Source organism: Mytilus galloprovincialis, chromosome 3 (genome assembly GCF_965363235.1).
Source record: "Mytilus galloprovincialis chromosome 3, xbMytGall1.hap1.1, whole genome shotgun sequence".
Lineage (NCBI taxonomy): Eukaryota > Metazoa > Mollusca > Bivalvia > Mytilida > Mytilidae > Mytilus > Mytilus galloprovincialis.
The window spans coordinates 9502542-9646720 of NC_134840.1; the positions used below are offsets into that span (position 1 = coordinate 9502542).

General features: G+C 33.2%; 3 protein-coding genes across 11 annotated transcripts; 1 reads left to right on the forward strand and 2 right to left on the reverse strand.

The window, feature by feature from the left end:
• Positions 1-8994: 8994 nt before the first annotated feature.
• On the reverse strand, positions 8995-39493 carry LOC143067151 (patatin-like phospholipase domain-containing protein 4). Of its 5 annotated transcripts, none has more exons than XM_076240204.1 (4): positions 39319-39493; positions 12149-12335; positions 11121-11351; positions 8995-10608 (listed from the first exon to the last, which is right to left on the reverse strand). In XM_076240204.1, the coding sequence occupies exons 1-4, from the start codon at positions 39423-39425 to the stop codon at positions 10261-10263; spliced, it is 873 nt and encodes a 290-aa protein (XP_076096319.1). In that variant the 5' UTR covers positions 39426-39493; the 3' UTR covers positions 8995-10260. The 5 variants fall into 5 exon arrangements, with proteins under 5 accessions (XP_076096319.1, XP_076096323.1, XP_076096320.1 ...); XM_076240208.1 differs by lacking the exon at positions 39319-39493 and adding an exon at positions 17575-17597; XM_076240205.1 differs by lacking the exon at positions 39319-39493 and adding an exon at positions 14432-14603.
• LOC143067150 (uncharacterized) lies at positions 20168-47156 on the forward strand. Of its 3 annotated transcripts, none has more exons than XM_076240201.1 (9): positions 20168-20418; positions 24810-25015; positions 26317-26513; positions 36929-37005; positions 37325-37373; positions 37749-37820; positions 38934-39073; positions 43137-43391; positions 45571-47156. In XM_076240201.1, exons 1-9 carry the CDS (start codon positions 20292-20294, stop codon positions 46245-46247), a joined length of 1800 nt encoding a protein of 599 aa, XP_076096316.1. In that variant the 5' UTR covers positions 20168-20291; the 3' UTR covers positions 46248-47156. The 3 variants fall into 3 exon arrangements, with proteins under 3 accessions (XP_076096316.1, XP_076096317.1, XP_076096318.1); XM_076240202.1 differs by having other exon boundaries at positions 43137-43310; XM_076240203.1 differs by having other exon boundaries at positions 20170-20418; positions 43137-43218; positions 45571-45747.
• Positions 47157-66421: 19265 nt separating this feature from the next.
• On the reverse strand, positions 66422-112506 carry LOC143067152 (uncharacterized). Of its 3 annotated transcripts, XM_076240212.1 has the most exons (13): positions 112182-112306; positions 94316-94343; positions 86246-89140; positions 85637-85708; positions 85028-85082; positions 84590-84700; positions 83717-84195; positions 82668-82832; positions 74997-75163; positions 70634-70779; positions 70129-70206; positions 69346-69472; positions 66422-66949 (listed from the first exon to the last, which is right to left on the reverse strand). In XM_076240212.1, the coding sequence occupies exons 3-13, from the start codon at positions 89138-89140 to the stop codon at positions 66520-66522; spliced, it is 4725 nt and encodes a 1574-aa protein (XP_076096327.1). In that variant the 5' UTR covers positions 94316-94343; positions 112182-112306; the 3' UTR covers positions 66422-66519. The 3 variants fall into 3 exon arrangements, with proteins under 3 accessions (XP_076096327.1, XP_076096325.1, XP_076096326.1); XM_076240210.1 differs by lacking the exon at positions 94316-94343 and having other exon boundaries at positions 112182-112506; XM_076240211.1 differs by lacking the exons at positions 94316-94343; positions 112182-112306 and adding an exon at positions 99923-100033.
• Between the last annotated feature and the right edge of the window lie 31673 nt (positions 112507-144179).

Sequence of the window (144179 nt, forward strand, 5' to 3'; positions counted from 1 at the left end):
GGCGAAGAATTGTTACACTTGTTAGATAGATAATAGTAGTGATTTGTAACACTTGTTATATTGATAATGGTGGTGAATACACAGTCACTTCACAAAGACACTTTTAAGATAGTGCTGATAAACTCTTATTCCCTTTAGATTGATGATGCTGATAAATATAAAAAATAAAGAAATATGATATGATTGCCAAAATGAGACGGTCTTCCACCAAAGTTCAAATAAAGTGGATATAACCTTTTAAAGGCAACCGTACGGCCTTCAACAATGAGAAAAAATATATATACCATATAGACGTTTATAAAAGGCTTCGACATGGAACAAATGAAACAATTATCAATTGAGAAAACTAAAGGCCTAATTTATAAATTATCAATTTAGGAAACCACAAATATGACAGACATGAATTAACGACAACCACTGTAATACATGCTCCTAACTTGGGGACAGACACATAAAGAAGTTTCGGATTTAATATATTTGTGAGCGCTCAACCATGCCAGATTGGTTATGGATTTCGAACAGCGGTATACTACTATTGCCTTTATTTTAGCTGATACCATATGCTACTCTCGTCAGATTGATAATGATGATAAACTGCAATGCAGGTTGTATGTAGGGAGTGAGAACAATACATTATACACTCTTCATTACATTTACTTTCGTTTTCTTTATCTGAAACCTTTTTCTTCAACAAAAGACGGGTAATTTTCTATCTATCAATTCTATGAATTAAATGACATTTGTCATTCAAAACTTTTATTTGTAATGCGTCATTTTCTGACATTTTGCTGGAAATTTTAAAATTAAGAAACCCGAAGTAATTGATCATAAACTGTTATCAATGAAGGTGGACCGGATGTTGACCTGCCAGTAAAACGAATTGTCAATTTTTAGGGTATGATTTACACCTATCAGAATATCAGAATGTCACAAATAAGGATGGTTATAATAGTCATAAAGTGATAATAGGAATAGACGAGAGGCGATAATGAATAAATCTTTGTGGGTGATAAATTAAAAACATAAAAACTATATGTGGGTGATATATTTAAATTATACAAGATACATGTGGGTGATAAATATTTAAGGGGTACTAGCTACGAGATATATAAAAAATCTAAAGTTTGAATTTTTTCTGTTCAATCAATAATGAAAGTGAAATAGTGAAATAAAAATTCGCTTTTTGCAGCCAAAAAGGTTCAATTTTGTCAAATTACGCTAAGAAACATTGATAATTAGTTATTCACTTGCAAGAGAATGAGTCGACCTCTTTAAATCCGTATTCATGTGAATTTCAATTTAACCCCTAGCTACAGATTGACAACGCATGCATTGTACGTGTACTGGTTATTTAAAGAAAAAGAATGTCAACAATGAAAGTGAAACTACGGTTAAATCATTTGATTACTAATGCGATGCACATAAAATCATTTTTATACGGTGAAAAACAATGAGAAACGTCTATTTTTAATCTATAAAATAAAATCAAACAGACCTATAAAAATCCAATTGCACGTGTTGGTTTAATCTATTCATATCTTTATTTATGTTTAAATCGCTTATATGGTCATCTGAGGTCAAATCGATAGTTAATTAGATGACGTCTGGACTAAAATACACACGAAACGAACCTATATATTATCTACCCCATGCTCTGTAAACTGTTTATTCTAGACTTTTGATAGTTTGGATAAATGTTTTTCATTGTTATAAATTAAATATGAGATTTTGAGTCAAATCAGTGACCATGAATTTGACAGCTAGTGCCCCTTTAAAAACCACACAAACTGGGTAATTTTTAAAACCCTATACGTCGGCGTGATGTGTTTTTTAAAAACAATATAAAATTTGTTTACACATCGTTTATATTAATTGATTGATTGATGTTTAACGTCACTTTTTGCACTTTTTCATGCTGGTTAGTTTTTATTACTGGAGGAAGCTGTGGTACTCACGATAAACTTAAAATCCCAGTAAATTAAGATTATAGTCTATCGCACTTGTCACGTGCGGGATTAAGAACTCACAACCTCGATGTTGACAAGTTAGTTTATACAGCAGTTCAACTACTTTTACCACCCAGCCACCGAGTCCCGTTTTCGTTTACATAAAATAAAGTTAAGCTACAGTAAGGGTACAGAAACTTTAACTATCTTTGTTTTCTGTATTTCTTCATACTTATTTATAAGCTAGGCCATCGTTTCACAAAGAATTGTACTACAATCTTACCTTGTTTTGGTCAGAAAATTTAAGGTTTTTTACTAACCTTTGGGTTTGGATTTTTGTTATTACTTTTTAATTCGGGCTTAAATTAATAACATTAGTATAGAAATGAACTGTACCTTTTTAAATTATTTTAAAAAATAGTATATGTGGACTGTTTTGTTAAGAAACACAGCAATGATCTACTATACAGTCATGTTAAACGCATTTTACGAATATTGTTTAAAAAAAATGAAAGAACAGTCTCAATAAGAATGCTTTAGTATATTTACAGAGTCACCTAAAACCAAATGAATTGGTAGATTTTATAAAAATGTACAATTTGAAAAATAATTGAAGTTTGTCTAGTAATTGTTGTATACGTTGTGCGAACATAGATACTGTAGTCAGCTTTTGGAAGTGATAGGGTTTACTGAGAGAAGACAGTCCGCCATCTTTGTGACTCAATCGACATTGGTGATTTTTATGCAGAGAACCTTTTTTTAATTTAACGACTGTGTTGTTGTTAAAATCCGAAACTTCATTATCCTACTATGGTCATAGCTACTTCTGAAATTTGATTTAATATCAATATCATACCTTTTAACGTTGGCATATGAGCGGAAGGTTTGAATAGCTATGAAGCAAGGTTCAACCCCCCCATTTTTTCTAAAAATGTCCTGTACCAAATCAAGAATATGGCAGTCGTTATCAGATAGTTCGGAACTTCCTTTCTATATATGTTGGACTTCAGTCTTCCTGTTGTTCCTCTGTTTGCCTTTTACAGTTGATGTGTTTGCCTCGGTTTTAGTTGTAGCCCGGACTTGTTTTCACTCAATCGATTTATGACTTTTGAATAGTGCATGGTGTACTTGTACTGTTGGTTTATTTATAAACCGAGTTGCTTACCATTTTTTACCCCAATCTGTAATATCCCATCTTTTCTGAGTTTAACTCATTCAAAATGACCGCATCGTGTTTGATATAAACTAAATATAGATGTTGTTTGAGAAGAAATTAGGCTGAACAAAATGAAGACATGGGATAAGTGGTCATTAAACGAAATACGAAGGAGTGTTTAATGCTCTTCAACTTTGTACTTGTTTGGCTTTATAAATATTTTGATATGAGCGTCACTGGTGAGTCTTATGTAGACGAAACGCGCGTCTGGCGTACTAAATTATAATCCTGGTACCTTTGATAACTATTTACACCACTGGGTCGATGCCACTGCTGATGGACGTTTCGTCCCCGAGGGTATCACCAGCCCAGTAGTCAACACTTCGGTGTTGACATGAATATCAATAATGTGGTCATTTTTATAAATTTCCTGTTTACAAAACTTTGAATTTTTCGAAAAACTTAGGATTTTCTTATCCCAGGCATAGATTACCTTAGCCGTATTTGGCACAACTTTTTGGAATTTTGGATCCTCTATGCTCTTCAATTTTGTACGTGTTTGGCTTTATAAATATTTTGATGTGAGCGTCACTGATGAGTCTTATGTAGACGAAACGCGCGTCTGGGTGACTGATGAGTCTTATGTAGACGAAACGCGCGTCTGCCATACTAAATTATAATCCTGGTACCTTTGATAACTATTTACACCACTGGATCGATGTCACTGCTTGTGGATGTTTCGTCCCTAAAGGTATCACCAGCCCAGTAGTCAACACTTCGGTGTTGACATGAATATCAATAATGTGGTCATTTTTATAAATTTCCTGTTTAAAAAACTTTGAATTTTTCGAAAAACTAAGGATTTTTTTATCCCAGGCATAGATTACCTTAGCCGTATTTGGCACAACTTTTTGGAATTTTAGATCCTCTATGCTCTTCAACTTTGAACTTGTTTGGCTTTATAAATATTTTGATATGAGCGTCACTGATGAGTCTTATGTAGACAAAACGCGCGTCTGGCGTACTGAATTATAATTCTGGTACCTTTGATAACTATAATCAATATCAAATTTACAGAATTAACTGTTTTTGAATTCTTTCAGGATTAAAATTGAATTTTGTATTTTGATTCCAACGAGGCTGAATTTGGTTTGGTATTAAAGAAAGCTAGCTATACAATCTTATTGAAGAAACTAGCTATTAAATTAACAATTTGTATGGCGAAATATTCCAACTGCACCTGTATATGGGGTTATATCTCCATAAAATACAATGTTCCAGGGGTTGGGTTATTCATTTTTTTTTTAAAAAGAAGTTTGCTTTTAACAATAAATTGACTGATACAAGTGTTCACTTAAAAAAACATTTACGAATCTCATTATGATTTCATTGACCGTTATAGAATATCAATATCACATATGCTCAGGGAAATTTGACACTCATACTTGGAAGTGAAATAACAAGCATATCAAACTATGAGGAAAATTCTAAAGAGAAAGCCCCTAACCAAATGGCAAAATGAAAAGATCATACACATCAGACGTATTACAACTGTCATGTTCCTGACTTGGTACAGACATCTTCTTATGAAGCTAATAGTGTATTAAGCTACTATTAGGAATATGTAGCACTTGTTTTATCAACAATATCTCCATTCTTTAATCGTGTGTGACGTTATTGAAAGCATCATCACTAGGTGCCAATTGTGGAGCACGATCTGCTTATCTTTCTGGAAAACATGAGATAACTAACCGTTTATTGGTTTTGTGTTACTCAATCTTTTACTAGCTTTTTGGTGTTGTGCTATTATGAGTGGCTTTTATATGACTTATGAAGTATAAAATTAATGTCATTATCTTACCGCCTATACATTTCTAGGAATATGATTGGTTAAACGCGTCCACGTGGAGACGGTGTATATTTGATATTAGGTTAGTAGGGAGGCGGGGCTTATTTCATACACGGTTAGTAATGGAGTTACGTCCCTTTATATTCCATATTAGGTAAGAAGGGAGGCGGGGCTTATTTCATACACGGTTAGTAGTGGTGTTGCGTCCCTTTATAAAAACAAAACGGTACTGAGAAAAAAACTTAAAGGTTTCAACAGACGAAGAAATTGATGATTAAGATTGAAATGAATTCATAAACACATTTAAACCTATTAAGTTGTTATTGATGGCATCTGTTTTTATAGGATCAATGAAAGTAGTTTCTAAAAGCTAACAGTATTGAAGACTAGGATGGCTCATTTTGATAGGTCACTAGTCTAAATTTCACACTTAATATAGTCGGTAAGATAAATTCGTTTCATAGTGTGCTAGTGACCTAATACGGTATATATGGGGTCAGTAAATTCCATATTGGGAATCGAGCTTCGTTCTCACCCCATATGGAATTTACTGACCCCATATATACCGTATTAGGTCACTAGCACACTATGTTACTAATAATATTCGTTGACTCACGTATACATCACACTTAATTTACTTTTATTACAACAATAGCTGCTAAAATATATTTTAAATTAATTTCTCATCTATCTTCACATAGAAATTGTAAAAATGTAATTAATTTCATCCAGGAGGAAAAATCGACAACAACAAAAATGCAAATGGTTATTCGTGTTGAACTAGATTTTACAACTTTGGTAAAATAATGTTATTTTATCTTGTTATGTTTTTGAAAACAACAGTGCCGTAGGATTAGTAATTCAGTCATATTATTTTGTGAGTTCAAAGCGACACAAAGAGCAATACCAAATAAAAACAATCGATACAAAGTAATGCAAAGACGATGAAGGCATTGCCTATCCAATGCTTGCCGGCAAAACCAAAGAGTACATAATACATGTTTGTAAACTTTTGAACTCCCACTAACATTTCAACGAATGTAATTTTTATAGTTCTAGGTAGATTTTCGATCAACTTAATTTTACATTGGCAGAATCGTTAAAAAGATTATGCAGTTTTTGGTTATTATCTTGAAAATTATAATAGATAGTAAATGATTCAGACAATTTTGATCGTATTGACCTTTTTGCAGAAATGACTTTTCTTAACAATTTTGCTGTTTTCAGTTTATCTCGATCTATTATAATAGTCAAGATAATGACAAAATACTGCAAAATAATCGTAAAATTACCAATTCAGGGGTAGCAACCCAACAACAGGTTGTCTGATGCGTGTGAATATTTCAGGGGAAAAGTTCTTGACCTGATAAACATGTTGACTCTATGTAAGATTTGCTCTTATTGCTTTAGTTTCAGTGATATACGCCAAAAACTCCATTTTACCCCATGTTCTATCTTAGCCATGGCGGCCATCTTGGTTGATGGGCGGGATAATTGAATACATTTTTTAAACTAGATATTCTAAGGATGATTTAACATTTTGGTTTTATATGGCCACTTAATTTTTTGTAAAAATAAACGGACTACAACGACGGACGTCAAGTGATGAGAAAAACTCACTTGGCCCTTATGCAAAAATATATTTACTGCTATTTCATTACGTGAGTAAAACTCATTTTATTTCATTCATCACGTTACATTGATAACTAAATTATTATCTGTCAATATATAAATTTTAGAAACGGTAATGCCTACGTAATTACTGCTCAACGTTAATCGTATTAAATACTCGGACCATACGAGTACATACGCATATGGTCATGACCATATGCGTATATACTCATATGGTCCGGAGCAGCAACATTACTTATTGATAAACTTATAATTTTTCTGTTGTTAAACAATCATTGTCGATGGTTTGTTTGGTGATGAATATCAGTTAAAAAATTCATACACGATTGAAGATATTGATCAGTACAAAGGTTAAGACATCTGTATAGGAAGAGGTAATATTGTCAACCATTGCTTGTACAATTTACACATTGAAAAAAATTTGCCACAATTAAATTGTTTGGAATTGATATTTTTCAGTCATTAAAAATTTAGTTTCATTTCTCTTCACCTGATAAAAATTTTCATCATCTAAGGTTGAAATTATAAAATATTACACTAGATTTTCTAGTTTGCGTTGGTTAAGATTAAAAAAAATGGAATCCTTTTGGCGTGGCTCGGTGTTATTGTTGCACTGTTTTCATACTTTTCTTTCATTTTTGCTGATGTGCAATTTTGTTGACACAATGTTGACTATTTTTTGTTTTGTTCACATTGTTGTCAACATTATCGAATTTTATGAGACTGTCAAGTGAGAGGTGAAGATAGATATAAAGCCAGGTTTAAATTCACCAGTTTTACATAAGGAAATGTATGTACCAAATCAGGAATATGACATTTGTTTTCCCTTCATTTAAAGTGTTAAGACTTGATTTTGCCATTTGATAATGGACTTTCTCTAATTCTTACTCGATTTATCCTTTTCCTGACCTGTTGATTATTTTTATTTAAAAAACGTGTGGTTCGTTTGATCTCAGTTGTTCATTGGTTAAAACTCGATTATGACGTCAAATTTTCTTGCTTTCCTCTGAAATTTCTATTGTGACGTCATGAAAAAGACAACCATGTCTGATGACGTCCCATAGAAAGAACACATCTTTTGCGGACTGTTCGAAAAGAAGGATGAAGATTGTCTGCATACCTTCTAAAATCATTAGAGAAACAGATTCCACCACCAAATCTCGTGCAATACAATATTTATCCACTCTCGACAGTTAAATTTTAAATATTTAAAACGCTCGGCGAGCCTCGCGTTTTAATTATGAAAATTTAACTGTCTCGAGTGGATAAATATCGTATTGCACTCGATGCAGTGGTAGAATCTATATTTCTCATTTAAACTTTCCGTGGAGTTCGGTATTTTTGTTATTTTACTTTATGCTATAGTTTGGCCAACCATGACAAATTCCATAACCAGCTTATAAAATGGTGATGTAGAATAAGAGAATGGATATCTTATGTGTGTTATTAACTCCAACTCCTACAATTTACAACACAGATTCCAAAAACTTCACAAAAATATTGTAGACATATTGAGATTGTGGGTCAGCTATAATGGAACAGTTTAAAGACTCCCCCTCCCCATTCGTCAATTCTTAATGAAATTCAATTGAGTAATTTATTTGCAAATTGTGCCATACAGTACTGGTACTCATTTTGTTAATCAACATTTATTGCAAATATGTACGCAAATCCTTGAAATTTCACAAAATGATTGCACATATATTACAGCTGTGCATATGCAATTATTGAATTGTATTTAACCTACATCTTTGAAACTTCACAAGAAGTTTGCAAATGATAGTGAATTGCACTTTTCATTGTGGAGTTGTTAATTTTTGTTAATTTTTTTCTCTCCAGTTTCCCCATTTTACATTTCCATATAATAAAATGATCAGTAGAGACCATTCTTTGTCTTTTAAGGAATATTTTGACATATTGGTAATTCTGGATATTTTACACTTTAGTTCACTTTCTTTTAAGATTTGCATATGTTCATAATAACTGCCTTCATCTGTAAAGACTGTATTTTAGAAACAGTTCATCACATGTTCAAAAAGAGGGACGAAAGATACCAGAGGGAGAGTCAAACTCATAGAGAGAAAATAACTTGACAACGCCATGGCTAAAAATAAAAAGACAACCAGACAAATAATAGTACAGAAGACACAACATAGAAAACTAAAGACTAAGCAACTTCTGCCTACTACATCAATCTATTCAACTATTTCTTTTAATGAGTATAATATTTTTTGTGGTAGGTCAAATATGATTTCCATGTTTACAAGATAATGGTACATGAAATAATGCAAGAAAAAGTTTGAATTTGAGGATACATTTTATGTCATCACTTATATTAAAGACAGGCTTTAGATACCAAAGGGATATTAATAAGTCATTCTAACCATGGCAAAAATCTATATAACTCACACTTTATACATGTATCCCTTTATTATGGGTATTAAAACTTAACCTTATAACATGATAACAATTAATCTGAAAGACATGGACACTTTTTTTTAATCAATTTTCTAACATCATGTCTTACAAGCTTGGACATAAAATAGTTACAATAAAATAAATACAGAGAAATCAACATTTATGGCAATAAAACAAATTATCATAAGTTTATGAAAGTCTGTTAATATTCAAATTCAGCAATCTAAAAAAGTATCTATACATTATGACTATCGTACATTCCATGTGATCCACACTTTCACTTTAAAAGCTTGACAGGTATGACAGTAGAGACATTGAAATTAGTCTCCAAGTCTTTATAATCATCACCATATAAAGTTAGAAGTAAAAAAACATCTCCTGATCACATCATCAAAATTTCAATTACTTTGTTTCATATCAGGATTCTTAAACAGAATCGCAAATATAGATAGGAAATTCAGAAAAGTAAAACATTTATGGTGTAATTCTTGAATTTTGCATCAAAGTTAGTGAATGTAGATTCTAATCACATCATTTGTATTCAGTATAAAAATATGGAGATGTGATCTTGGTATGCCTTAAATCACGTATTGTAATCTCTTTCAATTTGTCTCTATATCAACAATTGTGATAAAAAAGCAAAGCATGTCTCTCAATTAGAAGTTTCTACAACTTCATGAGCAGGCTATATATATATGGAACTATAAATCAAGTCATAAAAATGTAAAACATACATGTATAGTATAAACTTGAAGCATGTCTTTGGCAAATTGTTTTTAAATTGTATCCTAGAATATAAAAATTTTGAATAGTTTTTTTGCACCTGAAAAAACATCTAGGTGAATAAAACCTTATAATAATGCCATAGAAAGTATTTGTGATGGGATAAGGTTACAAAATAAATGCATCATGCAAACTGTATTCTTCAAATTACTACTGGAAAACACTGGCGTATAACTATTATTCTCTGATTGTCTAATAATAATACATAAAATATAATGTTTTGGCACTGGATGTCTATTTAACTAATTGAATAATTACTACATTTATCAAAATTTATCTTTTCTGGAGTCCTTTGTACAAACATGTATTGTGGATTCATTCCACAAAAATTGGTATTCCACAAAAATTGGTATTCCACAAAAATAAAGGAATCCACAGTATACATGTTAACGTGCAAACTTAAATGAATTTCATAACCAATTAAAGTATTTGCAAAAATTCTTAAAGAATAAAATTTAAATTTAAACTTTCATTAATTAAAGAATCTTTTCTTTAATTAAAAATGTTTTAGCATCTTTAAATCCTTGATTATAATATTGCACTAATACTTTATTTGATGGTGGAATCATAGCATGACTGAAGCGTATGAGATTGTTCTTGTTCACTTGGAATCCCTGATTGTTAACACTGACGTACCATTCTTTACCAAGTTTATCATTTGGTGATATGTCTTGACGACCACAAAAAGGGGACACTTGAATTGTTCTTTCATTTTTAAACACGACCATATTGTCTGTTATTCCTCCATCCATATATTTCTGTCCGTCTATTTTGACTGGAAGTCTACTGGCATAGAGAGGTATATGACTACTGGCAAGTAAGCACTAAAACAAATAAACTAACAATTATAATCATGCCTTAAAAACTATGTTTCACTGTTCAAGCTAATGGTCAGTCTGTTTGCAGCTGCACTTTATAGTTTAACTGAGTTCATTTTAAGCACAACTTTTTCTTGTGACTGCATAGAACTGGATGAAACTTAAATCTGTTTCAGATTTTCTATTAACAGAATCATAATGTGGTCAAAAGTACCAGTAGGTCAATTTGAACAAATGCACATGTCATAATAATGTCACTACTTAAAAAAACAAAATACACAACTTAAACCAATAAATAAAAGGTAGTTAAATGATGAAAAAGGTAAACAAAACTTTTATTTTACCTGTCTAACATTTACATTTTATTATGTTGATCAAAATTAAAGGCCATTCAAAAACAGAAATTTAAAAATAAAAAATAGCTGTTACAAAGTACGGCATGGTGACTTATTTCATTTGACGTGTGCTTAGACTGAATATTACCCCACATCTCTTTTTATATTTTATGTATAACTTACCTTTATTAGATGTTCTCTTGATGGATACTGATGAACAAGAACATTTTCCCTGGTTCTTGTATTAGTTAATGATATGTATAACTTTCCTGAAGCTTTTTGATGTGCATCTTCAGGTAACATTGTATTTAAAAATGTTTTTATAGAGTCCAATAAATTATAACCTGGTGTCAGAGCTCCTAAGGGTTTAGACTTCACTTCTTTGGCTAATCCATAGGTAAAGTTTTTACATTCCTGCAATTAGTCAAATAAGCATTTTTAAAAGTTTCTCAGAAAAAATGAATGAAATATAAAAATGAAATCCATATTTGATTGGTTAAAAACAATTCACTTGGAATGAGTATAGAAGTAAGTTTATAGTATATGGATTAAAGCAAATGTATATATACACCCATAAAACAGAAACACAATGACACTAACAACAATAGTCTGGGATCCCTGAAAAAGGAGCATCTGTCTACTCAATGTTTTTGTGACTTCTAGTTTTCCATCCTTCTATAATGGAATCACATGTACACATGCCAAGAGACTGTATTTATCTAATTCATCCTTTAAACTTCTCCGCCAGAAAAGTTAATCAATAATTGAGATTTGAAAACAGTTTTTTTTTCATCAAAGTGTACCGATTGTAATCTTGATGTTACTTCTTTTAGTTGTTTTAACTTGAATTATAACTAGTACCAGAATATCATACCAAAGAGTAGATAAGCTGTCGAATTATATACGCTGGAATCAAAAGTTGATAATGTGAAAATAGTCTATTCAAAGAAATCTAAAACTATTTTAACCAATCTAATTTTTGCATTTATTAGCTCCTCAACATTCAAGTGCCTCTCTTTTTGAGCAAGTACAAGATTTGACCCTTAATTGCATTCATAAAATAATTTTCCATACAAATGGCACCAGTAAAATAATTCTCGGTAATAGTAATACATTTAAATACAACTTAAATTAAAAATATAATGATTTACTACCTCTTATAGTCTGTAGAAACTTTGTCTTAAAAAAAACTAACATCAAATTAAACATACCTCTATTTTACTATCATCGATTACCAGGACAGAAGCAACCAATGCTCCAGCACTAGCTCCTGCTACTTTCTGTATGCTGGATAGAAATGATGCACCATGCTGTTTGAGACATGCAGCTACTCCCAAGTGATAAATACCCAGGAATCCACATCCACATAAAGATAAATTCATCTCTTTTTCATAGTTACTGTAAAACATAGAAAATTTATACATGTATAATGGTGATATTACCAATGTTATTTCAACTGATTGGGCAGAGCATCCTTTTTAATTTGCATAAGGACAGTCTATTTGAAGATGTGTTAGATAAGGATGATTACCGTTATAATTACTAGTGATTTCTAATCACCTATCAGCATGATCAGTGTCATAAAAAAAAAAATTACACGACACTTCATTGATGAGTTTATCTATAGATCTATGGACTCGTTTATGATGAGAGAATGAGTTAAACCTGCCCAGTCAAGTGAATAAAATCAAAGAATCCAAATAGATTCATTTGTCTTCATAGTTACTGTTAAACAAAGAAAATTCATAAATGTATAATAGAGATACACATGAGTGATAAATATCAAGGAATTTATATCCACATAAGGATTAGAGTTAGGAATCCCCTTGAAAATTATAATTAATTTGTCAGAATAATCAAGCAGAATGCTAACATTCATTTTTTTATCATAAATCTGCTCTTGAGTTATATGCAAATTAAGAAAGAATTTGGAAGCACACAGTGACACTTCAACTTATGTAGAGACATGTTGTAAAATTTGGTATATATCATGCAAAGAATCATGTGTAGATTAATAAATGCAAAAATATTTAAATCTATTTTGTGTTTACATTGTGTCCTAGATAAAATTTATTTGTTCATGTATCTTGTACATGTAATTGTCAATACATGTATGTCCTTTAATTGAGTTGTCATTTCAATTGATATTTTATAGTGTATCTTTCTATGTTTTGGCGTGACATTATTTTTTGCAGGTTGTTTGTGTGGTTCACAGGTGTTTCTTGTTTCTCGTTTTTTATCTAGATTAGTAATAAACTGTCTTTATCTGTTCCCTTGACCAGAGAATCTGCCTTGCTTGAAATATTGACGTCACACAACAATCACTTTTCCATTGCGGCGTCAGATATTTTGTATTATGATGTCAAAAATTTACAGTAGTTTAGTTTAAACATATTTTATTTGCTGAATTAAAGCAAAATGGATTAGACACAAGTAAATCATACTTATGAAGTCTTCTCCATTATGAGAATAAAAATTTACAGTAACCTTTGTGATGTCCAGTAATGTCAGACAAATAGGGATAAGGTGTATTGTTGAACCTTTGTACATACTACTTGATTTGAAGTCATGATTTGCGACTTATTGACTCACTTTCATATACGGCTGGGACAACTATAGTAATAGTAATTGTAAAATAGTTCCAGCATGTGGTAACATGAATTTTGTCATCAATACACCTTATCGCTATTTGTACACCATTACTGGACATCAAACAGGTTCCAGTAAAACTTTGACGTCACGGTACAAAATATTTGACGCGACAATGGAAAAGTGGTTGATGTTTGACACTAATAGTTCAAGAGGTACAGATTCTTGGGTCAGCCGTGAATAGCAGTAAGGTGTTCCATTCCATATTTTTACTGTTTTTGCTTAAAATACTGTTAAAAATATATATTAAACAAATCTTACATGGGTGCCGAATTGACTATATCAAGTGCCGATTAAACCAAGTGCCAATTTAACTAGATGCCGATTTGACTATACCGGGTGCCGAATTGACCAGGTGCCGATTTAACCAAGTGCCGATTTGACTAGAATTCGTATATTTGCATACTATGGTACACATGCGTTACTGATTCTCCTCTTAGTCCTTTAAATTATCTTATGAAACTTAGCAACCAGGTCATTTCTAATAAAAATGCCATGCATATCTAATTATTAAGTGGAGAGGAGGGGAGTAGGTTGTATCACTCGGCTAGCGAAAAATTATGCCAGGGTAATAATAGTCGGCATAAACTCTAATGAGCTTTTCATCGACATTGGTAAGGTACAATGTAGATATGAACACACATAACTTACCTTTTTTTGTTCAGTTAGGTACAGTGTGTGTGTTTTATGTCTATGTGTGTGGTTTATGTCTAGAACTACAGATGTTTACCTTTTAAAAAAATATTTGTTGTGTTTCGGGAACTTAGATTTATCTCCCCTTGATGTCGGATGCGGAGTAGTTATGTGATTTGTTCCGGATTTTTTTAATGATGCGTGTGTGTTACCTTTCAAAAATGTTATCCTCTGTTTCTTCCATTTTATGATTTTACATCTAAATTCATTATCCCATTTACAAATTTTCCTAACTATGTCTTTTGTCTCGATCTGCTATTATCTTTTGAGATGTTTTTAAAATAATGTAGTTGACTGTAATTGTTAATGTTAGTGTTGGTATTTTTTTAAGTGCTTGGTGATAAAATCACGTGACTGGCTAATCCCGGAGACTTGTGAGACTTAGATTGTTAGTATACTGAACATTACACCTGAGTTTAGCTGTTTCAGATGAAACAAACAATTGGATTTTCCTTGTTGTGCGATGTTAAAGCCTAAATTGTAACGAATATAACTTATTATATAAATCAAAGCGCTGAAAGCGTTGAAGGCAGTTAACCAAAAACCAGGCAAACGTAATTATGTGCAGTGGCGGATCCAGAAATTTTCATAAGTGGGGGCCCACTGCCTGCCTAACAGGGGACCTGCTCCAGTCATGCTTCAGTGATTCCCTATATAATCAACCAAATTTTTTCTCAAAAATGGAAAAGGGGGTGGGGGTGGGGGCACTGAAAAACCCTCTAAATCCGCCTCTGATGTGGCATTAAACATTCATATATTGTACATTTATGTTTATCTAATGAATTAATTATTAAGGCAAATAATTTATATGTTATCAAGGTTTCAATAGCAATGAATATATAAATGTATATTTTTTATGGTGAGTCTGCAGTGGTACAAGTTCGCAATGATTGTAGTTGTTCTAGCAGGTAGTTAACGTTGGTTTTAGTTGACTGTTAGTAGTACGTGTTGACTTAGTACAACCATGTTATAGTATGAATGGACTGGTTTCCCTGTAAAGAAAACTGAGTATGTGTTCTATAGTACAATAGTTATGCAACACAAATCAGACAAATGTTCACTACTACAAGGATCAAAGGTGAGGTCTGACTGACCTGCCCATAGTAAATGTAAATGATTTGTTATATTGTCCCATACATGAATATATATGGTTTAGGGGTGGGGATCTCGAGGGGTTTTCAAGTTCTCAAACAGGAAGGGCTAGGGTGACCCCAGGGACTTCCCCTATATTTCATTTGACTTGTTATATTGTTCCATACATGAATATATATGGTTTAGGGGTGGGGATATCGAGGGTTTTCAAGTTCTCAAACAGGAAGGGATAGGATGACCCCAGGGACTTCCCTTATATTTCATTTGATTTGTTATATTGTCCCATACATGAATATATATGGTTTAGGGGTGGGGATCTCGACCGTTTTCCAAGTTCTCAAACAGGAGGGGGTAGGGGGACTCCCCCTATATTTCATTTAATTAGTTATATTGACCCATACATGAATATATATTGTTAAGGGTGGGGATCTCGACCGTTTCGTAAGTTCCCAAACAGGAGGGGTTGGGTCACCCCATGGACTCCCCTTATATTTCATTTGATTAGTTATATATATATAGTCCCATACATGAATGTATATGGTTGAGAGGTGGGGATCTCATCCGTTTCAAAGTTATCAAACAGGAAGGGGTAGAGTGGCCCAAAGGACGCCACCTATATATCATATGATTTGCCTACATTCAGGTAGTTATTTGTGAAAATAAAGTAAGAATCTTCCAGCTTCTTTAACTGACCCTTCAAAATTGAGAAAAAAAATACCCCTTCAAAATTGCAGTAATATGTTTACAGTTTAAAAGCATCTTACATGCATTATCAACATTTATCAATGATAAAAAAAATTTATACTGTGACCAGGAACATATATATTGTTTGATAATATACTGTTCCCAGCTGTCACATTGTATTGGATTTTGACATTAAAATTTGTCAAAAGTAATTTTGAGTTTCTGTTTAAAATATTTTTTGCTTTTTCTTTCTTTTACATATATCTTTTGGTTTTCAATTCTAGTGTTTATATTCATATACCATGAATAGATGTATTTTGTCACCTGCCTGGATTCGCCAAAATCCCGGAATTACCCTTATCCGCTTCCGGAATCGGATCCGAAATTGTAATTGTCTTTTCACGGCAGCCATTGTCATTGTGTTCCAATGTTGTTTTTGTCAGTCAGATACGATTTTACTCGTATTAACACATTTTTTGTCGGCGATTTTCTGTATATAGCTAGCGATTGAACAAAATTGACATCGCTGTCATGAATAATAATGATTAAAATAAGTTTTGAGATCGTTTATTTGGAGACTTTGGCGACTGAAAAGGTTTGCAAAGCTATTTTTAATTTCCTTTCAAGTGGAACTGAGACTACTATAACTGTGATATAGTTGTCTCAGAGTGGAAGGTCGCGGACCTCGGACCACCGCTAATTTAAACCCCTGCCTCCAAATTGAAAAGATACGAATTTCGTCTTTTAATTTGAAATTGCCGCCAACAGCATGAACATTTGAACTTATTATATAATAGACTACTGGCTGACGTAGTTGTACTACGTATTGATGACAAACAATATTCCTACGACTTTTGCCATTTGGGAAATCTAAACTACTTGTCTTAAAAGATTTTCGGCGATTAAATATTTCGTACAATTGTTTTTTGACATCTTAGCCAAAAGCACAGGCGATAATAAACTACTTAAGAATTCCTAATGAGCACTACTTCCTATATGCAACTTCAAAAGTTTTGGGTGATTCGACGATCATTTAAGGTTTTTCTAGTCATATTTTTTGTAATCCAGAATTAAAAGTATTAAAAAAGTGTTCAATTAGTTATATATAACATAGTAGCCAGCTAGATAATAACAATGGCAAGTATTTCAGCATTTATTGGGTAGACCACAAATCTAGGGTGCTCGCATAATGCAGATTAATTGCATAATAAAAACTAAGGATTTATCATATAATGTATATAGTCCAGGGACTAATATAGAAAGTCCCTGTATTATAAGTCTCACCAGAGACATATACATGTAATACAATTTTATGTCTCTGGTCTCACTATACAGAGCTATACAAATCCTTGACTTACAGTCAATATTTTACTTTGCAAGACACTGAATTAAAGCAATATAATATATATAACATCAAGGGTACTAAAAGAACTTTCATCAGCTTTTGCTCCAATCATGGAAGTAATATTGAATATTTAAATATTACTTCCATGCTCCAATATTAACTAACAGACCGTACCATGCAACTGACAGCTTACTTATTATCAGATATGAAAAAGTCCGACACGGTAAGTCCGATATTCAAAGATGGAAAACGTGTTGATGCAGTAAACTACTTGCCATCTTCGCTAGCCAAGGGTTACGCTCCATTCCCGCTCTCTTCATCCTTGGCAGATTGAGCTAACATTTGTGATATCAATGTTGCGCCATCTATCGGAAGATTAAAATCACGCCCATTCCGAATGCATTATTCTTGACCAATGGTAGCACTTGAACTCTTCAATTTGGAGGTAGCGTCTAGATTCTACACACTTGGTAAAGCCGGAAATGAAAATATATGTCAACATTCATGCATTTGTGCATGGAACATACACAGGAAACTTCTATTAGATAATTAAAAACATACGAGTTGTCACTCAATATAGTCTTATGTTTAGTGATGTAAAGACTTGTTGCACAATAAACACGTGTCAATTGTTTACAAACACTTTCTAAATTTACACGTGATCATGTTATAGACGCTTTTTGATCGGATGCAGCGAGTTTCTACTGCAACCAATAAAAATCCTTACCTTGTGTCTCCGAAATTTTATCTCAATCCGCCAAGGGTGAAGAGAACGGGAGTGGATCGTAACCCTTGGCTAGCGAAGATGACTACTTGCCTGTTCTTATAAAACCATGAAGTACATTCAGACTAGGTCTAGCCTGCTAATCACAACTGATCGACTTCCATAAACCACAGGGACTCGGTTAACAGATATTTTTTTTTGTTAATCAATGTTTTTTTTTTTAATTTTTGTTTAGTATTCCTGTTGTATTATTTTATTCACGTATTTGACGTTTACAACACTATTTCTTTGTTTTCTATCAATGTGCAGGTTACTATCCATATCCGTATACTGAATAATCCAGAAAGGCGCTTCGAGTGCATTAAATTAATAAATTGTTGTTTTAATTTCCTGGAAGTATATAATCTATGATATGACATGCCGCGTACAAATCGTAAAACATCGAACGTGAAATGACCTCCTTGTCACTCTGTCGGGACAATTACTATTCCTTACATTTGACGGACAAGACTTCAAGGGAAACTATGTGGAAATGGTATTCCACCTAGATAAAAGTAATGTAATTTCAGTCACAAGAAAAAAAAAACCAATCACATGTATCTAAAAATTACGCAATCACTCATTAGAACACGTTACAACAGCAAAATATCTGTGGGTAACCATCAGCACCAACCTTAAATGGGATGCACACATTAACAGCGTATGAAAGAAAGCTAATATAGCACATTAGGCTTTCTAAGGAGGAACATGGATATAAACTCAACATCCATTAAAGAGCAAGCATATGCGTTTCCAGTAAAACCATCACTAGAGTATGCTTACACTTATTTGGATCCATAATCACAATAAGACCTACATAGCATTGAAAACGTTCAAAGGAGGGCTGTGCGTTTTATTACCAACAAATACAGAAACACATTAAGCGTTGGTAGCATGTTACAACACCTTGAATGGCACAGCCTCTCTGACAGAAGAAAAGATTCAAGATTGGTAATGCAATACGAAAAAGAACACGAAAAGGTTGCAATACCTAAAAAAATAAATAACTTCCACAAAAAAAAAAAAAAAAAAAAAACCCAAAAAACCCAACAAGATATTCAAATTCGAACAGCTGCCAAATTTCATCTTGCAAATCACTGTACAGAAAAGAATCCATTTTTTCCAAGAACTATATATAACTGACTGGATTAAACTACCTGACAAGTGAACATCATAAATACTGACTGGATTAAACTACCTGACAAGTGAACATCATAAATTGTATATAACTGACTGGATTAAACTACCTGACAAGTGAACATCATAAATACTGACTGGATTAAACTACCTGACAAGTGAACATCATAAATTGCACATCAGTAGACTCTTTTAAATCTTTAATTTCAAAGCATCAATATTAACTCAACTATTACATTAATCTTATTATACATAACATTTTTCATTTTTCCTCTATTTTTTTATTTTTATAAATACATTTGTCTATATTAAAAAAGAAGATGTTGTATGATTGCCAATGATACAACTCCCAACAAGAGACCAAAATGACATAGACATTAACAACTATAGGTCACCGTACGTTCCTCAACAATGAGCAAAGCACATACCGCATAGTCAGCTATAAAAGGCCATCAACAAACGACAATTACTGAACATCAGATTGAGAACATCAGATGTATGCCATTTGAAAGTCTTTTTAGGCAAGCAATGGATGACAGAAGTCTTGTTGTAAGTTTTCTCCTGTGACATAATCTTCGATTTGTTGAAGGAGGTCATTATATGGTAGTAGTAGAAGTGCAGCACACAAACTTTGTCCCATAAGATTTTATAATTCGAACGAGTCTCCTGTGGATATACTATTTTTGTATGATATCGGTTATTGGATAACCTAGTCACATTCTACCGTGTGACAGATTAACTTTAGTAATTCAATCAATTGAACATCAATATAATTCTTTATTATGTAAATTTTAATGTATCAATATTTATTCTATGTAATTTAAATGTCTAACTTAAAGTTTACCTTATGACCTTAAAATCTATTTCCCCTGACAACCAGGTGTAACAAGATGGCGGATATCATTGATTTAATTTAACTGTTTGATATGTGCAGTTGGAATATTTAAATTCAATTTCTGAAAATCATATTTGGAAGGATGTATGAAAAGTTATGACAAACAAGAGCCCTCGATCGCAAAATGGAAAAAGACCTCGTTTAAAATTGTTAGACCTGAATTTTTCAGACAATGTGAATGAGGTTCTTTCAAATGGCAGACGACCTCATGGAGGTCTAAGAGGTAAGGATATTTTTCAGTGCTAGAATATATATACTTTTGTGTCAGTATTGATTGAGTAAAGCAGAATATCATTTAAGAGTATCGTTGAAATAATTGTAAAAGATCCAATTATACAAATACAAGTCAGTAAACATTTTTATGCAACTGCAGAGTTGTATAAATAACTGATCATAATAGGGGTGTTGTAATGTTATTATAGATTTTGTTTTCAGTATCTCCATGATAGTATATTAAGACATAACACGCTTTGCCGGGACAAAATTTATTATTTATAAATCATTTTGTGGTATTTTGAACTATATTTTACATATCTTGCTTGACCGTCTTAACAAACTATAGACCCATAGTTGCTTGCATACATTTCATTTGAACTCGGGTGGATATAGTTGTTTCATTGGCAATCATCATACCACATCTCCGTATATATATACTACTACTTATATCATCACCATAAAAAAGGAATACCACTATTACTATTTCATTTTATTACTGAACAATAACAGAAACACGAGTTTGAAAAAAAATTAGCTGTCATCCGTAACACAGGTATTCCACAACACCAAATTATGATGGTGCCCGAAAAAAGCGAATAGATGACTTCAACTTTACCACTATGAACTCTGTTCAATAGCTTCCTTGTAATACTTTACCACTATGAACTTTGTTCAATAGCTTCCTTGTAATACTGAACCCTATATCAATAAAAAGGTAATTCAGTTAAAACCAGGAAATATATAGTGGGCATGTGTATAAATGTAATACAGTTTCACTTGTAATTATTAATAATAATTGTTTGCTGGTAATTAAATATTCGTTTTTAACTAGTACAATGGTATAAAGATCTACAAATTTGTATGAGGGAAGCTGGCGGAAAATGAATAGTATTATCTTTCACTGCAATACATTTTAATGTGGATAGAGAGCGTCATTTTCAACAAGAAAACTAACTTCTTTTAAATATATATAACGCTTATTCCTGTACTTCACAGTCAAACGGAAATTTCTGTCAGCTGGATAGCCACTTATTATACACCAGCTACCAATATACAATACAATTTGCTTTATACTCCAGCTACCAATATACAATACAATATGCTTTATTTTAAAAACACTCCGTCACATTGACATGTGAAACAAGAGGTAAATTACAAAATAAAATCACATACAATTAAAGAAATAGATAAAACAACTTAGAAATGAAATATATAGAAAATTACTTTACTTTATATTATAATATTTTAATATTATAATATTTTAGTTAACTTTGAAGTGAATAAAGACACATTTTTAAGTACGTTAATATTAGTCAATGACAGTAGTCCTTTCATTTTTGCTTCACTTGGATATTTCTGGAAAATGCTGATTTCTGATATTTTTTACTAATAAAAAATTGCATTCAAATAAATAATGGTATTAATTGCCAAATAATTACATTATATGTATGTTTCATCAAAATACGTTATTCTGATTGGCTAACTGCACATTACGTGTAATTCCTTAAGCAATTACATCACTCAATAAAACTTATCATTCATGATCACACGAGGTCCCACAATAAAGTGCACAGGTGAATTAAATAAAAAATTATAAAATTCGTGTTTTCATAATCCTAGCTAAAAAATGTAATTATAAGTATCGAATGCTTCTTTTTATAACTTCATAGGGTTGTAAAAGCGGTGACCGTGCGTACATTTTTCGAATGAAGCGCTTCCGCGCTTCATACAAAATGTACTTCGGTCAACGCTTTTACACCCCAATGAAGTTACAAAAAGAAGCATTCAATTCTTAATGTCAGTTAAACACAAATTACATGTCCTCTGTTCTTTTGGAATGTTATAGGATGATTTGAGAACCTTCAGTTTAGGAACTACTACAATCAATTCTAAATATATCCGCTTTTTGTTTGTGTGCCAGAAATCTAGAGATAAATCGTGTTGAGACGTTATTCAGTGCCTTTTGAAATTAATAATAATATTAACGATTGTCCTTCAATATTCCAGTTTAATTTGCACCGTCAGATTTCCAGATACGTAAGAATTTAATATTGTAATTTACATACACTGCTATTTCACAGCTTACTGATCCTTATTAAGATGATGTCAGTCCCCTGGATTAATGAGAGATTAACGTTTAATGACAGATTAGAAGCCAGACAAAATCAAGATTATAGATCTAATATAATAACTTCATTTACACGGGTTAACAATGCAAGACTTGTTCGGGTATTTGACTAGAACCGATAACAAATTTCTGTAATTTAAATTAATATTTTCAAACCACCTCTGATAACATATTGATTGTTGTGTTTGAGTGTTATAACACTATGGTTATAACAGCGTTGACCGTGTGCACTTTTTATCATAAATGTGCTAAAGCTTCAAACATTATAGGCTTCGGTCAAAGCTTTTACTCCCCCCCCCCCCCCCCCAAAAAAAAAAAAAAAAAAATATATAATAAAATTGAATAATCAAAACGATGCATTCAATTCTTAAGGAAAACGAAATTAACCCTTTCTAGTAATAAAGCAGATTTTGTTCCGTGTTTGTTAATCATTTTGAAGGTCATATTGTAGATTAACCTCCTTGTATATTTTAAGTATTGTATACTTATCGCCATTTTGTGCATTTTTCTTTTGATCTTTTTTTGTGATAATTTTCATATCATGCTTCTCGCTTGAGATGGAAAAATTATCGCTAAAAACTAAGGAGGCCAAGTGGCGTTGCTAACGAAATTGACATGAAATTGACAACGTCGTCATAGGTAAAATAGCGATAAACAGATTATCATTGGTCATCTCAACTCGATTGCTTTTCTCACTTTCGCTGTACCAGGGTTGAGTTCAATATCGTAGTAGCAAAATAGCGGCTACGTAGCTGCTATCAATATCTATGTAACAACTAGTCCAAAGCTACACGTTCGATAGTCAAAATCTACACAGCACTACGTAGCTGTCAACCCAGCTCAAGCGAGAAAATCAATCTCGTTAAGATGATCAACGATAATCTATAATTATTAGACTATTATTGTCTTTACACTGCAATCTAAAAAAACAACATTTCAATTGCTGTTTAATGCGTATAGGTTATTTATTTGATTTAAATATTGGGGAAAATCCCCTTTAAAAAGGCCTCGTATCATGCTCGGGGAGAAATATACAACACAATGAAATGTACATTTTTACCTGTTGAAATCCACACTCGATGGTGAACGAAATCGTTTGAGTATGGACTAAAATATCAACCATGAGCATAAAACATAATGATTAATAGGTTGCAAACAAAAAATATTAACAAATGATATATGTTTTCCAATAATTGCAAAAGAAACAAGGTTGAGTCGTTGTATGCATTGGAAACAAGAATAGGTTGAAGAGGTCGTATGAATAATTAAATATTATTTCGACAACTTCTATTTAAATATTCATGAGGAAAAGTGATATCGGGCCAGTGACTGTATATGACATAGAAATATTTTGACTGCTCAACTGAATAGAACGAGTTCAGTATAAAAAAAATACATGGTTTGCATTTTTATTTGACTTGTTTTAAAGTATCGCCCTCTATTTGTGATATAAACTAGATCTAATATATTATTGTTAGTGTAATAGTTTTAAGATATAAAATGTATGTTACAGTATTTAAATTTTAAAAATAAATACTGAAAAACTTTATTTCACTATGAACACATTTTTAAGTGATATGTCCTCATCTATACAGTTTTTTGTTTGCTATCGTAAGGAATTGTTGTGTTAGATACTCAACATCGTTTTGTATAAAGTTGTTACCCAGTTGTCAAGTCCAAACATAAAAGAATTACACGAGAACAAAGAACAGACTTGAAAAACTACACGACTGTAAAGCTTATTATACACTTCATCCTATTCATTCGGTCAAAATAAATCTGCGTATACTATTATGTAATAATAGATAATTTGCATTTGAAATAGAATACGTGATCGAAAATAATGACAGTGCTTGTCAAAATTCGATTTATAATGACAGTGCTTGTCAAAATTCGATTGAAATCACTTACTTATGTTGATTTATGGTAATCTTTTAGTCGTTTCTAAAAAGCAAATCGAAAATCTATTCCACAAGAATACATTTCTTCGTGACATCGAAGTATAATTAAAATTCCTATGTATCTACATTAACCGATTGTTGTATACCTTCGAAATGAAAGCGTACTCTTTTCTAATGATCTTCAAACATTAAAACTGCATTAATAATTAGTAGATATCAATGTATTTTCCGTTGGCTGTGCTCTTAATTTAGATACCAATAGTACATTAACAAAATCTGGTATTGACACTGCTTTGTCTTTAGCAGAAATAATACGGTGGAATGACTATTTTTAATTTTATCTAAGAACATATTAAATATTTTTTCAAGGCAGCAAAAAACACCCACTAAGTCCGTACTCATTTAATAAAGACGAACAACATCACCAGCAGATCAAAGATTCTGTCGACCGACAGACAGACGAGGATTTCATTGAGAGATATGGTTCTCCAGGATGGGTAGCTGAGGCAAACAGAGAAGTAAGCCACGGTGGTGAAAATCCTTTGTATATAAACAGACTACTTAGTCCTTGTAAGGTAAGTACAATGTAATGGTTCAACTTTTGGTTGAATTCTATGTATGAATATGTTAAAAGCAATTCTCTGTAAGGACCAACAATTTTATGTATGGGGGCACGGCACGCATGATCACCGATTTTCCTGAAACTTACCCAAACCATGTACTAATGGTAATTTTTATGACCACAAGGCCTGTGCAGAGCAAGAAAAGGATAAATACCGCTGAATCAACGTCGTGCGTCTAAAGCGAATTTTCGGATTTCCATTAATCAGGAACCCTCAAACCAAGACAGTTGAAAGTCAGGGGTGTATAAATACATAGCAGCATCAGAAGCTACATGATTTGATAGTATGTTGCTGTTTCTGCCGCAGCATCAGAAGCTACATGATTTGATAGTATGTAGCTGTTTCTGCCGCTTGATAAATGACAACTGCTATATTACACAGTTGTTTGACAATTCTTGTTCGTTTACATTCTCGTAAAACGTTTAGATCACAGCTGGTACGAATACTTTACCCACTATATACATACTTGGAACATATTGTGACTTTGATTTGAAAATATGATTGACATTGTTTTAAACATCTCTTATTACCTATAGATACTAATATTGAACTGACTATCGTCAATTCAACTACAAAAGATTTAAACTAAGGCAAATAACTTCATAACATACTCGACACTTGCTTTTGATAAATCATTCAACATACATCAATATAAAACAAATAAAACAGTCAATATATCAGACTTCATATATTTACAATTTAACTTTATGACCCACAACAGCCTTTCAAGGGCCCTTTGTCCAAGCATTCCGACATTGAACGCTGTCCGTTATATAGGTAAACGTAGGCGAAAGTCTCAGAGAAGCAGGTGTAAAGTTGATAAGTTTGTTCGAACTTGTGAATCGATTTTTATTTTGACAATCATGGATTATTTTAAATAAATGTCTGTTCTTATTACGAGTCAAACTTTGATAAATAAATTATTACCTAAAGTTTATGTTTCTGAATACTGATACTGTTTTCAAATGAAATTAGTTCATTTTTAATTATTTCATTGTATGCAGCTTTAGCCTTTATAGCATGCGTCTTTTGAAAGAAAATCACATTTGATTGCGTTTCCAACTGAACATGGTGTGCTACCTTCATAAAATTGGTATGGTCTCTCTCGTATTCGAAATAGATTTAGACATTTCAGGATTCAAAGAGGGTTACTAAAAGGGCAACACAACTCAACTTGCTTTATCTTATTACTCAGCAGTAAAGTTTTCAATTAAAAAACAATGACCCTTTTTATCATCTTATTTCACTTGTAGCATGACAATGATTCTAGCTATACGGGATCAAGAGCAGTTACTCCAACGCCGTCTGGTAGAATTCCCAATACACCAAAACGAGGCGGATCACTCTACTATAGACAAACTACACCACATCAGTATTTATCAGCAACAGATCTTCCGATTCTTTCCTCTACCGAACCCATGCCGATACTCGGGAGACCAACGAGAACAACGTGAGTTCGATATACATTTAAAATGATTCCTTTGCTTTATGTTTGCGATAAAAAAACAAAATGCGTTCAAGATAATGGTTCAGCATCTAGTGATATTGTATTGCTGTTGATAATCCTCCATCCTTTTGGTTCACAGTTACGTGTGTATGGTCCAATTAATATAATTAAAACTATAGCCAGTAATGTATTTAGTTAGGTTTTGTAAAAGTAGGTACATATTTACAGTCAAAAAATTACTTTGGGTAAGGATTAAGACGCAGATAAAGTCATCTTTAATGGTTATCACGTCGAAATTTTAACGGTGGTTTGTCTTGACTTAGATTGGCAATGGTTATCACGTCGAAAGTGTAACGGTGGTTTGTCTTGACTTAGATTGGCAATGTTTATCAAGTCGACAGTTTAACGGTGGTTTGTTCTGACTTAGATTGGCAATGGTTATCACATCGAAAGTTTAACGATGGTTTGTCCTGACTAAGATTGGCAATGGTTATCACGTCGACAGTTTAACGATGGTTTGTCCTGCCTTAGATTGGCAATTGTTATCACGTCCAAAGTATAACGGTGGTTTGTCCTGACTTAGATTGGCAATGGTTATCACATCGAAAGTTTAACGATGGTTTGTCCTGACTAAGATTGGCAATGGTTATCAAGTCGACAGTTTAACGGTGATTTGTCCTGACTTAGATTGGCAATGGTTATCACATCGAAAGTTTAACGATGGTTTGTCCTGACTAAGATTAGCAATGGTTATCACGTCGAAAGTTTAACGGTAGTGTGTCCTGACTTAGATTGGCAATGGTTATCACGTCGAAAGTTTAACGGTGGTTTGTCCTGACTAAGATTGGCAATGGTTATCACGTGGAAAGTTTAACGATGATTTGTCCTGACTTAGATTGGCAATGGTTTTCACATCGAAAGTTTAACGATGGTTTGTCCTGACTTAGTTTGGCAATGGTTATCACGTCGAAAGTTTAACGATGGTTTGTCCTGACTTAGATTGGCAATGGTTATCACGTCGAAAGTTGAACGATGGTTTGTCCTGACTAAGATTGGCAATGGTTATCACATCGAAAGTTTAATGGTGGTTTGTCCTGACTAAGATTGGCAATGGTTATCACGTCGAAAGTTTAACCATGGTTTGTCCTGGCTAAGATTGGCAATGGTTATCACGTCGAAAGTATAACGTTGGTTTGTCCTGACTAAGATTGGCAATGGTTATCACGTTGAAAGTTTAACGGTAGTTTGTCCTGACTTAGATTGGCAATGGTTATCACATCGAAAGTTTAACGATGGTTTGTCCTGACTAAGATTGGCAATGGTTATCACGTGGAAAGTTTAACGGTGGTTTGTCCTGACTTAGATTGGCAATGGTTATCACGTCGAAAGTTTAACTGTGGTTTGTCCTGACTTAGATTGGCAATGGTTATCACATCGAAAGTTTAACGAACTTTTTTTGTTTGTTGCAGAAAGCTCGACATAGGGATAGTGATCCGGCGGCGGCAGTGTTAGCTAAATTCTTAAAAGCTTTATATTTTAGAAGGTGGAAGACCTGGATGCTTCATACTTTGTATATAGATGCCTCATGTTACGAAGTTTCCGTTAGTCACATGTCCAATGTCCTTGACCTCATTTTCATGGTTCAGTGACCACTTGAAAAAAAAGTTCAGATTTTTTGTAATGTTGAATTCTCTCTTATTATAAGTAATAGGATAACTATATTTGATATGTGCGTACCTTGAAAGGTCCTCATGTCTGTCAGACAGTTTTCACTTAACCTCGACCTCATTTCATGGATCAGTGAACAAGGTTTAGTTTTGGTGGTCAAGTTCATATCTCAGATACTACAAGCAAAAGGGCTAGTATATTCGGTGTATGGAAGGACTGTAAGGTGTACATGTCCAACTGGCAGTGGTCATCTGACCTTGACCTCATTTTCATGGTTCAGTGGTTATAGTTAAATTTTTGTGTTTTGGTCTGTTTTTCTCATACTATATGCAATAGGTCTACTATATTTGTTGTATGGAATGATTGTAAGGTGTACCTATCTAGCGGGCAGATGTCATGTGACATTGACCTCATTTTCATGGTTCAGTGGTCAAAGTTAAGTTTTTGAGTTTTGGTCTTTTTATCTAATACTATATGCCATAGGTCATCTATATTTAGTGTATGGAAATATTTTATGATCTTTATGTCAGTCGCGCAGGTTTTATTTGACCGTGACCTCATTTTCACGGTTCATTGCACAGTGTTAAGTTTTTGTGTTTTGGTCTATTTTTCTTAAACTATAAGTAATAGGTCAACTATATATGTTGTATAGAAGCATTGTTAGCTGTACATGTCTGCCTGGCATGGTTCATCTGACCTTGACCTAATTTTCAAGGTTCATTGTTCTTTGTTTAGTTATCTTGGTTACTGTTAAGTTTATGTGACAGTTGTATTAAAGCTTAGCTTTATACTTAGGACTATCAACATAGTATCAATGATTAGTATAGAAGGCGAGATATTTCAGCGTGTGCACTCTTGTCCTAACTCAGATTGGCAATGGTTATCACGTTGAAAGTTTAACTATGGTTTGTCCTGACTTAGATTGGCAATGGTCATCACGTTGAAAGTTTAATGGTGGTTTGTCCCGAATTAGATTGGCAATGGTCATCACGTCGAAAGTTAAACGATGGTTTGTCCTGACTAAGATTGGCAATGGTTATCACATCGAAAGTTTAACGATGGTTTGTCCTGACTAAGATTAGCAATGGTTATCACGTCGAAAGTTTAACGGTAGTGTGTCCTGACTTAGATTGGCAATGGTTATCACGTCGAAAGTTTAACGGTGGTTTGTCCTGACTAAGATTGGCAATGGTTATCACGTGGAAAGTTTAACGATGATTTGTCCTGACTTAGATTGGCAATGGTTTTCACATCGAAAGTTTAACGATGGTTTGTCCTGACTTAGTTTGGCAATGGTTATCACGTCGAAAGTTTAACGATGGTTTGTCCTGACTTAGATTGGCAATGGTTATCACGTCGAAAGTTGAACGATGGTTTGTCCTGACTAAGATTGGCAATGGTTATCACATCGAAAGTTTAATGGTGGTTTGTCCTGACTAAGATTGGCAATGGTTATCACGTCGAAAGTTTAACCATGGTTTGTCCTGGCTAAGATTGGCAATGGTTATCACGTCGAAAGTATAACGTTGGTTTGTCCTGACTAAGATTGGCAATGGTTATCACGTGGAAAGTTTAACGGTGGTTTGTCCTGACTTAGATTGGCAATGGTTATCACGTCGAAAGTTTAACTGTGGTTTGTCCTGACTTAGATTGGCAATGGTTATCACATCGAAAGTTTAACGAACTTTTTTTGTTTGTTGCAGAAAGCTCGACATAGGGATAGTGATCCGGCGGCGGCAGTGTTAGCTAAATTCTTAAAAGCTTTATATTTTAGAAGGTGGAAGACCTGGATGCTTCATACTTTGTATATAGATGCCTCATGTTACGAAGTTTCCGTTAGTCACATGTCCAATGTCCTTGACCTCATTTTCATGGTTCAGTGACCACTTGAAAAAAAAGTTCAGATTTTTTGTAATGTTGAATTCTCTCTTATTATAAGTAATAGGATAACTATATTTGATATGTGCGTACCTTGAAAGGTCCTCATGTCTGTCAGACAGTTTTCACTTAACCTCGACCTCATTTCATGGATCAGTGAACAAGGTTTAGTTTTGGTGGTCAAGTTCATATCTCAGATACTACAAGCAATAGGGCTAGTATATTCGGTGTATGGAAGGACTGTAAGGTGTACATGTCCAACTGGCAGTGGTCATCTGACCTTGACCTCATTTTCATGGTTCAGTGGTTATAGTTAAATTTTTGTGTTTTGGTCTGTTTTTCTCATACTATATGCAATAGGTCTACTATATTTGTTGTATGGAATGATTGTAAGGTGTACCTATCTAGCGGGCAGATGTCATGTGACATTGACCTCATTTTCATGGTTCAGTGGTCAAAGTTAAGTTTTTGAGTTTTGGTCTTTTTATCTAATACTATATGCCATAGGTCATCTATATTTGGTGTATGGAAATATTTTATGATCTTTATGTCAGTCGCGCAGGTTTATTTGACCGTGACCTCATTTTCACGGTTCATTGCACAGTGTTAAGTTTTTGTGTTTTGGTCTATTTTTCTTAAACTATAAGTAATAGGTCAACTATATATGTTGTATAGAAGCATTGTTAGCTGTACATGTCTGCCTGGCATGGTTCATCTGACCTTGACCTAATTTTTAAGGTTCATTGGTCTTTGTTTAGTTATCTTGGTTACTGTTAAGTTTATGTGACAGTTGTATTAAAGCTTAGTTTTATACTTAGGACTATCAACATAGTATCAATGATTAGTATAGAAGGCGAGATATTTCAGCGTGTGCACTCTTGTCCTAACTCAGATTGGCAATGGTTATCACGTTGAAAGTTTAACTATGGTTTGTCCTGACTTAGATTGGCAATGGTCATCACGTTGAAAGTTTAATGGTGGTTTGTCCCGAATTAGATTGGCAATGGTCATCACGTCGAAAGTTAAACGATGGTTTGTCCTGACTAAGATTGGCAATGGTTATCAAGTCGACAGTTTAACGGTGATTTGTCCTGCCTTAGATTGGCAATTGTTATCACGTCGACAGTTTAACGGTGGTTTGTCCTGACTTAGATTGGCAATGGTTATCACATCGAACGTTTAACGATGGTTTGGCCTGACTTAGATTGGCAATGGTTATCACGTCGACAGTTTAATGATGGTTTGTCCTGCCTTAGATTGGCAATTGTTATCACGTGGAAAGTTTAACGGTGGTTTGTCCTTGCTAAGTTTGACAATGGTTATCACGTCGAAAGTATAACGGTGGTTTGTCCTGACTAAGATTGGCAATGGTTATCACGTCGAAAGTTTAACAGTAGTTTGTCCTGACTTAGATTGACAATGGTTATCACATCGAAAGTGTAACGATGGTTTGTCCTGACTAAGATTGGCAATGGTTGTCACGTGGAAAGTTTAACGATGGTTTGTCCTGACTAAGATTGGCAATGGTTATCACGTCGAAAGTTTAACGATGGTTTGTCCTGACTAAAATTGGCAATGGTTATCACATCGAAAGTTTAACGGTGGTTTGTCCTGGCTAAGATTGGCAATGGTTATCACGTCGAAAGTTTAACGATGGTTTGTCCTGACTTGGATTGGCAATGGTTATCACGTCGAAAGTTTAACGATGGTTTGTCTTGACTTAGATTGGCAATGGTTATCACGTGGAAAGTTTAACGGTGGTTTGTTCTGACTTAGATTGGCAATGGTTATCACATCGAAAGTTTAACGATGGTTTGTCCAGACTAAGATTGGCAATGGTTATCACGTCGAAAGTTTAACGGTAGTGTGTTCTGACTAAGATTGGCAATGGTTATCACGTCGAAAGTTTAACCGTGGTTTGTCCTGACTTAGATTGGCAATGGTTATCACATCGAAAGTTTAACGGTGGTTTGTCCTGACTAAGATTGGCAATGGTTGTCACGTCGAAAGTTTAACGGTAGTGTTTCCTGACTTAGATTGGCAATGGTTATCACGTCGAAAGTTTAACGATGGTTTGTCTTGACTTAGATTGGCAATGGTTATCACGTCGAAAGTTTAACGATGGTTTGTCCTGACTTAAATGGGCAATGGTTATCACGTCGAAAGTTTAAAAATGGTTTGTCCTGACTTAGATTGGCAATGGTTATCACGTCGTAAGTTGAACGATGGTTTGTCCTGACTTAGATTGGCAATGGTTATCACGTCGAAAGTTTAACGATGGTTTGTCTTGACTTAGATTGGCAATGGTTATCACATCGCAAGTTTAACGATAGTTTGTCCTGACTTTGATTGGCAATGGTTATCACGTTGAAAGTTTAACGATGGTTTGTCCTGACTTAAATGGGCAATGGTTATCACGTCGAAAGTTTAAAGATGGTTTGTCCTGACTTAGATTGGCAATGGTTATCACGTCGTAAGTTGAACGATGGTTTGTCCTGACTTAGATTGGCAATGGTTATCACGTCGAAAGTATAACGGTGGTTTGTCCTGACTTAGATTGGCTCAGATTGAAAATGGATAACACATCGAAAGTCGCCAGTTGAAAGTTTAACAGTGGTTATACTTAATAGTCCTCAATTTACATTGACAATGTTAATCACGTCGAAAGTTTAACAACAGTTTGTCCTGACTTAGATTGGCAATGGTTATCACGTCGAAAGTTTAACAACAGTTTGGCCTGACTTAGATTGGCAATGATTATCACGTCGAAAGTTAAACAGTGTTTTGACGTAGACGATTTTCTTTTAGAAATTAGCTTTTACATATTTATATGATTAGCTATAAAATATTACGCATACAGTTGGGCAACTTAGTTGATGGGTTATAACTTCCATTTAATGCATTTAATATTATCTATATGATTTTCAGGTATCTTGTAAGTAAAATAATTCATTGTACAAAGAATATAGAACGCACATAATGCACATGCAAATGTAAAGGTATTTAGCTTAGCGATGACGTCACAGAATACGTTTGACGTTACAAAACGACCTTGAGCATGATAGGGACTTTTGTCAGACAGACAATATTATGGTGTAAGCTTTTTTGCACGAATATGCATGATAACGTATTATTTATTGACCCTGTATAAATTAAGCATGGTTATTTTATGCATACATATTTATTATTCACATTTATATTTATTGTCAAATGGATAATGGATGCATGATTTTTAAATTTCTTTAGGTATTTTGTAAAAAATATATAGACTATCAAAAAACACAAAGACCAAAACTTAAAAAAAACACAGTTATTTAGAAAAAAAAATATATATTTGTAAGGGAAATTCATGCATAATTGAAAATGTGTTAAATTCTATTGAAAACAGAAAAAACACTATTTCAGTGTATTCGATTTTATAAATGTCTGAAATAATCACATAGAAGATACTATTTACAGGACGATAGGGATACACCAAAGTGACCATATTTTCATCCATACTTATTTAACCTATTGTAGTTGAGATCAACCAGTGGATTTTTTTGTGGCAGATCTTTGTTTGTTTCTGTTTAGTAAATACCTTCTAATGCCCTGAATGCTTTTTAAGATTACACATATAACTACTCTTTTATACTCTTTGGTACAATTTTTATGATGTATCAACAGTACCATATTTCATAACAATCATGATGTATTCTGCTGTAAGCATTTATTGCGTATTTTATAGATATATGTTATATTGATTGTCTCCAATCTATGACTTCCAATGCTCATGCTCGTAAGGGTATTTGATGTCCAATTATATGTCTATATTCATGATTGTAGTCTTATTTATTGTTAAAACACTTCTCTAAAGTCACACGGTGTTTAATTTGGAAAGTCTAATGATAGATTATTTGTCATTTCAAGAATACCTACTTAAGTCTTTTAAGATAGGGTGGAGGTTAGGTTTTGATGATTTATTCTTCTGTATTATGGCACTCTTACTTGTTATTAAGACTTTTTATAGTCTACATTTGAAAATGTGTATTCCATTGTCCATGGATTTCTTTTATTCGTTTCAAAACTGTTTACAAAGATTACAAAGTTTTGGCAGACTAAAACACTGTCAAAATTTCCACACAAGAATACTTTTTCAAGGCAAAATTTGTTTTAAAAACAACGTTTTTTGTTTCATTAAAGTTTTTTATCAGCCGCAATTAATCCATGTCTAGATCTTATAAAGCAATTGGTCATCTCTGTTTTTTTTAATAATTTTGTGGACAGTTTTAACTCCATAACAAATTATGACAGCATACATGTGTATTATATATAACCATTCTGTATCAGTGCAGATTACTTATGTAATGTTATTGAAACTTGGTATGAAGCTTTTGTATGATGAAAGAATCCAGAGTAAAATTTTATAAAATATTTGTTTCCCAATTTCTCGTATTTTACTGATAAATAGACTTAGTTTTTTACACTTTTACACGAAACAATTTTAATTTCAACAAAGGATTCTGTGGAACCCTACACGAATTGTTTCTTCATTTTGGTCAAAATTATATTTACATCTGTTATACTCCTATTAAACAAGTGATTTTATTCTCCCCAAGTTAATAAAAAATTGAAGATTGTAATTTATTGAGTTTTGTGATATATTAAAGTCATTTGTCTACTTGCCTGTCTCACTATCATCGTTATAGTCGACCGTGAAAGTTCACAATGTTATACTGCCTACGGTGAAATTTCGCCTTGAAGCATCAATGAGGGGGGCAAGGGGTTTAACTGTTATGCTGTTATGGGGCATTTTAATTCTTTGTTATCTGTTATTCTGAAAATATATTTACTGTTAGCTGTTATTGACTTATTCTTTGTTAGCTGTTATAGGACTATTATCTATTTTGTTATCTGTTATTGTGAGAATCTATTTGCTGTTAACTGTTATTGAAAATTGGAATGTTAGCATTTTGACAGCCAATCTTCCATAGAAATTGAAGATAATTGAAAATTGTGATTTGAATGGATAATAGTCTCATTGGCACGCTTACCACATCTTCTTACAATGTATATCTATTGGGGTCTTTCTACTGGTAATATCGGGTGGCCCTGTATTTGCAGAAGAATTTCAGTAACAAACATCACATAAACATATAAAATCAATTGGACCGTGGACCATTCCAGTATGTATTATTATTATCCTTTGTAATAAATTCCATTGTCTGTGAACATGTATCATTTTGTACAAATTATAATTCACTTATTACTTGTACAATAATTTATAGTATGGATTTTGTTATAAAAAAAGCATTGGTACACCCTATAGATTTTTTTATTCAATGACCACATTATAATCTTTATGTTGTACTATTACACCACTGTCCCTGATTAGGGCAGGATTGAACACCAACTAGCATGCTAAAGTTGACGCAGTCACATTCTGTATGTGCCTACTTCCAAGTCAGGAGCCTGGATTCAGTGGTTGTAGTTTGTTACTGTGTTACTAAGTTTCTCGTTCACTATTTTGTGGATAAATTAGGCAGTTAGTTTTCTCCTTTGAATTGTTTTACATTACTAAGTGGTGTGGATTTGAATTATGGCTTTGGGAATTATACAAAATCTTTTTCTTTTAGCATTTATATTATAAGTGCTACTCCCTCTCTTTTCATTTACATGAAAGAGAACCCTGACCACCATATTTTTAAAAGCTTTTTAACTGCTTCACATGGCGAAAATTGAAGCTCAGAAACCATTGATGCAAATACAGATGTGTCTTCAGTTTAATTTTTCGACAAATACCCTTTTTAAAATCCTACAGCTTCTCCAATGCTGTACCCAAATTTTCCATATTCTATAATTTCACATAAGATACATGTACATGATTGGTGTTTCACTTGGTGTCATCCAAATTTTCACTAGGTCCAATTTCTATTATACTATCAGAATTGTCACTTGAGTCAATTTCTATTATCAGAATAACCATAACTGGCATGCGTGTTTCAGTTACATATGTCCTGTCTCCACTGATCTGGGTATTTTTGTATTTTATAAGTAAGTTTTATCATGAGGTCAAAAATAAAAAAAATATATTGTGCATCAAAGTTTTTTTTTATTACTTGTAAAGTATATATATTGCTTTTCAGAAAAAAAATTTAAAAATCAAATTGATAATAAAGTGTCACTGGCTGCACTATTTTCAAAATTTAATAAAAAAAACCTAAATCATTAAGAATTGATCCCTCAAATGCCCTAGATTAAAAATATCCCTATATCAAAAACAGAAACTAGAAATTTCGTTCAGAAAAATTCAACATCCATGCTATAACTTATTTTACAAGTTACGGAAAAAAATCAACCAAGGCAGAACTGCCTCAGCGGCCGAAACGTCTTGTTTACACAAATTACAATTTTCTAGGTCCATACCACAAGTTATATACTAAGATCTACGAGTCATCTACTGGATTGGTCCTGGACAGATTTATTTTCATATTTCATTTACTGTTATCTGTTATTATCCCTTTTCAATTCCTTGTTATCTGTTTTTCACCAAATCAATTCACTGTTTTGCTGTTATGGGTACCCCCTTGCCCCCCTCATTAATACGAAACTGAAGTCATTTTTTTTCTGAATTATTTTGTTGTCAAATAATATAAAATGTTTGTATATTTGGTGCAAGTTTCAGCGAATCAGTTTAATTTTTTGTGGGAGGGTGTTACTTAATTTACATCTTTTGTTAGAAATCAAAAAACGGAATATTTTACAACAAACGTAATCATAAGACAGAAATAAATGATAAAACCATCTTACAAAATATTAGCAACAGTAAACAGACAAACAGACAAACTCATAATACATCTGGTAACAACAGTGCATTATAATCATATTTACAGATTATTAAGGGCTCGACAAAGATGTAATTCAGCACCTATAAATGCCTACCAGAAAAGACGAGATGTTCCGATCAAACGTAAGTTGTTTAGAGGTAATGGCAAGAAAACTGGTGAAGTCTCAAGCTGATAAATATTCTTAGTGTGATCGATGATAAGATGTTAACCAAAGGAACTTATATATAACTTCAAAGCAGATTTGCATTTAATAAATAGCAGAAAAGTTTATACAAATTCAGTCATGGCTCTGTACAGAAAGTTTTTAGAAAATCTTAAACATTGCTGGTTATTACTACAACATAAATTCTAGTGCCGTTACAATTTCACGAGGAATATACTGTAGCTTATGATTTTTTTGTGTGTAAGGCTACAATTAAACAGGTCTTGTTTTTGTTACAGTACCATGTGGAAACCAAGGAAACCATGGAAATCAGCCTTTGAGCAGAGAGTAAGTATCACGTGATATTATACATTTGTCAAAAAACATGGAAGCCAGACTTTTAGTTGTGAGTAAATATTACGCGATATCATTTTGTTATCTGTTTCAAACCATGGAAGCCAGACTTTCAATAGAAAGTAAGTATCCCGTGCTATTTTTATGTACTAGTATAGATCTGCCTAACCCATATGATTATTAAGACTATATTACACGTTTTTTGTTAACTTGTGTATGTTATATTTACGACAAATGGTCTAAGTCTAGATTGCAATAGAAATTACTCATTCAAAAAGAATTTAAATATAATAATTTTTATGTAATTGTGATTTAGTTATTTGAATTTATTCAATTATATACATGCATATATTTGTTTTCCATTTTTAGACCATCTACTGTAAGTTTATCTGTTGAAGGAGAATCAAACCATGCTTTCTTGACCGGTGCAAGATATAACAGGTATTATAATAACACATTAATAAATATTCTAGATATTGTATTATCAATATATAAAATAAGCATAGTGTATTACTGGTTGATAGTAACGTTCAGATCAAAGAGTAACACGACATAAATAAAAACCTGATCAAGTTAATGCCAAGCCCTTTAGAAGAGCAATGATAGGATAACTACGTCAAGGTTATTCAAGCGTTGCTTATCTTTAGTTATATGCTATAGGTTGCACTTCTGTAAATATAAACAATGCAAATCCCACTCCTTTACAGCTACAACTGTGCCAATTTTACTTTGAAGTTTCGTTAAAAAAGAATTTTGTTTACAGTCATATGAAACGAGTGACTGGTGAAAAATAATGTTTATCCGTTTCTTGAACCAATGCGTGTATTTATCATAAACTTAGTCTTATGTGCACGATATTATCACTTTTTTACGCAAAAATATCTTATAATCGTCAACTTTTTTTCTCTCTCTGTCTGTTATGAAGTGAAAATATGACTGCTCATTAATTGTCGTAATTTAAAGCCGTAGTTTACCGATTGTCACCTTATAGTAAACAATCAACAAAGAAGCATGGATATTGAGAACGTGTATAACATGTTTAATCAGATAATAGTTTATTTAAATGACAGATCCATGCGTATTGCGATCACCAAATGTGTACCATGGAGGGTCACTCTAAGGTTACTTTGAATACGGAAAATTTATCGGCAAATTTCTTCCTGGAAGCAAGGAATTAAAAAAAAAAAATTCTTCTAAATGTGGACAAATTAAAAACATTTCTTCAGAAAAAAGTATATGTACATAAGTTTAATAATGACAACTATCCATTTTGTTATAAAAAACATATGCATCATTTTTTTTATAATTTGAGGTTCCATATAACTTTAATTAATGGATGTGAAAAGTTTCAATATTCGTATTATAACAATTACTTTACCGGGCCCGTTTTATTGATTTGAAGAGTTTCAATATTTTAATTATAAAAAATATTTCACAGGGCCCGTTTAATTGATTTGAAGAGTTTCAATATTTGAATTATAACAATTATTTTACAGGGCCCGTTTAATTGATTTGAAGAGTTTCAATATTTGAATTATAACAATTACTTAACAGGGCCCGTTTAATGGACGTGAAGAGTTTCAATGTGTATGGTGTGTACATGCCTCGTAGTAATCCACTTGACTGTTTTATGAGTGGCCCAGCAATGTCTAGATTACGAGAACGTAACGAGGAATCACCCGGTGCTCCACCTGGTTAGTATACACTTTCTAGAATATCATATCATGACGGATGTCCGATTCTGGTTGATGGGTTTCACAAATAAAGTTTATCGAAGTCCAGACACACACAAACTCATTTCAAACGCACGCTACTGATTTTTAAAACTATAGCCGTTATCAATTGCAGAAGACTTTTATTTAATTAACTTCATTCATTACTGAAACAGAAAAAAACGATTTATTTTGTTTCAAAGCAATTGTAAATTAAATTTACGAACCAGGATGGATTTTGAAGCCGACAGACGACTGACAGATCAGCTTCTACATTGGCATCTTCTCCAAGTTCCTGTGATTCCGTACCACTATTTTTAAGAGGTTTATACATATCTCTATATGCGTATTTCAGCGTTGATCCTTTTGTGTTTAATTTTATACTGAATATAGAAAAGCTGAGATAGTTAGTATGTTACATACATGTATGGTTGAACTGAAATAATATCTTCCTGTTTATTTTTATCGACTTGGTATCGACTTTCTATACTTTTGTTGTAATTTAAAGTGATTTCCTGGTGAATTGTTATTTTCTGAAGGAGTGACACGAATTGTTATTTTGTAAAGGAGTGACACGAATGATGTCAGTGTGTTTAATTAATTTGTATATTTATATCTCACGCTATCAAGTAGCGGCAGGGGCGTAGCTACCTAAGGCTCGACTAGGCACGTGCCTATACATATATTTGCCGATTATACCCCCTTTGGAAAAAAAAAAAAAAATTTTAAATTTAAAATTTTAATTTTACTGCGTATCATTATTTATACATAACCCGACCGTATTCGAATCCCGATACTAGTATCCTAATGGATAAATTTGTTGTTCGTTCGAAACGAAAGAAAGATGAAGAAGAGAGTCAAAATTGTCAGACTAGGACTGCAACTGGCGATAGTGGAGAATCATCTAAGACTGAAGCTTCTCCGACAAGTAATACATGACAACGTCATGTACACAACACCATCGCCCTTACCCAGATATCGGGTCTTTACAACACCAAAAAACAATACCCGACTTCTTGGTGTCCTTTCGACTTTCAAATCTATCTCTTCTTCATATACACCGACACCGACACCTCAATGTTGATGTTGATGCGAGTACAACTAATTTTATCGGCAGAAAAAAACGTCGACTTGACTTTGAGTAAATGTATCATTGTCTTTGTGTATGAAACTGGATCTGAAAGTTATCAGTCATAAAAGTTCAGAAATATTAGATTTGTTTAACCAATTTTTGCCCAAATTTGAGATTTTAAAAGATTCGTTCAAAAAAGTTGAAAATCTTTTCCTTTGACCCTCTGTGGCCAGTGGCGTAGCTGGGTCATTTTTACGTGTACGGCCGAAACTTGGCGAGGGATATGAGGGGTGCCAATCGTTCAGTGTTAAAGCACCTGCTGGTAGTGGGTTCGAAAGGGAATGAGATACCATAATGATTCCTGTCAGTAAAAAATCATTGATAGCAACATACTTTTGAATCTAAATTGTTTGTTTGTTTTGGTTAAATCTTGTAATATGTTAACTTATTCATCGTGTTAAACTGGAAGCTATCCTAATGGTCATTGGTTTTAGAGAAAACGTCCAAACCAATATTACTTTTAAATAAGTTTAAATGGTGCCGTGATCGAGTGAGCATACAATCCACAAAAGCACCTTTTAATGAACACGAAAACATATTTCTAAGAGGTGCAATATAAAAAAAATCTGGAACACCTAGGATTTCTTCCCACAAAAAGTGACTCAATTTATCGTTCCTTTAAAGGGATTTAAAAAAAAATCGAAAATTTTCTTCTGATATTTTTTTTTTTGATCTGGAATATTTCACGACAATCTATGAAGGTTTATAAATTGAGCATGTAAAACAATTAACTGCGTAAAGAAGAGTCCGGCTATCCGGCTGTCTATCAGAAAAGAACAAAAAATGAACGAAAAAAATGCTTTCAAAATCTTAGCTTTAGACATAAGTTATAGAAAAAGCTTCTTCGGTATTTTCATAAAATTCGATGAAGGTTCGACATGTAGTTCATGTAATTGAGAAATAACAAAATATACGCCCAAACTGCGGCCACTTATTAATTGCAGAAAGAAATACATTTTGTCCTTAAAATGTGGGAAAATTAAAGGTATAATTGCATTATTATATTGCTCTGAATACTCTTTTGATCATAAACAGTTTCTGTCCAACTTTCATAAAATTTCACGGAGAGTCATTCAAAAGACTTTATCCACATTCAGAACCTAAATGTTGACGCCGCTTTGTGTGGCTTTTGGGACATAAATCACTGGTTACAAACAGCATATCGAATCTGAGCAGATAGTGAATTGCTTTAAATATAAGAAAAGTTCGTAGAATTCATAGTACTAGATTCAGACTTTTACAAAAGATTCGAACAAATATATTAAATGATCTATTTGAGTAAATTTAGTCCCTTTTTATTCAAAATTACAATCCATTGAAAAAAAGAAGCACAAGGCTGATGTGCTTTTGACCAGTTTTTCTTTTTCTATGTCGAATATTTGTTTTATTTTCAAAATTCAAGTGTACGTCCGGGCGTTTTGACGTAAACGTAGCTACGCGCATGGTGGCCTTAATCTAAAACTAGTCTGATCTACACTGGGCATATTGTAATAATTTTTTTTTCTTTCAGATTTTTGATTGTACACTACTACGTTAATTCAGGTGTTAATGTAAAATTATTCATAATTCTTCAAACTTTTCTTCATGAATATTATCATGATAAAAACCAGTAAATATGATATTTTTGTACACAAAATTATGCAACTAAAATGCTGAAAACCGTTTTCCGTCGGGGGGCCTTCGGCCCCTGAACCCCCTACCTGGCCATGGGCTCTGCCCTGGACCTGCAGGGGGCCTTTAGCGACCCCCAGACCCCCTGCCGATTTGTGCCTACAGTTGATTTGATACCTAGCTACGCCCCTGAGCGGGATCCGTTTGTTCGTCATTCAGTCGGTCAGTCTCACTCTGTCATTCCACCGGTCAATTCATTTCAGGATGCTTACTCAAATAACGTATATCGATTGCATCAGTTTCATATATTTTCACATATAAAGAGAGGTAGACCCCGATTGATCTGGATGTCCCCTCATCAAAGGTCACGGTCGAAGTTAAGTGCTATAAAGTGGTTTCGGATGTACAATCAAATACTTTAAAACATTGGATTGCAACCTTACCTAGATAAATAGTCAAATATAATAAGCGAAAAATTACTAATGATTTTTAGGCTAATACATTAAAGGTCCAGGTCGTGGATACGAAAAAAAGACCGCTGTTACTTACTTGAAGCTAAATCAAATACTACATATGAACATAGATAGACTAAGAGTCATATATAAGGACAGGAAGACGCCGGTTTATTTTGAGATTGCTTTGTGTTTTCATCCCTACAGAATCGTTTTGAAAACAAATCTGGTTAACAATAAAAATATTTCACGTGAATAGACAAAATAGCAATGATGTGATACGCTTGGTTTGATTGTGCGTTATAGATTTAGTTTTGTTAATATTCATTGAATTTACCCTATCTGCACGGGAAATGCATTTTTTGATTTAATAGTTATGGAATGCATTATTCGATTTAATAACTATGATTATTTGTATACCCCATTTATGGGCATTATATTTTCTGATCTGCGTCCGTTCGTTTGTACGTCCCTCTGTCCCACTTCAGGTTAAAGTTATTGGTCGAGGAAGTTTTGGATGAAGTGGAAGTCCAGTCAACTTGAAACGTAGTACACATGTTCCTTATGATATGATCTTTCTAATTGTAATGCCAAATTAGAGTTTTTACCCCAATTTTCACGCTCCATTGAATAAAGAAAATGATAGTGCTGATGGGGCATCCGTGTACTATTGACACTTTCTTGTTGATATTTTAAATATCTTGCTAATAATGTAAATTTGAATGAAGAATTTTCTAATTTATAAATTTGAAATGTATTACCGATATATGTATAGCATTATATGTGTGCATATTTAGTATAGAAAAACGTATATGTTGTAGTTAATAACAAAAGAATATATTTATTTTAGATACACCTCGATCTGATGATGACGACACAACAGACGAGAAAGAGACAAAACAAAAAAGACCAGCAACCGCGCCTTCTAAAAGGTTACTATCTTCCTCAACGCCATCTGGCGGTCGTCCCCGAAGTGCACGAGTTGATTCCATCGTTCCTTCCATAAATATAATGCAAGATGAAAGTGAGAACAAAGAAAATATTGCTGTTAACAACAATTTGGTTGAAAAACTAATATTTTTGCAAAATGGGTTGTTTATAACAGGTATCATTGTGACAGTGCCGGTAGTGTAGCTAGCTGCCTCGTGTATATATTAGTTAGAATGTCTTATCTCATAATGGTTGTTCATATCTCCTTGCTTTTACTGCGCTTGATATATATTTACTGATTGTTCTGTGTGCTGCTAACTTACAAAATATATCTTAATATCTGATTTATTCTAATTGTGTGAAATTCCGACATGTATAATATAATTACCTTCATGCATAGTTTTGTTGTCGTTGTCAAAGTCATTTCAAACCAGTCACATGCATGTACCAACCTTGATGTTCCAAACCAGTTAAATTATTGCTTTATTAAAACCCCACTGTATCAAACAAGTCAAACGATCGTTCTATTTAAACCTCTGTGTATCAAACAAGTTAAATTATCGTTTTATTCTAACCTTAATGTTCAAAAATAGTTATTCAAGCATCAATGTTTCAAACCAGTCAAATGGTGGCTTTTATCAAACCTCAATTTTTCAAACCAGTCATGTAATTGCTTTATTCAAAACTCTATGTTCCAAACCATTCCAAATGATAGTTTTGTTCTAACTGCTAAATTTCATACATGAAACGATCGTTTTATTCAACCAACAATATTTCAAACGAGTCAAATGATCGCTTTAATCAAAGTTATCTTCCAAGTCAGTCAACTGATCGCTTTCTTCAAAATTCTATATTCCAAACCAGTGAAATAATTGCTTTATTCAAATCTTCATGTTCAAACTAGTCAAATGATCGCTTTATTCAAACCTTAATGTTCAAACTGGTCAAATAATTGCTTTATTCATATCTTAATGTTCAAACTAGTCAAATAATTGGTTTATTCAAATCTTAATGTTAAACTAGTCAAATGATCGCTTTATTCAAATCTTAATGTTCAAACTAGTCAAACGATTGCTTTATTCAAATCTTAATGTTCAAACTAGTCAAATGATCACTTTATTCAAATCTTAATGTTCAAACTAGTCAAATGATTGCTTTATTTAAATCTTAATGTTCAAACTAGTCTAATCAAATCTCAATGCTTTAAACCAGTCATATAATCGCTTTATTCAAATCTCGATATTTTATACCAGTCAAATCATTGCTTTATTCAAACCTTAATGTTTCAAACCAGTCCAATGATCTTTTTATACAAACATCAATGTTTCAAGCCATTTCCATTGCCTCTTTATTTTCCAACCTTGGTGTTTTGTGTCATGTACACATGACAATAATTCAAACATCCATGCTTCAAACCTGTTACATAAATTACTGCTTAGTCATTCCCTGGTTTTCCGAAATAATTAAGGAATGACTGTCATATTTTTTCTGTCTATGAAGAAATAACATAAAAAATGTGGTGCACACTGAATAACGCGCGTAGCGGGTTATTCAACAGTGTGCACCACATTTTTTATGTTATTTCGAATAGACAGAAAAAATATTACAGTCATTTCTTATAATTTAATTCTAAATCTATTTTAAACCGTAGAAAACCATGAAAAAACGTTGATGATTACACGGTCACATGACTAAGTTATGTCTATGGGCTGATAACAAAATAACGTCAGCCAATCAGAAGACGCGTTACATCCAAAATTAAATTATTAAGATTTAAAAAAAAAGAATTCTCTTTGATTCTGATTCATATGCGATAAATTGAAAGTCTATAATTTTAATATACGATTTTAATTGCTAACTCACAGACAGTTATGTGAAAGAGGGAATCAAGAAAGTAGTGATTATAAAAACAATTTAAAATGTGTGTTTGCATTGCTTAACAGAAACTGTATTTCATTATAACTCACAACCACTAATTATTATATACTGTTTTATATTTACTATGGTCTTTTGTTTCTGAAAAAACTTTTTTAGTTTGAATGATTTTTTCCGTGTAAAATGTTATTTAATTCATCATGTAATTTTATTCTGATCGTTAATAAGTTTTTCTTGTTTTTCTTTATATTTTCTAAGACATATTAAAGGCGATATTTTTTTGTTGAAAGTAATAAATATGAAATTTTTGTTTATTTAAAGGTGTAAAGTGACTTTTGATAGTAAATAAGTGGCAGTAAATAGAAAATATATAATTTTCGTACGTTAATATAATTGAAAAAAGTATAAGTACCAGTTAAACTTTATGAATGTAATATTTGGGATAAAATATTAACCAATAATACTTGTTTACTTTGTAGGGAAAGGCGTCATCGTTACGCTGAAAGGATTTAAATCTCCCCCTCCACAGAAAAAAGAATCAATTCTTCCAAGTGTGACTGGCGTGTCTGTACCAACAATGAAATACAAGAAATCTCGTAATATCCCCGACGATTCTTCCATCATAAATCAACCTCCTCCAACGCCAGTAGGACAGTTATCAGTGAAAGATGAAACAGAACATCTTCAATCTCCTATACAGGAAGAGATTACTGCTCATGCGCAAGATGTGTCACAAACATGTAACAAGGATACTGACCAATCAGATACTCAAACTAAAAACTTGGAAATGTCCGTTAAAATTATTCAACTTACAAGTGATCCAAATGAAACTGCAGTTGTTTATGATAAAGTAGAGAATGGCGATACAAACACATCATCAACAATTCATCAAACACTTTCACCAGAGGAAAATAACGAAAGCAGCCTTGAAAGACAGAAAGTGACTGATGAAGCTAAACCAAAAAGTATGGAAGTACGCCAGGACGTAAAAGGCATTTCCGGAAATGGCATCACAATCGCAGAGACAAATGACACCAATACTAGTAATAATATAGAAAATCAAGTGAAAAGCACGACATTTATGACAGACAAAGAGGAGACTACAGAAGTTAAACATGTTTTAACCATTCCTAATGCTAAATTAGAACCAGAATAGTATATATATTTCACATTTTTACCTCGATAATATGAAATGAACTTAATTCTTATCATTTTATTCTTGTTTATAGGAAAATAAGTTTGAGAGTTCGTATCATATAGGCTGCATATTTTCGCCTTTTTAATATCATGAAGGGAAAATGTATAAATGGTCAATCTATTTGTACATAAAAAAAGCTTAGCAACAAAAGAAACTAATCATTTATCACCTCCAAAAACATTTCCATTTTTTGAAAATTGGAAACATAACTTAAACAAAATCAGACAATTTCTTAACATAGACTGAAAAATGAATTTTAAACAAATTGTAAGAAGTTTTGATATTTGTAATGCAGAACACACTACTACACAATACTTTTGAATTTAGTGTTTATGTCAGATCTTTTTAATTCAATAAGTGTGACTTAAATTGGAATTACGGGGAGGGTCTTTTTTTAATTTCGGCCCTTCTTCATGGTCGAGGAACAAATAGTGACACAGAATGTTTTTTTTTATTTAGAATGTCTTGATATTGTCGTATACCTACACAATCGTTTTATCATACCGACTAAAATATGCGTTAATGGCTTTTTTTGCTATAAATTAAGCAATAGCTGCATTGCCAATACATCGTCCTTAACCTTATATTTTACATTTGGTGTTGTGAAAACAAAACAGTATGTTTATGTTTCTTCTCTAATATGTATATTTATTGTTGAGCAATGTTTGATGTTTACCTGCATAGAAAGGTTTATACGACACACACAGCAACCAAACACGCCAAAACTCAGTTTCTAGCAGTATTTATATTTTTTGTGCTTATATTGGAATGACTGAATGTTGTTCATTTGCTCAAAATCCCTATAGTTCATTCTGTGATAATTGATTTAACAATGTTGATTTAACTAATAAATTTGTTGAAAATTTGTATAGTTTATAACAACTACTTCACGCTTGAAGGTGGATAGTACATTATTTATTTACATATAAGGTTAAGTATACCGCCGACTGTAACAACGTATGAACATGATGGCAAGGAAAGCACACATAGGGCTCTTAATCGCACTGGTACAAGAACCGCGACGGTGGCATTGTAAGATATTTTAATAAGTGCGATGGGTTACATACATTTTAATTATAATGTTGTTTTCATTTGTTCATGAGTTTTTTGCCTATGCTCAATTTGAATGGAAAGAGAGTGATGACTTCTTGTATGCATTTGATTAACTATGTCAAAAAGGGGATTGATTTCGTAAAACATAGGGTCCAAGTAATCTCTTCAACTGATCATGCCCCCGACTTCTTCCGTCGCGTAATTTAGAACAGATGTTTTTGTTCTTCTTGTAAAATGAAGATATATACTAGTTATCTCTCTTCGACTTTATAAAATTATTTAAAAAGATCCGTAAAGACATTTCTACTGTTGTACTATAATGTATCTAGCTATGACTTTGTAACATAAAATATCTTATAAGACGGCGGATATTTAAGTAAAAGGACGCAAACCGACAATTAAAATGTTATGAACTTAGTATCACATTCAAATTTATTTTTATACAATACAAGTACCATATTTCATATCTGTTGTCCTGTTTGTTAAAAAAAAAAATATAAAACACGAATTGTCTTTTGTAAAAGATTTTAAGTCGAGCCTGCAACCTCTGTCGTAGAAGTCTCGGTAGTGATCCAGCGGCGGCGTGACCATACTTCTTTAAAACTTAAAATTACAGAAGGTAAAAGACACGAATCCTTCATACTTTGTATAAAGATGCCTTGTGTTATGAAGTTATGTCAATTGTACTTCATTTTCATTGTTCAGTGAATACTTGAAGAAAAAGGTTACATTATTTAGTATTTCTCTCTTATTATGAGTAATAGGATAACGATATTGGGTATGTGCGTACTTTGTAAGGGCCCCATGCCAGTCAGACATTTTTTACTTGACCTCTACCTCGTTTCATGAACTATAGACGAGATTAAGTTAAGTTAAATAAATGTTCACAAACCGTAGACATAGATAACCAAACAGACATATCAATAATTCACATTTATTCACATCACTATAACTTGAGGTTAAGATCAGGGCGTGATATCAGGATATCAGAAAATTAACAGTCATATTGGATTTTACTCTACTCTGATTGCAACTGTTACGTATTTTGATATTCGATTCGATTGTATTTCCCTCGTTTATCTCAGAAGTAGATCAAGGTTTGTCAGCAGCAAATAACCCTATAATACGATTTACACGGAGGCGACAATGATTATTCAAAACATAGCTTTCAAATCAATATCTCTCTCTTACAAACTGGAGATGCAATGTCTGTTTCAGATTAATGGCTTGCAAATAAAAACTTTGGACTTCTTGGGATTTCCATGTATGTTAATATCCGTTCTGTACAATCGATCACAATTACAAAGTTGTATAGGACATGCTAATAAAAACTAAACAAAGTGTTTAAGATCTTTAACAGCGATGACTTTTCTTTAAGAGACGTTATTTATTACTTCGTGCATTTTAAAAGGTTTAGCTAGCTATAAAACCAGAGTTTTCCACCATTTTCTACATAGGGAAATGCATGTTTTAAGGCAGGACTACGACAGCTGTTTTCCAATTATTTGATGTATTTGAGCTTTTGATTTCGCCATATGTTAATAATTTCTGTTTTGAATTTTCCGTGAAGTTTGGTATTTTTGTGTTATTTTTTTTATTATGCCTTATATGGTATTTATCCTGTAATCAGCTGCTTTGCTATTATACAAGTGTACAAGTAATCTTATGCTACATTCCTGCAGATGACAAATTATTGTCTCCTGTATGAATCAACGATAATTTTACAATTGAAGTAAATTTTCGTGCCTTTTTTTAGCAATGCAGATGTCCTCATAGTTCAAAAAGTAAAATCTAAAAAAATACTGAACTCCGAGGACAACTCAAGGACAAGTATTGGGACCAAATAAGGAATTTAAGATTTTTAACCATTGACATAAAATAATCCAATAAAATTTAACTTTCGAGCCTACCTTTTTTTCTGTTTATGAAGATTGGAGATGTTGTTTGTACATTTATACTGTATAATTTACCGGACATATAATTTAAACGCAGATTTAACAACCTCGAATAATATAGACGTTGCTTTGTTCGGTATTAACGTCTGAACTAGAAGGTAACACTAAATTCAGGATACTCATGCATATATTCCTCCAAAGTCATAATTTTACGTATTATTTGTCGAAACTGTTTGACATTCCGTTAGTGCTTTTAACACGTCATTCAAACAAACACCCAACGGTACAGGTTTGCGGGGATGTACGCATTTTATTATACCTATTGTATATATTGTTCTAGACGAAGACTAACTTAGGTAATATATTAACCTTAGACCAAGACAATTTATCCTAAACCTCTTCATAACATATATATTAGTTACAGGAAACGTCGTGAAAATATCTACAAGTCCGAGGTCGTTTATGCAAAATATACATAACATTTAAAGTGGCGTGGTATGTATATGTAGTAAAACGAGTTACCAAATTGCTGACAATTTGGCTTTTAAAAAGTAAAATTCATCGTATACTGGTATGGAAATTTGACAATTATTTTTTATTCCTTCTCATGTTGGTCTGGTTGTTTGAGTTTTGTTGGAGAGAGAATATATTCAGCCGGCGGAGTTTTACAAATAATGTAGATCTTGTGATCTATTCAATAGAAATATTATTGACGTCTTTTAGATTAAGGCGACAGTAGTTTACCGATGTTCAAACAACCTAAATCTACTAAGAAGAAATAAATCCAGATCCCCCCATAAATACAGATACAATATCACGTACTCCAAGGGAGCAATATCGGGTGCATCAACAGGATATCCGTCTCCATCTACAATGTATACATGTTCAAGTGTAAAAAAATTGAAACAACACGTTTAATAATTTCATGCGTCCGATGCGCTTTTCTGGATTTACCTTCATCAGGAACGCTCAAAGCCAAACAGTTGAAATCCGAGGATGCATACGTACCGAAGAGCTTTATAACAAAAATACCTAAAATAAATAGCTAAATTCATCTAAAGTCAACTTTGCCTGAGGGAGCTGAAACCTTAGGTTTCTTAATAATAATTTCAAAATTTGTAAACGGACAATTTTAGAAACGTTTGTTAAATCATGTCAATACCGAAGTACTGACTACTGAGCTGATGATACCCGCGTGGACTGATAGTCCACCAACAGAGGTATCGACCCAGTGATGTAAAGAATGGAAAACAACACGTTTAATAATTTCATGCGTCCAAAGCGCTTTTCTGGATTTACCTTCATCCGGAATGCTCAAAGTCAAACATTTGAAATCCGAGGGTGTATAAGTACCGTAACCGTTGAAGAGCTATATAACAAAAATACCTAAAATAAATAGCCAAATTCATCTAAAGTCAACTTTGCCTGAGGGAGTTCTTAGTTTCTTAATAATTTCAAAATTTTGATTTTCTTAACCTCCTCTTTCGTGAAGGATGTAGTGTTATATATACAAGAGTCTCAGTTTTTCTGTCGATTTTCTAGTTCTTTAGTCACTTCTATATATATATATATAATAACATTTTTAGAAGGCTTGCTGATGGGGAAAAAATATCTTCCGTTGAATAGATAAAAGGCATTCACAACCTATCATTTTAGAGTAAAAAATCCGTGTGTATATTGTACGTCGTTAATTTTGAATGTGCATCTGAATGTATGAACGAAATGAATTGATTAATTCAAATCATCGGTTTAGTTTAAGTTTGTCTTGCTCCCATTTTATCCGTTTTCTTCATTGGTCCTTATCTCAATACATCAGCAACCTTGCGTTCTTCATAGGTCATCATGTCAATCCACCAACAATCTTCAGTTCTTCATAGGTCATCATGTCAATCCACCAACAATCTTCAGTTCTTCATTGGTCATCATCTCAATGCACCAACAATCTTCAGTTCTTCTTTGGTCCTTATCTCAATCCAACAGCAACCCTTCATTCTTCATCATTTCAAGCCACCAGTGAGCTTTAGTTCCTCATAAATCATCATTTCAATCCTCCAGTAAGCTTTAGTTCCTCATAAATCTTCATCTCAATCCTCCAGCAACTTTGAATTCTTTATTGGTCATCATCTCAATCCACCAGCAACCTTGCGTTCTTCATTGGTCATCATCTCAATCCACCAGCAACATTGAATTCTTTATCGGTCATCATCTCAATCCACCAGCAACCTTGCATTCTTCATAGGCCATCATCTCAATCCACCAGAACATTGGGTTCTTCATTGGTCATCCTCTCGATCCACCAACAAACTTGAGTTGTTCATTAGTTATGATCTAAATCCGCCAACAATATTACGTTCTTCATTGGTCATCATCTCAATCCACCAGCCACCTTGCGTTCTTCATTGTCATCATCTAAATCCACCAGCAAACTTGCGTTCTTCATAGGTCATCATCTCAATCCACCAGCCACCTTGCGTTCTTCATTGTCATCATCTAAATCCACCAGCAAACTTGCGTTCTTCATAGGTCAATATCTCAATCCACCAGTAACCTTGCGTTCTTCTTTGTTCATCATCTCTATCAACCAGCAACCTTGCATTCTTCATTGACATCATCTCAATACACCAGAACCTTGAGTTCTTCATTGGTCATCATCTCAATACACCAGCAACCTTGCGTTCTTCATAGGTCAACATCTCAATACACCAGCAACCTTGAGTTCTTCATTGGTCATCATCTCAATACACCAGCAACCTTGCGTTCTTCATTGATCATCATCTCAATCAACCAACAACCTTGAATTCTTCATTGGTCATCATCTCAATCCACCAACAACCTTAAGTTCTTCATTGGTCATCATCTCAATCCACCAACAACCTTGAGTTCTTCATTGGTCATCATCTCAATCAACCAGCAACCTTGAGTACTTCATTGGTCATCATCTCAATCCACCAGCAACCTTGCGTTCTTCATTGATCATCATCTCAATCAACCAACAACCTTGAGTTCTTCATTGGTCATCATCTCAATCCACCAACAACCTTGCGTTCTTCATTGGTCATCATCTCAATCCACCAACAACCTTGAGTTCTTAATTGGTCATCATCTCAATCCACCAACAACCTTGCGTTCTTCATTGGTCATCATCTCAATCCACCATCAACCTTGAGTTCTTCATTGGTCATCATCCCAATCCACCAACAACCTTTAGTTCTTAATTTGTTATCATCTCAATCCACCAGCAATCTTGCGTTCCTCATTTGTCATCATCTCAATCCACCAGCAACCTTGAGTTCTTCATAGATCATCATCTCAATCCACCAGCAACATTGAGTTCTTCATTGGTCATCATCTCAATCCACCAACAATCTTAAGTTCTTCAATTGTCATCATCTCAATCCACCAACAACCTTGAGTTCTTCATTGTCATCATCTCAATCTAACAGCAACCTTGAGTTCTTCATTGTCATCATCTCAATCCACCAGCACACTTGCGTTCTTCATTGGTCATTATCTTAATTCACCAACAACCTTGCGTTCTTCTTTGTTCATCATCTCTATCAACCAGCAACCTTGCATTCTTCATTGACATCATCTCAATACACCAGCAACCTTGATTTCTTCATTTGTAATCATCTCAATACACCAGCAACCTTGCGTTCTTCATAGGTCAACATCTCAATACACCAGCAACCTTGAGTTCTTCATTGGTCATCATCTCAATACACCAGCAACCTTGCGTTTTTCATTGATCATCATCTCAATCAACCAACAACCTTGAGTTCTTCATTGGTCATCATCTCAATCCACCAACAACCTTAAGTTCTTCATTGGTCATCATCTCAATCCACCAACAACCTTGAGTTCTTCATTGGTCATCATCTCAATCAACCAGCAACCTTGAGTTCTTCATTGGTCATCATCTCAATCCACCAGCAACCTTGCGTTCTTTATTGATCATCATCTCAATCAACCAACAACCTTGAGTTCTTCATTGGTCATCATCTCAATCCACCAACAACCTTGCGTTCTTCATTGGTCATCATCTCAATCCACCAACAACCTTGAGTTCTTCATTGGTCATCATCCCAATCCACCAACAACCTTGAGTTCTTCATTGGTCATCATCCCAATCCACCAACAACCTTGAGTTCTTCATTGGTCATCATCTCAATCAACCAGCAACCTTGAGTTCTTCATTGGTCATCATCTCAATCCACCAGCAACCTTGCGTTCTTCATTGATCATCATCTCAATCAACCAACAACCTTGAGTTCTTCATTGGTCATCATCTCAATCCACCAACAACCTTGCGTTCTTCATTGGTCATCATCTCAATCCACCAACAACCTTGAGTTCTTCATTGGTCATCATCTCAATCCACCAACAACCTTGCGTTCTTCATAGGTCAATATCTCAATCCACCAGCAACCTTGCGTTCTTCTTTGTTCATCATCTCTATCAACCAGCAACCTTGCATTCTTCATTGACATCATCTCAATACACCAGCAACCTTGAGTTCTTCATTGGTCATCATCTCAATACACCAGCAACCTTGCGTTCTTCATAGGTCAACATCTCAATACACCAGCAACCTTGAGTTCTTCATTGGTCATCATCTCAATACACCAGCAACCTTGCGTTCTTCATTGATCATCATCTCAATCAACCAACAACCTTGAATTCTTCATTGGTCATCATCTCAATCCACCAACAACCTTAAGTTCTTCATTGGTCATCATCTCAATCCACCAACAACCTTGAGTTCTTCATTGGTCATCATCTCAATCAACCAGCAACCTTGAGTTCTTCATTGGTCATCATCTCAATCCACCAGCAACCTTGCGTTCTTCATTGATCATCATCTCAATCCACCAACAACCTTGAGTTCTTCATTGGTCATCATCTCAATCCACCAACAACCTTGCGTTCTTCATTGGTCATCATCTCAATCCACCAACAACCTTGAGTTCTTCATTGGTCATCATCTCAATCCACCAACAACCTTGCTTTCTTCATTGGTCATCATCTCAATCCACCATCAACCTTGAGTTCTTCATTGGTCATCATCCCAATCCACCAACAACCTTTAGTTCTTAATTTGTGATCATCTCAATCCACCAGCAATCTTGCGTTCCTCATTTGTCATCATCTCAATCCACCAGCAAACTTGAGTTCTTCATAGATCATCATCTCAATCCACCAGCAACATTGAGTTCTTCATTGGTCATCATCTCAATCCACCAACAATCTTAAGTTCTTCAATTGTCATCATCTCAATCCACCAGCAACCTTGAGTTCTTCATTGTCATCATCTCAATCTAACAGCAACCTTGAGTTCTTCATTGTCATCATCTCAATCCACCAGCACACTTGCGTTCTTCATTGGTCATTATCTTAATTCACCAGCAACCTTGCGTTCTTCTTTGTTCATCATCTCTATCAACCAGCAACCTTGCATTCTTCATTGACATCATCTCAATACACCAGCAACCTTGAGTTCTTCATTGGTCATCATCTCAATACACCAGCAACCTTGCGTTCTTCATAGGTCAACATCTCAATACACCAGCAACCTTGAGTTCTTCATTGGTCATCATCTCAATACACCAGCAACCTTGCGTTCTTCATTGATCATCATCTCAATCAACCAACAACCTTGAGTTCTTCATTGGTCATCATCTCAATCCACCAACAACCTTAAGTTCTTCATTGGTCATCATCTCAATCCACCAACAACCTTGAGTTCTTCATTGGTCATCATCTCAATCAACCAGCAACCTTGAGTTCTTCATTGGTCATCATCTCAATCCACCAGCAACCTTGCGTTCTTCATTGATCATCATCTCAATCAACCAACAACCTTGAGTTCTTCATTGGTCATCATCTCAATCCACCAACAACCTTGCGTTCTTCATTGGTCATCATCTCAATCCACCAACAACCTTGAGTTCTTCATTGGTCATCATCCCAATCCACCAACAACCTTTAGTTCTTAATTTGTTATCATCTCAATCCACCAGCAATCTTGCGTTCTTCATTTGTCATCATCTCAATCCACCAGCAACCTTGCGTTCTTCATTGATCATCATCTTAATCAACCAACAACCTTGAGTTCTTCATTGGTCATCATCTCAATCCACCAACAACCTTGCGTTCTTCATTGGTCATCATCTCAATCCACCAACAACCTTGAGTTCTTCATTGGTCATCATCCCAATCCACCAACAACCTTTAGTTCTTAATTTGTTATCATCTCAATCCACCAGCAATCTTGCGTTCCTCATTTGTCATCATCTCAATCCACCATCAACCTTGAGTTCTTCATAGATCATCATCTCAATCCACCAGCAACATTGAGTTCTTCATTGGTCATCCTCTCAATCCACCAAAAATCTTAAGTTCTTCATTTGTCATCATCTCAATCCACCAGCAACCTTGAGTTCTTCATTGTCATCATCTCAATCTAACAGCAACCTTGAGTTCTTCATTGTCATCATCTCAATCCACCAGCACACTTGCGTTCTTCATTGGTCATTATCTTAATTCACCAGCAACCTTGCGTTCTTCTTTGTTCATCATCTCTATCAACCAGCAACCTTGCATTCTTCATTGGTCATCATCTCAATCCAATAGCAACCCTTCGTTCTTCATTGTTCATCATTTCAATCCACCAGTAAGCTTTAGTTCCTCATAAATCATCATTTCAATCCTCCAGTAAGTTTTAGTTCCTCATAAATTCATCATCTCAATCCTCTAGCAACTTTGAATTCTTTATTGGTCATCATCTCAATCCACCAGCAGCCTTGCGTTCTTCATTGGTCATCATCTCAATTCACCAGCAACATTGAGTTCTTCATTAGTCATCCTCTCGATCCACCAACAAACTTTAGTTCTTCATTAGTTATGATCTCAATCCACCAACAATATTGCGTTCTTCATTGGTCATCATCTCAATCCACAAGCAACATTAAGTTCTTCATTGTTCATCATTTCGATCCACCAACAAACTTTAGTTCTTCATTAGTTATGATCTCAATCCACCACCAATATTACGTTCTTCATTGGTCATCATCTCAATCCACCAGCCACATTGTGTTCTTCATTGGTTACATCTCTATCCACGAGCAACTTTGCCTTCTTCATTGTCATCATCTAAATCCACCAGCAAACTTGCGTTCTTCATAGGTCAATATCTCAATCCACCATCAACCTTGCGTTCTTCTTTGTTCATAATCTCTTTCAACCAGCAACCTTGCGTTCTTCATTGGTCATTATCTCAATCCAACAGCAACTCTTCGTTCTTCATTGTTCATCATTTCAATCCACCAGTAAGCTTTAGTTCCTCATAAATCATCATCTCAATCCACCAGCAACCTTGCGTTCTTCATTGGTCATCATCTCAATCTAACAGCAACCTTGCGTTCTTCATTGTCATCATCTCAATCCAATAGCAACTCTTCGTTCTTCATAGGTCATTATCTTAACTCACCAGCAACCTTGCGTTCTTCTTTGTTCATCATCTCAATCCACCAGCAACCTTACATTCTTCATTGTCATTTTTGTTTAGGAGCACAGGTCACTATTATAGCATCGGGTCTTTATTTGTATCAGACAAAATAACAATATTTATTGAGAATTTTTGATTTCGAATTAGCGAGGATGAATTAATCTAACATCCTAATGAGGTTGAGAAACTTACATGCAACATAATTGCTGTAGTGTTCTCTGCCCAGATTTTTAATGGAAAATATTGCTTCTAAAGCTTTTTTGGTGAGGTAAAATTGTTACATTAATATCATTTTGAAACTTTGTTACATCTTACACAGAAAACTACGTTTTTCCTCATCTTTGGGTGCGGTTCCACGGGTTCAAATATTAATGGCCCGTGCTAAGCAATATCCATAACAATTACAATCAACCTGTACTTATTAGAATTTGAATCAGAAACGGTAGTGGTTTTGGGCTCTTTAAAGGTATAAACAAACAAAATTAAACTCCCAGGTAAGTTTTATAAAAACTGACAAAACAAACATTAAACTTTATCAACCAAAAGAACTATTAGAAAACAACTGGCATATTCCCAAAAGAGTGAATTAAGATTCGATAATAGACACAGTTCCCACTGTAGGTGGTGAATATTTTTTTTATGACCGTGGGTCCTATTGCGTCAAACCTTCGCCATTTACTTTGTCGTTGCATCCACAGGGAATTGCTATTGTAAATTCTCAAATACAGGAATCTGTAAGTTAGTAATATTCTGTACTCAATATGGGGTGATTTGTTGAAATATTTATTTTCTGTATAATTCTGGCTCTGAAGAAAAGAATGGTAAAATTCTGTTTATAGATTTATAGATAAATTCATTGTTATCAGGATCATTAGTATTAGCTCAGTCATCATTTATTCAATTGTGAAGTCGATCGTGTTTCACCTTCGCCGAGATTGATAAGTTCTCACAGAGTACTATTGAGTCCGTACACAATATAAGAAGCAGTACAATTGAGATCTTCATGGATATGTGTATTGTAGCATTTGGTGATAAAGTTTCTAAGAAAACAAGTAACAATAATCAGTTTATCACGGGATTAACAGTTTGTATGATAACATTTAGACTAGAAACAATATTGCAAGTTGTAATTGAATTCAAATATATCTGACTGTTCTTCACTAAGCTAACGTCGTATCGATGACATCTTTAAAAGAGGGACAAAAGATACCAGAGGGACAGTCAAACTCATAAATCGAAAATAAACTGACAACGTCATGGCTAAAAATAAAAAGACAAACAGACAAACAATAGTACACATGACACAACATAGAAAACTTAAGAATGAACAACAGAAACCCCACCAAAAAATAGGGGTGATCTCAGGTGCCCCGGAAGGGTAAACAGATCCTGCTCCACATGTGGCACCGTGTGTTGCTTATGTGATAACAAATCCGGTAAAAAGTCGAATTCGGTAGGTCACATTTATGAAAGGGAAGGGGATTGTAGTTACGACGTAATGAACATATCCGATATCATTTATGAAACGGTTATTTCATAACGGTCAACCAACTCGTGATGGCGTCCGTAAAATTTACGAAGTGATGATTTGAACTTCAATCTCCAGTTTTCTACGCTGTGTTATGTATACCGTTGTCAATTTATTTTCGCCTAAGAGTCAGAATGTCCCTATGGTATCTTTTGCCTTTCTTTTAAGATGATTCTATGGAAACCCGCATTTGTTTTGTCCATGGCAACATCCGATTGACACTTTTTTCATGGGCTACGTGTCTACAAGTGTGTTTTTTTTTATGAAATCTAAGGTTCGTCAGATTGAAGTCCAGCGATGACTACACTTGTCTTCGCCGATGGCGATCCAGATAAAACAAATGATGTTTAAAATAAACTGTTTACAGAGAGATATGTCTCGCCTTTTTGTAATTTTGATTATGCAAATGTTTTAATCAAAATAGCAATACTTTTTAAAACATCTTACACAAGTTATGAAAATATTTAAAGTCAATGAACCATGACTGAGTTACATGGCTAAACAATCTCAATGTAAATGAGATGTGCAAATGCTTATACAACTGCATACCAAATACCATCATGACCATTGAATTATTATAAGTTGTTCCTAAATCTAAATACAAACATTAACTAGTAAATTATAGAAAAGTTTCAGTCAATAAGAGGTGGTGGGACTTTATAATCTCCATGGAAACGATACTTGCAAATGCCAATAAATTTGCATACCAAATATCATTGATTTAACATTAGCAGTTCATCTTAAACTGATCTAATCACAAACTAATACATGTAAACCAAGATAAGTTTTAAAGTCATTAGACTGTGACTGAAGGGTGAGGCCAAATATTCTCCATGACAATGAGATGTACCAATGGTTATACAACTGAATACCAATTTACATTGGACTACCACTAATGGTTCCCCATAAACTGACCTTATCACAAACTAATACATGTAAAATAAGCAAAAGTTTCAAAATCAATAGACCATGACTAAGGGGGTGGAGCTAACTTATTTCCATGGAAATGAGATATGCCGATGCTTACACAACTACATACCAAATATCACTGACCTACCACTTGTAGTTCCCCATAAACTGACATAATCACAAACTAATACATGTAAATTTATGACGGATATTGTGATTAAAATTGAACTTAAAAAAACAACAGTCATAATGTTTTAAAAGTGCAACGTTTTGGTCAGTTATTCACAGAACATTAGTTTTTTTTTTTCTAATTGCATGCTTAAGAAGCTTTAATCAGTATTATTCTCATACTTTCCACGCCTTTGACCTGTTAAGTGCATGGAGACTATTAATTTATATTAAGCAAATAATTACGTTGTTTGATTGTTTCTATTTTTGTCATTATTTATCCGTTAGATTAATTAGTTATTCTTAACTATACATGTAATTAATATTCTGGTCTGATCATTCTCTAAATAAACAAACGTGATATTCAAACGACACTGCCCGACATAGATGTTCTAGATTTTAATCATAATGACTAGACAAGTTGTTGAATTGTGTTGTTACTCTATAAGCATATTTAAAGTTAACTGAACATGTAAGAAACTACCTAGGTTACAAATATAAGTAAATAACATTATTTAAAAAAAAAAAAACGACTGCAGCAGCTGGTTTGCACAAAAGTATGATGTAAATTTGACTGGATGAATCATGTTTCTGACAACCATTGGAGTAATTAATATTCTGGTCTGATCATTCACCAAATAAACAAACCTGATTTTCAAACGACATCGGACAATATATATGTTCTAGCTTTTAATTGATAGACTAGACAAAATATGTCAAGTCAGGAATAAGACAATTGTTGTCGTTAGATTTGTTTAAGCTTTTGATTTTGAATTTTATAAAGTTTTGGATTTCACTTTTAGTTCGTTAATTTTTCATGTACCAAGTCAGGAAAATGGCAGTTGTTGTTTTATAGTTCTTGTCTGTGTGTGTTGCATTGTGTTTTGTTTTTAAATCACTTCAGTGTTTCTGTATTGTCTTTGTTTTCCTCTTATAATTGATGTGTTTCCCTCGGTTTTAGTTTGTAGCCCGGATTTGTTTTCTCTCAATCGATGTGTGACTTTCGAACAGCGGTATATTACCGTTGCTTTTATTGATATTTAACTTTGTATACCCCCATATCCATCCGAGGTCTGTGCCTAAATATAATTAGCAAGTCTATTTAAACCTGGATTTGTAATATTTGTTTTGCGATCCGATGAAGTCACGTAGTGAATATGATGGATATCGTTTGCTGCCAACTGTATGTCTGAACCCGTCCTTTGTTTTGTAGCCTTGTAATTGGTTTGTATGTTTCTGATACTTGATCAGCTTGACAAGTGTCAATGATGAGTAGAAATCGCTCTCCTACTTGGATCTGTAGTTTTAGTAGGGTGCGTATTTGTCTCGTTTTTTTTAAAGTGATTGTAATGTTTATTATTTTCCGAATTATTTTCTCACTAACTCAAAAGAAATAATCCTTTTAGGGGGGTTGTATCTAGAAGACAGAAAAGAGAAACAAACATGTTTCCTCATTCAGTATTAAAGATATTCAGTAATAGATTCAGATAATTTTTTGCAGGTGAGGTTTGACCAGGATAACCCAAATATTTTCAAGATCTTTATAAAGAGTGCCTGATTTTATTTTGTTAAAGGAAAACTAAATTTGAAACATGACATAATGAACAATCTTGTACAGCATATATATTTTCTATTTAACAACCATTTTCAAATTACCAGACGATAACTTTCATCTCATGATTATGTTCCATTTTTCCTAGTCGGCCAGGTTCGTTGATTGACGGCAACAAACAAAACCAATACATCTATACTAAAAGAAATATTTCACCCAAATTTTGTTAAAATTTGTCCAGTTTGGGCGTGATCCAATGGTCGTAACAACATCCCTGTTCTCTTTTCGTCGATTGATGTATCACCGAATTTGTTTATAATTCCGGAGCATATGAAATCACACCCGGTTTTCGGTTATAGCGTTGTTATTTTCTCTTCAACATATGAGGTATACCTTCCGCTTCTTTATTTAACCCCGAGGCTATGTTGACGATTACCGTCTTGGATACTACTTATAACAATTACAGTTTCAATATCTAAAAGGCAATCGAAAAGAATATTTTAATAACTTAGAGGTAACAGCATTTTGTTCTTCACAAATCCATAATTGGTACCTACAAATTTAAATCAAGGTTAACACAAAACCCGAGTGTATCACATGAACTCCATACCAAGCGAGAATGGAGATGTCAGCAGGTCTAACGTCTCTTGCGATTAAAAATAAGTTGATACGATTGTTAATGATTTAACTATATATTAGACCAAGGGCAATTTTGTAAATAATTATAGGTCGCGTATGGTAAGCAGTCACCTTCCGCCTGGCAAATGCAGTCAGTCAAAATGTAACAATATGGAATAATACACAATCGAGCATTCTGATAAAAAACGATTATTCAGCCACAAACTTTTAAAAATACACTTCCAATTCTAGGTGACTGGCAGAAAAGTATGAATTTGGCATTCTTCTTGTTGACATTGAAGGCTTCTGATACGTCACAAACAATAAAGGAATGTTACAATCGTTAAGTATATTGATGGTCTAAAGCAAATTTAATAAACACATATATAAAGCCACTATGACCAAAATGAGTTTCAAAAGGGACCTCAATACAGTTGCAATGTTTTAAGATATTGCTACTAACATCATTAAATCACGACAAGGACATGTTTACTGATTAAGTAAATTTGAACAATGCATTAAAGCATTTATCCTTTTGTGGGTCTAAGAGATATTTCTAAGATGTCTAAAATGTTTATACATATAAATGTTAGCATAATTTTTTTAATGAACATAATGATTGGATTAGGGGATTCAATAAAACCCGTTGATATTGATATCGCAATATTGTTATTGAGCAACAACCAAAATGAAGTTGTCACAACGAAAAGCTAAGTTGCAAAATATCCAATTTTAGTCGTAGTTCTATGAAATTACTTTCTAATAATCAGGTTTAAAGCACCATTTTCTACTTTAGAGAATGCCTGTACAAAGTCATGAAATGACCGTTTGATGTGTTTGAGGTTTCGATTTTCCATTTGATTAGAGACTTTCTTTGTGAATTTTATAAAAAGAAAAAAGAATGCCTCTGAGGACCGAATGCCCCTAATCAAGAATTGTAATTTTCCAAGTTAAAAGAGGATGTAATTTTAAAACGATCAATGAAGCACAACAAAAATTCGAACTCATCATGCGTTTTGCTGTTCTTAGCATTGTATATGGGTTTCGTGAGACGAAACTTAATTTAGAGTGCGGAAATTAATTGGGACGGAGGGACTGAAGGAAAGAAAGATGGAAGGACGGCCACGGCACATGGGTATCACTTGAGGCCGGCTGGGGTATATAACTAGATGCTCTTAAGAGCCTGTGTCGCTCACCTTGGTCTATGTGCATACATGTATTAAACAAAGGACACAGATGGATTCATGACAAAATTGTGTTTTGATGATGGTGATGTGTTTGTAGATCTTACTTTACTGAACATTCTTGCTACTTACAATTTTCTCTATCTATAATAAACTTGGTCCTTTAGTTACACAGAGGAAAATATTTTGTAAAAATTTACAAAAATTTATTAAATTAATGAAAATTGTTCAAAAATGACTATAAAGGGCAATAACTCTTTGAGGGGTCAACTGACCATTTAGGTCATGTTGACTTATTTATAGATCTTAATTTACTGAACATTATTGTTGTTGACAGTTTATCTCTATCTATACTAATATTCAAGATAATAACAAAAAACAGCAAAATTTCATTAAAAATTACCAATTGTGGGGCAGCAACCCAACAACCCATTGTCCAATTTATCTGAAAATTTCAGAGCAGATAAATATTGACTAGATAAACAATTTAACCCCGTTTCAGATTTGATCTAAATGCTTTGGTTTCAGAGTTATAAGCCAAAATCTACATTTTACCCCTATGTTCTATTTTTAGCCATGGCGGCCATCTTGGTTGGTTGGCCGGGTCATCGGACACATTTTTTAAACTAGATACTCCAATGCTGATTGTGGCTAAGTTTGGTAAAATTTGGCCTGGTAGTTTCAAAGGAGAAGATTTTTGTAAAAGAAGTACAAAATTAATGAAAATTGTTCAAAAATGACTATAAAGGGCAATAACTCCTTAAGGGGTCAACTGTCCATTTAGGTCATGTTGACTTATTTGTAGATCTTACTTTGCTGAACATTATTGCTGTTTACAGTTTATCTCTATCTATAATAGTATTGAAGATAATAACCAAAAACGGCAAAATTTCCTTAAAATTACCAATTCATGGGCAGCAACCCAACAACGGGTTGTCCGATTCATCTGAAATTTCTGGGCGGATAAATCTTGACCTGATGAACAATTTCACCCCATGTCAGATTTGCTCTAAATGCTTTGGTTTCAGAGTTATAAGTCAAAATCTACATTTTACCCCTATGTTCTATTTCTAGCCATGGCGGACATCTTGGTTGATTGGTCGGGTCACTGGACACATTTAGATACTCCAATGGTGATTATGGCTGAGTTTGGTAAAATTTGGCCTAGTAGTTTCAGAGAAGATTTTTGTAAAAGTTAACAGACGACGACGACGACGACGGACGCAAAGTGATGAGAGAAGCTCACTAGGCCCTTCGGCCAGATGAGCTAAAAAGTGAACAAATATCCACTAATATGGCAAAATTCAAAAATATAAAATTAAATACAGAAACAAGTTTATTTCATATGAACAATAAGTAACAAACAAATGCACCATCTGAAAACATCACAATACTGATGAAGCTATCTATCATAATTCATTATCAACACCACAACTTTCATCACAGAGGATTTTATACTCAAACCAAGAATTCTCTTTGAACAAATGTCACTGTATATCGATAAGACAAATCTCACATCGCTTTGAAATCTTTTTTCCATATTTATGTAACGAACACAATTCTCTTACAAACGTAGTTTGAAATCTATGTTTAGTGTGACATGTCACATGAATATTTAAAACTTAATGAGATGATTTATAATAATAAAATCACATCTAGGAATTGATTTATTTAACCCGTCCATGTAAATATGGATTTTCATTTTACATAAATTTGTAAATATATACAACTGTTGAGTAACGTTATGAGTTTTGATAATTTTAATGACTGTTTTTGTCGTTTATTATAGTGCAGATCTTTTACCTAATTTACGCAGGTCTATTTAACATCAATCAAGAGTGTTAGGTGGTAAAATGATACGAACAGACACATTTACATTTGTGACAATGTATCACTTCCCAAGCATTTAATACTTAATATGATTAAGGGCTTTTTTCAAATTTCCAAATCGAAAATAATTTCTGACAGCTATATAATATCTCTGTAAAATATATATTCCACAGCAAGTTGTTATATTTATTATAACCTGTATCTAATCTATGAATATCTTTGATACTAAACTTTGAGACTTGGTTAATATAAATACAAATCAGACATAAGTCATTCCTAACAAACACTTAACAATTAGTTAAATAACACAGTTATTTTATGAATTACGGCCATCAAAAGTGCAAATATCAACAAAGGAGAAATTAACTGAAAGGGTTACAGAAAATACTGAAAAAAAAATATTAAGCAATATATATTTAAAATATCTGTAAGAATAAAGGAATAATTTTCTGAACAGAAAGGGGAACTGGTTCCAGAAATAAAATTGTAGAGACTCAATAATAATATGATAACGATTTAGTAAACTAATAAGACACAGGAAACATATTTTACTTGTTTGGCTTAATAGGTATTTTGATGTGAGCGTCACTGGTGGAACTTGTATAGACGAGGCGCGGATCTGGCGTGCTGGGTTATAATCCTGGTACCTTTGATAACTACATTTTCAGCCATCAAAATGAAACCTTGTTTTCAAACTTTTGAAATAAGATATAAAGCAAGATTTTATAGGCTTCAATAGAGCTGATATACAAAAGATATGTATTGTTTGTTAATTTTGCAGGAACCTAATCAATATATTGTTATCAACTATTGGGGAGAAGTTTCAGATGTGTGACATCTTTTATTCAGACAACAGGAAAGAATGCTTAAGCTTATATTGTCTACATGTCATATCTACTTTATATTTAGAGCAGACCATAACACATATTTCTATTATACTTTCTAAACAAATCTTTAACAACCTTCGCACATCAACTATCATACATGCTCCTATTTTCATGTACTAACGTATAATAAAAATTATATAACAAACAAACAACACCTTATTTTGGCAAACATACTATTTAACATGTTTGAAACGACTATAAATTGACTATATTCTATGTGATTTTGCAAAATCAAAAACTATAACAACAATTTTCTCGTCCAGCGAGTATTAATAACAAATTTGTTTGCTACTTCTGTTAAAAACTTTGTATTCTAATGGACATATATCTATACAACATATTGTAATCTATTACAGCTAGAACTCAGTGTTTCATTTTTGATGGATATGTCTAACTGTTTAGTTGTGAGATTTTTGAAACTTTACGTTTTCAGCATGTTTCTATAAACGTCACTATGGCTTTGTTATATAATATGAATAGTATTGATTTGTTAATCTGTATGAATTATAAATCATCACATTTCAATACTTATATTGGGCAACGACCCCTCCGGTCTTTGTACTTTCCAGAGTGTCTTACCCTCCTTTTTTATTACCAGCCATCATACACAAAAAATCTAACTTAAAAAGTTACAATACTAATTAACACAGACTTTCCACATCGAGATTTAATCAGACTATAATGATATTATAAACCCTCATGATATTTCGTCTTCACTAAAGTTTGACGTTACGGCTCAGCCTCATTACGGCAATGATAAATGACTTCATGGATCACTATTCTAAACACGTTTAGAAAGGTTATTACATCAATACATTTTTAAATGCTATGAATGATAAATTATATGGCATCAATACTGACATTTAATGTCATATGTAATGTTTATGTTAAAATGCAGACGTCATTTCTTCTTTAATGGCTTCCCTGAGAAAAACTGTCTTTTGGCAATACGCCAACCCGTGCAGAACAATTGTTATTAATGAGAATTTGTTTACTTGATATTCCTGACAATCATAAAAACAATATTTGTTCTTTAATACTGGATAATGATTTTTCTAAAGGATACATTTAATAATAACGGCCATTTTATTTGGAAAACTTAAAAATCGTTATGATAGGAAAGTGACGGTTTATGTTTAGGACTCTTTGCCATTGAGCTTGATTCACCTCCAAAGTCATATATTTTCTCTAGTTTTCTTTTATCTTTCTCTGTTACTTTTTTCTTCTCTTTTCTGTCTTCTGTTGTATTACTCTGAATGATTGCCATCTTTCCTTTATCATGTTTTTCTGAAAACTTTTTCTTTTCAGATCTTGAGAACACGAGGTTAAGGTCATTTATCTGTAGCAGACGACAATTACCTTCACACACAGAATGAAGTCGTTCATAACAGAATGTCAATTCTGATACGGACTGTATTGCTTCTTTAGCGTCTTCAATAATCACAGTTTTGATTGTTTTGTCTTTCAGTAAATCACCAGTTTTCATATGCAGTAACTCTGTAACGTCCTTCAGAAGAACAACGTTTTGTCTGAAGATAAAAAGGACAAAAATTAAATACACCGATTAGTAAATAATAACCAAACTATTAAAGGTTTTAGCATGTTTAAAAAGTGTTGAAGTGTCAAAATTTTAATATTTAAAACAATAATTTATATAAGCAATTTGGGGGGAAAATCAGTTAACGCAATATTTAAATAAAGGCAAACCATTTTAGTGTCTATTGTTTAACATTATTCTTGTATTTTATTTTTAGAATAAACAAGTAAATAAAATTTAGACAATAAAACAATTTACAAATATATGATAACGTTTGGACAGTTGTATTTCTTCTTCAGATTATTGTTTTTTTTTTTTACTTCTCCAAATCACGTAACAAAAATCATTAAATGAGATTTACAGACCTAGTTCCAGCTAGTATCGATCGAATTGAAGAACGTAAATAAAATACCACAGACATTGTGTAATTAAATGTTTGGCAGAATGCCAAGATATTTGTACTTTTATCAGATACACGACGTGCAAAAACGTAAATCTAATATAAATCTAAATATGCTAATTGGATCATAATATGTTCATTTTCATCGGCGGAATGACAACTGATTTGATTTAGAAATACATTAACATTATTCAAGTTCAAATTATGAACGTTTAAGCATTCTTTTCTTATTTAAATGGTGTTACACCAACTACACTATAATTTAGTTTTGCGCAATCGTATGAAGAAATATCAAAAGACTAATTTTCTGTCAAGCATTCTAGTTTTTTTTTATATCTTCTCCAGATAAGGAACCAAATTTAAAATGAAATGTAATTAATGCAACAGTACTTTACCGATGTTTGAATCTCGTTAATCGTTTAGTAAGGAGATAAATCAAAGTGAGAAACAGAAACTAAGGAAATTGCATCAACTCAAAACGGAGCAAGATACAAGGATGTGTCGATATGTTAAGCATCTACACGCGTTCATCCTCAGCCATATGAATTTAGTCAAAATGTCACAATTGGGAGTGGTTCCACGCAATGATGGGCAGCTCTTCGTGTTCTCTCTACATGCTATTTACATTTAAAAATACCACAATGTAAAATTAAAACCATGTACACGATGGTAGCTGAATTAATTTGGGAGTTCTTTTTATTTCAGATGGCATTCGTAAGAATGTACACAATTATCAATACTATATAAAATATAGAATTTTCTATGTAGATATATGAAAATGTGTTCATAAGTCACAGCTTATGGTTTAGTGCATTTCTGCACGAAGTTAATAAATACCATTCATATTATTAACACTTTCACATGTTATCACCTCATTAAAAAATAAAATTGAATGATGTACATTACAGGTATCAGTTTTCATCTGTTCCATCGGTTTTTTGTTCAAGGTTTGTTTTTAATAAAATATTAAAAGTAAGGACTAACTATCTGTCACTACAGTATTGACGTTGTCGAATATTTTTGTTGAGATCTCGTAACCGGAAAGTAATTCCAAAACTATTAATAAAATGTCCTTGAACATTCTTTGAAAGTCCTACATCAATTATAAACTGATCAGCTGTTGTTCTAATATCCCGGTATGATACAAAAATCAATGAACAGATTAACTTATTTTTCTTTTAACTCTTATTTGCATTCTAAACTCATGCTAATTTCCAAGTGCTATTAGGTTGAGTTTTTTTCAACGACAATTATCTTTGCCGCATTCAATGCTTTTAAGATAAAATTAAGATTCCATGCAAAATCGAAATAGTATTAGAAGTTAAACAAAGGTACTTCCGAATAAAAGGTATAGCGTTTTATCATGTGATGACAAGTATGCATGTATATAAACACGTAAACGTGATTTGCATGTCTGCTTAACATTAACCGTGCAGTCAAAAAACAAAGTTAATACGATTTATTATATTGTGTTTCTTGAATAACATTTAAATGGAAGGGATGCTAAACGCTACTGTATAAATTCATATCCTTTGCGGGAGGTTTACCTAGCATTGAATCAGTATCAACCCACCATTTGTTCTAAAAATGTCCGGTACCAAGTCAGAAATATGGCATTTGTTACCAAATAGTACGTTTCTATGTATGTTAGCGTTTGTTTTTTGTTGCACTTCAGGGTTCCTGCTGTTCCTTTGTTTTCAACTTATAGCTGGTGTGTTTCCCTCGGTATTAGTTTGTAGCTCGGATTTGTTTTCGCTTAATCTATTTATGACTTTTTGAACACCGGTAAACTACTGTTGCCTTTATTTAAGGTTACACGAGGAACTTGACATACCCTATTTATTATTTTGATACCCGTAATTGTGCTGAATATTTGAACGTTGTTCTATGTGGTCTGTATATAGATTAAACTGAAACGTGTTTGTATCTTATCTTTTTCCCCGTCCTATGAGGGACTTAAAATGAGTTCATTAGAGTATTTTACTCACCTTTCATTTGAGATCGGATGAGTAATTGAAATTTCTTGGAATAAAGGAGTATCGCTTTCCATAAAGATACCATCATCGGATTCTGGATCGGAGGGGATATCGTTAAAAATACCACCTTCTATCATCGCTGAAATAGATAAAAAGACATGAAAACGAGATATACTAGTGTAGAACAGGCAGCGAGACTGACGACCATGGAACAATAGATTGTCCTACTTAAAGCACAGACATTTTCTTATTTATTATTTTAATTGTCTAGAGTGTATGTAAACAAGTGTGATAATACTGAACTAATCTATTGGTCAACACTTAATAATGGCCTTTAAAATTGACAACTGTAATACATTTCTCAACTTAAAATGTCTGAAAAAAAGTGTCAATAATAATTTGATGTCAGATGTTGACTTATAGACTTGCTAAGTTGGAATATGTTGATTTTGAAAACTTGCTAGTCCAAATTTAATTTAAAAGACAAGGACAAATAAAAACAATTTTTTTTCACATCGAATCATTTGTGATATGATTTTTTTCAAAAGTTGATATTAAATTATACCTTATATTCTAGCAATCAAACTGCACATCCCCATATACAAAAAAATGAATACATTTAGTGTCCTCCTGAATATGGCTTGTCATTTGGTACTGCAGGGTATGTACGTATCATGCAGTCACCCTTGTTTGTATTGCAGTTTTGTGTTGCAACTATCTTCAGTTTTCTATATGTTTTCCAGAATTTTGTTTGCTTTTGTTTTTTGTGCTTTGCATCTTTTTAAAATATCTTACCATTATCTTGAAAGGCGCAAAACTCCCATACAGACAAATCAGATTCCTCATTAAAACCATTGATATCGCCTAAATAACCTAATGAAGTAAAGAAATAAAGACTATAAACGTTAAATCTGGATGTATTTCTTTCAAAAAGATGTGTATAAAGTTTTGTCTCACAATCATTATAATATTTCTTATCTTTTTTAACAAATTAATCATAGTTTAAGACAGTCGACATTAATTTCCATCATATAAATCAATTAAACTTCAAAAGCCACTTTAAATCTGGATTATGTAAAGTTATAACGCCTGTTGATGTTATGTTTATATGTACAGTGTAATACTAGCAATTGGTTTTAATTTATAAAAGCACAAGTTGTGAGATCTCATATTTGTCTTTGTAAAACGTTTAAACCTACTATAATTGTTATCTTAAATATCTTCCAAATTTGATGAAAGTTCCATTTCCCATTTCTTTTGATGTAATTTTAGCCTGACATGCATAATACATAATACGAACCTTGAATGAGAGATTTCATTTTCTTGGAATGTGATATTTTGAGGGGAGTTTTACCACCATACGTTGATAACGTTGGATCTGCACCAAATGACAGAAGAAGTCTCACCAGTGGTACAAAGTCATTATCAACAGCATCATGAATTGGCCTGAAATTGTTAAAACAATAAATTATCAATAGTTAGATACATAATCTGAATGATAACACTTTATGCATTTATGGAAACCAACATGGACCAAGAGCGTCTGATCGATTAATGTTTGTGATACAAAAAATATTCAAAAAACCCAACCATAACGGGTAGTACATCGAATCATCGCAGCTGTATTTCCATGATTTCTATACTCTGGAGCAGGAGAAACAAAAAGTCCTTAAATTAGTATAATTAAGGACTAAGGTAATATGTAATAAAATAATTTAAACTTTGCTTACTCTTGGAAACCGAATGTTGAAGTTTTAAACATCCGTTCAAACGTTAAGAATGTGGCGGGGTCAAGTATGTTGTGAGCGCTCGGCCATCGAATAACAGGGACCGCGATATTACATATAAAAAAGAAGATGTGGTATGATTGTCAATGAGACAACTGTCCACAAGAGACCAACATGACACAGATATTAACAACTATATGTCACCGGACTTCAACAATGAGCAAAGCCCATACCGCATAGTCAGCTATAAAAGGCCCCGATAAGACAATGTAAAACAATTCAAACGAGAAAACTAACGGCCTTATTTATATAAAAAAAAAATGAAAAAAAAAAAAAACAGATATGTAACATATAAAACAAAGGACAACCACAGAAATACAGACTCCTGTACAGCACATCATGAGAAGATCAATATGTAAGAGTCTGCTGAATATGGCTCGAATCCGTCCGATTGGCACGAAGCACACAAACATCAAGACAAAAGAAATCAGTGGAGGATCCAGGGGGGGGGGGTCCGGGGGTTGGAACCCTCCTTTTTTGGACGATCAATGCATTTGAATGGGCTGGATCCGCCACTGGAAATAAAGCACCGAAATACGAGTACTCGATACTACTGAAATCTGGTGCAATGCCAACTACAACTTGTAAATAAATAATGTTCTCCTAGACTTAAATATCAACTAGAATACATCTAACGATTGTTGTGTATAGATGTGAAAACATGCTGAGAAAAAAAAAACACCTTGTGTAATGCCAAAATACAGAACATAGTAGTGTCAGTATGTTTTATACTGTTATCAAATACATTTCAGTTTGTGTTTCAATTATTTAATTGTATATCGAATAAAAAACAATATTCAAAGAGCTAAATGAAAAACTTTCAAGATTATGTCTATTTAAATGATTCTTTGGTTTATACATTCTGAATTCCGTAACGAGCTTAAAAACATACAGGTGTCTCATTACGTCCATTTTCGTTAGAGTATAATTTATCTAATTCAAGTTTAGAATATAAATCAAATAAAATATTAAAACTCGAGTTTAAACATTGAACTACCATCAATTACCTACAAGATTAATAAGATTGAGAGGCTAAATGTGTCATGTATCATCATTATTATCTTTTATCTTTGTATTTTTCATTTTAACTGTATCGGTAATGATTCTTGGTTTGTATTTACGGTAACTTTTTATTTAGAACAAAGGTGGTCTATAGTCACCAGTACATGAAATGACAACATAAGAAATGAAATCAAGCACATCAAATAATGATTATAAATAGGTATAATATCGTGTGAAAACATTTCCTGATATCTTAATAGTCGATTCAAATTCTTCTGGATCCAAACAACTGATGAACGACTTTGGACCTACAGCTGATATCGACTAATACACTCACTTCGTACATAAGTGTACGACGTAAACGTGAAAATATGATACGATTAAATATACTGAATGACCTAATTGAAGTGGATGTCTTGGGCTGCCGGGAGACGTGTCAGACAGTACAAATACCTAATAGTAGTAACGGTTATTAATTATACAATATTTGTATATTCAAATGCACGACTATTCAGGAAATGACTATCGACACTGTCGTCCATACCTTGGTTTTAATATTAGTTGTTTCAAAGCTATTATATTTGCACATATCATTAAATGGAAATAACACGCAGGAAGCGTTTTTATGTATAATTTAGAATGATATTTAATTTTGGAAAACATTCTATTTCTACTTCAAATAGAAAAATCCTCGTTCAGGAAAAACTTAATTAAAACAACATATATATATATATGTTACAGTAAATAGGTGAAATTAGGAATTACACGTAATTACTAAACATTTCAGTAAATACCTGTAATTAATAGCCAATTTAGTAATTACATGTATTTACTAGTTGTTTCAGTGATAACTGGTATTCACTGATTTTTTTGGTCATTTTTACAGCTATTTACTAACTTGATATTTTTGTTATAAAATTAAAGATATAATTCAAGATACCAAATAAGAAAATAAAAGGGTATGTATTTAAGGGCTTACTTAATCAAGGATTACGGAATATAAGGCACATCAAAAGTGTATACTATTTAGTGTTTGTAACTGAAACTGGAAAATGGTTATTTTAACAGTTTATGAACTCCCTAAAAATCATTTTCCGCGTGCAAGACAATGATATCAATCCACTATTGAGAAATGCATTAAATTGTGAGAAGTTTGTAGGCAACTTCGTCACCTCTTTTTGCGGATAGACATTCGATAATGCCAAATATGGTTGAATAATCTTGATAGTGTTCAAAATCTCATAATTTCTTTAAATCAAAATCTCCATCAGGCATACTTGCCCAATCCCACAAGTTAAATTTCTTTTACAAAATGGGTTTATTTAAAACTTCTTTTGTCAGACTGTTGCGATGATGCTCACATTCTTCACAACAAATTTATACACTTTGATGGTGTTAAGAGTCACATTTCATATTTCTGTGTTTCTCTTTTTTATGAGTTTTCAAGACCTCCAAACTTAAGCTCATAAACCTGCAGCAAAATTTTATCATCGTTTTTACTAGTATAAAAATCATCTTTTTGTGGATCGTATAAGTCAACTAATTGGTCCATCCCTTTTGTATTACTTTCAATGTTGTCATTCTTATTCTTTTTGTCGAAATGCGACTATTGTCGCAAAAGCGTATTGTCGCAAAAGCGAGAAATAGCAAACAAATCTGTCGTCAGTAGCGTCCACACATATTCACTATGTGGTTAAAGTTCTTTACATTTTGATAACATTCTTAAATTATCCTGGATTTCTACCAAATTTGAACAGAAGCTTGTTTATGATCATAAGATAATTTTCAAGAAGTAATTTTTGTAAAAATAAAATTATTTTTTCCGTTTTTTACTTATAAATGGACTTAGTTTTTATGTCAGTTAACATTACATTCACATTGTGGTTAAAGATTTTAGAATGTTAATAACTTTCTCAAAATATCCTGGATTTCTACCAAACTTGGACAGAAGCTCGTTTATGATCATAAGATAATACCCAGAAGTGGAGTTTGTAAAAAAATCCTTTTTCGTATATTCCTTAATTATAAATGGACTTCGTTTTTCCCCCAATTAATTTTACATACACTCTGCATTTTTTTTTAAAACATTTATAAGATTTCATAAACCATTCTGGATTTTAACAAAATTTGGACAGAAGCTTCTCACAGTACTAGTCAAAAGATAGTATCTGGAGGAAAATTTTAATATTTTTTTCCCATTTTTGTTGATCCTGCGACTAACATCAAAAGTATATAATACATCGGTAACATATCTCCAGCTAGAGGTTAAATTAAAGGTCACATGCATACGTATTCTTTGACGTCCAATTATTCACTTGTAAGTGCACCAGTACCAGATTGACTGCTTAAAATATAATTTCACTATATCATTTTCATTAATGATTGAACAAAAAAAAATCTTTTTTTATTTTTTGTATATCTCATAGCTAATGCTCCTATAACAAAAAGGTACATTTTAGGCTAATCACTTTTTAAGAGTACTCACTAATCTTCTATAGTTGGTATTACCACAACTTTTGATCAGCTGACCATATTACGACATTGTTATAACAGTTACTAAATAGGTGTAAAAAATCATTTTAAAATTAGTAATTACTGGTAATAACTGGACCGTTTCAGGAATTACTTGTATTTACTAAGTGCATTGGGGATTACATGTAATTCCTAAATTTTAGTAATTACATGTAATTCCTAATTTCATCTATTTACTGTAACATATATATTATATCATTAGATTCAATAGTGACGAATCAGAACGGTTTAGAACAATTAACCAGATCAATTACGAACTCATGTGCATAACGTACACTTATAATGATAGCATATTATATTTAAACAGTATAGCTATCTTTATCGTTTAAACTCTTTACAAACCTTATTCCATCTTGAGAAGCACAGTTAACCATGGCACCATACGATAGTAACATACGGGCAATCACCATGTTCCCACTCACACAGCTTTCATGGAGAGGGGTATAACCCGCATTATCTCGGACATTCACGTCGACAATCCCAGTCTGCAGATAGGACAATGCCACATCCTGAAATACAACATTAAATTAATAATTCTGCAGCAATTATATTTAGTTATTGCCCGGTCACCAAAAATATGTTCAGACAATGAAGCTGACCCTGACAACGACGACATGATAGCAATAAACGACCCCCAATCTTTTTAAAGCTCGTATTAAAAGTAGACTGGCGTGACACATGTTTATAATAATGTATAGTCAAAATCTTTGACGAGGAAAATATTGACAATCAAATATATATTATAACGCCACATGAACGCTAGTTATCTTAATTCAAACAATTGTTCATGAGATCTGTATGTGGAAAATTGCAGAAATGTCTCTAGCATTACTAAGGGGGATAATAAATGGATAACTGACTGATTTAATAGCCACTGTATACCTAAAATTCATGAACTGTTGGACCTAAAAAATAATTTAGCAACTTTCCCAACATACACCTCATCGCAGCAACTGAAAAATGAAAGTAATTGAAGCTAATTCATATACTGTTACAAAGTGTTTGTGACAAAGACGCATGAATATGACAATGAAACATCAGACTAAAACACTTATTTTCAATTACAAGTACTTCCCTCAAAATCAATTAGTCTTAATATTATTTGCACAATGTACACTTCCCTAAGTCACTTGATTACGAGTGGGAGCCTCTTGATTTGCTAAAAACTTAAATGCATGGATTACAAAATATAAATAATTCATCAAAAGACTTCTCCGTTAACTCATATATCATGTATATGGAACAATGATCATAGACAAATTTAATAATTCATTTAACATGCTATCTTGCGTTTCGTATAATTATCATCATACTTCAACTAGTAATATGTAACATTATTAGATAACTCGGAACCCAGTGTGGACCAATGGCTGATAGAATAAATTAAATTATAGCTTGGAAATAGTTTGAACTAAAATCCAGTTTAACTCGGTCATGTGTACTGTATATGTTTATTGAAGCAGGAAATACAATTTGTATGTTTCCGCATGATTAGTTCTTATATGAAATGACTTCCTTGTGTTGATTATTTGTCCTCTAATGACCTTTATGTCTTACCTACGCAGTAATCAATACAAGTTATAAGATACAGTCACAGATAATAAACACGATTAATCAATAAGCCTAAGACGTTATAACATATTGATTTCATGGGAAAATGAACAACTCTGGGAGGGCAAACTGGTGTAAATCTTACACAGGGAAATTATACAGTACGATTCAATTAACTGAAATCAAGTGAGGACAATCTAATTTTATAAGAGAAGATGATGCGAACTTAAAATAAGACATGAGTTTTAGCGCATATATATTTAAAGGAGAATGAGGCTGTTTCTCAAAGTTTTAACTAATTTGGTATTCCAGACAAAGATAGAAAAGTACAATGGAACTATGTGAAATAAATGTTGAAGTACATTGCAAAAAGAAATCAAAGCACTGTAAGCGCTGTAGGCAGTTAACCAAAAACCAAGGCAAACATAATTATGTGGCGATGTTGCTTCAATTTTGTTTAAAGATTTAAAAGAATCACATAATTATTCATTCCCATGGTCGCCTGGCATTGGGCAAAGTCTAGTACACATTTGTTAGGTCTAGCAAAGTGATATGCATATGTGACGCCTATGTGATTGACCTTGTATGTCATTCAATCTTTTTGAAATGACAAACAGGAATGAATATGGTTTAGGAGTTGGTATTTCAATCTTTTACAAGTTCTCAAAACACACACAAGAGGGGGTGGGTGACCCTAAAGACTACCCTATATTTCATTTGATTTTTTATATAGTCCCATACATGAATATATATGATTTAAGGGTGGGGATCTCGACCGTTATCAACTTTTCAAACAGGAGGGGGTGGGGTGACCCCGTGACTTACCATATATTTCATTTGATTTGTTTTATTGTCCAATACATGAATATATATGGTTGAGAGGTAGGGATCTCATCTGTTTCCAAGTTATCAAACTAGAGGGGGTAGGGTGACCCTAAGGATTCTCCCTATATTTCATTTAATTAGTTCTTTTGTCCAATACATGAATATAAATGGTTTAATTTAAAGGTGGGGATCTTGACTGTTTCCAAGTTCTCAAACAGACAGGAGGGGTGGTGTGACCGCAGGGACTCCCCTATATTTCATTTAATTTACAGGTGGGAATCACAACTGTTTCCAAGTTCCCAAACAGAAAGGGTGGAGTGACCGCAAGGACTCCTCCTATATTTCATTTAATTTGTTATACAGTCCCATACATGAATGCATATGGTTGAGAGGTGGGGATCTCATCCGTTTCAAAGTTATGGGACTGTATAACAGCGATGTTGTGACCTCTCAACCATATACATTCATGTATAGAACTATATAACTAATCAAATGAAATACAGGGGAGTCCCTGGGGTCACCCCACCCCTCCTGTTTGGGAACTTTGAAACAGTCGAGATCCCCACCACTAAACCATATATGTTCATGTATTGGACAATATAATAAATCAAATGAAACACAGGAGAGTCCGTGGGGATCACTCCACCCCTCCTGTTTGAGAGCTTGGAAACGGTCGAGATCCCCACCCCTAAACCATATATATTCATGTATGGGACAATATAACAAATCATATGAAATATAGGTTGAGTTCGTGGGCCACTCTACCCCTTCCTGTTTGATAATTTGAAAAAAGTCGAGATCCCTAAACTTAAACCATATATATTCATGTATGGGACAATATAACAAATCAAATGAATTATAGGGGGAGTTCCTAGGGTCACTGTACACCCTCCTGTTTGAGAACTTGGATACAGTCGAGATCCTCACCCCTTAACCATATAATGTTGTGGGTGCAGTCAACAGTTTTTTTCTATGACGTCATATTTTGAGGGACCATGTATAATAAACCCTTAGTGGTGGACTGATTAATAAAGATACTTGTATAAAACTAGATATCACCGGAATCAGAATGTTCTCTAATTTATAATGGAATAAAAAAGTGTACTTTTAATAGTATAAAAAAGTGTTATCCAGAGAAACTGGGAAAAACATTGCCTAATTTAAGCTTAAAAAACCTGAAATCAGGTCATGTGCACACCCCTGAAGACATGATACCTGCATATTTTTCATAATCAAAATTGTATGAATTTCATGGTCTTTCAAAAAATTCATGCTTCAGGGTACGTTCGCCTGCTCCGAAAAGAGCGAAAGTGGCTGCAAATAAGTTTTCAATTTTGACTGCCAAAAAAAACAAACTGTTCCCCTCAAAACATGTATATTTAATCTATTTGTTTAAATTATTTTACTCATTCAACCTGCTTAAATTGAAGTTCATTAACATATCTTTACAACCAAATACAAAAAAACATGATACTTTTTCACCAATTATGTATATATAAGGGATTTCCCTCCATGTCTATTTTTAGTTGGGGAATAACCCCTAGTTTTTTTATACGAAACTGTTTATAGCACCCTGTTGTTTTTTCAGATACGATTTTACTCGAATTTACACATCATTTGTCGGCGATTTTCTGTATAAAGCTAGCGGTTGAACAAAATGAACATCGCTGTCATGAATATTAATGATGAAAATAAGCTTTGAGATCGTTTATTAGGAGACTTTGGTAAAAAGGTTTGCAAAGTTATTTTTTTATTTTCTTTCAAGTCGGGCATGTCGGGCGTAGCTAGTAACCGAGTCGAAAGTCCGCAGACCTCGGACCACCGCTAATTTGAACCCCTGCCTCCAAATTGAAGAAATACAAAAATTGTGTCTTCTAATTTAAAATTGCCGCCAACAGCATGAACAGTGCAACTTATTTTAATAGACTACTGACTACGTATTGACGACAAACAATATTCCTACGACTTTTGCCATTTGGGAAATCTAAACTACTTGTCTTTAGAGATTTTCGGCGATTAAATATTTCATACATTTGTTCTCTGACATCTTCGCCGAAAGCTCAGGGGAAAATTAACTACATGAGGAATCCTTATGTGCAACTTCAAAAGTTTTGGGTGATTCGACGATCATTTAAGGTTTTTCTGGTCATATTTTTTGTAATCAAGAATTAAAAGTATGGAAAAACTGTCAAATCAGTTATATAAAATATATATTATCCAGCTAAATAATAACAATGGGACGTATTTCAGCATTTATTGGGTAGAACACAAATCTAGGGTGCTCGCATAAGGCAGATTAACTGCCTAAAAAACAAACAACAAGACAAATTCAAAATGGAAAATTCTTTTATATCAAATAGAAAAGTTAAAACACATCAAACGACTGGAAAACATCTGTCATAATCCTAACTTGATACAGGCATTTTCTTATGTAAAACATGGGAAGTTAACAAAATTATTTAAAAATCCAAAATGCAACAAATCAAATTCGTTGTATTTATCTAACACGAAACAAAAATAAGAGTAAGAATCCCCGATGGAAAAAAGTATTCATCAAATACATGTTAAAATCTATCATAAGAACAATAAACAATAAAGGGAAACGAAGGCCATCATGATTTGACAAAAGTTTTTATGTTATATATATATATGTTTAAATTTCCCTTAAAATCGAAGACTCAAACAATTGAAACGAAAAGAAAACAAACGTCATATTCCCGACTCGAAGTCTTCAGTGTTTCTGTTGTTCAATTGTTTCCTCTTATAGTAGATTAGTATTTCTAGGTTTAAGTGTGTAACCCGTATTTGATCTCAATCGATTGATGACTTTAGAACAGCGGTTTGCTGCTGTTATCTTTATTGGTACAGACATTAACTTTCGTAGAAAATGTTTGATTAGACCTGGGTTTGTTTTAGCTAGTTAAACTTCTCACTTGTATGACAATCGCTTGAAATTCCATTGTATTGACAACAATTTGTGAACAGCAAACAGAAAAAAACAGATAATAATGTCAAAAAAGGGGCGCAACAGTCAACGTCATAACCTTAATCAACATAAATAAACCATTAGTTCTGCAAAGAAAAACAAAATACAGAATTGTTCAAGACATCTCCTTTGCTGAGAAATGACAGGCCGGCAAAACAAATTGTACATATGTTTGACCTTTTTCTAGCGTACATGTATACATTTACACATATAATTGTATATATGTCAATACAGAAACTCATTGAATCCCCATTTAATCTCATGTGCCAACGTCAGAATCGTGCAAGTAAACTTATCAAAACAATGGATATTAAAGAACTTATACTACAAAAAGCTTTTATCACGGTAATCTGATTTGAGGTTTTATAGTTAGTAGACTGTAAATAAACGGAAACAAAATCAATGGATAATAAACGTGAGTGAGTATTACTTCATGTCTGCGTTATAAACAGCAGCTTTATGATTGTCGCAGTGCATTAAGGGAACGATTAAAAACTACATTACACATTACTATTAACTTACTTCTTTTTTTATAATGTTTATAGTATATATATATATATTATTATAAATAGTGTGTATTATTCATATACATATTACAATAAACAAGATGAGTGCACACGCTGACGTGTCTCGTATTATTTACTGATAAAGATTGCATTTATGTTGAAAGTCTTTAAAATAAAGATGCTACGATAAGTATCACATAAACTTTACATTATCAATAATTTTTTCCAATTAGGTCAAGGTCAGCTGAACCCTGCAAAATGGACATGTTCGGTCATTTTAACGTGGTTAATTGATGTTTATAATATCACATTTCAACAATATTCAACGTGACATGACAATTAGGTCATGTTCAGAAAAACCATGCCAGACGGACATGAACTTGAACTAAAGATAATCATTCCATCTACAAAATACTATTGACTTTTAAATTATATATATATAGTATATGAGAAACGGACTGAACCATGGAAACCAACATTGAAGAAAAAAATGATGGAAATGAGGCCTCTGCCAGAAAAACATATACATGTGATGCCCATTCCATACCCTATATAAAGTCGACCTATTGGTTATATTGGCTGAGAAACTTCCTGGACCAATACAATATTTCCATGATTATCTGATTACAAGTTTCAGTAGATGTATGTTTATGGCAAGCATTCTACAAACAAGGAAGTGTTAAATCAATCGATAACTTCATAGAAACGGTATTTCTATATATCTGCTACTAGGTTACTTCCTAGAAAAATATTGTTTGTATGATTTGGACTTATAAAACGTTATAACATAAGTTGCATGTTATGATTTAAAACGGAATTAAGAAGTCAATGGCAATCATATTCTTTTTTATATATATCACATAGCCTCATTTTTATAACTTCCGGTCGTGAAACTTAAATATAGAATTACACAAGACTTTAAGGACGAATGATGACTTTTTATCCAAAAAAGTTAAATAACAAAAATAACGAATTTCAAGGAAAATTAGAAACAGAAAGTCCCTTATCAAATGTCCAATTCAAAAGATCAAACACATCAAACGAAGAAATTACAACTGTCATAGTGATGACTTGGTACAGAAATTTCTTGTGTAGAAGAGAGACAAAAATTTACAAAAACTCAATGAAAACAAAAATAATAGCTACGAAAAAGATAATTTGAAGCAACAACAATAAGACAACAATACAACAACATATTTAACCAAACGACACCATATAGTCTTGATGAAAGACAAAGAGAAACAACATGGGAACAAACGGAAGAAGAAGAAAAACCTTTATGACGAAAAAAATGCACATACGACTTCATAGTCAAGTCTTTTCCTCCGATATCAAAGAGAACGGACTTGTTTTTTAAATACAGAAAGAAATAAAACTAAAAAAAAAAACAATCATTCTTGAACAAAGAAAGTCAAGATGGAACAAAGAAGGTTCATATATGAAACGAATGAGGCCAAGTTGTAACAAAGCAGATAATTGTGGACAGAAATAGTCAATGTGGAACAAAAAATATCAATGCGAACCCAGAAAGTTAATGTGTAATATGGAAAATTCCTAGGAAAAAATTGACCTTCAACATGTAACTTGGATTCTGATATCTTTGGAATATTGTTCAAAGGACAATCCAGGGACATAATTGTTCTTTAGCATGTAACTTTGATGCTGAATTCTTGTAGAATAACCTGGATCGAAGAGTAAACAAATATTGACAAAAACAAACACTTAGAAATTCCGCTGAGGAAAAGCGACAATACAATTAACCAAAGACAAAAAACAAATACAACCGTAGACCTATGTTCCAACAATAAGAAAAGCATTTCATCTTATCTACCCTAACACACGATATTCATTTCCTGAAAATCGTTCATCCAGAAATCAGGAAAACATATCATGCATGATGACTATTTGACCAGCAATCATAAAAATAAAACACTCATGGTAGCTATTCAACCAGAAATTTGTGAACATATAACATACATGATAACTTTTTAACCTGCAATCCTGAAAACACAACATTCATACAAATCAAACAAGAAAATATTTTAAATTTCGATAAAAACAGAACATAAAACTGGAATCCTGGTTAAAAAATGCCAAACCAAAAATAAATATAAACAAAAAATAGTGTATATAAATAATCCTTACCTCATGTCCCATTCTAGCAGCACGGTGTAGTATTGTTTCCCCGGTATCCTTACAGACACTTAGTTTCTTCACTTCCGGAAGAGATGGTATAAATGGCACTGGGGCAGGAAGATCAACAGGATCGGTTGCATCAAAATCATACTGGGAATAGTATGCTGAATGAATCTAAAATAATATTGTTTGTCAACTTAAAATTACGTATTTTGTTAAAAAAAATCTATTGTTTGTATAGAGCTGACACTTAGAATTATCAGGGGAATCTATCGTTTGTCTAGAGAAACTTTGAATGGTCAGTTAAGTCAATCGTTTGTTTGGAGATGACACCTGGAACAATGAAGAAGGTCTATTGTTTGTTTGGAGAAACTTTGGAATGGTTAGTTAAATCTATCGTTAGTTTTGAGAAACTTGAAATGGTTAGTTAAATCTATCGTTTGTTTAGAGAAACTTGAATGATGAAGAAGGTTTATTGTTTGTTTGGGGAAAGTTGAAATGGTCAGGTAAATATATGCTTTGCAGGGCAATGGCACTTGGAATGATCATGATGTTGAGAAAGGACTATTGATTGTTTGGAAAACTTTCAATGGTCAGGTAAATCAACTGTTTGATAACAGGTATATGTAATGGTGAGGTACATCTGTTGGATGTTTGGAGATGGTACTTTTAATGGTCAGGTAAATCTATGATTTACTAGTATTTGAAGATGAAAGCTGGAATGGTCAAATAAATAGATAAAATATGACACAATGTTATTGATCAGAACATTGAAGGTTTTATACAAGTACTATATCTGCTTGAATCTTTACACCATGCGCTCAAAACCAAATAAATATTCTACAATTTATAGAACACTAAATTCCTTATTTTTGCATCATTGATGTGTTATTTGCACACTTGGGAGACAAAAGAGTATTAAACCCTTAATAACTGAAGGTGTCGAGAAGCAATATCAGTTTAAAAAGTAATATTTCCTTTTTATTATTGATATAAGGGCAATATGCCAAACAAAATAGTCTAAAAAAGTACGCAATAAGGTTTTAAAAAAAACTTACATCCATACACGGCATTTGGGAACCACTAAACCCTTGAGAACATCCAGCATCATCGAAGATCTTTGTTTGCATTCTCAATCTTGATGGTGCAGATACTGTCTTCTTTAAACCATATCTCATTGTCCCTCTTTTTCTCATCCTGCGTCGGAACCGTCTTTGTTCTTGTGGTTTAAACAATATTTTCATGCTAACACCTTTACTTTTGCCATTTCGTAGCGTTGTGCTGGTATTTTTTACCTCCCATGTTCCACTATTATCAGTCTCCACCGTAGAAGGTGTCGCGTCCTCAAGATTCTGTTCAGGAAGTTTTGTTTCGGCTTTCTCTTTTGTAGGTGGTACAACTTTCCTGGCTTTTGCTTTCATACTTATTCTTTTATTAAATCTGTGTACACGTTGTCGATGACGAAATGCCTTGCGTTTCTCTTCCCTTCGCAGTTCTTTTTCATAGGCTGCATTTCTGTGATACCCTCGTCTTACAGCTGTCAACATAAAAAAATATTCTAAATGTTGAACGATGGACACTGTATACAGAATAGTGTTCTTTATGTTTTGTAGTTTTTTGATATTTTTCGTTGTGTTTCTCTTGTAGTTTTGTTTTATAGATTTTATACAACAGGACACAGAAACAAACTTTTTTTATAGAAAATTATTCTGACTTTATCACCTCAATACAATATAAAAACATTTTTTAATCGCAAAGAAACCCAAACAAATCCCTACTCTTAATTCAATAAAAAGGTTATCCGATATTTTCTATTTTCTATGTTTATATTTATTAAAATCCTACAGTGTACACTACAAAACGAGTTCTTCGACCGGACATTTTTAGGAGCAAGCAAGCATTTTATTTATGTTGTATTTGTATATCACTACCTGATTTTCGTCTTGTTCGTGATTCTAAAACTTGTGGCTTGAAGTCAATGAATCCTCTATTATGTTTTGAGATCTGCAATCTTCTACGAATTCGCCTCCTATGCATGGACCCTAATATGAACAAGTAGTACATGCAGTCACAAATAATCCAATATGAATAAATAATGCATGCAGTAAAATATAACCTAACTTGAATAAATTTGCTTTTCATTTAGAATTTTCTGAAAATATTGACAATAAAAAATATTTCACTTTTTTAATCAAATACATGAAATAGTTTTGTTCTGATTTATACATGACTTTAAGTTTTGTTTTCAATTTCATAATATGGATGAACTTTGTTCCTGTTAGTTTAATCAGTAGGAACATACAAATTGAATAGAACAAATTTATATTAAAAATGCCAGTAACAGACAGATAGTCTTTTATGTTTCTTACCTGACAAAGATCCAGGGACATTTCTCACTCTAGCCTTTCTACTGATTTCATCAGCCTATTAAAAATACATTTATTCAGACTTTTTTTTTGTTTTTGTGATGCATTTTTAAAAATTACGTAAAATTTCGAGAATAGAAAATAAACTTAATTAAAAAATCACCACAAAAATGTGTCTCTTATGAAAACACCCGCAAGTCAAAAACTAAGAAGTGGGCAGTGAATTTGAAGTATAAGTAGTTGTTTAATAAGTTTAACCAATAATGCACACTACACATTGTCAATCAACTAGACTAAGAATAACCTCACTTCTAACGAGTGAAAGTGTGAGATAAAGTGCCGGATCAAGGGCCTTAGCTCATTTACCTTGCCATATTTTCGTATTTTTCAGAAGGCTCTTCCGGCCCCACTCGTGAAAATCTTGTATTTGCTATTTGATAACATAATAATCGTCGCTCGGGTAAACATGGTATATGTGTTTCAACACAAGTTGTTAACATTAATAGTAAGACTTTTTAAAACTTTGTTCATTTTAGTTGTGTTACTTAACAACTTAAATATCATCAAGAATATACGTAAACCATTCATTTCTTATCAAAGTAAAATACATACCTTCCTTTTAGTGTTTGATATAAATCTTAACTTTCTTGGGGTCTGTTTAATGTCTTGTTTTGGCTTAGGCCTCTGCAATAAGAGTAATGACATTTCTAGGTAAACTAGACATAACAGAAATACTTCACTTTAATACCATGCACACGAAGAAAAGATTCACAAACTAGTCAGTTTTTATAACACGCGAAAAAAACCCAAACATGCTGTAAAAATGCAAAAGCCTACAGCATGTACAGTTTTGCTATTTTCATATTTTTTGGTGGACGAATATAACACCTATCTTAAACTTTTTAAAGAAAATCATTTAGATAACGATAATTATTTAAAACAAAATGACCAATAATGGAAAATATATTCAAAAGGTCTAGGTCTATGACTGAAATTCAAGTACAGCATCTGTTTTTGTTTTTCTGTTATAATTTTCTTCTTTTTGTTGTTCAGTACGACATGTACAATGACTGTTCTAACTTATAAAAACATGTTTTACTAGTGTTTGATCAAACATTAATTACATCTAATAAAATGTCTAGTTTAAAATAAAGCTGATAGTTCAGTGCATTAAACAGGATAGAATCCTTTTATATATACGTGCTTATTGTTTATGTATACCTTGGTAACGGATTTGCTCTCACTATGGTCGTTTGTTTCCCCAATTGGCATTTCAATAGTACTTTGCTTTCTAACATTTTTGTGGTCTGGCGTTTTCATTAAACATTTACTCTGAACAAGTTCTTTCATTTGACAATTGCTGTTGTCTCGCGGTTTCATTGGACAATTGCCTTCTATTGAACACTCATTTGTCTTCTCTTTTCGTTTTGCCTTGTTAGTTTGAAGGGCTGAAGTTGGCTTGGTTCCCTTATATTTTGGATTTCCTCTTCTAAACATAATATCTTCCTTGGACTTTATATGAGACGATTCTTTAATACTTAATTCTGAAATGTCATTTTGATTCGTAACAACTGTTTCCACACGGAATACCTGTATAGGTTGCGGTGTTGGAATTGACACAAACTGTTTAATGTCCTGACTTGGTGTGCCTTTCTCTGACATAGGAATGATTTTATCTTTTGGAGAATTACATCTACCGTGCACCATTGGTGCAACATTTGCAACAGGGATTCTTTTGTATGGTTGTTTTGGTCTTTGAGGAAAACTTGAGTGTGGCTGTATTGAATAATCTTGTTTTTCATTGTGATTAGATAGTTTCTCAGAAGAATGTTTCAGTTGCATTTTCCTGTTCGGAGATACTTTATTTTGCTTTCGACGATTTCCTTGAGAAGCAGCTATATCAAGCGTTGGAGGTTCTCCCATCAACGGCGACACTTTCGGTGCTGGTAACTTTTGTTGAGGACTTAGTGTCGGCATTTTAGGAGATTCAGGAGAAATAAAAGTAGTGCTTCTTGTCGGCTCCGGAGGATGTTTTGATGATTGTTCAGGTGGATGCAAGGACATGATAGATGTTTTTTCGGATGGATGTATAGATGACTGTTCAGATAAGTGTATAGGAGGTGGTGGTGGCTTTCGTTCTTCGAGAATGTGTTTCATTGATTCATCGTTTCTAAAAGCATTCATGATTATATCTTTCTTGGAAAACGGTTTCGGTCTATTTTCTGATTTGATCTCAGCAGTCTTTGGAATTGCTATTTCTAAAGGACTAGTAAATTCTGTTTCTGGAGAAATAGTTTTCGCACAACCATCAGTGCTTTTTGTTTCATTTTTACAAAACGTGAGATCATTATTAGGCAATTTACTTTTTGGAATTTCATTCTTCACTTCGAACGTGCTTTTTTCTGCACATGCTACAGTACCAAAACCATTCTTTAACTGATCTGGATTCCATAATCGTGGTCTGTTTTTATTGATTGTTTTGCATTGAATGTCGTTTACTGCTGAGCCACTTGTTCCCATAATTATCGAACGACTTTGATTAGAACGCTGCATAACTGACGTTGTCTCAAGAATCTCAATCCCTGGAGAAGAAGTCAGTTTAGACTGCGGTTGAATGGACGGTGATTTTATATTTGAGATCATATTGGGAGAACTTGAAACATATCCACTTTGCGAATTTGAAACGTACCCACATCTTGGTGAAGATGAAGGGGTATAACTTGTACTAGATACACGACTGCTTTTCATTTCAGCATTTCTGCGAATCTGTAGAGTATCACGTGACATACCAGGACTATTGGCTGATGGATCACGTGATAATGGATTCATATAGTCCGAAGGCGACTGTAAAACGTTCGTGCTATCTGGACTGCAACATTCCTGGGGATGCTTAAAATGCAACCCACTTGACAATACACTCGGTCGACTTTGATCACCCTGAAACGAAGGCGACCTTGAGGATATAGAACTACCACTAGGAGAATATGTCGCAACAGCTGCATTATTATGACGGACAAAACCATATGGATCATGTTGAGAGCGATTACCTAAATATTTCGATGAATGTAATGATGAAGTTGAATTGGAATTTGACACGTTCTTTTGAACCTGAGACATCAATTGATAATTGTTTGTTTCGCTATTTTTACTTGCTGTTGAAATACCACGATTTTGAGATAAAACTTCTTGCCTCTGTGCATAAAACTGCGAATGCTCCCTATACATATTGTGTTGACTTTCTCTTTGATTATTTCCAGAGTAATTTGAAAATTTTTGAGCATCATGGATTTGTGAATTACTGGCCCTACGAACAGAGCTACCATAATGATGAGAAGACACTTTAGATATTTCATCAGGATATATTTGATTACTAGACGACACATATTGACGACTGAATGTTTGACCCGGACACCGCTGACGGACTTCAGTTTGATCGGGAATAAAGATTTTGTGTTGAACTGTTTGTACATTTTGCAAATTTTTAGCAGAACTAAGACTATGTTTTACATGCATTGAATCTATATTTTGCATATGCTGTCGTGACGTAGTATGATAGTCTCGTTTATGGCGCACACTTTCAGGATGCATGAGATCTACTGTATGAGTATACTGTTGGCATGCTTGATTTGGCATGCCCACGTTGTCAGCAATCGCTTGCTGAACTAACAATTGTCGGTCACGTGATCGGTCGTGTGATCTATCATGCGATCTACCGTGTGGTCTACTTTGAGAAGGTAAGCACATTTTTTTGCCAATTTGTCCATATTGATTACAAGGAAGTGTTGAATCTGCACATCGCTTACGTGTTTTTAACGACAAATCTAAAGGACTTTCCACCTGTCTTGTGTGTGAAACTGTTGTTTTATTAAATGTTGATAAATCCAGAGGATATCCGTTAGCAACAGCATTCTCCAGACTTTCATCACTCATGTCGTCGGTGTCGAGTGGTGGCAGAGGATTTGAAAGAGGGGGTGCAACTTTTGGTTGCCATACCTTCCCTCGAGCTACGCCAGGTGGATTCTGTGCTATCCATTGTTCTTGAATATTTGTAACAGTCGGTGTCCACTTTTGTCCATTCCAATCACACGATAACCCTGGTTGTATGTTATTGTTCATCTGAAACAAAACATGAGAAATAAGCATTGTGTTGTATATGTTGTATATGTCATGTATGTTGTATATGTTCAAATTCGAGTCATAATAAAACAAGATGTCGGACAAAGGGACATTAAAAGAACTAATAATAGACATCTTTCACTTAAGTACCACAAGTTTTCTTTTAACTTTGGACAATACAAACGCTCGGATCGTACAGTCATTCCAACTCTTAGCTGTATACGAATTTATCAGAAACGAAATTCCCCTGTATTAATTTTTACTCCCATTTTAACAAGAATGCACACGCTATTTAAAGATCCATGACATTAAGGTCAAGGTTATGTAAATCCTTTAAGACAGACTTGTAATCTTACAATTATTTCATACTCCAAATAAAGTTGAACTATTTCTTGTGGTAATTGAAATACAAATTTAAACACTAAATCTTGACATTGACTGTTAATTGTGAAAATAAAGGCAAGGTCAGACGATACCTGCCAGACAGATATACACCTTACAATCATTTCACACACCAAATATAGTTGACCTATTGATAATCTTATTTGATAAAAAATACAAAACCCAAAAACTTAACATTGACCCATGAACCATGAAATGAGGTCAATGTCAGATGATAGCTGCCAAACTGACATGTAAACCTTACAATCATTCCATATATTATATAAGATATGGTTGACATGTGGCTTTAGTATTGATAGTACTTGAAGAACAGACCAAATTATACAAACGTTACATTAATCAATCAACCATGAATATGAGGTCGAAGTCCGATGATACTTGCAGGCTGAAACGTACCATTTGCAAACATGCCATACACAACATATAATTGCCCTTCTGTTTATAGTAATTGAGAAACGAACCAAATCAAAGAACTTAAACCTTGATCACTGATGCATAAAATGAGGTCAAGGTCAAGTCTGGCAGACATTAAGACATTGCATTGGTTTTTATGTCACCCGATCGACAATGTCGGGTGACATATTGCTTTTCCTGTTTCTTTTTCCGTATTATTATTATTATTATTATTATTATTTTTCTTCCACCTAATTTTGTCCGCCCGCTTTCTCAGAGCTAAAGGAACCAATCTGAATGATGGTGCACTATAACAAGGAACCCTGAATTTCCTTTTGACTTTTTGACTTTGGAACTAAAAAATGGCTGCCATCACCATGGAAACAGAAAAATGGTGAAAAAATATAATTTTGGAGTAAGTTGAATTGTTTGAGAATGATTAAGCTTAAAATCTTTAGATTTTGATACAATGTAGGTGCCCACTATATACTGCTTTGGGATGATTTTGGCAATCATTGGAACTGGTATGTTGCCATGTATACTACACCAAAAATTTCCAAAATATGAAAATGCTCCAAATTTTATAAAACTTCACAGTAACGATGAACAACATTGGTTTATGTGGAATTTGGCGTTGGAATTTCGAAAATGTCTGCCGTTACCATGGAAACAATGCAAAACAGGTCAAAATGCTCCAAAAACTTCAGGGTTTGGTGAATAATTTTGGTATGCCTTAATTTAGAATCATCTAATTTTCATACAATATAGTTTTCAACTATATACAGGTTTTGAATGATTTTGACAATCATTGGAACTACAATGTTGCCATGGATACAGCAGCAAAAATTTCAAAAAAAATTCAAAATGCTTTAAACTTAATGAAACTTCACAATAATGTTGACTGTCATGTGTTGAAGCAGAATTTGAAGTTGGAATTTCCAAAATGGCTGCCGTTGCCATGGAAACATAAAAAATTTCAAAATTTTCAAAATGCTTCAAATGTTCTGAAAATTTGTAGAAAGATGAATTACCATGCATATATGTGCATTCACTGTTAAAAAATTTTGAAATGGCTGCCGCTTAGTGGCAATGGGGGGAAGGGTAACATCCGTTCTAGTTTTAATTATTTTTACTCACATCTTTTATGAATTGAGCGAGTGCATTGGAAGAACACGATATATTTAAAAGTTGGGTGCACAGAATTTCAGGAGATCATTCCCCATTTAATACACAGCATATGGAATTGTGTAATGAGCCATTTATATTTCGAAAACGAAACGTGTCACAATGTCATTTAATTCTATCTCCGAAAAAATCAATAGCATAATGTCTGAGTGGAATAGGACAAACATTTTCTAAAAATCCAATTGTTTTTAGATCTGTCCGTTTATGATATTCACGTGTATGGATCCTACATGGTGGAATGTAACAGTTACATTATAAACAAGTTCTCCTACAATGATATGATTAGACACGTATGCAATTAACTGCAAGTACTTTCATAAACATTTACGTAAAGGTAAATAAAACATGTATTAACGTGTAGTAATTTATCTCACGTGGCATACGTCGTCCTTCCAATGTTACATAATTATCATATCTGACGAATACTGGGTTTCATCTATATATGCTGAGTTGCATTTAAAAGATTGTTAAAAACTTTCCTATAACAACTATTTCCCCAAGTCCATCTATGACTACAACATGTACATGACATCATTGAAAAGACTTAGACCATCCTACGAAAAATCCCGAATTCATTACAAAAAACATTTAATACAGATTAAAAGATCCATCATATTTTTCATCTTCATTTATACATCTTTTCGATCTGTCTTTTATGTGACTGAGATTTTCGGACAAGAAAGGCGTTTGGTTTACGATTATCAGGGACCACAAACCGAAATATTTGAACGCCATTGGTGTATAAATACGTGGAAAAGTTCGAGTTCGAAGCTATATGACTTAATGGGACCTAGGTAAATAGCCACATCATTCTACTATCATTTTTTCTGGAAGTAGTTAGAAACTTTTAATAGTTTCTAAAATAATGTCTTAATTTATGAACGGATATTTTTAGATAATAATCATGTTACAAATCGTCTCAGTACCAAAGCACTGGCTACTGAGCTGATGATAATCTTGTTAACTTTAAAGCGACGGTTTAATAGACTCAAAACAGCAAAATGACACAAAACAACAACAACATGACACAAAATAACAACACAATGTACAACCAGATGCTCCACAGCAGGGCGCAGCTTTATACGACCGCAGAGGTTGAACCCTGAACAGTTGGGGCAAGTATGAACACAACATTCAAGCTGGATTCAGCTCTAAATTGAATTGTGATTAAACAGTTGACACAGCATAGGTTTCTGACACAGAATGAATGTGGTCTAATGAACTTAAAATTTTTGTTTTGCCTTTGCGCAATTCACTAAGCTGTTGAATATTAATCCTCTCAAAAAAATGTTTGAAGAAATTTTCTTTTGATTTATGAAATCTGAAATAAGAAAAATTACACCCCCCCCCCCCCCACCCCGCCATTTTTTTCTCACATCCCCCTTTCCCTTATTCCAAAACTGATCTCAATTCAAATTTCTAATGGAGTTTGCAACAATAACTACTCATTTAAATACATCATAAAATATTAAAATGTAAAAAAAAGTGCTTGTAATCACTGAATGGTAAAGATTGTTTTAATTAATTAGTTGGTAGTAAAAGTGAATATACATTGTATATTGTATAAAACAATAATTTTAGTTGATTCAATTACTATTCTGGACAAAGAAAGATAACTCCAATTTTCAAAGAATATTTCATAAAAACTGCAATTGAAAATGTCTTGCTATTGCACAATATTGTGCAATTAGATATTTCTTGCTATTGCGCAATTATACTGTGCAATTGAAGATTTCTTGCTATTGCGCAATACTGTGCAATTGAAAATTTCCTGCTATTGCACAATACTGTGCAATTGAAGATTTCTTGCTATTGTGCAATACTGTGCAATTGAAAATTTCTTGCTATTGCACAATACTTAAAATAATAATGTTGGACCCCGATTTGGACCAACTTGAAAACTGGACCCATAATCAAAAATCTAAGTACATGTTTAGATTTAGCATATCAAAGAACCCCAAGAATTCAAATTTTGTTAAAATCAAGCTAAGTTTTATATTGCAACCCTTTGGACCTCAAATGTAGACCAATTTGAAAACAGGATAAAAAATTAAGAATCTGAATACACGGTTAGATTTGGCATATCAAAGAACCCCAATAATTAATTTTTTGATGAAATCAAACAAAGTTTAATTTTGGACCCTTTTGGCCCCTAATTCGTTGGGACCAAAACTCCCAAAATATATACAAACCTTCCTTTTGTGGTCATAAACCTTGTGTTAAAATTTCATAAATTTCTATAAACTAATACTGAAGTTATTGTGCAAAAACCAAGAAAAAAGCTTATTTGGGACCTGTTTTTTGCCCCTAATTCCTAAACTGTTGGGACTAAAACTCCCAAAATCAATCCCAACCTTCCCTTTGTGGTCATAGACCTTATGTTAAAATTTCATAGATTTCTGTTTACTTATACTAATGTTATTGTGCGAAAACCAAGAAAAATGCTTATTTGGGCCCTTTTTGGCCCCTAATTCCTAAACTGTTGGGACCAAAACACCCAAAATCAATCCCAACCTTCCTTTTATGGTCATAAACCTTGTGTTTATATTTCAAAGATTTCTATTTCCTTTTACTAAAGTTATAGTGCGAAAACCAAATTTCTTCGGACGACGACGACGACGCCGCCAACGTGATACCAATATACGACCAAAAAATTTTCAATTTTTGCGGTCGTATAAAAACAAGCATAAAGCATAAAGCATAAAAGATTTATTTAAAGTCGGTTATACATATAACAATACAACATAAGCTCTGTAGAGCTTTTATCCGACATACATATAAGACAAGCACAATACATAAAACACATAAAACATGCAAAATAAATAATGTTATCAAGCACAACAATTAATTAGCACAATTAAAGCATATAAGCAAACATAAAATGCAGATAAACTAACATTCATGCAATAGCAATTATAAAGCACTAAAAGTAATCCAAGCATTAAGAACACAAATAAAAAAAAAAAATTATGCCAAATAATTTAAAAGCCAGAGTATACATGATCAATAAATAAACTGATCTACAGCTCATTGAGATCTGCAGGAGGAACACTGACACGAACTGCCCTCCCAATTACCAACCAAACCTTTGAACTGACCCAATGGCATTTCGTCCCTCATTTTATTTGGCAGTTCGTTCCAGAGTTTGGCTCCTGCATATCTAAATGAGTGTAGCCCATGGGTAGTTGTCCTTACCCTGGGAACATCTGCTATGTTGTTATTTCTAAAAGAGTAATTACATTTTTTAATTTCAATAAGTTCATGTAGATATAATGGACATTGTTTATTAATAATTTTATATACCTCTATTGCTATCATTCTAATTCTTCTAATTTCTAAGCTTGGTAATTTTGATTTAATTAATAGTTGTTCATAGGTACTACAATAGTCTTCATATATAAATCTAAGGGCACGCTCCTGTATTTTCTCTATTTTTCTGGTGTTACACTCACCACAGAAGTGCCATATTACAGGACAATAATTAAAATTTGACATTATAAATGAATAATATATAGTAAGTCTACCTAATTTTGTTAAATTTTTACCAATACGTTTAAGTACATGTAATTGTCTTGATGCCTTTTTACAAATATTTGAACAACGATAAAAATATTGAATAACACAATGCTTGTTTTTAACCCCGATATATTAGTTATGTTTATCGCAAGACAGGAGCCTGCAATAAAGTGTTTATTATTGGTTGCGGCCTGTTGCAACTGCTTGTCGTTTATTGTTTTTTGCTTATTTCTGACAAAAAGATGTAATTGTTGACAACTGTGTGATTTGGTCTCTGTTGGATAGTTGTCTCAATAATTGACAACCATACAATATCTAAAACTGAATTCAAATTGAAACAAACTGAAACAACTTATTAATCTGACAAGGAACGTAAACTCTTTTCTCTAATTCTTCGTCAATTTATCCCTTTCTGCACCCATTCTATAAAAAAAATTTAATCAACGTGTGGTTCGTTTCATCTCAGTTCTTCATTGGTTAAAATCCAATTATGACGTCGAACTTTCTTGCTTTTCTCTGAATTTCCTATTGTGGCGGCATGAAAAAATGCGACCATGCTTGGTGACGTCACATATAAAGAACATATCTTTTTGCAGATCAGTCGCAAAGAAGTTTGCATGCGTATTGTTTGAAAATCATAAGAGAAACAGATTCCACCACCAAATCTCGTGAAAAACGATATTTATCCGCTCTCGACAGTTAAATTTTAAACATTTAAAAATTAATTTTAAACATTTAAAAATTTAACTGTCTCGGGTGGATAAATATCGTATCACACTAGATGCAGTGGTTGAATCTATATATATATCGGTCGTCGTACTTATGTTATAATACAATGTCATACTAAGTAGTACAACAGGAAGCGCAATCTCCAAATCTCATTATATATCATTAAAAACAATTAACAAAAAAAATTACAATATTAACGTTTAAACTGTTATGTCGAGCTATTTATTTGAAATGTCATATAACAAGAAAACCAGGGAACAAATCGTGAAATTACATAGGCAAATGACGTCTTCGTGTGGGGCGTTTATTTGCCTACTCATATATATACCAGTATATTAAAATAATGAAAATCCAACGTACTTTGGACTTGTGATTTTTTTCTCCCATCAACGTATACGAAAAGAATATAATTTTTCATTATCCGTAAATAAATAAGTTATAAATAGACAAAGTCAATACATTCCTGTTATTATGCTGAGTAACAACCACGGTTACAACCCTGATATAAAAATGATTCAGTTGTAGGATATGTCTTTTTTGCGCCTCCATAAAAAAGAAACTACGGAATTGTTAACAATCGTCTCCGGAAAAGCGCCGCAAGATGATAAAAAAACTACGAATATTATCAATTGTCTACAGAAAAGGCGCCAATAGACGAAAAATTAACTACGGAATAATTAATAATTATCTTCAGAAAGGCGCAATAATAAAAAACAAACCAGATGGCGCAGCTTTATACGACCGCAGAGGTCGAGCCCTGAACAGTTGGGGCAAGTATGAACACAACATTTGATACAGCTCTGAATTTGGATTGTGATTAAATAGTTGACACAACATAGGTTTCTGACACAGAATGAATGTGGTCTAAGAACTTAAACTTAAAAACTTAAAAATTTTATTATGGTCCAATATCCAAAATCTAAATACATGGTTAGATTCAGCATATTATAGAACCCCAAGAATTCATTTTTTTATGAAATCAAATAATGTTCAATTTTAGACCCTTTAGACCTCAATGTGGACCAATTTGATAACCGGGCCCAAATATTAAAATTCTAAATACATGGTTAAATACAGCATATTGAAGAACCCCATATATTTAATTTTTGTTGAAATCAAACAAAGTTTAATTTTTGACCCTTTGGACCTAAATGTAGACAAATTTGAAAACGGGACAATACTGTGCAATGCAATAGCAAGAAATTTTCAATTGTACAGTATTGCGCAATAGCAAAAACTGCAACTGAAAATTTCTTGCTATTGCGCAATCACTGCAATTGAATATGTCTTGCTATTGCGCAAAACTGTGCAATTGAAAATTTCTTGCTATTGCGCAATATTGTGCAATTGAAGATTTCTTGCTACTGCACAATACTGTGCAATTGAATATTTCTTGCTATTGCGCAATACTGTGCAATTGAAAATTTCTTGCTATTGCGCAATACTTTTCAATTGAAAATTTCTTGCTATTGCACAATACTTAATATAAAAATTTTGGACCCAGATTTGGACCAACTTGAAAACTGAGCCCAAAATCAAAAATGTAAGTACATGTTTAGATTCAGCATATCAAAGAACCCCAAGAATTCATTTTTTGTTAAAATCAAGCTAAGTTTAATTTTGGGCCCTTTGGACCTTAATGTAGACCAATTTGAAACAGGACCAAAAATTAAGAATCTGAATACACGGTTAGATTTGGCATATCAAAGAACCCCAATAATTCATTTTTTGATGAAATCAAACAAAGTTTAATTTTGGACCCTTTTGGCCCTCATTCGTTGGGACCAAAACTCCCAAAATCAATCCAAACCTTCCTTTTGTGGTCATAAACCTTGTGTTAAATTTTCATAGATTTCTATTAATTTATACTAAAGTTATTGTGCAAAAAACAAGAAAAATGCATATTTTGGACCAATTTTTAGCCCCTAATTCCTAAACTGTTGGGAATAAAACTCCCAAAATTACTCCCAACCTTCCTGTTGTGGTCATAGACCTTATGTTAAAATTTCATAGATTTCTGTTTACTTTAAAGTTAGAGTGCGAAAACCAAGAAAATGCTTATTTTAGGCCTTTTTGACCCCTAATTCCTAAATTGTTGGGACCAAAACACCCAAAATCAATCCCAACCTTCCTTTTATGGTCATAAACCTTGTGTTTAAATTTCATAGATTTCTATATACTTTTACTAAAGTTAGAGTGCGAAAACCAAATGTCTTCGGACGCCGACGGACGACGATGACGACGACGACGCTGCCAACGTGATACCAATATACGACCAAAAAAAAAAATCAATTTTTGCGGTCGTATAAAAACCAACGACGGACATGACGGAATAGTTTACAGTCGTCTCCGGAAAAGTGTAAAAAGACGATTAAGAAAATCTACGGAAAAGTTAAAGTCATAAGAAACGAGTGACCGGTAAAAAATAATGTTCTTCCAATTCTTGAACCAATGAAACAAACATCATAAACTTAGTTTTCTGTGCACGAATTTATCATTTTTTTCGTGTAATTTTCGAATAATCGTCAATTTTTTTTTCAATCGGTCAGTGTTGTTGTTAAAATATGGCAGGTAATTAAAGTTCGTGTTTTGAAGCCGAAGTTTAACGATTGCCAACTGTTTGTCAACAATCGACAAAAAATCAACAAAAAAGCATGGAAATTGAGCATGTGTTTAACATGTAAATTCAGATAATAGTTTATTTTAAGGACATCCATGCGTATTGTGATCACCGGATTTTTACGAGATGGGTCACACTGAGGTCACTTTGCATACGGAAAATATGTCGGGGGAATTGCTTCCTGGAAGGAAGCAATTAAAATAAAGTAAACTTCTTCTAAATATGAATAAATTAAAGAATTTTCTTCAGAAAAAGTATATGTACATAAGTTTTATAATGAAAACTATCCATTCATTTAGTTATAAAAAAACATATGCATAATTTTTTTTTTTGATTTGAGGTTTCTTATGACTTTAAAAATACTTTCAGAAGAATACGATATACAGTGATCATAACGGAAATATGTTTAAAACTTTATACCGATTGAAACATTCCATCACGGCATCTGATTATCTTACAAGAAATCGTGAGAACAATAAAAAATAAAAGTATAAACCAATTGTTGAGGTCTTTCCACCACTAACAATATATTTTGATATGAAAACATTGAAATTCAGTTTGAATGTCAATTCCTATGACTTTATGATGTATAAATATGAATTTCAAGCAAAGGTCAAAATCTAGAACGTCCAATTTGCCTATGACCTTGACCTCAATTTCAAGGTCATAAACTAAGGACCTCAAGTCAAGAGACCCTGGGTCCATATTATGTAAGGATAATGAGTTATAACACACTATTCTAAATATTAAAGGGGAGAAAACTCCCATTTACAGTCAATGTACCCTCTCTATTAAAATTTAAGTGTTACGACATGTCGCTACTAACAATTTAGTAAAAATAATTTGTCGATATCTTTTACGGTTATTGAAAATAAGTAAAAATTAGCCAAAATCAAAATTTAGAAAATGACCTTGACCTTTGACCTTGACCTAATTTTCATTTTTTCGGACTAAGGACCCCAAATCTAAAGACCCTAGGTCTCTAATCACTTATGGTTTACCAGTTAGAAATGCATATTACTTATATCAAACATAAAAGGGGGAAAACTCTCATATGGAATCTATATACGGCTTCGGTCAAAATAAAACAGAACATCCTAAGGATATAACGAGCAATTTAATAAAATAAATTTGTCGGTTTCTTATACGGTTGCGAAGCCTTAGAGATCATAAGAAAAACAGTGTTCGGGGAGATAACTCTTATATGGGAAAGTATTTGGTTAAGCAGTGTCAGCTTCAAAAGCGTATTAACTGTTCGATATCACATTCCAAATATCTAAGCAACATCTTGTGAAACAAAAAAACAGCGAAGGAAAAAAATTAGGCGGAAGAAAAAAATAAATAAAAATAATCAGAAGAAAACCAATAGGTCTTTCCACGGAAAAGTGGAAAGACCTAATAAACAATGGTTCTCAAATTGCAGTAATAATACATTCTCATATAAATAACCCTATAATTCAAGCATTGGATAACTATTTTGTTTTCATTCTGTGAATGTTTTCATGATTTTCAAAAGAATAGAATGAATTGTTAATTTGTAGTTTCTTATACGTGCATAGGGATTGGAAAATTTTAATGGAACGCACAATTTGAATAAAGCCATTCGATCAAAATGTAAGTACGGTCAACCTACACTGTGCTGTAAGGAAATTACAATAAGACGATTAAAGTGTCAGTCAATTCATTAAAATAACTTTATAATTTAGATTAGAGAATAGGTATAAAAGTCGTATAAATTTAATGTATCATTGTATGAGCGTGATGAATGGTTGTACACCCATTGGATAGCGTACGTGATATATACTACAAACAAAAGAATGTATTATATAATATCAATTAGGTCGTTATACCAAAGAGGTAAAGTACGAACCACTAAAGCAGCAATTACACACTTACAAACAAAAATACACACTTACAACCCTAAGATACACACTTACCTTCAAAGCTCAGATAAAGTAATTTGAAACAAACATGTTGAGAATGAAATCGATTTGCCACACTAATGTTTAACTCGAGTAGATACAGTCTGTTGACGTCATTAAAGGGCAGTGCACTATACGCACACATAAACTTCCTTATATAAGAAATGATGCATTATTAAACGCCTTTCAATTACTGTGTACCAACAGAGCAATAAAAACAAAAAAGTATTCTATGAAAAACAGTTATCTATATGATTTAAGATCTGATAGTAAGTTAGGTGCTACATATATATAATTCAAAAATATGTGTACGTGTTAATCGATTGAAACAAAACAAAAAAATCTATAAGTATTGAAATTATAGTTTCAGTTTAACACTATCGTGACTGGCTCACATTCACGATTTGGTTTTTCTTAGCAGCCAATTTTCAAAATCGTGATGATCCTTGATTAATTGTTCGATAGCAGAGTCCGGCGGAGGACATTTGAGCGCATTGATAGGACATTTGAGCGCCAAAGTAGAACCATTTGAGCGCCAGAATTAACCCATTTGAGCGCCAGAATTTAAACCCATTTTAGCGAAAATTAAAATTGTCAAAGCCCATTTAAACGAAATATTTTTAACCCTTTTTAGTAAATAAATAATATATAATAAATTAAAAATGTTTAATAGACTTAAGACAGCACAATATAAAAGAATATAAAACATGTCCATTAAAATACAGCACTAATAGACTCAAGACAGCACAACATAAAACAATATAAAACTTTTCAATTAAAATACAGCACTAAAAGTCCAACAGGTTAATTTTAAATCAAATGTTAAAAGTCTGTTCTAGCCTAGAATTTATAACCTAGAGAACGTCTTTCAATACTTTGTCTATCCTATATCGGAATCCATCACAAATTGACCTTTTTTTCCTTTGTTCGTTTCAACAACTTGTATTTCCAATGAAAATATTAACAACTTAAACATTAAACTAATATAAATTACTGTTCATGGTATATATAATAAGGTGAGCATTTTCAACCAGGTAAATTTTCGCTAAAATGGGCCATCGAAAAAACCTAGGAAAAAACAGGTGAGCGGATTAAGCCGGTGCTTAAATGGGCTCTAATGTCGGCGCTCAAATGTCCCCTAGTAGTTTTATTTTTTTCGCTAAAATTTTAATTTTTAGAAAGAGTACAGAAGAATCAGAGCAGACAATCAGACAGTCACATGATCAACCGAAAATGAAAGACTGAGAAACTTTTTACTAACTTACCAAATTAAAAAAAAAAAAACACGCGGGAGTAAATTTTATATGGAGACCCAATGGTTGACGAGGGTAAAGCAATGTGGTAGTCATAGTACTTTGTCCGTACGACTGTAAAATTCATGGGGTGTGAGTGTTAATTTGACAGCGCGGGATTTATTAGTTAGAAGCCACGAGCGATCGGATCTAAAAGGAAGTAAATTCAACGGCCCAGTATGACATCATCAAAATGAGTGAGTCCACGCTTTTGTGCGTTAAACAGCCTTCAGACAACTATCTGTCAAGTCCGTAGGCGGCCTCTTGAAAAGAAAATACTTTTAACCAAATAAGATTACGTCAGCTTTACCATGTTTACCAAACAAAAAGTGACAAATGTGTAAGAGGTAACTCCCTATAAAGGAAACCTTGATAGGAAACACTAGCTTCGTAAAGTTATTCTGTTGGACTTGAGTTACATAAAAAGGAAAAATTCATCATCGCAATAGTTAATACATGCATTTTTTTAGAACGAACCTTAACAACAAAACAAATTAACAACAAAATGAAACCTCAGTGCCGTCAACAATATCAAAGATTAAGGTTATGTTTAATGTTCACACTCTTCATTTGCCCCGGCTATAGTCTACACAAAAGTGAAGGACAATTACAACATGAACACGTATACCAGTCACACGAGGTCTGACTTATTTATTCCAAGCAGCTCAAGTATTATGGATTTTATGTTCGCAAGTTATGTTATACTTAATTTTTCATAGCATTTATCGTCAAAAGAAGAAAACGATTGTGCATGCAAACATATGAAATAAAAAAAATGTATAGTTCAGTTCGAATTCAAAGTTATAAGTTTTTCGTGCTTAATTCATTCCACAGAGTTGCATTTTTCTTCTCCGTTTCATACAACTCGAAACTATTATTGGGTAGAACACGGCGACTACGTGGTGCTGTTACAAACTTCATTTGTATACCAGGAATCATTTTGAAATACCACGTGATCGACAGATTCATCTCCCATATAGTTAAATCGATATTTATTACCTTTACTTTAACAACGTACCTGATTGGAGCTATTTCAGAATTAACTGTTTTATTTATACCTCAATAAACGATCTAGGTTTATTGTTGAGTTGGTTACATTTTGTTACCAGTACAAATATGATATATAAGTCATATATATTACAGGCGTAATTACTAACTCCGTCAGACTCGCTCATCTACATAACGTTATATATTGTAGGTGTAGCGAAAATGGCGGAGTAGGTACGATATGTTGAGTGAAGATGGACTGATGATGTTGGCAGTTTAAAGCCCAGTGGCAAATTAAATACTATATATAATCAGGACGAGAACGTGTTATTGATAAATGAATATAATTCGTTCTTTGTATTAGACCATGTAGACCAACAGGATGAGCCGGATTATTAAAGTGCTAGCTCACACAAAAACTGTCCCAGTCTATGGAAGAAGCGAATCGGTTTAAACTTTTCTTATATCAACGACCGATATTGTCTTATATAAACGAGTTGCATTATGGGAAATTTCAGACGAATGTTAGCATTTGTACGAAGAAAGGCAGATTTCTCGGTAAAATGTAATGCCTCTTTTCTTAAAACAGGGTGACAATTAACACGACATACGTCTGCTGTATAATTTCCATGAATTATTTAATGTTATAACAAGCAAGGTGTATTTAAACGAGAAAATTGAATTGTTAAATAAATGAAACATAAATGCACGATTTATCATTTGTAGATGTACACATTCAATAAATATCATGTAGCAAATAAAATTCAGTGGAATGCAATTGAGATGAATTCAATTGTTTGCTAAGCCAAAATCACCTATAAATCAAAGATACTGCTATATTTTATTATATCAATGCGATGTTTGTCTTATATCATAGCGATGCGTTTTTAATATCAAAAATTTATGAATGAGATACTTTTCTAATATAACTGCTATAGTTTTCTAATATAAAATGAATACGATGACACGTCACAATGCATGTCAAGAAAACCGCAAACACAATTCACAAACTTAGTTCTTGACCGGCTTCATGTTTGAGGATCAATATCACTAACATTTCTTATCTGTAACAAAATTAACGCTTACATGAACTTATGATTTCGATAATGTTGCTTGACCCTATTGATAGTTGTAAGTGTTAACAACCTGTTCAGTCTATTGTTTTCAATCACATGGTTTATCCGACTAATTCTATTTGAAGTGATGATGCAATGGCGGAATTTAAATGCGGTTGTAAATAGTCTACCGACCTATTAGCTTCTAATATAGGTCCAGTGGCGGATCGGGGAGGGGGGGGGGGGGTTCGGGGGTTGGAAACCCCCTTTTTGGACGATCAATGCATTTAAATGGGGACATATGGTTAGAAACCCCCTTTTTGACGATCAATGCATTTAAATGGGGACATATGGTTGGAATCCCCCCTTTCATCCTGGGTTTGGAACCCCCTTTTGAAAACGGCAGGATCCGCCCTTGAGGTCACACTGCTATAGCCTATCCACATGGGTAATATCGAAATAGACAAAAAAAATATCATTACTAAAAAAAAAAGCCCATTCATTCAAACAATCCAATCCAATGCAGCTCCAAATAACAATAAATATCCAAATGGTAAAATAAATATTCCAAAAAAATTAAAATGCGACCTTCTGCTGTTGTCTTCTCTATGGTCGGGTTGTTGTCTCTTTGACAAATTCCCCATTTCCATTCTCAATTTTTAATGCTGATGTCCCGAACTTTGAAGATACCAACTGAGTAGCCTCAGACTATAAATTGAACAACTTCAGATAAAACGAAAATCAAAAATCTTGTCAAACAGAAAATGTTTTTATTATTAACATAGAAAAAAAGGAAAACAGTTCTTTTTGAATATCAAACACTTTTCCCGTTGGTAAATCGATATCTCTATGAACATAATCAGCTCGCCGCGTGGACGCTCTTTCACATCGCGTTGACCGTGAGGGCATTCCGAAGTATTGTTGCCACAGATATTTGACTTTCGTTTTTGACTAATAACCGATCGTATAAATACGCGAACATTTCTTACTGCAAAATAACAATCCGTATCACTTGTTATCAATTCATTTCTTCAATGAATACTAAAAAAATGTTTAGAAAACAAATAAATAAGATGTAAATGTCTGTTGACGTAAGAAATGTGTATATATCTTTTCTATATTTATAAATTTAAATCGTTCAGTGCTGTTTATTTGGTATTTTTATTGGCGTAATCGGTCTTGTACCATAATAACTGTCGTTACCGTTAAAGCTTTATAAGTGTGCTAGATTATATTAAATGACGTTTTTGAAGGACTGGAAAGCAGTTATTTATAAGGGGTAATTTTAAAGATTTATAGATATAAGAAGATTGTGCATGAGTTCGAATGAGACAACTTTCCATCAAAGTAATAATTTGTTTCAAGTAAACCATTATTGATCTAAGTAGGGCCTTAAACACGGAGCCTCGGCTCACAGCGAACACCACGCTATATAGGAACCAAAAAAAATACTAGTGTAAAACCATTCAAACAGGAAAACCAACGGTCTAATTTGTATAAAAATAAGAGATTCAAAAGTACAGGTCAGATTTTGTCGAATCAATCTGAACTATTGATTATTGAAGTATGATTCATCTTTGTCACAAGTTATAGTTTCATTGTAATGTTATCAATAAAGAAAGTCTTCCATGCGTGCGTTGCGAGCATACCAGATATATATATTATTTCGGTGCGTTCATTATAAAATTTGCTAAATGTTATATAAGTGAACAAGAATTTAGATACTTAGCTATTTGATTACGACATTGTTTATTTTTAAAAACCCCATCGGAACTGGCATTTTCAAATTTTGAAAATGGTGGATTGAACCTGGTTTTATAGCGCTAAACCTCTCACGTGTATGACAGTCTCATCAAATTCTGTCATATTTACAACGATGCGTGAACAAAACAGACATAAAAGGTAAAATTGTCAAAATATGGGTACAGCAGTCAAATATTAATACTAATAAGTACTAATATTGATATAACAAAAACACCGCTATGATATTTCAAAAGTATCGCATTGATATTAGAACTAATAGCATTTGTATATTTATGTTTATAAGAAAAACACAGCACTTCAAATTTTACACGGACATAAACGTTTGCTTCTAACCAACTTCTGAATGTACATTTTGACTCAATTGTTGTTTATATTTGAACAATAAGTTTTATAATGTTAGTATTTTCTTAATTTTTCGTTGCCGAAAACAACATTTTCCACATGGAATGTCTGCATATTTATAATTGATATTAGACAATATCGCTATATGTGATATAAGAACAGTTTTTATCGATTCGCTTCATCCATAGACTGTGTCCGCACGCAGAAAGATATGACACCTTATTTTGAATATGGGTGGACCATTATTTGCTGTTACTTCTAAATGCCGCGCGTTTCGAGCAAAGAAGCAGCAAATACCAATATTCAAGTTTTTGGTTTGATCAATCCGGGGGTCGATGCCTTAACCTCCCGCTCTCGAGGCAATCACGCTAATGAATATCGATATGAACATAAGTTCAGTGATTTCGTAAAGCAGCAAATCGGTGACATGCCCGTTCTTGCTGATGTAATTTAATACCATTCATTCCCCTTCCTGAATTCGCCACGGGTCCACTGTAAATCCCCCTGTACACAAAGCCTCTAGATCCTATCTTTATATTATATCAAAGCATGCATGTAAATGTTCGAACGAACAAGTTAGATTTCAAATGATGTGTTAAATTAGGATGATTGTGCTTAGAGGTGTGTTCTCCGTCACCTTTATCTCATTAAACAATATAGTGGCCAAGGTCGCTTTTAAAGGTAAATAGGTACATCTTTACTTCTACTTAGTACATACAGATAGGCAAACAGACGTGATATTATATACAGCCATGACAGCAACGTGTACCTAATTGACAGTAGACAAGACTGACCAAATTGTTAACAATAGCCTTTATATCTACTGGTACCGATATCAACATTCTAACATGCATCCTTTATATTGATAATTCAACCGAGGGTTGACTAAAATAACCCCGGTATACATAGATATGGTAATCCTTATAGACTATTCAATCTGACTGTAGAACCATTCTACAAACGATTATAACGGAACATCCGTTCGGCTGTAGTGGGATGTATACATATTCAGCTACGTCCGGTAAGATCGGAGACTGACCGTGCAAGGGCTGTATAGCCAGTCAAGGTCGTTAAAAAGTTCCATTTGTTGGTGAATATCTAGGACATAAACGTGTATGTCTCGTGTAGGGAGAATGACACGCTCTCTGGAACGATTGCATCAAAGTTCTGCTTGGTCTGTATCTTACATACCAGCGAGTCTAAAACTCTGAATCGGGGTCAATCACTTGCCAGAACCTAGATTTAATTAGTTGATTCTAGTATACGTTATGCAAATAACTATTTATCAGTCACATCTGATCATCTTGACGTATATTGGCCCAGGACGAGGAATGCGGAAAGTGGGCCAATGAGTATATTGAAACTGTGGCATCGTGAATGTAAATTTTTCATATGGGGTCTACGGCAATGAGACAGAACCCTAATTTCACGAAAGAAAAACACCATCAAAACCTATGGTCAGTAGTTCCCTCAACAATATAATATATTAAACTCTAAATCGCTCCAAGTTTAAAAAAATGTGCATAAATCAACATGTTTGTCTCGCATGATCAATAACAACGTATTTAAACAGAAAGCGATTTTGTCAATGTTTATACTGATAGACAGAAAGCGATTTTGTCAATGTTTGTACTGATAGACATGAAAAATAAAACGATTTTGTAAATGTAATTCATATTCACGGCAAGTTTAAAGTCAAATTGCAGTTTTAGCACCGTTCGGTTACTTCAGTCCATAAACATGTGGCCCGGAGAGTAATGTCATATTTGATAAAAAAACAAAACGTAATAAGTGAGATGCATAAAGCAGTAAATTAAGGAAGCGTGACACCATTTGTCTTCATTGAATACCTACACATTTAATTGGCGACTTCCTATCGGAAAACAATTAATCCCTTCATTGTATGTTGAATTAATGTAGACATAAATGTCTATTGTCAGACTGCAGGTTGAATTTCTGTAAATATTGACAATGCAATTTCCCTTAGGAACTCCTTTCACTATGAAGTTTTGAAAAAAAATCATATCTTAGAATGGAAAGTTCATGGAATGACTAAATGTCGGTTAAAAGCTCATGTCGGTTAAAAGCTCATTAGAGCTTATGTTTGTCTATGTTTGTATACCTTGCCGACTCTAAATAAAGCTTATTTATTTATTTATATGCACATGATGCACTACTATATTTTTTTCAAAGGTCAAAATATAGGGCTGTGCGGCATATTTTCAACGTTTATATGCCCCGAACTTCTTAGAGTTTAAACTAACACTAAATTTCTTAACTACCCCTACCTCAACTGTAGGGTTACCACAGATTTCAATATAAACAATATACATATTTATTAATTAACTACACTGTTATTGGACTTAATATGATGAAAACTGCCTATGCAATATAATGTGTAAACTAGGCCAATACAGAATAACTCGGCCAATACAGATTTTTTTCTGTATTGGCCGAGTTATTCTATATTGGCCGAGTTGACACAAGTGCAGGAATTCGGAACGTCTCTAGATTTTACATCGAAAGTCACGATAAACACAAACTGAAAGTAAACAGTTGTTTTGAAGACGCAGTTGTCATTTTTTTAATAGTGATCTTGAACATGCTGAAAATGTCAGTATGGCCATACATTTCAGGCGAAAGACGGTCACATTCATTTAAAAGGTATTTTGAAAGCAGACGATAGAACTATTTCAGGTTTGGGAAACGAGTAGATTATCGCAAAGTTCATTTCTTGACGACCTCATAATTTCACGATTGTACACATCGATTTTAAATTAGGTTCTGCATAACACATGCAATGGCAGTACCTTTCCAATTACTATTTATGTGTTGCGTCTAAATTTAAGTTGTAACACTTTATAGTGACTGAAAAGGGTAGAAAAATTCATCAGATGAGAAAATGCTGAAGACACCTGGAAACAGCACCAGATCATTATGTATTGCATCTAATACAAAGAAACAAACTGAGATTTGGATAGTTCCACTTCAAGGTAAAAATATTTATCTCTTGAAATGATATTAAGAAAATATTGTAACACTGTAGTTAATTAATAAAGATATTATTACGTGTATTTCTGTATTGGCCTTGTTATTGGTCCTCGGCCAGCTGTATTGGCCTTCGGCTTCGCCTCAGGCCAATACAGCAAGCCTCGGACCAATAACAAGGCCAATACAGAAATACTTACGTAATAATATCATATTACATACATGTGATTCTTCCGGCGGGAGTTAAAATCTCCCGCTTTTCAGACCCTCTTCCGTCCCTCCCGTTAAAATTTGAAATCTTCCGCTTTTTGAAAATGTCAATCTCGAAAAAATTTCAGTAGACATTTCTGTTTACAAAATAGATACGGACAGGGAAAAAGTCCGAGAAACTCTAAATTGATATGGGAAAAGTCTGAGAAAAACGGAAGTTTCCTGTAATGGAATTTGTGTCAAAAAGGTAAATAGGAAAATAGCTTCAAGTAATCAATGAAGGTGTTAAGGATTATAGACTGTATATACAACAATAAAAGATGATTGGCATTTACCTAGTAATCAACTAGCTAGTTAAATATACATGTCTGGAACAGTTGAATAAACATCGACTTTATAAATTGTGATGCTGTTGAAAACATGGAAGACTTAGTTTATACTGAACCTCAAAGACAATAAAATCAACTCAAATATGATATTTATGTCTTGTCTTCTATCTAGGCCAATGGAATAACTATATAAGTGTGTTTGTCTTATAATTTGACAAAATACAAACTGTATCATGTTATCACCAAATACATGTACCCCAGCATAATATTGAAGAAGACACAGTAATGAGTATCTAGCCAAATTTAAAAATGGTGCAAGTCCAGTGCCAAGGGTCAAGACAATGCTTACTACACTTCATGCAAAGCTGACTATGGGGCCCTAATTACTTGACCAAAAATATGGAGACAGCTTCCCACCAGAAAGCCCACAACTCTATCAATTAAACACCTTCTTTTACAAACATGTTCAGTAGTGGTACTAAAGTTGACGTTACAATGTGGCTAAAGCAGAGGTACTTTTTGCCAACTATGTATGATGGCTGATCACTTTATCTTTGAACTATATATGATGGCTGATCACTTTAACTTTGAACTATATATGATGAATAAATATTTGACCCCCCACCCCCTTATCTTCTATTTTACTAAGTAAAAATGGCTATGCAGGTGCTTGAAGGTATGAATCATTGGGTTTTTTTTAACAAAAAAGGAAGATATGCAGTTTAAACACACACGAAAAAAACATTGTGTACGTCGATAAAAAATCTCCAGTTATGAGGCCCAAACTCCAGCTGAAAATTTCCAAATCTCCAGTTGTGGCTTGACAACTCTGTCACATGTATGATATTACATTTACTGGTAAAATTCACAAGTTGTGTCTCTATGAGATGAAACATAGGATACAGTTTGTAAACAAAAATAATTATTTATGAATATTCTTTCTCCCCAAAAGAGGTGTGATGGGAGAAACAGGTGTATTTATAAAGTGCAACCTGTAAGTTTGAAAAAAACTTAATCAAATAAATTGACTTTCAGAGTAAAAGACCTTGAAGTAAAATATGACATTAACTGTGTTATTAGATAATGTGGTATATAGTCAAATATCAAAGTATTGATTCCAACTACACACAATTATCGCAGAACAATAAAAATCAAACTATTTATCGATTCGCATTTAGTATATCTTTGAATAGATACAAGCACTAATTGATATATACCACTGCTAGAACTTTATATCTCGAACATGTGTCTAAGCACTAGATATATCTCTAAGCACATGGTTTATCTAAGCACTTGGTATATCTAAACACTTGGTATATTTAAGCACTTGGTATATCTTAACACTTGGTATATCTAAGCACTTGGTATATCTAAACACTTGGTATATTTAAGCACTTGGTATATCTAAACACTTGGTATATTTAAGCACTTGGTATATCTAAACACTTGGTATATCTAAACACTTGGTATATTTAAGCACTGGATATATCTAAGCACTTGGTATATCTAAACACTTGGTATATCTAAGCACTTAGTTTATCTAAGCACTTGGTATATATAAACACTTGGTATATCTAAGCACTTGGTATATCTAAACACTTGGTATATCTAAACACTTGGTATATCTAAGCACTTGGTATATCTTAACACTTGGTATATCTAAACACTTGGTATATCTAAGTACTTGGTATATATAAACACTCAGCACTCAGTATATCTAAACACTTGGTGTACGATACAAAACAAGTTTATTAACATATAAATGTAGATTCGTAAAGTAGACTTCATCGGCGTACATTGCACGGTCTTTATCAAAGGCAATAGTCCATATTGAATCTTCTTAACCGCCTCGTGTCGAGGCACATTTTGATTCAAAATTAACTCATGATAGATACCAGGATTAAAATTTTGTATTTGCGCCAGACGCGCGTTTCGTCTCCCCATAACCATTAGACAACAAAATATCTGTCACTTGAAATTATTCCTTTTGTACACTTACGATTTTGGTTATTCCTTTGGTATTTTTCGCCTCTCTTTTACTAGTCTAGATAGTTCTATGAAGACTAAACAAATCACTCTTTCCTTTTTTTGTGAACATGATATATAGTTCAAACTTCTGCATGAGAACACTGTTGTCCTGTCAGTGTTTCACCATTTTTCCCTTAAGTGGGTAATTGTTATAACATTACATTTGAACGTGAAGATTTCTACTTCAGTGGGTAATTGTAGTAACATTACATTTGAATGTGAAGATTTCTACTTGAGCGGGTAATTGTAATAACATTACATTTGAACGTGAAGATTTCTACTTGCGTGGGTAATTGTAATAACATTACATTTGAACGTGAAAATTTCTACTTCAGTCTGAGACTACTATAACACATGTGTTATAGTAGTCTCAGCTTCAGTGGATAATTGCAATAACATAACATTTTTAAACGTAAAAAACTTTAAAAAAATGAACAAAAGTACGTTTATTTTCTCTTATACTGATGATAATACGCCACGACAGTTATAAACAAGTTCTGTATCGACTTATATAAATCTGATGTGCAATATTTTCACCCTTACCTTTTCACGATTTATATGTACGAGATATATAGGGCATTACCTTTGCTCGACGAAGTTAGTACACTGACCTAGACACGGACAATGACCTACTTTTCTCGTAAATTAATTTGCTATGCCTACGTCGATATTGATCTTGTGTCAGGGAGAAAGTTAATTTTCTTGTCAGTTAAATTTGTTTATTGTAGCTATATTGAATCCCGATAATACACGGATCTTGGCAAATTGACTGATAGTATACTGGCACCCTGACTAGTTGTATATTGGCACCCCTGCTGGTTGTATCATATGTTTGTATATTGTTTAGATTTACTTCCGCAAATTAGATTTGTTCGCATTTGACTAGGACAGGAAAATGGGACACTCGTGTTATCTAAATATCTGGTGACAAAACAATTCTCGACTTTAATCCATTTACCTAACTACGCACATTTTAGAGTACATGTACACTTATCATGTTTAATATCGCAATCTCTTACAAACGATGTTGCCTGGTGGTTTTGTAATGCTTATTCTCTAAACGAAATATTTGATTCTGACTTTCCCGGATTCATTATCAGCATAACAGTATTTTTTGTTATACAAACTGAATATTTCTGCATTTAAGATAATATGTATTACAAAATTATTCTCATAAATTATATACACGTGTCATTATTATATTTATGTGAATCATTAAATTCTGTACATGTGTACATATTTCTCTAATTACATATAAACGACAAACATTAAAACTTACTGTAAAATTGACGTTGATAAGTTGTTTATTATGCACTATACATTGTGATCAAAACACACGTGTCTACATTTAATCCTTGAACAAATACACAAAGAACGTACATATCCAGCCGACATTTTTGTTACGGTTGTAAACACAATCCCAAAGTTAACTGTTCCGCATGGCTTTACATTTCACGCTGAGCCGTGTTTCAATTTCGTAAATAACTGTTTTATATCACGATTATGACATATTGGGTGCAAGAATGTCGGTTAAAGACACAGATATCGATTAGTAAATACAACGAAGTATCCAGTTCTATTTATACTGACAGAAAAACGTCATTGGAAAGATTGGCTGAACGGGAGATCTCTTTAAATAATTGCTATTACGCAGTATATTACACGCGATTAAATTACACTTATATTTATGTATATGGACTATGAGATATTAAAAACGTAGATTATCACTGTACGAATTATGATGTAACAAATCATAAACGGTATTTAAACCTGATTGTAGTATATTTTTGTTGTTACTGTACGCATTTATCGGCCCTTTTTGTATACTTATCTAAATTTATAAACGTGTGCGTATTTACATTATATGCATTGATTGTATATATTAAATGAATACAACAATGTTAGTTTCAAAAGATCCCCGAAGGACAGATATTGTCTGGAGCACAAATGTGTTTAATTGTTTTCGTTTTTTGTGTCAGAATAAATTGCCAACTTCGAAAATTAACAATAAAAAAATCCAATCAAATTAAATCTATTTTATGTCTCCTTCTTTTTCCTGTTCATCGGAAGATAAATATCCGTTTTACTTTATCATTGACAAATACTACACGATAGTCTTGAAGTATAAATTAAGTTCTTAGTTATAGGTACTGACGTTATGTATCATCTTAAATAACGTGTTATAGTATTCTTTTATTTGTCTTTCAACTGTCTTTGTAAATAATTACTTTGACTGTAAAGTCTATTTATGGTAATATCTATTTGACGTGGCTCGCGTCCATTTTGCTTTTTTTTTTTTTTGGTTATATTTTGCTTTTGGCCTAACCCTATATTTAACATTTTTACCTATTAAGTCTGTTTGTTTTGTTCACACATCATTGTCAATATAATGGAATTTTATGCGACTGTCACACAAGTGAGAGGAAAAGCTAGCTATAAAACGAAAAAATATACCAAGTCTTGGTGTTCATTTTTCATAGGAGAAATATATTTCGGAAATTCCTGTATTCAAATAAACACGTACAGTGGAGATCACTTCTAACCTCTCATTAGAACTGTCAGAATATTCTGTCATAAAACTGTTCTAACCTGTCCTAGAACTGTTCTAAGTAGAACTGTCAGAATCAGTTCTAGGTAGAACTGTCAGGATCAGTTCTAGGGTAGAACTGTCTAAATCAGTTCTAGGTAGAACTGTCCAAATCACTTCTAACCGTAGAACTGTCAGCAGAACTGACTAAATCAGTCAGGACTGTAGAACAGTTCTAAATGACGTCACTGCAGTAAGGGCACTTTAGAATTTAGAAGAAATAAATCACTTCCAATTACTTTGCTATATAATAGCAGATTTTCTCTATTTTTTACTGATCAAACGTTCCATGTACAAATATCGAAGTGAATAGAAGGTTATCCAACTCATCGGAGAAATATTTTTATAAGATTGCATACGGAAACATCATTGTTTACGTTTCTTCGTTCCCCGTTTTTACCAGTCTCTTCCTAAATATAACTCTACATTTAATTCATGGAATTTTAATCGTAATTTACCTTGTTTGCCTTGGATTTACATTCATTTAAGATTCTGTTTTGACAAATGTTCAAACGAAAATTGTACAGTGGATGAATTATGGGATATTAATGAAAAAAGTGTTGTATAACTTAAAAAAACTATATACATTTGCACCATCTCGTCAATTTAGCCAGACTTATCCATAAAGATTATAAATGATATCTGGGAGTCTGGAACTTAGAAAAATATACTCGATCTGAACATGAATGAAACATTTGCCCCTGGACGTTCGGCTACAAACAAAGTCATGCATTTTTCTTTGCCTTCTTCAAATTATATTAACAGTATACTATTCCAAGAAGAGAACTTCCCATACATGTACTTTTTATTTTTAAAATAAAGTATATGAATCAGTCATGTGAGTGTTGGATGATGTCGTTAAATAGTTTTGTTTAAAAAAAAAAAACATCACAAACTACTGACTTAAACATGTTAAAAAGTCACTTTAGTGACGGTTCATACACCTTATCGCTATTTGTCCGCATTACTGGATATCACACAGGTTCCCGAAAATTTTTGACGTCACAAAACAAAATATCTGACGCCATAATGGAAAAGTGATTGTTGTATGCGTCAAAAGTTCAAGCGGCCGGGTCAGCCTGGGATTAACGATAAGGTGTATTGTTATGGGTACAGAGAGGAAATAACGGCGGGCTAAATTCTTAGATATGGTATAAATACACCTTGTCGCTATTTGTCTGCCATTACTGGATATCACACAGGTTCCCGTAAAATTTTGACGTCATAAAACAAAATATCTGACGCCACAATGGAAAAGTGATTGTTGTATGCTTCAAAAGTTCAAGAGGCCGGGTCAGCCAGGATTAGCGATAAGGTGTATTGTGTTTCAAAGTTGGTGTCATTTTTATCATACGATCCGTCCTCACATAGAAATATTATTGGTTTACAATGAGGCCATATATATTTACATGATATTTAAGTAAAAGTGTAAATAAGTTCAGTTTTTGGTTGATGCGGTCAAATAATTTTGTTAAAACGACTCAGTCTGATATATCGAAACTACTGAAATTTGTTTACAATTCAACATTTTGAATAAAAAGAGGACTTGGTGATACTCTAAATTGATGTGGAAATTTTTTTGTAGCCAATGTGTTCCAATATTCATTGATATTGCTGTCATTTGAATTATACAATCCATCGTAATATGTATTACTATAAGTGATTAAGTATTTGGCTATATATATATATATATATATATATATATATATTAAGATTTACATAACAAAGTGTAAATATGGTTAGTTTTGGTTGATGCTATCACATATGGTCAGTTTTGGTTGATGCTGTCAAATATGGTCAGTTTTGGTTGATGTGGACGAATAATTTTGTTATATTCATGAGTCAGTCTGGGATATCAAAACTACTGAAATTAGTTTACGATTCAAAATTTTGATTAAAAAGAGGACATACTGGCACTATAAACTGATGTGAGCATAATTTTGTTTTCCAATATTGTTTTCATTTATATTAAACATTGTTAAACAATCCACCTGATATAAAAATATAAGTGATTTACTTTGCGGCTATTAAGATTGACATCATGTACATAATAAAGTGCAAATATGGTCAGTTTTGGTTGATGCGGACAAATTATTTTGTTATACCAGTCAGTCTGAGGTATGAAAACTACTGATATTGTTTATGATGCAATATTTTGAATAAAAAGAGGTCATGCTGGCATTCTAAATTGATGCAAATGAAATTAGGTAGCATTGTGTTCCAAGATTTCTATCATTTGTATTTTCATGATTTTACAATCCATCCTTACATAAAAATATTACAGATTTACTACATGTACTATGCGACTATAAGAGTTACATAAAAAAGAGCAAATATGGTCAGTTTTGGTTGATGCGGTCAAATATGGTCAGTTTTGGTTGATGCTGTCAAATATGGTCAGTTTTGATTGATGCAGATATATAATTTTGTTACATGAGTCAGTCTGAGGTATGAAAACTACTGATATTTGTTTCTGATGCGATATTTTGAATAAAAATAGGAAATGCTGGCACTCTCAATTGATGCGAGAAAAAAAATTTATTTCCAATATTGTAGTTATTTATATACTACAGTCCCTCTTGACCTAAAATTATAACTGAATTACTGTGCAGCTGTAATATATATAGGGGGTTGAATCCGCGTTTCCGGAAATACTGTTCAGTCCGTATACTATTTTGTTATATACATGTATGTAATCGTAATCACAGGTACTGTCTCTTTTTCGTTTTGCAAGCGCCATTAAAGGATGTAATTTTATGAGCTCCTAATATTTTGCCTCTCGTATCCCCACACAAGGTTATTACATGGCGGAGGACCCTAAATATAATTTCAAAGGACTTTATTTGTGTAAAACTGAACTGAAACCATGTGAACTGACATTTTTTCCCCATAATTTTCACTGAAGTGGGAAAACCACGTGGGTGGTCAAATTTTTTCTTCAAGTTGCCTTATGTTTAATCACATGAATCCCAGTTTTCTGTACGTGAGATTCATCTCATTACAGGCGTATTATTTAACAAAACCCGTCAGTCGTACATGCTCAATCAGAACAGCCCAGACAGCAACCTCAAAATCGCAGGCAAAATTATCAAAATTTCCGTCAGTCTAATTACCCTAAAGAACAGCGGGATTACAATTTGAACAGGCGGCCCGAAAATCGTCCACCCTTTTATTGTCACGCTTGTAAAGGGCCACAACATTTTAGGCGCGATTGTATGTGGGATGGTGAAGGTCAGGCTAACCCAAGTTCACAATGTCAGCTCTGTAGTCAGTATGGGCATTCAGCATCACACTGTTTACGTTTTTCAAGCCAACAGGGAAACCGTCAGAACCCGGGGGACACTGGGCACGCTCCCTCGGGCGACCACCCTTAAGTGCCAGAAGGCGAAGTCGCTCTCCTAGAATTGAATTGAATATATGCCAGTTACTATAGACAATATAGAGATAGCCGCACTTATAGATAGTGGCAGTTCCATAAATGTAATATCATAACAACTTTTTAATTCGTTGCCAGAACATTACCGTAATTTTTTTTAAAGTGCAAACGAAAAGATACTTTTGGCAAATAATGCGTCAATAAATATTGTTGGTACAGCACGTATAAAGACCAAAGTTCCGACTGGCAAACATTGGTTACATGTGTACATACTATCTCAAAACTCGAATCCGTTGATTTTAGGTACCAATTATTTATTTACTAACAAGATAGTGCTTGATTTTGGTAAATTGTATATAAATACTAAGACTGTGAAGGTTAAGTGTCAAAAACGAATTTCTGTCCCTGCAAATTCAGAATTTTTTATGTGGAGTAAACTTGGAAAGAATGTATTATACGGTACACAGGGCATGTGTACTAGTAGTGACTATATGAACAAAATAGGTTTATTAACAGCTAAGGCTGTAGTGTCAGTTGATCAGAAAAACTCAGTGCCGGTAAAACTAATGAACGTTACTAATGAACCTATCACAATTCAAAGAGGGAAAGTTTTAGCAAATTTTAAGGTATTAGATACTGATTATTCAATCACGTCATTAGAACCGGACAATGGTAAAATGCAAAGTGTGCAAAATGTTCAGTTAAGTCATAGAACGGAGAATGAAAGTGATGATAGCAAATTTTTATCTTACTTTGATATACCTAGTCACTTGTCCGATACTGAAAAATCAAAACTTAGTCAGTGTTTGCAGTCAGATAAATGTTTGTTTGTAACGGATGAAAATCCAGATTTAGGATACACAGACATTGCTCATCATAAAATATGCATGAAATCCGACTTTAAACCTAAAAACCAAAGACCTTATAGACTTCCACCTGATGAAAAAGAGGCCTTACGTGAACACCTTGATGAACTCCTTCGTCAAAATATAATAGCGCCAGTCAGTGAAATTGAGGATGTTCCAATAATCAGTCCTATTGTTTTGGTTTCAAAACAAGATCGAAACAAGAAACAACAAGAAAATTCACAAAAGAGCAGTGCTAAGTACAGATTTTGTTGCGACTTTCGCTATTTAAACTCACAAGTTCAAGATTTTTCGTATTTTATTCCTGATCTGACCGAACTAACTGAATCATTTTCTGGGAAAACTCCAAATTATCTGGCTTCAATCGACTTAAGCTCAGGATTTTCCAAATGCCTGTAGATAAAGACAGCCAAAAGTACACTGCGTTCAATACATGTTTTGGAACTTTCAAATTTCGTAGACTTCCAATGGGGTTAAGTTCTGCGCCTTCATCATTTCAGTTATTGATGGATAAAATTCTACAGGGATTGACGTTTAAAGTGTGCTTATGTTACTTGGATGATATTCTTATAGCATCAGAAACTTTTGACCAACATATCGATGACTTGAACACTGTTTTCGGCCGCTTGAAAGAAGCCGGTCTTAAACTAGGACCCAAGAAATGTAGCTTTGCACAGCAGTCATGCGTTTTTCTGGGGTATTTAATTTCCAGCAAAGGCATTCAGCCCCCACCGGAAAGGTTGCAAGCGATCAAGGATTATCCTTCTCCAAAATCTGTTAAAGAACTCCGCCGTGTCGTCGGTCTACTAAATTGGTTTAGAAAATACATTCCAAATTTCAGCTCAGAAATAGAACCAATGACAAAATTACTTAGGAAAAATATGAAATTTCGGTGGTCTGGGGAGCAAGAAAATGCCTTTCAAAAACTGAAAAAATTGCTTTTAAATTCACCAGTTCTTGCATTTCCAAATTACAACATACCATTTCATTTGGCTGTTGATACATCCAGTAAGGGCATAGGATACGTTCTTTACCAGATTCATACTGATGAGCATGAAGAGGACATGATCAGAGTGGTCCGTTTTGGGTCAAAATCATTAAGTCGTTGGCAAAGATCTTATGGCCCCACCAAACTTGAATTATTTGGAATGGTGACTGCAATTCTTGATTGTTCTGTATACTTGCGTGGGCGTAGATTCATCGTTGAATGCGATCACCAGGCTTTAAAGCCTTTGTTTCAAAAACAGCTGAAGGGAGCAATTTATGAGCGCTGGATCGCCATACTCCAACAATATAATTTTGATCTTCGCTATAAACCAGCAAGGGATATGCAGGTTGCCGATGCCCTATCGCGTATTCCACGGCAGGAGATTTCCGATGGATTTATTAGTCCTGATATTGAAGACCCATATTTCCCGTATAAGGAGGAAATCGTAGGTGATATAAACATTGAAGGTGGATACAAATTTCCATCATTTAGACATTCGGATTCTAGTGAAAACGACCAGATAAACAATATTCGAGTTGATCAAAATTTAACATCAAATTTCAATTTATTAAATCTGGATCATCAACACAAACCCGACTTACAAACGACAGCAGAATATGATGCCGATACGGAAGATGATGTTCCTAGCAAACAAAACAAACTAAAACGCAAAATTGTTTCAAAGAGAAAATTACTTTCCATTCCAAATTTGAGAATAAGTCCGTCCGAAAATAACCCAGTTTCAGTAAACAACACAGATATAGAGAGCGTTTCCGACAATGATATGAAACAAAATATTGAAATACAAAATCCGACAAATACCGTAGATACCGATATAAGCGTACCATCAACAGATCGTAGTAGTGATGATCAATCAACTGTTTTAAATGAACATGATTCGGATATTTTCAATCTTACAACGGATGTGAATACGGATCAGGATAACCAAATGAGACGTCAAGTTGAAATGATAGATCTGTTCCAGAGATCTGACTTTAGTGTAGACAGTTTAAGCAATCTACAACGGAAAGATTCAGAATACGGAAAATTTGTTTCGTACTTGGATAAGGGAGAACTGCCGAAATCACAAAAAGAGGCCCGAAAACTACTTTTGCAATCGCCTGATTTTATGTTGATAAACGGATTACTTTTTCATTCTCGAATTGCAAAATCAAAGCGCGTTAAAAATCTAAAAAATTACCAACTAGTTTTACCAGCAGTTGTAGTGAAAACCGTTATTTCTATGTATCATGACTCATCTCTTGGCGGACATGGCGGAATACAACATACAATTGACTTAATAAAGGAAAAATATTTCTTTTCAAAATTGGCGCAGAAAATTTCTGACTATATAAAAAGTTGTCCGGCATGTCAAAGAAGGAAATTGACAAAAATCAACACTAAGGCCGGAATTGTCGCATACCGTACGCCAGATTCGCCGTTTCAAGTGTGGCAAATCGACATTTTTGGACCAATAAATCCAATATCTCCAACAGGAAATCAATATGTTTGCACGGCGATTGACCTTTTTAGTAAGTTTGTATTTGCCGAGGCTATTCCTACCGCCGATACTATTACAGTGTCTGAAGTTTTATTCAGGATGGTTTCGCAGTTTGGTGTATTTGATACTATAATCAGCGATCAAGGCTCCGAATTCATCAGTAAATGTTTCAAAGAAGTTTGCCGGTTACTAGACATAAATCATGAATACACCCCGAGTTTTGCACATCACTGTCTGGGTGCGTGCGAACGTTCGCATAGAACTTTAGCCGAACGCATGACTCCATACATTGCAGATGGTAAGAACTGGCAAGATTTATTACCTTGTATTCTTTTCTCAATGAACAATACTGTTAACGCCAGTCTAGGATATTCTCCATTTGAGTTAGTTTACGGCAGGAGGCCTAATTTTCCATTAACCGGATATTTTAGACAGGATATAAACACGCTTCCAAACGATTGTCATGAATGTATTCAAAATTTGTGCGCAAGATTAGAAATAATTCGATCAGAAGTGAAAGAACATGCATTAACTTCTCAAATAAAAATGGTGGAACGTGTAAATGACAGTTTGAACCCTCTACAGTACGCAGAACATGATTATGTTTATCTCTGACAGCAAAAATCCTACAGGACAGGGACAAAAACTGAAATACCGTTATGCTGGGCCATATATCATTCATAAAATTCACAGTCCTCATATGGTAGTTTTGAAGGACCCAGATTCACAAAAATGCCTTCCGAATCCTATTCACATTAATCGGATAAAACCGGCGTACGTGCGTCAACCAAATCCTGCACATTACTTCATGGATCAAGTTGAAACAAAAATACATGTAAATACAACCACGGACCAAAATACTGCATCGGACTTCCCTGAAACAAGTGAATTATCGAATACGACAGTGTCACATTCTGAAATAAATGACAATGATTCAAATGATACAGAGAACGACACAGGAAAAATTTTGATGAATAACAATTCAAACAATGCGACAGACGAACAAACAAAAAAGTGCAAAGGGAAAAGTATTCAGTCCCCAATCCGGAAATCAAACCGATTAAAAAAGAAACCAGCTCGTTTTGAAGATGAAAGTTTCACCGATCCAGGAGACAAAACTGTTTCGAGTGATGAAAATCGTTTTTACAAAGTTAAACGAATACTTGCCAGGAAAATTATGGACGGAACAATGAGTTATTTAGTTCATTTTATTGGAGAACCGGCTCAAAATGCCTGTTGGCTAAAGGAGTCCGATTTTGACAAGAAAACCCGTGATTTGATAAAACGCCGACTACTTCCAGAAATTCTATGAGTCGTTTTGTGTCCGTGAGGTTTACCTCATGATACACCGTTTTTTAATGTTTTATTCAGTGTTTAATTTTATGGAATGCTCATATTGTACATATTAAACGAATTTTGTTGTAAAATTCAAGACAATTGCCAATTTGAACAATTTATACTTTAATGCTTGACGAGGATGTTTATTTCGAACCTTTTCGTCCTTGAGTTTTATCTCATGACAAGTTACCCGGATGTTTACAGTGATGCTTTTCTGGACCTTTTTGTCCGTGAGATTTATCTCATGACAATTTATTAATCTGTGTACAGCAATGCTTTTCTTGAACTTATTGTCCGTGAGATTTATCTCATGACAATGCCCTATGATGATGGTACAACGACTTTTTCTGGCGAACTTTTCATGTTTTTGTCCGTGAGATTTATCTCATGACAATCCGTTACTATGATGTCAGATGAAATTCAGTACAGAGCGGAGCCCAATTTCAATGTTATTTAATGAGAACTTTTTTTTTTTTTTTTTAAATATGCGGACATTAGTTTGTTTGCATATATATAATATACATGTAAATGGAAACTGCTTATTAACTGCTTAAGATTTTTTTTTTATTTTGCATATGTTGATATTACTTATCTTTTTAAAATACTTCAACAATTCGTATTATGTATGTTTGCTTGATTTTTTCTATTATTCTGATGAAAATAATGAACGATTGTTGATATTGCGTATACATGACATTATGCTAAACACTTGTGCATTTTTATACATGTAGATTTTTTATTTCAATTTCATTTACATAAGTATCAAGTTTGAATTATCTAGTCATTAATATTTGATTTATTTAATTTTGTAACATAATAGCAGAAAGTTGGTACTGCGTTTTCAGATTTGTAATTCAATAATTATTTTCTATGAAGAATGCCGAATTTTGTATGTTTATATTGAACATCGATCTTTACTATTTTTGAAATATGTTGATGAGATCGTATGAATATGGTTCATTTTGTATTTAGTGGATTTTTAAGGAAACATGATAGTGATATACAGTTTCATTAGCGAGCAAATTAAGGAAAATGTAGAGAGAATGTTTTTTTTTGGTTTTTTATTTTTTTGCATGGTATAAAGACGGAAATCTGTAGTTAACGTCCTTTTAGAACTTTTATGAGGAGTGTATTATCTAGGATCTATGTTAGTGATATCGAGATAATTTCAAAAATAAACCCCGTGAATTGTATCTTTCTGATATGTTTTATCTGTTAGCAATTTTATATTTTTTATGAGAGTGTGTGTGCGTAAATGGGTTTGGTTCTGTGAGAGATAGTTGATATATTTTTTTTGAAACTTGCAACTTATGAAATGTGATCATTATAGGACATTTTTACAATATTGTAAGAGTTAGGGGCTCTGTTGAATTTATTACTCAATGATACATGTATCACGAAACAATTTCGGATCTGTAAAAATATATTTAACTACTAACTTTCAAAAGTTGAGATTTCGCAACGTCAGATAATTGTAATTTTTCATGCTGTGTTTTGAGATGGTATATGAGTTGGTGCATATATATTGTAAAGCGAATTCAACCCTGAGAAAAAAAAATACATTTTTCTTTTGTCGGGAGGGGGGGGGGGATGTAATATATATAGGTGGTTGAATCCGGAAATACTGTTCAGTCCGTATACGATTTTGTTATATACATGTATGTAATCGTAATCACAGGTACTGTCTCTTTTTCGTTTTGCAAGCGCCATTAAAGGATGTAATTTTATGAGCTCCTAATATTTTGCCTCCCGTATCCCCACACAAGGTTATTACACAGCTATTTTATAGATTTACATAAAAAAAAAGCAAATATGGTAAGTTTTGGTTGATGCGGTCAAAAGATTTTATTACACGACTCAGTCTGAAGTATGAAAACTACTGATATTTGTTTATGATTCAATATTTTGAATAAAAAGAGGACATGCTCATTGGCAGATCAAGGGGGGGGGGGGGGGTCCAGGAGTTGGAGCCCCCCTTTTTTTACGATCAATGCATTTGAATGGGAGCATATAGTTGGAACCCCCCTTTACTCATTGTTGGAACCCCCCCACCCCCTTTTTATAATGGCTGGATCTGCCCCTGCATGCTGGCACTATAAATTGATGCGAACAAAATTGTTTTCCAATATTGCTGTAACTTGTATAGTACAGTCCCTCTTGACCTAAAATTAAAACTGAAGTACTGTGCAGCTATATAGATTTGCAGAAAGAAAGAGCAAATAATGTCAGTTTAGATTGATGTGGTCAAAACATTTTTGTTAATCAGGTCCGTCCGAGGTATGAACACTACTCGTAAACAGAAATTACATTTGGTTAATGAGATCAGATAATTTTGTTATGTGATAACGAGCCATCCTGACTCCCGGATTAACAAATGTAAAACAATTTAAATAATAGTGCTATGGATCAGAAAACAGTTCATTTAATATAAAACTCTCCTGTTGAAATATATGATAAAGCGTATAAATCCTAACGGCCCATGGGCTGATATTGGTGTCTCGGGATGATACGACATATGATACGGATTTTGCCATGTATTATTCTCTATATAATATACTATAGAAAATACATTCAACCAAATAGCAGCAGTGTGTTATTATTCAATGAATGATATGTTGACATTGACTCAAATATATTTGGGTGATTACGTAATTGCCATCATCACTACTCCTATAACCATATCAGAAGTGACACCAAATAGTTAGCAGATTGTAGTGTAACAATTAGAATTGCATTTGGTAAGTGTACATACTTCGAATAATATTAAGTGCACGTTTGCGCCTATAGATGATGAATAGTATGTCCAGGTTATAATAAGAAATTTTAGGTATTGTTGGTATCACATTGTATTTTCCTTGATATGAACTGTACTGTTCTGTACAAGGTTCTGTACCGTACTGTATGTTTATGTTTGTATTGGCTCGTATTGCATATACAAATACATGACGGCTTATAACGTAACAACATTCGGACCTAGCTCAGTACAAAAAGGTCATAAACAGACAATTGTACCCACGAACATCAATGAATCCACTGTGTGGCATACGAGTAGGGACAATTTTAAGCTTGACATAGTTCAATGACTATCGCTTTAGACTGCAAGCTTTTAGATGTCTTTTTGGTTATTTGTGTCATTAGGTTATACCGTCGCATTTACGCAACATCTCCTACATTCATATTTGGAAGTTTTTAAAATGGCAAATCCTAAAAACCGGTGTTGTTGACAAAATTCTATGATTTAAGCATACTATTGAAATTTGACAAGTGGTATGGTTGCAAATGAGACATCTTTTCACATGAGTCCAAATGACTAAAGGTCTTTTAGACATACATATATACCTTTTTCGTATAAGCGAACACAAATTCGAATGTAGGAAACAAGTATATGTTATGTATATATTTATTATTCCTCACTTTTGCACAAGGAATAGCAAAGACTTCTACAACAATAAATTTAATCGTTACGTAGTGGTTTTAATCTTATAAAGAGACCGTCACTGTTATATAAAGGACACACAAGTACTTTAATCGAAAATACATACCAACACAATTTCGTATAAGATTAACTAAAGTACTTGTATGTCCCCTGTATAACAGTGACTATCTCTTTATAACATAAAAACCACTAGGCCACACCAATTTAATTCCTTGTTCGACGGACCCGCCCGCACCTATTTTTTTCAAAGCAGAATTTTTTTATTTTTTTTATATTCCCGCTTCCCGCATCCGGAAATGTAATCGTGTCCATTTCCCGCACCGTTTGTTTTTGTAAATATCATAAACAGATATTTGCACTTGTTTTTATAATCACAATCTAACATGTATTTATAACGATTTTAAACATATAAGCACCCAAGTACACTGTGTCAATGTCTGTGATAATATTTGATTCAGCATGAACCCCATTTATCCCAAATGGGAGTGCTCCGATATTAATAGAAAACAGAAGAAAATACCTGTACAGAACAAAACATTGGTTTCCTTCCCCCTTACTTAGATTCCCTATCAAAATATGTTCGTTGTTAGAAATAAACTTCAAAGAACTTCGGAAAGAAATGCCTTCAACTGCAATATGCTGGCGATACAAAACTATCCATACCCCCTGCATGTTTGTGCACCTGTCCTGATTGACTCAGGGGCCTGTCGTTCAGCAGTTAGATATATCGTTCGTTGATGTTCATAAATATTATTTGGTATTTTCCCGTTTGTATATATATAAATTAGATCGTTGGTTTTCCTGTTCGAATTGTGTACACTTATAATTTTGGGGTCCCTTATAGCTTGCTGTTTGGTCTGGGTCAAAGCTCTGCCGTACGTACTATGATCTGTATTTGCTATTATCCCTCAGAAGGGCACATATGGGGTCATTTTACTGTTGTAAAAAAGAAACTTGAAGAAATACCAAGGATTTGCATAGTGTTACTATACAAATCCTTTGAAGAACTTAAAAAAAATAACTAAAAGAGAGGAGAAATACATCATATTTAAATAATTTTAAACAACATTACTATATTCTTAAAGAGAATTATTTATGATATTATTTGTTTTGAATAATATTAAAGTAAATGTGTTAACATGGCCTAAGTCCAGGAATATTACAAAATTCTTGGGCATGTTTTGACCATTTAATACCAGATAGATATATAGTTCTTTGGGAAAATATGAGCTCTTTTGTACTAAAAAGTTTTATTTACAAAAAATATATTGTAACTTATATTGACCCCTCATAAAAAGTATATTTGTAAAATTGAGGGGTTGTTCCCAACCTGATTATGACTTGGATGGAGAATTGTCTCATTAATTGGCACACATACATATACCAAATCTAATTATTCAATTATTTATTTGGTGAACAGGGAAAAATACTTCATAAATTAAAAAAAGTGTCAAAGTACAAGTGATAAATCAAGTTTTAATATTGTCAAAACCTACTATTTTATGTTTACAAAAAAAAAAATATAATCGCTCGCCTTTACTTTTCAAGCTTCGCCTCAAAAATTTGCAAAATAAATATTTTTTTATTAAAATTTTCAAATCGCTCGCTCGCCCCAATTTTTGGAGTCCAAAAATCCGTAGAACAAGAAATTAAATTGGTGTGGCCCTACGTAACGATTGGATTTATTGTTGTAGTAGTCTTTGCTATTCCAAAGCCTGAGATGAATTATAGATTGAATATATTTATAGATTATCGTTGATCATCTCAACGAGATTGATTTTGTCGATTGAGCCGGGTCGGCGAAAGCGAGAAAGGCAATCGAGTTGAGAAGACCAATGATAATCTGTTTATCGCTATTTTACTTATGACGACGTTGTCAATTTCATGTCAATTTCGTTAGCAACGCCACGTGCTTAGTTTCTAGCGATTATTTTCCATCTCAAGCGAGAAGCATGATATGAAAAATTATCACAAAACAAGATTAAAGGAAAAATGCACAAAATCGTGAAAAATGATTTATAATTAGTTGTCGTATACGCGAGAGAGTGTTGTTAGTTCATCATCTTGATGGTTTATCTCGAGCTTAAGAATACTCGACAAAAAAGCAAGATACTACGACTCTGTGTGTCATATCCATGGTCATCTGTTACATAGATATTTCCATTAGATCACCCAAATTATTATTGCACCCCTTAAACTGTCGAGGGAATTACTTCTTTCCTTCCATTGAGAACCCTAGGTGGTTCAATTGCTCCCTCAACGTATGACCTCTTAGGATCACATCTGATGTAAAGATTTGGAGATAGGATGTATAAAAATGTTTGTATTGTGCTACGTTAACACAATGTATTTGTATAACGGAGTCTATTTTGTAATGAAACAAGAATACCGAAAAAAACTTCATCACGAACTAGCTCCAACAGTCACATTCTATGTTTCTGTGAAAAACACCAACATACTGGAAACACGCATTTGTTTGTCCAAGAAACAAGAAAGGACTACGCCATTAACCAGCAAGCTACAGACCTGTCTCACTAACCCGCAAGCTAAAGGAGCATATCGTAGTATCGAACATCATGACACAACTAGAAATTAATAAAATACTATCCGCATGTTAATGCTTTTCAACTTTGTTCTTGTTTGGCTTTATAACTATTTTGATATGAGTGTCACTTATGAGTCTTGTGTAGACGAAACGCGCGTTGGCGTATTAAATTATAATCATGGTACCTTTGGTAACTGTTTACACCACTGGGTCGATGCCACTGCTGGTGAATGTTTCGTTCCCGAAGGTATCACCATCCCAGTAGTCAGCACTTCGGTGTTGACATGAAAATCAATTATTTGGTCATTTTTATAAATTTCCTGTTACAAAACTTTAAATATTTCGAAAACCTAAGGATGTTCTTTTCTCAGGAATAGATTAGCTTAGCCGTATTTGGCACAACTTTTTGGAATGTTCGGTTCTCAATGCTCTTCAACTTTGTACTTGTTTGGCTTTATAACTATTTTGATCTGAGAGTCACTGATAAGTCTTATGTAGACGAAACCCGCGTCTGGCGTATTACATTATAATCCAAGTACCTTTGATAACTATTAACATTGCTTTATAAGTAAGAGATTGTGCGAGACAAAAATTATAGGCCTGATACATGATCTAATATGTACAATGGACAGTAAAACTCAAGCAGCTATGAAATTCCTGGACTTTGCAAAATCATTTTTATGAAGTTAGCCATCCACGCCTGCTACACAAACCTAAACACTGGGATAAGAGGGAAACAACACAAATGAATCAAAGCATTATTAGACAACAGAACACAGTCAAGATTGGAAAATAGGTATTCGGATAAAGTGGGCGTTACATCTGGATACCCCAAGGTAGTGTACTTGGCCTTGTCGTTTTCCTAATCTTAATCAATGACATCACTGATAACATTTAATCAATTATCTGCGTGTTTGCTGATGATTGCACCATCTACCGACCGATTAGAGCCATATAAGATCAAGCCATCTTACAATAAAGATCAGATAACACATATGATATGGGAACAGAAATGAAAAATTGGAATTTAACGTCATCAAATGTAACGTGACGCACATAACACGATCTAAAAACCCAATTACAGAGCCCTATTACATGCATGGTAAACAACTAGAGATAGTCACAGACACAAAATACTTGGGGATTACCATCAAAGATGACATAAGCTATTAACCACATTGTAGCCTATGCAAACAAAGCAAAAGGGATGCTCAACAGAAACATCAAGAAAGGTACACAGCAAGCAAAACTCAATGCTTTCAACGCACTAGTAATAGCAAGAATAAGATCCCTATACACAAAAGAATATAGACAAAATAGAGCAGGAAGAGAGAAGAGAAGATCGCTACATTTTTAACGACTACAGTAACGAATCAAGTGTCACTAGCATGATGAACAAGCTTAACTGGATACCTCTATACAAACGAAGATTTTGCAGCATATTATGCTTATTTTACAAAATTGTAAATGAACTAGTAGCAATTCCAACAGAAACTTACCTGATTCCATTAAACAAAACGCACTATAATACTATGGCATACAATATTTGCAAGACATAACTACTTCACATTCTCATTCTTTCCAGTAAATTTTATTTTGTAAAATCTTCATATTTGATTGATATTGTTATAAGCTATGATTTATACCATATAGACAAAATATTAGCATGTTAATACTATCTATTTTTGAAGCATTTGTAGTTCTGTTTTTTGTCCATAGATTTATGAGTTTTGAACAGCGGTATACTACTGTTGCCTTTATTTGTCTAGGAAAATAAACGTATATTATATTTTCTTTTTCCGACATTTCATCTAATGTATTATTTCATTTAGCACGTTAAAGGTCACGTTAGAACGCAATTTATCCGTTAGTTTATTTTTTCTGCTGTTTTTTTAAAGATACATATTTACCACATTTATTGCACGAGTCCCAATATTTTTATATTACACTTCCAACTAAGAATACCGTTAGAAAATATGTTTTCCAATTTATTCATTTATTCATCAATACCACTAATTTGGTCTCTATTTATAAAAGAACACTCTGTCTCTGCTTGTATGTGCGCGTTTATTTTATGTCAATGAAAGTATGATTTATATTTTGTATTTAGAATTTACAATGTATTTGGTGTTGTTGTGCGCCTACCATCCGATTTTTCCGTAATGGAATTCTAGGGAAAGTAAAATGAAGTCGGTAAGACCGGTGTTTGTTATCTAGTTGGTGTATTTGGTTGGTATATGCCATAATTGTTTACGTGCATGTTTGTACTATAAATCGGGGATTGGTTTTCCCGTTTGAGCTGTTTCACAGTATGACGTTCCGACGACTTTTATAGCTGACTATACGGTGTGAGTTTTGCTGAAGGCACTACTGTGACCTGTTATTATGTATCCCTTTGTCCTTAAGTCTTTAATGAATGTCATCCTCAATCTTTGTTATCCTCGGTCTTTGATATTTTTAATCTTTGATATCCTCAATCATCGCCATCCTCAATCTTTGATTTCTTCAATCTTTGTCAAATTGATATCCTCAATGTTTGATATCCTCAATCTTTAAATATCCTCAATCATTGATATTTTCAATTTTTGACATCCTAAATCTTTAGCATCTTTATTCTTTGATATTATCAATCTTTGATATTTCAATGTTTAACGTTCTCAATCTTTCACATCGTCATTCTTTGATATCCAAAATCTTCGACCTGAACTTTTTTTCGACATTCTCAGTATGTTATACCTCAATTGTGATATTTTTAATCGTTCATACCCTTAAATTTTGATATCCTTAATCCTTGACATTTGGAACTTTTTATATTCTAATTCTTTTACAACCACAATCTTTGATAGCCATAATTCTTGACCTTCTCAATTTTTGTCATACTGAAATTGAGTTTTTGGTTATCTTTGATATTCGCAGTTTTTGATATTCCCAAATCTTTAATATTAGCAAGCATTAATATAAATTTTTGACAATCTCAATTTTTGGAATGTTTTTTTTATATCATCAATCTTTGACATTATCATTTTAACACATCCTCAATCTTTTCTTCCTCAATCTTTGATATCTCTTATAATTTTTGTATTCTCCAGTCTTTCACATCCTCAACATTTCACATTCGCAATCTTAGACATTTTTAATCTAAAACATTCTCAATTTTCGACATCCGCAATCTTTGACATCCGCAATCTTTGATATCACCTCTTTGAGTTTCTCATTATTTCACATCTTCAATCGTTGAATCCATAAAAATATTTGACATCCTCTATCTTTGACATATATATAATGTATATATTTATTCTTCTCAACCTTTGCACAAGGAATAGCAAAGACTAGTACAACAATAAATGCAATCGTTACGTAATGGATTTAGAGTTATACAGAGACAGTCACTGTTATACAGCGAACATACACGTACTTTAATCGACAATATTATGCGAACACACATTTGTTTATAGTTGTATTAAAGTACTTGTATGTCCCCTGTATAACAGTGACTGTCTCTTTATAACATAAAAACCACTTCGTAACGATTGGTTTATTGTTGTAAAAGTCTTTGCTACTCCAAAAGCTTGAGATGAATAATCGATTGAAAATATCTGGGTTATAATTAGTCGTCGTTTACGTGAGAGAGTGTCGTCATCTTGATGATTTATCTCGAGCTTAAGAAACTCGACCGAAAAAATGAAGAAACTACGACTCTGTGATTCATATCCATGGTCATCTGTTGCATAGATATTCCATTAAATCAACCAAATTATTATTGCACACGTTAAACTTTCGAGGGAATTACTTCTTTTCTTCCATTGAGAACCCTATAGGTAGTTCAATTGCTTCCTCGTTAGCCTTATCAAAGAAGTCATGATATCGCAGAAATATATTTTCAACTGTGAAATGTATACGCCATATGCAGGTATTGTTTGAATAAACTGGAAATATTACAATGTGAAAAATTTTTTATGGTTAAGTTTTGTTTAAATTTTAGCTCTAAGTTATGGAATAACCGTTTCACAAATGATATCGGATATGTTCCTTACGTCGTAACTACAATCCCCTTCCCGTTCACGAGCGAATGTGACCTACCGAATTAGACCATTTACCGGATTTGTTATCACATAAGCAACACGACGGTGCCACATGTGGAGCAGGATCTGCTTACCCTTCCTCTAGTTTTTGGTGGGGTTCGTGTTGTTTATTCTTTAGCTTTATATGTTGTGTCATGTGTCCTAATGTTTGTCTGTTTGTCTTTTTCATTTTTAGCCATGGCGTTGTCAGTTTATGTTAGATTTATGAGTTTGACTGTTCCTTTGGTATCTTTCGTCCCTCTTTTATAAAAAAAATTACGACTGTGTTGTTGTATCCATTAGTATCATAGCTTGAAATCAATCAAAAGTGGAATATCATCTGTATATCGGATTGTCTAGATTTATCATAATTCTAGATTCTATTTATTCTATACTTATAATAAATCCCTTTTGGAAATAATGTAAAATTACTGTCACAGTCGGCAATGAGAGGAGCACAGCAGAAAATAATAGGGGCAAAGTCGAAAATAATAGGAGCAAAGTCGGCAATAACAGAAGTGCCATCTATTCGTTGAAAAATACATCCACCAAACGTAACCTGCATGTTGTCAATCAAGCATTTTGATCAGGTAACATCTGTTTACTTGTTTTTTAATAATGTTTTTAGGTTGTTATAAAGCTAGCTTTATTTCACTAATAACATCATAATTGATTACATAATGGTTGCATATCATAAACACTGCAGTCATATGAAATTTTATCAATTATCAATACATCCTTTAAAGTTGCAACTTTTAATCAAAGTATGGAAGAACTGATAATCGGATGACCATAAACTCCAGTGGATAGTCTTAGACAAAAATCATATCCCTACACCCGAAAGTTAGGTGAAGGTACAGAGATATATATTTTTTTCTGAGACAAGTTCCTATGTGGATGATGAATAAACGACAGGTAATTCAACCCCAACGTAATAATTATTATATAGTTGTGACATAAACATTTGTTATCGGTATAATCTGGTTTGTTGTTAAATATTATATTAATATTTGTATAACAGTTATATATATATATATATATATCGTCTTAAACATCAACCCAACAATGTTAGATCTGTAAAATTTGCTTTCGCAAAGAATTTCTCGACTATATATATATCAGATCATCAGTCGAGAAATTCTTCCGCATGCGTTAACATGAATTTTTGGTATTTACGATTTGTTACTGATATATATATATATTTCTCATGATTTCTTTTTATATCAGTTATCTTTGTTCCAAAAATATATTATCATTAGTATTCATTGAATAAACGAATTTATAACAAGCGATAAAAAATGTTATTTTGCACTCGATAATATCTGCGTATTTATACGAAATACGTTAGCGGTTATCAGTCAAAAGCACAAGGGAAATAAATGCGGCAACATGACTTCTCAGGGTCACATCCGATGTAAAATTCGGAGATTCGATGTATAAATATCTTTAAATTTTGCTTCGCCGGTTAACGCAATATATGTGTATAACAGAGTCTAGTCTTTAATGAAACAAAAAGTATATACAATAAAAGCGGACATCACAGACGCTGGTAAAATATTTTATTTCACCAGCGTCTGTGATGTCCGCTTAAATTGTATAAACTTTCAAGATTTTATGAGTGTCTCAATATGAATATATTGACATGATTCATTTGACATCGTGCTATTACCGAAGAAGGATATCTGTTATCCGAAATATCTAATATTTGTTCATTTTATAGTTATTTAATGGTGATGTTGTATCCTTTTTGACTTGTTTTATATATAATATATATATATAGGCGTAAAAAATAATTTTCACATGTGCAGATATATATATTCATTAAATAAAATAATAAAATAAGTAAAAAGTTAACAGTTCCATTCTATCAATTTCATCCTTCCATTGGGACTCTTCAGGATAACTGATGTAGTCCATTCTATCGATTTCATCCTTCGATTGGGACTCTTCAGGATAACTGCTGTAGTCATCAGTTATCCTGAAGAGTCCCAAATGGAAGGAGCAAATCGATAGATTGGAACTGTAAACTTTTTACTTATTTTGTTATTTTATTTAATGAATAGATTAAAACTGACGAGGAAAGGTAACACACAACCACCGAAAGCTTTATTATTGTAAAGCCCAGGTGGTCGTGTGGTCTAGCGGGACGGCTATAGTGCAGGCGATTTGGTGTCACGATATCTCAGTAGCATGGGTTCGAATCCCGGCGAGGGAAGAACAAAAAATTTGCGAAAGCAAATTTACAGATCTAACATTGTTGGGTTGATGTTAAGACGAGTTGTATATACATAATATACACATCCATGTATCACCATCATTACTGGTGATCCGATGGATAAATCTGTCGTAGAGTTGTCACTGACTCAGACGTACTTATATATATAATTATTTTCTGTGACTGTATCTTGCATTAATTTGTAGGATCCTTTACTATAGATAATTGAGCTGATCTGTAACAATAACACCTCCATGCCTTATATATCATGTACTGTAGTACGACGCTAGATTGAAACTGACGAGGAAAGGTAACACACAACCACCGATAGCTTTATTATTGTGAAACCCAGGTGGTCGTGTGGTCTAGCGGGACGTCTACAGTGCAGGCGATTTGGTATAACGATATCTCAGTAGCATGGGTTCGAATCCCGGCGAGGGAAAAAACTAAAAATTTGCGAAAGCAAATTTACAGATCTAACATTGTTGGGTTGATGTTTAGACGAGTTATACGAGTCTAAATTCAAAACTATGTTCAAACCTATGATTGCGTTGGATAAAAACCGCAATTTTTATACGTGTGCATGTAAAACAAATGTCGTTGTAGAAGGGTCTAAATACAGCACAAACAACATTTTCCAAAAGACCAAAAAAGTGAAGAAGTATATTTAAACAAAACGCATTTGACTAACAGGTCGAACAACTGATGTTCATTAACCCTACTGACTGCCATTGGCGATTGCCAAATAAAATTGATCACAAGATGTAACAAAATGGATCTTAATATAAATTTAATACTAAACAGAAAACAATTAACTTGTGGCCACGAGAATATATAGTCTTTGACTTTGCAAAATGATTTGATAAAGTTAGCCATCCACTCCTGTTACACAAATTTAGACGCTATGGTACAAGAGGGAAAATAACAAATGGATCAAAGCATTTTAAGACAACAGTCAGTTGTAATGGAAAATAGATATTCGGATAAAGAGGGCGTCATACCTGGAGTACCCCAAGGTAGTATACTTGACCCTGTATTTCCCCGTATCTTTATCAATGACATCACTTATAACATTTAATCATTTATCTGCCTGTTTGCTGATGATTGCACCATCTACCGACCGATTAACAACCATAAAAGATCAAGCCATCTTACAAAAACAATCTGATACCACTTATGAAATGGGAACAGAAATGGAAAATGGTATTTATAGTCCGGAAATGTTACGTGATGCGCATAACACGATCTAAAACTCAAATATCAGAACCTTATTACATGCATGTTAAACAACTAGAGGTACTCACAGAAACGTGGGAATTACTATCAAAGATGACATAAGCTGGCACCGACATATTAACCATATTGTAGCCAGTGCAAACCAAGCAAATGGAATGTTCATCAGAAACATCAAGAAAACTTCACAGCAAACAGAAATCAATGCTGTCAACGCACTAAGACTAAGATTGGAATAGAGTGCAGTCATATAGGATCCGTATACGCAAGAAAATATAGACAAACAAGAGCGGGAATAGAGAAAAACGGCTGGCTACAATTTAAACGACTACAGTAACGAATCAAGCGTCACTAGCATGATGAGCAAAATTAACTGGATACCTCTATACCAACGCAGAGTTAGCATTAGATTAATCTTATTTTACAAATTGTAAATGGACTAGAAGCAATTCCAACAGAAACTTACCTGATTCCATTAAACAGAACGTACTGCAATGCTATGGTATACACTATCTTCAAGACATGACTACTTTATTTTATAAAATCTTCATTTCTGATTTACCGATATACTGTGACAAAATCCGAACAATTCATCACAGTTTTTCTTTTGTTTGACGATATTGTTATAAGCTATGATTTATACCATATAGACAAAATATTAGCCTGTTGATACTATCGATTTTCGAAGGGCTTGTAGTTTTGTCTAGGAAAATTAATGCATATTATATTTTCATTTTCCGGTATTCCATCTAACATATTATTTCATTTAGTACGTTAAATGTCACGTTACAACGCAATTTATCCTTTATAATATTTTTACTTCTGTTTTATAGGAAATAAACATGTTTACCACAGTTAATGCACAAGTACCAATGTTTTGATATTATACTTTCGACTAAGAATACGATTAAAAATTATGTCTTCCAAATATGCATTTATTCATCAATATTACTAATTTGGTCTATGTGTAAAAGAAGAATACTTTGTCCCTGCTTGTATGTGCGCGTTTAATTTATGTCAATGCAAATATGATTTATATTTTGTATTTATAATTAATTTGGTGTGGTTGAGCGCCTACCATCTATTTATTTAGATTTTTCTGTAATGGAGTTCTAGGGAAAGTAAAATGAAGTCGGTACTTGTGCATATCAAAAGACCGATGACTGTTATCTAGTGGGTGTATTTGGTTGATGTATGCAATAATTGTGTCCGTGCATGTTTGTACTGACAATCGGGTTTGGTTTTCCTTTTGAGCTGTTTCATAGTATGACGTTCCGGAGCCTTTTATAGCTGACTATACGGTATGAGTTTTGCTGAAGGCACTACTGTGACCTGTTATTATTTACCACTTTGTCCTTTAGTCTTAAATCTTCATTTTTTTATATCCGCAACCTTTGACATCCTCATTCTTTGATATCCAAAATCTTTGACCTCCACCTTTTTTGATATTATCAATTTGTTACATCCTCAATTTTGATATTTTCAACTGTTCATACATTTTGATATCCTCAATCCTTGACATTTTAAACTTTTGCTGTTATGATTCCTTAACAAGCGCAATCGTTGATAGCCATATTTCTTTACCTTCTCAATTTTTGTCATACTGAAACTGATTTTTTGTTATCTTTGATATTCGCAGTCTTTGCTAATACCAATCTTTGAAATTCTCAAGCTTTGACATTATCATTTTAACATATCCTCAATCTTTTCTTCCTCAATCTTCATATATCTATCAATATCTCTGATAGTTTTTGTATTCCTCAGTCGTTCACATCCTTAATATCTTACATCCGCAATCCTAGACATTTTCAATCTAAGACATTCTCAATCTTCAATATCCGCAATCTTTGATATCCAATCTTTGACTTTCTCATTATTTCACATCTTCAATGGTTGAATCCATAAATATATTAGACATTTCTCAATCTTTGACATCTTTAATCTCTGGTATCCTCAATCTCTTGTATCCTCAATCCTTGACATCTATGATCTCTGATATCCTCAATCTTTGACATCTTTGATCTCTGATATCCTCAATCTTTGACATACTCAATCTTGACATCTTTATTCTGTAATATCATAGTCTTTGATATCCTCAATCTTTAACATCATCAATATGTGATGTCGTCAAAATTAAACATCGTCAATCTGTGACATCAGCAATCTTTTACATTTCCAATCTTTGACATTCCCAATCTTTGACATCCATAATCTTCTACATCTTAAATCAGTGGTTTTCTCAAATTTTGAAATCTTCAATTTTTGACATCCTCAATCTATGACACTCTTGACCTGTGGCATATTCAATATATGATATTCTCAATCTTTGCCTACCTCAATCTTTGACACCATTAATCATCTTCAATCTTTGACATCCTTAATCTTGTATATTCTAAAATTATGATATCCAATTTTTGACATTCTCAATCTTTGATAACTTCAATCTGTCACAACTTAAATATTTGATATCCTCAATCTTTGACATTTTTTTTATATTTTTTTTATATTTTTTTTATATTTTTTATTTTTCAAAACTTTGATATCCTAAATCTATGACATCTTCAATTTTTGGCCTCCTCAGTCTTTGAAATCCTCAATCTATGACATGCTCTTTATTTGGCATCCTCAATCTTTGACATTCTTAAATTTAAAACGCTCAACATTTTACATAAACATTCTTTGACATCCACAATCTTTTCTCTTATGCATCCACAATCATTGACATTCACAATCTTTGATATCACCGATATTTGGTAGTCAAGGTCTCTGGTATTCTTAATCTTTGTCATCCTGAATCATTGAAAGTCTGGCTCATGGAAATATTCAATCTATGACATCCACAATTACGTTTTCTATATACATTGTACATTGACGCTTTATTACTGTGTAATCTGGAAAACTTTGATGATAAAAGGGAAATAATCGAATATGTCGACAATATAACAAGATAAAAGCATTTGCCTCCCCTTTAAAATCCATTCTAATATGACGTACTTCTTTCGCTTTATGAATAAACCCATGCTCTAAATCCAATAATTAGTTTTTGCACATGCGTATATTGACTTCTGCAGAATAATGATTTTTATTAATTTTGCATGCAATTAATATATTTCATTAACTTTAAACACTTCCAAACTCTTAAATGATGCCCATGTTGTTACTAATTCATTTATCATGACTGTAATGTGATGCATTCCGAAATTGACATATTTGACCTAAATACGACAATTGTTCATGCTGGCTGTTCCAAAAACTCCTCCCTCTGAAAAATACAGTGCCAGCTGTTTGCTTCTTCATAACCAAGGGAGGTTCATTAAAGAGCCTACACAATTGCGTTACCCTTATACACATCTAGCATAGAAATTACATTAATTGTCCTGATCAGAATCGCAATAATTGATGCAAGCTATACTTTATTGTAGTTTTAACATGGGTAGGCATTATATTCGTGTTATTTTAGCCCTTACTATTGCTCGGGCAAAAATAGTCACAAATATAATGCCTACCCATGTTAAAACTACAATAAAGTAAAGTGCGCATCAATTATTTCTTAAACAAGATAGTTGCATATATGATAAATGTAATGTAGGCAACTTAATAAATTTCTTTTTCATTTAAAAAAACCGTGTTTAATATCTTTTTATTTTTCTATATTGCTAGCAAAACGCAGTTTGCTGAATTTATTTATAACCACTGGGTTGATGCCACTATTGGTGGACTTGTACTCCCCGCGGGTATCACTAGCCCAGTAGTCAGCACTTCTGTGTTGTCATGAATGAATTACCATTGATATATAGTCACAATTATAAATAAATTCATCATATATACACGGTTTGAAATTGTATATTTTACGCCAGACGCACGTTTTTTCTACAAAAGACTCATCAGTGACACTCGATAAAAAATATTAAAAAGGCCAAATAAAGGCCGGAAAGTTTTGCCAAATACAGCTAAGGTTGAAAAGCCTTAGTATTTAAAAAAGTCAAAGTTTTACTGACAGTGAATTTATAATTATGAACAAATCAATGAAAACTCAAGTCAACACCGAAGTGTTGACTACTGGGCTGGTGATACCCTCGGGGAATTAAAAAAAATCCACCAGAAGTGAACTCGATCCAGTGGTTATAAATAAACTCATCATTATAGAAAACAGGATTAAAATTTTATATTTACGCCAGACGTGCGTTCCTTCTACAAGAGAATCATCAGCCTTAGTATTTCAAAAATTCAAATTTTGGTTTAAAAGGTAATTTATAATTATGAATATATCAATGATAACGCAAGTCAACACATAAGTGCCAAACTAACTGGGTTTGTGATACCCTCGGGGAATTCAAACACCTCCAGCAGTGGCATTGACCAAGTGGTTGTAAATAAACTCATAATAGATACCAGGATTGAAATTAACTATTTACAAAAACTTGGGTTGTTGAAATACTAAGGGTTTTCTAACTCAGGAATAAATGACATTATCTTTATTTGGCAAAATCGTTAGTCATTTTTGGTTCTTAATGCTCTTCAACTTCGTACTTTATTTGGCTTTTTAACTTTTTTTATTCGAGCGTCAATGATGAATCATTTGTAGACGGAATGCGCGTCTTGCTTTTACACAAATTTTAACCCTGGTATCTGTGATGAGTTTATTTACATGTAAATGTTGTTATACTAATTATGTTTTAAATTTTGTCAACATATATTCAAGCTGACTGAGACAATAAATTATGCATTTTTCCATTTTCCATCATTTTTATTTGTTCACGGTGATCATAAATGGCCTAAGCGGGATTACTCAGTTCTAACTTGTTGTTGGATAATTGTTAGATAAAATAAAACCTAAAAAATTGAAAGATATTGAAAATCACTTAAAAAGAGGATAGTTGTGACTAGATCTATTCTGCATAAAAACGTAAAAAAAATGTAGTTTGTTATCTTTTAAAAGGGATACCTCATAATTCCATTAGCGCTGATTTTAAATGATATATCTCATTGCTATGAATACTTTTCGTTTCAACATGAACAAATTGTGGGTTACCGGATTCTTAACATTTATAAAAACAAAATACTGTAAATGTGTTTCATAAAAGCTTTTTGTTATAAAGTGAAAAATATGCAATTACTTTACTTTTTGTTCATTCAAAACAATACATTTGTTGAGTGCGACTGTCATACAAGTGAGAGGTTAAGAAAGTTATACAACTAAGTTAAATCCACCATTCTCTACATAATACAATGTCTGTACCAAGTCTGGAATATGACAGTTGTTGTCCATTCTTTTGGTGTATTTGAGCATTTGCTTTTTTCATTTAATTAAGGACTTTCTAAAGTACTGACTACTATTCTTTCTACAGTTAAAGGTGGGCTTCAAAAATATTGCGAGGAGATATGTTCTACCAGTGGTGTTAACCAGATGTGGATTCTCAAAAATTCGAAAGATCTACTGCTTAATCTTTGATCACAATCTTTGCAATTTTGCAGCAACATAAAGAATTTTGATTTTTCTACGCTTTACACTACTATTCCCCATGCTCAGTTGAAAGGTCGACTTCACCATCTCATTACACAGAGTTTTTTTCTGTAAAAATAGTAATCGTAGATACAAATGTCTTGTTTTGGGTTACAATAATTCATATTTTGTGAAGAATCACACTGAATCTACCAGAAGATATACTGAAGATTATATTATCAAAATGCTGGACTTTTTGATCGACAATATATTTGTTGAGTTTGGAAGTTTTATATTTTAACAGACAGTCGGTATTCCAGTATTGTGCACCCATACTGTCCGATTTGTTTTTGTACTCGTATGGAGCAGAATTCATTCAGAACCTTCTTATGACAAAAAGAAAAAGCACCTTGCGAAATTCTTTAATTCTACTTTCCGATATATTGATGATGTTCTATCATTGAATAACCCATACTTCAGCCAATACTTACATCTCATATATCCCAGTGAACTTGAAATTAAGGATAATACTGATACCAGAAGGACTGCTTCATAACTTGATCTTTTCCTCAATAATGACGCAGATGGACGACTTCACATGGAAATCTATGATAAACGGGACGATTTCAACTTCCCAATTATCAATTTCCCATTTCTTAGCAGTAACATAAAATTGAGAATGGAAATGGGGAGTGTGCCAAAGAGACAACAACCCGACCATAGAAAAAAACAACAGCAGAAGGTCACCAACAGGTCTTCAATGTAGCGAGAAATTCCCGCACCCGGAGGCGTCCTTCAGCTGGCCCCTAAACAAATATATACTAGTGCAGTGATAATGAACGCCATACTAATTTCCAAATTGTACACAAGAAACTAAAATTAAAATAATACAAGACTAACAAAGGCCAGAGGCTCCTGACTTGGGACAGGCGCAAAAATGCGGCGGGGTTAAACATGTTTGTGAGATCTCAACCCTCCCCCTATACCTCTAGCCAATGTAGAAAAGTAAACGCATAACAATACGCACATTAAAATTCAGTCCAAGAGAAGTCCGAGTCTGATGTCAGAAGATGTAACCAAAGAAAATAAACAAAATGACAATAATACATAAATAACAACAGACTACTAGCAGTTAACTGACATGCCAGCTCCAGACTTCAATTAAACTGACTGAAAGATTATGATTTCATCATATGAACATCAGGCACAATCCTTCCCGTTAGGGGTTTAGTATCATACCATCATAACATATATGAGAAGAACATAATCCGTGTCATGCCAACAACTGGTTTTTGAATAAATGTGTTTAGTTCCGATGCAAAGACCCTATAAGTGAATCAATATTAACGCCAAAATATGCAATCTTTAATGACCTGACAACATTATCGTAACTATATCCCCTCTTAATAAGTCTATTCAAAGGTTTTGTTAGTTTTTGAGGTGAATACTGACACCTTTGTGCTTTATAAAGAATATTTCCATAAAAAGTTGGATGTGAAATACCTGAACGTATAAGAAGTCTGCATGTTGAGCTATATTTACGAATGATGTCCTTATACTGATGATAAAATTTAGTAAATGTTTTGACTAGTTTGTGATATCGAAAACCCTGGTGTAATAATTTTTCAGTAATACATAAATTTCTCTCGTTAAAATCTAAAACATTGTTACATACACGAGCGAATCGTACAAGTTGAGATATATAAACACCGTAAGAATTAACGATAGGAAATGAAAAAATCATCTCTTTTATCATAAATTTTAGTATTCAGCTTTCCGTTAGTGATATAGATATCAAGATCGAGGAAAGGACAGTGGTCATTGTTAGTATTAGCTTTATTTAAAGTAAGTTCAGCAGGATAAATTTCTTTAGTATACATACTGAAGTCGTCATTATTGAGAGCCAAAATATCATCCAAATATCTAAAAGTATTATTAAATTTGTTTATCAGATGTTTTTTCGATGGGTCTTTGCTTATTTTTGTCATAAATTGTAACTCATAGCAATACAAAAACAGGTCCGCAATAAGTGGTGCACAGTTAGTCCCATTGGAATTCCGATAATCTGACGATATACGGAATTCCCAAAGCGAACAAAAATGTTATCTAGTAAAAATTCAAGGGCATATATAGTATCAAAGCATGTCCAATTGACATAGTTTTTTTGTTTATTGCTACTAAAAAATGACCTAAAAGAGTTTGAACATATATATTCACATTCTGACTTTTTAAATGCCCATTTAATTAGGTGTGTGAATTTTTTCTTAATGAGAATGTGAGGCAATGTGGTATACAGGGTAGAAAAAATCAAAACTTTGAACAGATTCAAAATCACCAATATAAGCATGCAATTTATCAAGTACTTCCACCAAGTTCTTGACACTCCAAAAGTAATTAATTCCACTATTTTCGAAGGCCTTATTTGAACAATTTATTATCAGATTTTTAATTGTACCAAGTGTGTTGGTAAGAAGAATAGACAATTTAGTAATGGAACAATGGCTTGAAGACGAAATAAATCTATATTTGTAAGGTGTTTTGTGTAGCTTCGGAAGCCAGTACATAGTTGGGACTTTCATTGTATTTGGCTCTGCTTGTAAAGCGGTAGCTAAAAGTTTATGTTTGTTACAGATGTCATTTTCTGAAAATGGAGTCAGTTGGAATGTTGGTGAATTGGTGATTTTTTTTTTCAGAACCTCAATGTAAAATTTACGTCAAACAATAATAATGTTATTAGCAGCTTTATCGGCCTGGACAAAAACAAATTTCATGGCTAGTTCTTTTAGTTTATGTTTGATACGAGAAATAGGTTTTTTGTGGTTATTGTTAATAGTAAAATGTTCTTTAAAATGTTGAATACGTATATCAACTGTCTTCATTACTGAATTAAAAAAAGAGTCCAAAGATTTTTTGTCAGCTTTTTTCCCGTTTTATACATTTCATACAGTAAGCATGGAGTGAGTCGTGGATGATATTACGACACTCATTCCAATTAATAATTGACGGGGGACGATATTTAGGTCCTTTACTGAGAAATGATTTTAACTCTCGGTCTTGAACGATGTTAAGATCTCCTGTTATAACATGGGAAATGGGTCCATAAATATATTCGGAGGTACTACAGTTACATGAAGTAGGTGTATTTTCACTGATATTAACATCTTTACACAGTTGACTATAATTAAACACATATTTCCGGGTAGATTTCTTGTAAATATAACAAATAAGAGGTAGCTCAGTATTGTCAAAATATCCAGGAATTTGTTCTTTAACAGAATGGTCGTTAAATATACCGGCAATATTTACAAAATCAAAACCTTTATTGTCATACTTTATTTTAATAAAATGTTTTTTATGATCTTCAGGGCGATCAATTTTGGGAAATAGTTTAGAATAATAATATGCCATAATAATTTGAACAATTTCATACTTAGGACTGCTATATGAAATTGTGTTGCAACCCTCCAAAATTTTATTTAACTTATTAACCGGTAATGAACAGAGTTTTGTTAACAGATAATGTCTTCTGCCCTTCGTATTTTGTTTATATATCTCAATTGATACGTTAGTTTCGTGCTTGTTCACACTATACGTACTTCATATACAGGAGTGTGCTCCTTACGCAGAAACTGCTCCAATAAAGTTATGAGGAGGACAGATTAAAATTGACATTCCGTAAATTTTACGA

Coding starts and splice junctions, on each gene's coding strand:
- LOC143067150 (XM_076240201.1), top strand. CDS start 20,292: ATGACAAACAAGAGCCCTCGATCGCAAAATGGAAAAAGACCTCGTTTA. Junction 37,374..37,748: donor AATCAGCCTTTGAGCAGAGA/GTAAGTATCACG, acceptor TTCCATTTTTAG/ACCATCTACTGTAAGTTTAT. Junction 37,821..38,933: donor ACCGGTGCAAGATATAACAG/GTATTATAATAA, acceptor ATTACTTAACAG/GGCCCGTTTAATGGACGTGA.
- LOC143067151 (XM_076240204.1), bottom strand. CDS start 39,425: ATGTATAAACCTCTTAAAAATAGTGGTACGGAATCACAGGAACTTGGA. Junction 11,352..12,148: donor TCGATGATAGTAAAATAGAG/GTATGTTTAATT, acceptor GACTAATTGCAG/GAATGTAAAAACTTTACCTA. Junction 10,609..11,120: donor CAAGAGAACATCTAATAAAG/GTAAGTTATACA, acceptor TATTTGTTTTAG/TGCTTACTTGCCAGTAGTCA.
- LOC143067152 (XM_076240210.1), bottom strand. CDS start 89,140: ATGAACAATAACATACAACCAGGGTTATCGTGTGATTGGAATGGACAA. Junction 84,701..85,027: donor TGTCCCTGGATCTTTGTCAG/GTAAGAAACATA, acceptor TGTTCATATTAG/GGTCCATGCATAGGAGGCGA. Junction 84,196..84,589: donor ACGAACAAGACGAAAATCAG/GTAGTGATATAC, acceptor TTATGTTGACAG/CTGTAAGACGAGGGTATCAC.